Genomic DNA, 144,179 nt, shown 5'->3' with positions numbered 1-144,179 from the left:
CAATATATACATTTTACAATTAAAATAATGCTAAAATGTCTTGCTAAAAATGATGCTAAAAAGTATGCTTTTTTATTTGGGGAGATTACGAGATATTAATGCATTATATAATATGTATTTTTTAGCGAAGAAATTATTCAATCGATTTTGAGCATAGTATGAACGACAAAATAAAATTAGAAATATACACATTTTATGATTATTATTTAAACTTTAAAACAATAAAAAATTCTATTTAGAATTTATAATTATATGTTACCATTAATATAAAGTTTAATTTATTTTTTTTATTTGCTGCTTACATAATATATGAAGGTTATAGCAAATGCTCTTTTACTGCTATTGTGAGTGCTCTTGAATGAGTATAATGGATGTTTTTTTATGCAAAATCAGATATGTTTGGGATATAATAGATTGTTATAGGCATTTGTTCGCAAACAACAAACTGCTTAAGGCGGTTGTTATAGAGAATGATATGTGCGATTACAGTAGTCAAAGTACAACGTAGCAAAGTATAATTTTATGGACGATGACGTTAAACGCTTTCATTACTATAAATTCTGTTCTCAAGCTGCTATATAACTAATGTTTATTAAATTAATATATTAAAAAAGTAAAATAAATATATTACATAAATTTATCATTTCTGCAATTCATGAATTATTACTAAATTTAAAGTTGTATCACATAACAAAGATTAATAATTATCTGTGAATGCCTCTTTCTCCGTTTTATCTCAACAGAATTGATTCATGTAAAAAAAAAAAAAAAGAAAAAAACGCACAGATAATGTACGTAGAGAAGGAAAACAAGTAGAGTTTACTGATTTAATGCAAAAAAGAAATTGAGATTAATTTTACGTCAAAATGCCATTTTTATTATAAAGATGAAGAAAACAAAGTTGATTTGTTAGATAATTTTGTCTAGTATCAGACTATTTCTCTTTGAAAAAGTTGAAATGTTTACGAAACGTTGGACTCAAATAAAAAGTCTACGTGATTTAATTTTGAAAATTAATTTTAATGATTTTTTCTATTTGTACATAATGTGTATAAATGAAGTTTACTGTGTTTTAATACATATTTATTTTAGCAAACAAAGTAGCAAATATAAAAAAATAATAAAATAATAAACAAAATTCTTCTCTATCATTTTTATACTAATTTTAAACTAATTATTTGCAGTTGTATTTATACAAAATTTTTATTAAAATAGTCGCTCGAAATCGAAAAATGTTGAACAAATATGATAACTTCTTTTGAATTATATTAAATACATTGAATAAAAATTTGAATTTTATTGCAATGAAAAAAATTAATATTCTAATCGAATTCTATAACGTATCGCATTCGTTTTATTTATTTCACAGAGATAGACGTAATCAGCACTTTCTACTTCCTTATTGAAAGAATAGCACGTGATCGCCATACTTTTTATTTGCGTACTTATGTGTGGGAAAAAATGCGTGAATCAAGATACGAATCGTATCATTCATTTGCAGTCTATGCATGCGTCATATCGATTTTTTTCCACTATCCAGCCAAAGAGATCATGTCTCCGATCGCGGATGATGTAAGCTAAAGAATAACAGAACGTCCGATTTTAGACGGTTTATAATATACATACGTTGTTTTCTCATTGATTTTATTGTTTCTTTATCCCGCGGATAACACGAAAAATGATTCACATAGGTTGGTTTTGCATTGGATGAATAGAGTCTCAAAAGTACTAAAAAATAGTAAGAGAAAAATTTACGTTTTAATGTGTATAAATGAAGTTTACTGTGTTTTAATACAGTTTTTTCAAGACATTTTGACAAAATCGATTTCACTTTACGGAAAAATGTCGCGAAGCTACTATCATTCGATTAATGCAACGTAGATTAGGTTGAACAAAATGAATGTTTTTTATGCAAAATCAGATATCAGGTTTGGGATATAATTTAATTTAAAGCGATATTTTTATTGATATTAATAATTTTATCATAGAACTATTTATATTTTATCATTAGAAATACTACATATATGTGTGTGTATGTATGTCTACACTTCTAAAATTAATAATCACGTGAAAACGAAGAAAAGCAATTTCGCACTGCGTTACATTGATATATCGTGGAAAAATCTCAGTCCGAGAATGATAAAAAAATAAAAAAATGTATCGTCGGTAAAATTTAATATACATTGCTATTATAATTGTAATTTCTTTCTAATTCCAATCGCGTTGCGTGAAAGCGCTTAAGAAAGCGGAAACACATAACGATTCTAAACTTTATATCGCATATAGAAAAAATATTAACGTCACGAATTTGCGCATTTGTTTCTGTCATCGATGATTCAAGAATTTAATTACAAATATAAATGTTTGACTCGTGTCAGAATCAATCAACTTTCATCAACTTTGGTGCTTTACCTTTAATTCTGCAAAATAATAGTGTCAAGATGATTCTGTAAAACATACATATTTTGCTAAAATAGGATTTTGTAATTATAAATTATAAAATATGCATGTTTTATGCGTGAAATTTTAGATGTAAGAATGTTTGAATAATATTATAATATATTACATATAATTTTGTACTGTAATGGTTTTCATAATAATTACAAAATTAATTTTTAAAATATATTCAGTAATAATTGTACTAAAATGATTCTCATTAATACTACAGTTAATAGCATTTATTTTAGATGTCAATTTTAAAAAGATTGCTTACATATTATATAGTAATTAAATTTACGTGACAGAATCAATAACTTTAACATTTAAATTTAAAATGATAATACAACATATACATTAAATTTTAAGATTAAAATGATGCTAAAAGTTTTTCTGCGTGCTTTTCCATTTGAAAATTTTTGCAAAGTGTCCTAAGCATGTATACGTGGTTTAATGTCGAAAACTAATCTCATTGGAATTCCACGAATTCTCGACCTCTCGCTGACGCGCGATTGCGATAGATGATTATTATGCTCGATCCCACAGTGAAGGACTTCTCTTTCTCCCTCTCTCTCTCTCACGCAGTTTATTGAGAAATCGTGAAATTTCCTAGCAATCAGCTGTCGAGTGTTGCTTTTACTTCCCGCCGGTCGTTTTTCCTAACGTTTGAACGTACCGCGGCGAAAATCGGAAATTATAGATCTCAATCCTGTTCCTGTGATTGTCGTGTGCCATCTTCGCAGTCGTGTATTCGATCGTTATACTTTGCCTGTCTCGCCGAGATCGAGGCGTTCGTGTCTCGCATGCAACTTGCTCAAATCGGTTCCGTCTTGCTCGAGCGAGCGAGCCGCACGAGAACCGAGCCATTTCCCTTCGTCGCTTTCTTCTTTCTAATGACTACTACGTTGCAAATATTGCAGCACGCCGCTCTTGTGTCATTATCACTCAACTGAACTTCTCACGTGCGTCTTTCTTTTTTTTTTGCACATTTCCGCATTCACCGTCACGTAAAAGAACTGCTTTTCTTTTTCGCGTATTCGTTTTCCTATATGTCACATTTGTTTTTAACTCGCGATTTTACGTATGCTTCAAAAAGTTCAATCGCAAAGACTATAGTTGAAACGAAATCACGCAACCTGCATTGTAAAGAATTAAGCGCCATTTGAGATCGGATAAGTTTATATACAGTCGTAAACATTAGAGTGTAAATATAAGAAAGTACTGAATAACTATACAAGATGGTTTTGGATTAGGTTTTCAATTTTTTTGGAGAAGTAAAAAATGAAATTTGATGGATTTTCCACGAATAAAAAGGATATTTAATAATATTTAAATATTCCACTATCGTTATAAGAGGATGAAACTAACAACTCTTATTCAATTTTTTATTACAACTTTTAACCGATCGAAATGTGATCATCTAAAAATATACATTAGAAAACTTGATTTCTTTAGAAACTTTCTTATTTTTTATATTTTTTTCGTAAAATCAATAGTTTTGAGGGGAGAAAAATAAAAAAACCTAATTTTTACTTTCTTCTTTGGAGGGGTGTAATTCTTCAGAAAGAGATATATATTTATATGAAAAAGTCACCTTAATTTTTAACAAAGAATCATTTTTTAAAATTTTTCGCACTTATTTAAAAACATCTTGTATAACTTGAATTGATGCGCTCTATATAATTTTTCGATATCATTATCTCGTTAGATTAATAAATGATGAAAAATAATGTAATTTTATCTGTGTAATCTTTCCTCGAAGATTTCCAATGTCAGAATATGATATCAGAACGATAGAAAAGTAAAATAGTTGCGAGGAAAGGAATTATACATTTAAATAATTAATTTTATTTGTCAACCAATGATGTAGAAATCGTTTAGTGATACAAGTAAAATAATGTTTTTAAAAATTAACTTTTGATTTAACTTGAGTTAATTTAATCTTAACTTAACTTTAACTAACAATGAGTTAATTTTTATTCATGCACCTTTTAACTTAACTAAATTAATTTTATAAGCAATTAACTTTAATTTAACTAGTATAAGAAATCATTAAGATTACCTAACCCTGATAATATGTAATTGAATGGATTATTTTACTAATTGACACAATCATTAATGATATATATGGAAAAAATTTTTATTTTGAATAGTAAGTTGATATACATTTTATTGTAAATATATATTTTTTAAATTATCAAATCTCAATATAATAAATGATTAACATTAAAAATAATTATAAAAAAGCAAGATTAAATTATATGTTCTTATTTATTATTATATGTTATGATTATTATTATATGTTCTTTCTCTCTTTCTCGAAACTATAAGATTAGCAAATTGACAGTTTTTATTTCAATTGCGATCTTTTACTAAATCTGACCTAATATATAGCGAATAAAATAATTTGCTTATTGAAGATGATAAGATCACTATTTATGCATTCTCGTATTATCAAAAAATGCTCTCTATCATATTTTAATTTCTCTTTTAAATACTCTATCGTATAACAACAAATTAATGAAGGAAGTAAAAGTGAAAGTATGTCTTATAATACAATATTTTATATGTTATAAAATATAAAAACAAATTACTTAATACTATTATAACATTCGAGCAATGGCAGTTTTTTGGTCAGAGTACCCGAACGATGAACGACGTAATAACGTCCAGCAAAAATGGATAGCTTTTAGACATTTTGATCGATCGTACTAGTTATGACCGTGAACTCTGAGCTATAGCGAATCGATTAGCAATCTAATATATATGACTTGTAGAATAATCACTAACGGATCTTGGGGAAAGGGGAGTTTGGGGTTAGGTTAAATCCGCCCTCTTGCAAATTAGTTTTGCTGACTGCGTTTAAAAAATATAAGAAAAAGAAAAAAACAAAAGCAGGTCTATCGACGTGAAAATATTTAAATAATAAAAGAAAAAAAATAAAAGAATAATAAAAGAATAATAAAAGAAAAAATTTAAGAAAAAATAAATAAGCATATAAAAAATAAAGTGTGTAAAAGTAAAAATTTTTTTTTAAATTTAAAAATAAAAAAAAACAAAAAAGTAAAAATGGAATCAGAAGTTTTATCACTTCCTCGTCGTTGATTCTGGAGTAAAAGCATGAAACAAAAAATATTAAATAATTTCGCAGAAACCCTCCCTTTCTCCCATTATCGACGTCAAGATCCACTAATGAGGATAATGAATATGCAAATATAATTTTTTAGCAAATTATAGATAGGAATGATAAAAAACTATATATACTTTTTTTAATATCTAAAACAAATTATTTTTGTATAATCATATCAGACACTCTGTTGCAATATTAAAAGTTGAGTTTCCTTGAAACTTTTTGTACTGCTATTGATTCAATACTATATGTTATACTATAGGTGATTTATGTAAATTCTTATGTAAAGATAATGGAGAGAGAATAGGCTAATTTTTTCAATTCCGCGTCCCCTTAAAAAACTCAATGATAGATTGCATTGTTCATAAAAGCGTTACGTGTTATACTCTTATGCATATTTTTGAGGAAGTGTAACATATAATTAAGGTAATCCAAACTTTCCACGTTTTATTATGCAATTTTTTCGCGTATAAAATTAACACATTGTTACGGAATGCAATTACTTAGAGATCTCAGATAAATGTGATTGTAGAACGGAGTTTTCGCGCACTTGATTGCTGCGTGTTTCGAAAATCGGAGTGTAATGGGGAAACTACTCATTACACGTAGAACTTCTTCTACACGTCTTTGGCAGTTAGGCTACCCCGATCCTACATACAGTTTACCCTACTTTTCCCTATCACGTCACAATTCGCGCGATGATTTTGCAGCTGTGGCGCGAACAATATTGACACGGTTCTTCTTGCGTTTACAATGGCAAATTACCATGGTAATAGGGTATATTGATTGTAACTATACATTCAACTTTACGCTAACTCACTGCGAGAGAAAAGAATTTTATGCTGTTGATTTATAATTCGCGACATTTCAGGACAGATCTTTTCTCCTCTCATTCTTCCTACAATTTATAAGTCACTCAGAAAAACAGATGGAATAGAAAGTAAGTTAGAGCAAGAATGAATGGAAAAATATGTATCTTATTATTGATTTAGATTCAGCATGTTTTAGTTGTATCAACAGTGAATTAGAATGGAAAATAGAAATTGAAAAATAATTATCAAGAGATCTATCAGTTTCAGGAGAGAGTTAGAATGTCAGATCGAATGTAACAATTTATTAATTAAAAATAAATTTTTTTACGAAAAATATATTATATACACATATATATATATATATATATATATATATATATATATATATATATTACTATATTACATCATATACTTTATCTTATAATAAGCTTTTGAATATCTCTTTTTTAATTTCTTCTGCGGATTTAAAATTTAATTTTTTCTTTACTTAAAATCAATATACCTTTCTAATTAACTATTCAATACATATTTCTTTTTCAATTAAAAAAACAATTATTACAATTTCTTTTTTATTCTCTTCTTTTCTCTTTACAATCTATACTTCATTACTATACTTTATTTATCCTTCTTTTTCTTTTAACTTTTTACATTTCTTCTATTAAAATGAAATAGTTATAGATGGTTTTAATAGTAAAAATGAAATATGTTTTTTAGCAGTTGTAACAGTAAATGATATTAATAATTAGATGATATTAATAATTAGATACCGCAGATATTACCTACAGTTTTCTTGCGATTTATAGATGAAAGGTGAAAGGAGAAAGGTTTGAGGTTTTAGTTCGACACAAATTTTATGTTTTTCCGATGATTCAGAAATTATCATGAATCCGGAACTATCAATTTCGAATAAGTACATGTAATTATGTCAGTATAGATACTTTGTTTAGCGATTTCACAGAATAAATTTTCTTGTCAAGGATGAGTTTTAGAGCCGATTTATGTATTTTCGCAAAAGACAGCGTCTCTTCACAAAAAATTGGAAATATTGACATGCAAATAGATCTTGCAGTATAATAATAATCCGGTTTTTCATACGTTTTTCTATAGATTTATTTTATCATCTAGCATTTTGTTCTGTGTTCCACTACGACTTCTTGTTTATTTTCTATAAAGAAGTTTAACGATGCAATCTTTTGTCTGACACGACTTTTCACTGATGTGCCTAGTGAAATGCGTGATATACAAGTATAGTAGTTTTCTCTTAAAACAAAAAAGTTAAAGTGTGTCTCACGGAATTAAGCAGAATTATACAACAGAATACAACAACTTCAAAAAGTTTTTTCAATTCTTATTAAGATTATTTATAGATTTTTAAGATTATTTATATTACATTATAAAATCAACATATTTTTGTGCTAAAAAGATAAATCAATTTTATAATATATTAAATTAGTTATCTTTTATACCGCGTGGGACATATTTTTTTATTTTATACTTAAATATAAATTTTTACAGTAATACTGTTATTAATTTGATAATAATAACGTGCTTTTTATATTCGATGTATTGAAATATCTAAAATTGATTTTGTAATCAATTATGTGAACATTTATTTTAATGTGTGATGAAGCACATGCATAATCAAAATATTTAACTGTTTAAACGTGTAGTAATTTACATCTTTCAATTCTACCGCAGTGATTAATAATAATAAATTTTCAAACGTATATACTGTTCCTCTGAATGTATGTATATTGGCATATCTAAGTACCGTTACAACGTAATTATGAATACCTACTCGAGTGGAACTTATACTCCAGAGTTTGTTTAGAGCTGTAGAATGCGCCGTAAAGAAAGTGTACAAATACTGATGGAGTTTAGTTTAGTTGTTCTCATCGATCATTATTCTCATAAAAAAGTGGGACGCACTTTCAGACAGTTTTTGCAGTTCTAATTGCTTGTATCTTAAATCTCATTTTTTATCCTTAATAATTCTGATTTATATCTTATTAAATTCTATGTTCTTGAAGTTTAGGAATCTTCGGTTAAAAAGGAAATGATAAAATCATAGATTACAAATTAAAACGTTAGCTGTATTTTTTAATTACAAGTAATTTTTTAATGTATCTCAGGTGTACAGGACAAAAATGGAACCACTTCAATTTTTACATAAATCAATTTTAATATAAATTTTTCGAATATCTTACCTTAATACTTTTATGTACAAAATAATGAAAAAATTGATTGATAAAAAAGGCATTTAAAAAAAACAAATGGCCTTTAAATGATCTTGAAGATCGCTCTTTAGGAAAGTTTCAGTAGCGCCAACTTCTTTCTCCCTCGAAATTCTACAACTTTTATTTTTCTTTAGAAACAATATTTTTAGAGATAAAAATTTGTTTTATTTTGTTCACCTTGTATACAAGTTACGAAATATAAATTAAAAACAGTTACGATCCTTGGCCTGTTTTACAGATACAAACCAACGAGGTTGTGGGGTTTCAGCGGACACGTACAAACCATCATTCACAGCGTCATAGGGCGCGTTCGATGCCCTTGGCCTATTGGCGAACGCGTGTACATCGGTCTTCCGGATGATACCACTCTTACGTACGATCTTTATCAGCCGTTGACCAACGGACATGAAGGTAATGTTCATAAATTAATTCTAAAGGCTTTTTTTTTTTAAAAAGCGAAACACTTTTATTTATTAATGATTAGATTTTTTAATCGCCAGTCCAAATATTAAGAGAATAAATAATTATGACTAATACTGGCTATTTAGATTTATTAAATCAAACAGGCAAACATTTGACCACCGATGACTTATTTATCTTACGAGAGAAAATGCTTAATAATGAACAATTAAAAAAAAGGTGTAATATTTGATGTTACAAATTAAACTAATGTTCTCCAGATGATATTACGATAGCTATCTGTCCCGGCATCGGTAACAGCTCAGAAAGTGTTTACATCAGGACATTCGTGCACTTCGTCCAATGTCATGGCTATCGATGTGCGGTACTTAATCACGTAGGGGCCCTTTCCAGTGTCAAGATCACAGCACCAAGGATATTTTCTTACGGTACGTGTGAGGGACGATCGATAAAACTTGTCTTACCGCGACAAGGGGGTAATCGAGGAAAGTTTGCGGATAATAACAGAGTTCTTACATCATGCATGTGTGTGAATATGTGTGCGCGTACATGCCGGGAATTATAACAACTATGGAAAAATACCATTTCGATATAGATAATAGGATCGTAAACTCTCTTGTTTATGTTGTTATGTACACAATATATATCATATATAGGGCATTCCACGCCAACTCGCGAGGGGTCCTTGACTTTTTATTTTCGATGGCAACTTGCTTTTTAGCAGATCTTTGCGAGTATTATATCCATGTAAGAGCGTTTCTGTAATAAATGTAACGTTTCCGAAATAGAGTCTGCGTAAAATGAGAACTGCAAAATTTTGAATGAATTTTTTGGCCTATTAAACAACGTCCAAAAAATTCATTGAATATAAAATATGATATTTCGATCGTATTAAAAAAATTACTAAGCATTTTTATAATATTTTTAAATAAATAAAGTTTAAAAAAATTAAAAAATTGAATATTGTAAGGAAGTGCTCGGGTAGGAAGACAGTGTGATTAAATTCATCGTCCTTGTAGATGTCCAATGATATATTTCTTTTTCTTTATTTAGCTACAACGCCTTAGCTCCAAAAACAGCGTTTAGGATTTTCAGGTCGCGCACTTCGGAGGGCCCGGCTTGACCCGTACCAAAGGCTTCCTCGCTTTCTTGAGAGGGGCCCGACTTGGCTGATCCTCGTCACGAAAAACGACTGACTCCCTTTTTCAAGTCTCGTTACTTAGACACTCGGTTTCTCTCTCCCCCTTCCCTCGCTCGGGAGCTCTCAACCTAATTCGCGGGTTATCACCCCCCTTTTCTTCCCAATCACGTATCTATACGATTTAGATTCCTGTCTTTCTTTATGGGAGCCCTTACAGTTCGGCCAGCCTGACCTCGTGTTCGACCCTGAACAACGCTCGCATATATGTATTGATACCATTATATATATATAAAGTTGTTTTTTTTTTTTTTTTTTTTTTCAAATAGCCTTCCAAACTACAAACAAGATACACTTATAACTATTTCTTATTATTAAATGATAAACGTTGATTTACAATGACTTTGGTATTTACGCGTCACATTCTTTGCTTTCGCTATTGTTTTCGTTTGCTTCTTTCGACTCAGGATAATCTCCGATGCGAATCCACGGTTTTAATTTGTCCGCAGACAAGATTGCATTGTATGGTTTTTGAGTTTTATTATACCCCTCTTTATCGGCGACCACGTACCGATTTTTTCGTAGTACCGCTTTAATCTCGTACGGCCCTTTATATTTTGGAAGCAATTTTGGATTCGCCCCTGGTTTGACTGTTAAGCTTCTAATCATGACAAGATCGCCTACATTATATAGCGAAGGTTTCTTGTGTCTCTTATCGTAATATGCTTTATTATATTCTTGGATCGCCTGATTCGCTAACTTCGCACTGTCTCGCATTGCCGCTCTTTTTTCCGCTATATCGGTATCGATTTTGGTTATCGTATCAATAAGTTCGCATATATCTCTATCGCTATGGTTTCGTTGACTATATCCTAATAGCAAATTACTCGGGGAGGTATTTACTGATTTGTGGTGCGTATTATTCAGTACGTATTGGACGTCACTTAATTTTGTGTCCCACTCGTCGACACTATTAGTCGTTTTAGCCAACGTGCTTTTTAGAAAGCGATTCACTCTCTCCGCCTGTCCGTTCGCCCAAGGAGATGCGACCGCCACTTTAACATGTTGCACTTTAAATCTGGACATTAGTTTGTCGTAATCTCGCGAAGTAAAGCTAGAGCCTCTATCGCTAACGATACGTCGCGGCGCTCCGAAGATGTTGAATAGAAAAGTTAGGTGTTTTTCGACTTCCTTGGTGTTAGTGGTCTTAGTCGGTAATAACCAAACGTATCTAGTAAACGCGTCGATCACCAGTAATATATATTTGTGCTTTCCCGGGGATGTCTCTAATGGTCCGAAGTGATCGATGTGAAGAGTTTCAAAAGGACGAGTCCCCTTATCGACTATTTGCATTTCTCCTTCCAGATGGTAATTCGAGAGAGAGAATTGGAGGCACTTAACGCAATTTTCTATATGAGACTTAACTTTTTGTTTCATACAGGGAAACCAATAGTGCCCCAAAATCCCTTTGACAGTTTTTTCTACTCCTACGTGGCCCATTTCATCATGATAAATGCGAATGATGTTCTCAGTCATTGCTTCCGGAACCACAAACAGCGTTCGATCATTAATTATTTTAAAAATCATACCATTAATGAGCGTAAAATATTTACTCCCTTTTAACTCAATCGACTCTGCGATTCTTTGTAAATCTTTATCGGCTAGCTGTTTGTACATTAGTTCGTCCTCAATAGTGAGAGCATCTATCGCATAAATGTTTCTACTCAATGCGTCCACATGCTTCATTTTTTCTCCACTTCTATGAATGGTTTCGAAATTGTAATTTTGGAATGTCAAGCTCCAGCGCGCAATTCGAGGATTTATATCGACCTTCTTTAATGCTAAAACTAACGAGTTACAATCTGTTATTACTTTAAAGGGTATTCCCTGTAAATATATATGAAACCTTTCCAAGGCCTTGACAATAGCTAGGGTTTCCAACTCGTAACTATGATATTTCCGCTCAACGTCAGTGGTAGCTTGGCTAAAATACGCGACCGCGGCTAATTTTCCATCGGCTTGTTTTTGGAGTAAGATAGCTCCAAAACCCGCGCTGCTCGCGTCGGTATGTAATTCCGTTTCTGCCGAGGGATTGTAAAGACGCAGTACGGGATGAGCGGTTAGCTCTTTTTTTAATGCCTCGAAGGCTTGCTTACATTCCTCGTCGAAAACAAAGTCTGTGGATCCTCTAGTTAACACGTGTAATGGCTTTACCTTTAACGCGTAGTCGCGAATAAATCGCCTAAAGTAATTTGTGAGGCCTAAAAAACTCTGTAACTGGCGAGAGGTTCTTGGCATCGGAAATTCTAATATAGCGCGCGTATGTCTATCACTCATAGTAATTCCGTTTCGCGAGAATATGTATTCTAAATATTCTATTTTCGATTTCAAAAACCGGCACTTTGTTAAGTTTAGTTCAAAGTTATATTTCTTGAGGGTAATTAACACCTCCTTGAGAACTGTTAAATTTTCTTCTACTGAACGTGTCGCGATTAGCATATCGTCCATATAGATTAATATTTTTTCCGCCCTAATTAACGGTTGGAAAACTTGAAAAATTCTCTTTTGAAATTCCGCTGGGCTATCCGCGAATCCAAATGGTAATCTGACATACTCGTATTGTCCGTCCGGTGTCGCGAAAGAAAAATATTTTGTGTCGTCAGGGTGAACAGCGATTTGATGGAATCCGTCTTTCATGTCGAGAACGGTAAATACTTTCTTTCCTTGTAGACCATTTATCTGATCCTCGATAATAGGGAAAGGAAATTTCTGTTTATTTATTCGCTGATTTAGAGGACGAAGGTCTATACACATACGCGTTTCACCGTTTCTTTTGGTAACCGGCACGACCTTCGCACAATACGGCGAGCTACTTGGCACGATTATTCCACGTTTCAATAAATCATCTGTAATTTCCCTTATTTTTAATTTTTCGTTATAAGACATACGGCGCGGGGCATACGCATATACAGATTCATCTCTTATATTGACACGTACATTGTAATTATCTCTCACTGGCTCAATATGCATTTTATCTACCTCGGTAAATGTTTTTATTAATTTCTCCTTCGTTTCTGAGTCTATGTCACTATCTAAATTTTCGAGAATTAAATCGTCTCGGTCTTTAGTTTCGATCACGTCCACGCATAGGATCTCGTTTATTTCGCGCGCCTGGTTTTCTTTGATCTCGCACCTCCTACTTTCCGGCCTATGTGTGACTACCAAGTTTTCATTTATAAAGAATTCTCGACCTAATAACACCGAATGCTTAATTGTTTCATCGGATACTATATGTAATCGAGCCTTTAAGTCGCGATTCAGGTCGTCAATTCTTACGACGCAGTCGACAGTGCCGAGTATTTCCACCGGAGTATTACTAATGCCCATAAAATTTTGATTTTTCGCTAACGGCTCTAATTTTTTGTCGCTCAAGAGGTGATCATAAACCGACTTTTTCGCGAGGCTAATTGGGCTACCTGAGTCTACTAAAGCGTTATATGAATATTTTTTATCATTTATGCTAGATAATTGAATGTACGGCACGCTAGGCAATATTTCGCTTACAATAGTCGCAATACTATCTTGTTCCTCAGGCGTTCTGGCCGCTGCGCTCGATTTCTCCGCTGTTTTTAACGGGCATTGAGGCCGGGTGTGTCCTGGCTGCTGGCAATTATAGCAGGTTACCCGCTTCGATCGGCAGTCCTTGGCGAAGTGTCCTTTCCGTTGACAATTACGGCACACGACATCCTTCGATGAACTCGCTGCCTTCAACGGGCCGGCGGCCGTCGCCTTTGCTGTCTGCGATTTGTGCCCAGCCTCGTGAATGGTAACTGTGGCTTCCGTTACTCTACGCATATGCTCGATAAAGTCCGACAATTTCTCTAAACGGGTGTCCACTGCAGCCACTTGTATCATGGGCAATTTTATACCGGTTACTAAGAGATCGATTTGATCTCTCTCTGATAAATCTAAAAATTGCATCAGGTTTAGTTTTTCATTAACATAATCGATAAACTTCTCCTTAGAATGCAGCCAAACTCTCTCGTTAATCTTGGACATGGCTAAGGTAAAAGAGACCTTCCGTTCAAAATATTCAAGTAGGCCTTTCTTCACCTCCGCCCAGGATGAGATTACTGTTGTCGGTTGCCTGTTATACCAATCTAAGGCATTGCCTGCGAGACGACTAGTAGCTGCTAATAGTAAGGTGTTTTCGTTTATCTCGTATAAGCTCCCGATATAGTTTACTCTTTCCAGCCATTTTTTCACATTGTCTCTCTCCGAACCTTCGAATTTTGGTATCTGAGGAGATATCATTTTAATTATGTTACCTTCGTTTAGTCTGCTGTGTGCTGAACTCGGCGAGTCGGATCGTCCTCGGTCCTCCCTCCCGACGGGCGATCTTCCCTCAGGCGGGCTGACCAAGAGCCTCTCTTGCGATCTCTCCACTAAAGTTGCTAGCTGCTCCATTAGCCGACTTTGCGCCTGCATTTGTTGTTGTAGGCACATCATCATCTGCGCCATTTCTCCGCCGCTGGCTGGCTGCACCCTTGCCTTGCTTCCTCCAGGTTTCGTCCCCGATGGCGCCGGCATCACTACCGACGGACCTGGCATTGCTCCTGATAGAACAGGCGTCGTCTCGCCTTCCGACACCCCTAGGTCTATCAAATCCGGATTACTTGCGTAGTGGTCCAGGACTCGGTCCATCACCCTTTGATACGACCCTTCGGTGCTAAGTCCTAGGGTGGTCGCTTCCTCGCGGAGCTCTTCTTCCTTTAGTCCTTCTAACCGTGTTCGCAGGCTCTTGAAATGAGCTGCTTCTCGGGCTCGAGTCGGCATTGCGCCCAGGTCTTCGATATCCCACTTCTGAATTTAATTTACTGTAAGGAAGTGCTCGGGTAGGAAGACAGTGTGATTAAATTCACCGTCCTTGTAGATGTCCAATGATATATTTCTTTTTCTTTATTTAGCTACAACGCCTTAGCTCCAAAAACAGCGTTTAGGATTTTCAGGTCGCGCACTTCGGAGGGCCCGGCTTGACCCGTACCAAAGGCTTCCTCGCTTTCTTGAGAGGGGCCCGACTTGGCTGATCCTCGTCACGAAAAACGACTGACTCCCTTTTTCAAGTCTCGTTACTTAGACACTCGGTTTCTCTCTCCCCCTTCCCTCGCTCGGGAGCTCTCAACCTAATTCGCGGGTTATCACCCCCCTTTTCTTCCCAATCACGTATCTATACGATTTAGATTCCTGTCTTTCTTTATGGGAGCCCTTACAATATCTCGAAAACTCCATTTTTTATTTTTTGAAATTTACAGATTATAAAATAAAATTCTGGGGAATATTAGAAAAATTTGAAGACCGGTTCGAAGTTGCGCAGAAAATTTGGAAATTTTTTAGAGATTTTTTGTGAGGCAGTATTCACAAAAGTGTAGTTAAAAACGCATTCCAGACAATTCTGAATTAATTATACTTTTTTCCTTTGATTGACATTACTCATTGACAAATAAAATGAGTAAATTGTGCCTTCCGCACACGTCGGTCACATTTTTTTTACCAAATCATAATAAAGATTCTGGCATAGCATACAATCGCGATTAACAGTATAGAAAAGGCGAAAAAAATAGATTTGTGAGAAAATTTAATTTAATAAGCACATTTATTTAAAAATAGATTATTTATTATTTTATGTTTAGTATATAATTATTAGAAAATGAGTCATCTTTAACAAGCCACCGAAACTTTAAATTAATGATGACAGAAGATAATAAATTGATTAGAGCAATATAGAACGGATTGTTCAACAAGCGTTGCTCCATCGGAAGTTTAATGAATATTACAATTCTTATATTCTGAAAAAAGTGAACAATTATGCATGACAATGTTTTACGGATAACGTGGAACACTGATTGTGAGTTTAATAAATTATTTGCTAATTGTTTTTTTCAAACAATGAGAATTTCACCGTAATACGACTGTTTTCTACAAGAATCGTTTTTTCAACCGCATCAATGAATCGCTACAACCGAAAAAATTCCGGCGCAAATTAATCATTTGCGTGATGAAAAAGCATGAATCACTTGTCATCATATTAATTTAAAGTTTTAGTGACTTGTTAAAGATGAGTTATTTTCGGATAAATACTGAACATAAAATAATAAATAATCTGTTTTTAAATAAATATACTTATTAAATTAAATCTCTTCACAAATTATTTTCTTTGTCCTTCCTATACTGTCATCGTAATTGTCATATGCTATGACAGATCATCATGATTTTTTATCATGATTCAGTAACAAAATTTTACCGGCGTGTGTAGAGAGAGAAAGAAAAAAGGCACAGTTCACTTTTCACTTACTTTATTTGTCAATGAGTAATGTCAATTAAAGGAAAAAAAGTATATAATAATCGATTCAGAATTGTCTGGAACATGTTTTTAACTGTACTTTTGTGAATACTGTCTCACAAAAAAATCTATAAGAAATTTTTAATTTTCTGCACAACTTCAGACTGGTCTTCGAATTTTTCTAATATTCCCCAGAATATTACCTATAAATTTAAGAAAAAAAGAAAAAAATAGAAAATGAGTTTTCGAGATATTCAAATTTTTTTTGTATTACATTTGTTAAAAATATTATTATAAAAATTATTAGTAATTTTTTTTTAAATACGATCGAAAAATGGTATTTTATGTTTAATGAATTTCTTTATTAGATGTTGTCTAATAGGCGAAAAAACTCATTGAAAATGTTGTAATCCTCATTTTGCGCAGGCTCTATTTCGGAAACGATACATTTATTATAGAAACGCTCTTATATGTAGTACTTGCAAAGACCTGCTAAAAAATGACCTGCTATCAAAAATAAAAAAGTCGAGGTCGGACCTCATGAGTAGGCGTGGGAATACCTCATACCATTGTGTTTCAAATGTTCTGTAACAGTCAAATATCTTGAAAACAAAAACTTTTTGAAAAAAATATTTTAAATAAAAAATACGACTTTAAGTGGATCATTAAATCAGTGGATCAGTAATGTTAGTATGATTATATAAAAATAGCATTGTTAAAGCTCCTAGACCCTTGTCGATCATATTAGTTGTTGACATCAAAGACGAGAAAGCATACGCTAAAAATTCTTGTGTACCATTTTTTGATGAAAATGTACAATTTATTTTGAAATTTTTTAATGCTAATTTCTATTTTTGATTGCACATTCTTATAATTTATCTTCAAAGTTTTTCAAGAAACTATAATACAATATTTTTGCATTCAGTGTTTTCGAATAATGCTTATAATGCTTGAAGTTTGCAGTATTTTTGGTCTTAAAATACAAATTGTCTTGTAAAATATTTAGTTTTCGATAATCTTATTTTAATACCTTTTACGCATAAAATAATTAGGCAAACCAATTGTAAAGGAAATGCATAGTTAAATTTTCAAAATTTAAATCTAAAAATTACAGAAAAGAAAAAGTACAATGCGGGCTTTGGAAAATAATATATAAACAATATTAACCCTGTATAAACGCAGAAAGATTTTTATAATAAATTATTAAAAATATTATTGATATTGACAAATGTGCTATTGAACAGAATGCAATAATTAATTAATGTTCTAGCACAGAAATATTATATTAAAAAGAGACAAAAGTATTCTTAAAAATAATAACATTATTTTTATATTTTATAAGTAAATATCAATAAAAACTAATTATTTATATGCAAAAATATAAATTTTGTTTTTCTGACTTCAGATTTGGATTCAGCGAATCAAAATACATTAAAAATGACTTTTGTACTTCCTTTGTAATAAAATAGTAAAGATTTGAACACGAAAATAGGTACCATTTTTTGTTTAAATGACAAAACCAAGGTCATTATTTGATATTTTTCAAAATCGCCAGACGGCATAAAAAATTAGATGTTTCAAACTAAATTTTGGTACCTTGGAAATTAAATTTACTTCAATACAATTTGAGGGGGGGGGGGTGTTCGATTTGACGTGGAATGACCCATATATTTTTTTTTACAGCCACACTAATATTAGTTTTTCAATAACAATGACAAAGAAATTATATTATATTTAAGGGGATGCCGGAGCGTTGGCCGAACTCCGACGGGTTAGCACCACACATATCTAAACATATGCACGTATACACATATACACATGATAGGTTAGCACCACACATATCTAAACATATGCACGTATACAACACATACGCGTAAAAATGTTTTTAATATATAACTTTTTTATTAGACTTGCAATCTCACTTTTAATTGTTTACTAATAATTCTTCATATTATCCTTACCGCGCATACTATATTTCATGCACAGACAAACTGCAGAATATTTTTAATTAAATAAGTATTATTACGAACTGACACAAAGCAGCCGATAACAAAACTGTAATTTTTGATTTTTATATGATTTATATATGCAAACATAGCTAGCGCAGTCCGTTTTTATAAGTACTTTAATCGTGGAAAAGGATTTATTGATCAGTATAGTCAATAAAAAGTTATATAAAAAAACTAAATATTCTCGCATTCGGTCGGTAAAAACATCATCGGGCATCCCCCTTAGAGTTTACGTCATAATTGTGCAAAACAATTGTTAATAAATGCATAATTGCTTACTCGAATTTGGTGTAGAAGATTATTGAAATATTATTTTCTCTGTTCAAATATGTATATTGATTATTGAGTAAATGTCATTTTTTATACTGTATTGTATAATTTTATATTCAATTTGTTTCTTCAATTCAATTTTACATAAATCTTATAATAATGTGCATTTTTTATGAACAGGTCACACGGACGATTATAACACAATGTTACAAAATCTGATAGAAAAACATCCAAACACCAAAATAGTTTGTATCGGCTACAGCTTAGGCGGTAATTTAGTGACAAAATATCTCGGAGAACGAGGTTCCAACAAATTGCCTAACATTATAGGAGGAATATCAATTTGCCAAGGATACAACGCTCTCGAGTAAATAAACAAACTTTTTTTATTAACAATTCAAATGTGAATCAAGAAGAATAAATTTATTAGTTTAATGTATGCGTTTTTATTGATTTATTAAATTATTTATTATTCTGTTTCAGAGGAACGAAAATTCTGTTAAACTGGCAAAACTTTAGACGTTTCTATCTCTATGTAATGACAGAATCGATGAAGAATCTTATACTCAAGCATAAAAACATGCTTTTGTGCGAAGATGTAAAACAGAGGTGTAATTTGAACGAGCGTGACATAATTTCCGCAGCGACATTACCCGAATTGGATGAAGCATATACAAGAAGAGTAAGATTTCTTTCAAATACACATTATCACACAGTGGTTCTTAATTTATAGTCCACAAATCCCTGGAGGTCCGTGAAAGTTCGAAGAAATGACAGAGAAAACACAAATGTATAAACTTGTGTGTAGTTATGGTGTCATTGTTTATGTTAAAAGCAGAAAAATTTTAATTTTTTAAGTTTTTTGTTTTTAACATGAAACCGATAGGTTTTTGACTTTGTTTTTTTATATACTTTAATCATAAAAAAGGATTTATTATTCTTTTCAACCAATAAAAAGAAAAGCGTGCAAAAAATCGTTTTATCGATAAAACAGGACAGTTTAGGATCCCCTTAAGAAGGACCACATTAAAATAATTTGAGAAGGGTTGCGCATCGTGAAAAAGGTTAAGAAATATTGCTTTATCAGATATTTTTAAACAATGACTTTAATTTTTATAAATTGTTTTGTTGTTTAGGTACACAATTTCAGATCTGTGCAAGAGTTATATAAATGGAGTAGTTGTATCTTTTATCTGGATAATATTACAACACCGATGGTATTCATCAACGCGATAGACGATCCTATAGTACCAGAAGTATTATTAAATCCAATTAAAGAACATGCAGGTAGGTATATAAGTTATTTGCATATATATATATATATATATATATATATATATATATATATATATATAAAGAGAGTATAATAAATAAGAATGTACTCTAAAGCGTATTTTTTAATTTTAGCAAATCATTTAAATACATTATACGTGGAATTGGCTCACGGAGGTCATTTAGGTTTTTACGAAGGTGGTTTTCTATATCCAAATCCTATAACATGGCTAGATCGAACCCTGGTATCTCTTGTTGGATCTTTGACTCTAGCGCACGCGGATAAGGCACTTAAAACTTCTTAATAATTTAATTGAGTTTGATTAACATATTTGTATTATTATACGTCACATACTAATTGTCATCTTGTTGTGAGATTTGTCAACGCACTGCACTTGACTTGCATTCGAAATCTATGCGAAAAGAATGCGTCGAGAATAGAAATGACAAATTAGTAAAAATATTTCGTATCTATTTAAGTCATTTCATGAAATGAAATAGACAAATTGCATCTTTTTACACAGGCAATACAGGGAAATAATTGATAGATGTGAATATGAAATAACACAAACGTTTGCTCACTGATATTTGTGAAATTGCAGTTTCAGAATTCCAGCCAAATTTCAAATATCGCGTGACTTTATATATATACAATTATAGTTAATAGAATTTTTGTTATTGTACAATTTTTAGTACAATCAAAATTAAACGGCTTAATTTTTTTAAAAAGAAAAAAGAAATAAATAAATTTTGTATATTTTACTAAATACTAACGCTTCTTTCTCAGGGATCTTCTATAGGAAAGATGGTTTGATGACAAGACCTTTAATGGTCGTTAACTTGTTGTTAGAGTTGCTCACTGTATAAGCGATTAATTATGACGCGCACTGTCAGTTTAATGCAATACAGAGTAGCTTGCGTACTTTTCACCGAGAAGAATTTGTATTTATGTACAATATATGTAATAATATAGGATATCGACTTATAAATATATTTATATCCGTATATTCTAATTATATTCTAAAGTTATTAGCTTTATCGATATGAGATTCGCCATATGTTGCATATGTGCGACAAACTATGTATATTGTTTATTAATCCAGAATTGAGTGATAACGTTAGATTTATAAGAAAATCTATTAAATCATAAATTTAATGATGTAAGTATAAAATTTGGTAAATGTATTCGATGTATTGTGTATACCAAACTTTGTAAATAATACTTTTTTAAGCTAGATTTATATATATAGCAAATTTAAATTAAATTAAATTAAGGCTCCTGGTTTCTTGTCGACCATGTTGGAATTGTGACGTTAAAGGTGAGAAGACACGCTCTTAGATGCCATTTCGAAATGTAAAGCTATTTCGGTTAAACAGCACTTCAGATAGTTTAAGCACACTCTTAAAATATCTCGAAAATTATCCTCTTTATAATCAATCAATAGCTAAAAAATGACTGTAATATTAGGTCCAGTCTGTCTGGTCTTTGCACATGTGCAGTCATTTCACATGACAAAGTTTGATATCACGATTATTTATTGATTGTCAGTGTTACACGATTGTTTAATGATTTTTGGTTGATTGTCAAGGGAGAATAATAGTTTTCAAGGTATTTTAAAAGTGTACTGAAGCCATATAAAATAGTGTTTCATCGATATATTTTTTATTTAAAAATGGCATCTAAAAATTTTCAGCGTGTGCTTTTTCGCCTCTGACGTCACAATCTAACATAGTCGCGGCGAGGATTCAGAAGCTTTAAACGGACAAATCTAACTTTATTACCAGTGGATTAATACAGACAGTAATTTTGCAAAGTTGTACATAAACTAAATGTTTGTAAATTGATTAAAAAGTAGTATATAAATATAAAATAAGCCATGAGTAATATATTAATACAGAGATAGTATATATTATATAATATTATATTGTGTATTAAATGTATGTAATATACTTTAATTTGCAGCTTTTTAATTTGATTACATTCTTATTACTATGGAGCACATTGATGAATATACAATGTTGAATCCATTATATTTCATATAATCCTAAGTAGCAAATTGACGTCATTAAATGTCAAAATGGCGTTATTCAACGTCAAAATAACATACGCTTGCTATCTGGACTACATTTAAAGTATTTTATTTGTTCATAAAATGTAATAAATTTTAATTCTATATGTGGAATATAATAGATTAAAATATGTGCTACATCAGATTGTACGTACATATACATATCGTACATTTGACGCCGAGAAATATTTCTTAAACCATCAATATGAGTTCATATCGATAAAGTTAATATGTTGCAATTTGTGCAATAATTTTTTATGTTAAATAATATATTTTGATCAATCGAGAATGCTAAATTGCTAAAATACATTTATATCTGATCGCGTGATTATAACTGATATTTATTGCCTACTGGAAGAGTGATGGTTTCTCAAACGGTACTATACATTGATAATGGCTGTATTTACAATCTTATTTAACCACGCGATAAAGTCGACTGTTTTTACTTAAATTATTTATATGTATAATACAAGAGACGTATAGTTCACACGCAATCGTATTGTAATTATGCGAAATTTGGGAATAAGTACTTAGACTTTTGTTGATTTATAATCGACAAGTTTCGGTCCACAATATCATAAATAATGCAAGCATTTATATCCAGAATCAAACATTCAAGCGGATTCGCTTTCTAATCGTGTGAAAGTAATTGCTGTAAATGCGTCAAGATATCAAATTATAATGTATTGATTATTATACTACATTTGTGAATCATATTTGTACAATTTACGTAAAAAAAAAAAAAAAAAAAAAAAAAAAAAAACGAAAGACAATAAGACGAAATATACATGAATGAAATTTACGAATACTTTACGACTGCTTTATGTTAATATACTTTGTAGCATGAATCATTAGATATAATGCGTTCTCTTTAAAGATATGATATATATTCAATGTTCATTGTTTTATTTTTTTTTCTTTTAATTTAGTTTCCTCTTAATATGACCAATTTTTTTTTTATTACGAGCATTTTCCTTTGTTTTTTTTATATTAAATCGATAATTGTACAAATATACAGTAAATTATATTGGAAACTGTCAATATTAAATCTTACGTATTTTAGAAAAAAAATATTTCAACAGATAAAAAAATTATATAGATTAGTTGATTTTGAAGTGAATATTTTATGGTGAATGCATGATTCTGTTCTAAATAAATGTATTTTCGAGACTTCAAGGCCACTTGTGATTTTTTAAATAAAATCAAATGTTTTATTTAGATATATAGGTATTTATTTTCTTAATCACTTTATACATAAAAGATTATATAATTAATTATATTTAAAAAATAGAATTTCTAAAAAATTATAATTTACAAAGTATTTATCATAATTTCTTTTTACACTTATTGTGTTATGAAATATTTCGAAAATTATATTAATTTTTTCACTGAAATATTCATTAATTTTTTCAAGAAATAAATATAGAATTAGTTGGTAATATGATGAATATAGAATTAATTGATCTATCTTTGTACAGTATTGCATCTATAGAGAAAGTGTACCATGACTTGATGTCTATACATTAAGGAGGTGTTATTGAAATCATTTCGAAATGAAATTGTCTAAACATATGTTCGAAAATACTTCCTAACAGAACTAAAACCATTGAAAGTTGATGTAAATATTTGACATCCTGTATTTTTATATGCATCTTTTTTTATTTAAATATAATTATTTTTTTAAATTTTAATTATAAATTATTTACTATACAAAAGTATTAAAATAGAATCATTGGAAAATAAATACTGTATAAAATATTATATTTTATGTCATGGATATAATAACGAAATAAATTATAAAATATTTCATACATTAGTGATTTTTTAAATGAGTCCTATCTTAATAGTGTCAAAACCATAAATTAACTTTTTAATATAGAATAACAAGAAAAATCGACTTATCGAATTATCAGAAAATATATATTTTTGAAATTAAATCTCAAGTAAGAGATTATTTCAATTTTTAAAGTCTTGGTTGGTACACCGAGAATAATACGTGCCTTGCGCACGCTTTGTTTCCAACGAAAATTTAGTTTCGTTGTAAATGTACGTAGAAAACATCCGCGTATGGCTCTTTACTCCTTCCTTATGATTTAGATTTATATTTATATATTTTTTCATTGAAAAAAAGACAAAGTCTTAAATCTCAAGAAATTCTCGGAATTTTATCTTGAACACAAAGACAAAGTTATCACAGAAAATTTCCTTCGAAATCTCTCATGTAACTTTTATTCAAAATATTTTTTCTATAAATATATATATATTAATACTATAAATAAAATATTTTAGGCAATTAATTTAAGATTATGAAAATACAGATTTTAATATGAACAGTTAATTTATTGACCAATTAATTTAATAATGTATTTTTCAGTTTACTTGAAAAGGATCACAAGCAGTGATCGAAACGTTGTAATTTTTTCACGTTAATAAAATAAGCCAGTTTTGGTCAATAAATTAACTGTTCATATTTAATTTCTTACTAGCGATATATAATATGAATTCGTTCGATTTTACAGATTTTAATGTTTTATTTTTATTTATAAAGATTTTTTTCGCCGAATTAAATGTTTACTTTTTTCCAAATTCAACCATATATTATAAGATTTTAAAAAACTTGAATGGTAGATTTTTTGAAAAAAAAGAAAAGTTTTTTTCTTATAACTATAAAGTACTCAAGCGATTACTTTCGTTTAACATTTTTAGTTTCGATAATATTTGACTCTAAAAGAAGACACTATTTTTTTCAAAGGAGTATTAATACACGCACATAATATTTAAAAAATGTGTTTTTTTATATTTTTTATGTTTAACAACATATTTGAAAGAGAATCAAATCGATTCCGATAGTGACATATCCCTTGTCAAAATTAGTCTAATAAGATATAAATTCTGTAGAAAATTTTACAAAATAAATAGAGAAGGGTATTTATATTTATCAATACATTGGAAATTTAGATGATTTTATGTATCATATAATATCATAGTTATATCTTTACGAGACTGATAGATGTAATTTAATAACATAATTACATTAACATGTTATGGAATGGAACAATTCCTTGCCTTATTTTGACTAATTCCAAAGGAATAAAGAATAAAAGTGGCACGTATATTTTATAATTAATATTTTAATATAACATTTAATGATAAAAGAAAAAGAACACTTTTGTTAAATAGATTGTAAATAATATGATTCTGATTGCAATTTCAATTATGGAACTAAATATGACTATATATTTATATGACACACACGTACGCACGCAAATATTTATTAAATTTATTGTTCTTATTTATTAAGCTTATTAGTAACAAAATATGTATTGCAAAATTTAAAAGAAAATTTCTTATTCCATTATCATTCAATTTATGTATGGGATCAAATGCGATCTTCTTATCAGATTATCAGAGTGATGTATCGTGATTATCAGAGTGATGTAGTAACTTATTGTTAGTACGTTCATTGTCATTGATTCAAATATATGCGCAATTATAGCATAGAACAAATAAAGAAAATATGCTTACATACTTATATATTTCCAAATATTGTTAAAAGCTATTTTCTTTCCAAACAATAAGTAATTGGCACGTTTATTGCTGTTCGAAAATATGTGCTCATATCTTTTTTTAAAACCGCTATTCAGCGTTAATTCAGGGACAATGTACACATAATATACGTGATGTTTCATTACTTGAATATTATTTAGCTTATGTTGAAACTATTTGCCTTTACTTTTAGCAAGAAATTATTGTTACAACGTTATGATAACGCTATTCAGCGTTAATTCAGGGACAATGTACACATAATATACGTGATGTTTCATTACTTGAATATTATTTAGCTTATGTTGAAACTATTTGCCTTTACTTTTAGCAAGAAATTATTGTTACAACGTTATGATAATGATTTTCATTAACATAATAATGTTCAATAAAATTCAAGTATGTATAGTTTTTAACATTGTATGCACATCATTATGAACAAACTTTGACATCGATTTAGAGGTTTCGGTAATGTTAAAATAGTATTTTCTAAGTTTTTATTAACGATGTTAAAATATTTTATTAATATTTTGAGAGCAATATGTTATTAAATATCATATCTTTAAAACATATATAAAACATATCAGTTAAACTATTTTTAAATATTTATTCATACAATAATAAGAATATTAAGAATATTAATTAGATTGGCTCTTTAATATAAAACACGATTAATTCATACGTTTATTAAAATATTTTAAACATATTTATAAAACATTATATCATAACGTTTAGAACATTTACATAAAATCAACATTTTAAAATGTTGATTTAATATTTCTTGCTTACTGGGTACTACGCATTTTGCAGACAATTGAATCGGATAACATAGATAGAACATAGAATACTATATTCTTTATTGAAAATTTTTGTAATTTATCAGATTTTGTATTAATGTGGAACAAACAAATATTTTACGTAAATAAAATATATGTTTACAAGCCTTAAATTGATGAAGAACGTCAAGAATAATAATTAGTTTTAGTTTCAATTTTTACCAAAATGATAAAAATAACAGAGAGGAAGAGTTAAATTATTTTTTTAATACATTTCTTTTAATGGTATTTTTTACAGGAACAATTTGCATTTTATGAGCGTATTTGAATTATTTACACTTGGATGTTGTAATGACTAACTACCCACACAGCATAAAATTTAACAGAAACCCATTAAAATAAAAAAAACGCTAACCAACAATAATTTTTGTATGTTTTCCTTTAATTCCACTTCTGCTTCAGTTTCTGGCGTTTCTGTTAGATATATTAAATTTATCGACACTAATAAAAGTCTACAACGTTAAGCGGATTGATAATTATTTTCAAAGACGTTTTTGCTTTCTATTGCAAAATAACAGTTTACACAGATATGATTACAACGAAAAGATTACATTAACTGTGAGGATTATGCTGCTACATGAAACAATTTATATTGTTAATTTATCTGGAACACGTATACACATAATCTTATCTTATGATTTATTTTAACGTAAGATAAAATTTGTTTATACCAAGTATTGCGACATATATTTTTCGTAAAGATTAAATTGTAAAATAATTTTATTATAAGTAATAATTTTATTATAACTTATCTGGAACAGGTACATATAATCTTATCTTATGATTTATTTTAACGTAAGATAAAATTTGTTTATGCCAAGTATTGCGATATATATATATTTTCGCAAAGATTTAATTGTAAAATAATTTTCCGCCTTTTATAATTAATGCATCGCTTTTCAATTTGTTAACCAATGTAATAATATCACATTTTATATGACCGTTTTTACTATTTTACAATTTTTTAAATAAATGTTTTAATAAAATGTTACTTGTATAAGCCTTTTCTTATTTTTAATTAATTTATTATTTATAACACAAACTTAAAATATTATAAGTTATTAATTATTATAGAAAACATAGATCAAAATTTTACATAAACATTTTTATATATCTTATTGTTTCGACGGTAATCACTTACGCACATAGCACTGATAAGCGTATATACGGAAGCGTTCATAATTCTCGAAAATAATATTTCGCAACATAAGCTTTATCATACATGGTTGAATTTGGAAAAAAAATTTTAATTTTGAAAAAAATTGAGTAGTGGGGTTTAAAGAAAAGTAAAAATAAAAAATTTCGTTCATATAATTTTAGTACTCTTCAAACGACTTAAACTTTTGTTTAACAATTTTTTTCTATCTCTTATAATTTAGCATATATTCGATCCTAAAGAAAAATACCGTTTTTTTTCAAAGGTATTTCACCCTTTAAAATTCAAAATCCGCACATATAAAAATACGTGTTTTTTATAGATTAATGTATTTAACAACATATTTGGAGGAGAATCATTATAAAAAATAATGTTTGTTATTCTTACGTATCTAAGAATAAACATTATAACATCTTTAAATATTGCATTGAGAAAGATAGATTTTGATCTGAGACCATCAAATTTTCACACAAGAATGTCTCCTTAAATCACTTTGTAAATAATGTAAATTGTAAGCGATGTTAAAAACAAAGGAGAATAATTAAAAAAAACAAAGGATGAGAATAATTAAAATGTGACGACTTTTGTACATGATTCGGAAGTTTCCCGTTCGAGATGTTAGGCAAAGATAAATTTCATTAGGTTACGTATAAAAATGTAGACTTGTGTATAGCGATTCAATATATATGTATCACATATATAGCATGGCGATTTTTTTATTATTATTTACTTTTCATCCATTTATTCGGATGTATTTATTCCTTATGATTTTTTAATCGCAACTAGATTTGCTTTAATTATGTATGTAATCCATAGGTTTTTAAATTGACAAATATAAAACAAAAAAATTAAATTGACAAAACATTTAAGAATATATAATAAGAAATTGAATTTCAAAACAGGTCATTGACGAGTATAATTCATAATATTAAAAAAAAATAAGAATTACTTTTTTTATCATTATTTTAGTATTAATTACGTATATATTTAATTAGTATTTCAATATAATTTATTTTCAATATATTAAAAGTTCTTCTATTATATCTGGTATGGAATTATCGATAACGAAAATATAAAAAGAAACAAGTGATAAAGACGATTAATTTTTTAAATTATTAGTAAAAGATCACTTGCAAGCATATTTAACATATATGCATATTAGAAAAAAAATGCATTCTTAAGATAAGATATAATAAGAGTATATATATAAAACGATTAAAAGAGAATTAAAATGCAATAAATCAATTTTAATTAACTTAATTTGATGACTAATTAGGTGAAAAATTTGTTATAGCATATGATTTATTCTACATTAAAAATATTTGCTTTTACACATTTTTATTTTACGCATGTTATGCGTTGTAACAATTTACTTAAAAATTTATATTTTATTTTATATTAATCATTTTAATCCATATTTCTAGTATTTTTATCTTATCATATGTTTATATCTGTATTGAGTATAATATAATATATCTGTTAATATCTGTTAATCTATGTTTATATCTGTGTTAAGCGATAATATTGAATGATAATAATTAATGACTCTTTTTCTCTATTTTATCAGTCTATAAAAGTTTATTGAACTATAAAAATGTGAAATAAACTAAGTATAAAACAACAGCTTTCCTGTAACCTATTTCAGTGATAGTAATACATTTGTTCAGAATTTATTTTAAAAAAATTTCGTAGGTGCAAACGTTTTATGTAAACATATCATTTATATTTGCACAATCAGGTGTAATTTATAATTAAATGTTCGATAAGTAAAGAGTTTGATAAGAAAAAGAAGATCGATAATAATTTATAATTATATTTATTTAATTTTTCAGTCTGGCTAACGTGAAATATTAACTGCTTAAATCGCAAAAACATTTGTGTAAGATCTTTGTTTTTTTCGTAATTCTTTGATCTTTACACAGACTGTTCGATTGACTTAGAGAATGTAAAATATTTTATATTTTCTTAAGTTTAAATTAGCCGAAAAAAAATATCGATTAAATCTGCAATGAAAAATAGATGCAGTCTTCCTTCTTTAACTATATAAATATAATTATACTTTTTTATTATTTATTGTATCGTACGCAATATTGTTCATACGAAAAATTAGCAAAACGGAATATTTTATTTAATTACGATCTTAAGTAAATTTACACGCATATTTGCTATCGCAATATGTGGGTATCTGTCACAATGTTTGCTTTACACAAGCGCGAGAAATACACGCGTATCATTAATCGTTGACGTTACAAGTAGTCAGCAAGCGACTCTACTAATGAGTTACCGGTCCTCATTATACACTATTCCTTATGCCCTTATAATGGTAGTCTCGGTGGTAAGAGTTATTCAGTGGAGATCGGACAGCCGCAACGTTCACACTCTACATAGGCTCAAGTGCAAATAAGTGTTTTGACACAAAGTAAATATTTTTGAGGCGAAACTGAACGACGCGACGATATAGTAATTCGCGTCTAGTTAGTAAAGTATAGTTTTCCACCGTTCAACCATGGTCTGGTCGAGCTTGTTCACCTTGACGATCCTGATCTGCAGTGGAAACGTGATCAACGCGCACCTCGTGCATAAACAGCGAGAGTTTAAGCGACAACATGCCTATTGGCAACTACGACAGCAACTAATAACGAGTGAGAAACAATCGTCCCTAGGCGGCAAGCTGAAACTCAATTCCATGGAAATCATGGCGAATAAAGTCCTGATGTCATTTAAAGATCGAGAGATCAACAATGGTTCGAGCTTTTCACTCTTATAATAATAAATTAGTTTGCGCAAACTCGGAGGCAAACGCGAAGAAGCACTCTATTATTATTTTAAAAAAGAAAAGAAATCATAGTTTTTAAGATTATTGATCAATCTTTCTTTGTGGTGCATTTTTTTCTTTTGTTTTTTGTAGGATGAATTTTTGAGCATTGTTTAAGAACTAAATTTTGTAATAAGAAAATCCGAAAGTATTATATTAGTTTACAGCCAAAAATTATTTTATTTAAATGAGACAAAATGTTTCTTATAAATTTTTGAATGCTACAAATTAAATACTAGTACGTTAGATTTCCAAAATACTTGACGTTTAATGTGTGAAAAATAGCTTTTTAGAGATGTTTGAGATTTTTTTGTAAAAAAAAATTAATGTTCTTAGGTAGCACATCATCGTTTCAGAAACGTTTTACAATAGTTTCTTCGAAATGTTTCATAACCGATTCTCGAAAACGGTTTTTATTAGTTAAAATGTCCATTCGAGTAATGCTAAAAGAAATAATTAGCTCGTTAAATCTTACTTTTAGTTAAAAGAAATGTTTAATTTCGAGTTTAAAAAACGTTTAAGAGAAAAGGTCAATAAATATCATTTTTTACCGTTTTATTCTTTATTTGTGAACTTGCAATAATATAAATATATTCACTTCTAAATCATACTGTGCAATAATTTTTGCAACGCTGATATATTTTCAGCAACGTTAACATAACATTTATAAAATATTGCAAAATATTTCTTCTTTTTTATTTTCTTTATTTATTCAAACATTTATTTGTCCGAGTTTTAAATAACCGCAATTTAATATTTGAATTCTTTGTTAGGATTGAATAAAAAAAATTAAATTGATTAAAATAATTGATTGTAAAAGCTACATTTTTACTTTATATAATTCTCGTCACTAAAACTTAAATGCAAGATAGATACGTAGCAGCGCAAGCGGTAAAGGAAGGAACTATGTGATTGAATTATAATATAGCATTAATATTTTGCATCGTCTCCAATAAATATATTAACTTATAATCTCCAATAAATATATATATTCTTATAATATTTGCATAATATTGCTGCAATTTGTAATGTAGCTCAATATTGAAATATTTATTTTATTTCCAATATTTTAGCAATATTTCATGCTGTGGAGGTATAATTTAAATGTGAAGGAAACGTTTCTTAAATTATAGTTTGAAAGACGTTTTTGTCGAGATGCTTTTTATTGATGCTTAAACGATTAACAAACTTTAGATATGTTTAGGAAATATTTCTGAAACAATCATGTGCTATCTAGGAATGATTAAAATTACCATTTTCTCTTCAATTCTCGATAACTCGATAAGAAAAAAATGGAAATTTTAATTTTAAAAAATGATTTTGCAGAGAAAACTTCAGGCTTTAACGCGAAAAAATTTTCAAAAAATTTTTCAAATCTTGTGCATGCACACGTCCATAAAGTGAGAAGAAAATTTCCATTTCGTTAAGTTCGTTGTTTTTTGTATGTAAAAAATACCAAAGTTGAAGAATATGAAAAGTAGCTATGACCTTTTTTTTATGGCCGAACTCCGACGGGTTAGCACCACACATATTGAAACATATGCACGTATACACATATGGTATACACATGATAGGTTAGCACCACACATATCTAAACATATGCACGTATACAACACATACGCGTAAAAATGTTTTTAATATATAACTTTTTTATTAGACTTGCAATCTCACTTTTAATCGTTTACTAATAATTCTTCATATTATCCTTACCGCGCATACTATATTTTATGCACAGACAAACTGCAGAACATTTTTAATTAAATAAGTATTATTACGAACTGACACAAAGCAGCCGATAACAAAACTGTAATTTTTGATTTTTATATGATTTATATATGCAAACATAGCTAGCGCAGTCCGTTTTTATAAGTACTTTAATCGTGGAAAAGGATTTATTGATCAGTATAGTCAATAAAAAGTTATATGAAAAAAACTAAATATTCTCGCATTCGGTCGGTAAAAACATCATCCGGCATCCTCTTAAAATTTTAATTATTGTAGCCTGAAGAGGATCCAACTGAAGATCAAAACGTTGTTTCTTTTTTTTAATAAAAGAATTTTAAGTGCAGCCATTGTTGGTCAATTGAGTTTATTTTACCTCGGTTCTATATTGTGACTGACAATCGCTTCTATCTTATTGGCTTAAAATTTTATTTTAAAATTAAAATTTTCATTTTTTAAAACAAAGTTATAGCTATTTAAAATTTACCTGTCTTTTTAGACAATTTTTGTTGATCTCTTAATTATTGTGAGAAGTGTATTATTAAGTGTATCATAGTATAGTACACGGACATCCAACAGATTCCAAAATATGTTTAGAGACCTATTCTGTAATCTGTAATGTTATGTATCATATTGCACAGCTATTACATGTTACAAAAAATCTGCGCAGTAATGCATAACAACATTATTAAAAGTTACAAAATAGGTCCCTTAGACTACAGTAAAATGAGAGTAATGCAAAGAAGGAAATAACTTAATAACTATAGTCAGGTCCTGGTCAGTACCGGCGTTTGGGTAGGACGCAGTCGGGCGATCGACCAGGGCGCCAGATCTGTAGGGGCGCCGCTGCCTAGTGCACGGTGTACCTTAATATTCGGCTATACCTATATCTAAAATTTGAATCGGCTGAATGGGCGCCACGATAATTTTGTCTAGAACGCCAATGTTTCTAAAACCGACACTGGTTCTGGTAGATAATGATCAAAATGTGAAATTCTTTTGGAGAAGCTAGTTAGACATCCGTGTTCTAATATCTTGTTATGTTATAGTATTATTTATTGTTCTGATTGATGTCTCGAAGTACACAAAAATAACGACAAATCGACGTGAAAAATAGTGTAATAAAAAATAAGCAAAATAAAATTAACATAAATGGTAAGGTGATAAGGCTGAACGAGAAGCAGGTAATAATATAGCTTATATCGTGAATTATAAATCTTTGAAATTATATATTCTTTTTAGCATTTGTCGTTTCCTGAGTAATCTTTTTAAAATTAACGTATTCGAAAGCGTGTTATTAATAAACGTGCACGAAACTATGAACTAATTATAGCACAAGATATCAGTAAACATTTGTTTCTTTTTGAAATTTTTGGAATCATAATCTATCAAACGTACGTTTAACGACATCCGGTGTTCAAACATACTTAAAACATACATGTAACATTATCAAACATAAACAAAGATTAAAGTGCTTCTTAAAATATAATTTTGTTAAACATATTTAATTCTATTTTCATATTTATAATTAATGAATGCTTAGGAATATTTTAATATTACAGTTATTTAACTTTGACAGATATAATTTCAAGTTTGATGCTATTTATACATTTTCCTAATTTTAAATAATGTAATTAATTAATAATAAATATCTTTAATAATAAAAATGTTTTATATGTTAAATAAAAAAAAGAAAATATGTCATATAATAAATATAAAATATATAAAATGAGGGAAAATTGATACAAAAGATGATACACTGCTATAATACTATATATTTTATCGTGTGTCATCTAATGAGATATCTAATGTTTGGTTTGAATTATAGTAAACATTATAATATTATAATAGAGGTTTTTTCGCAGGGTTTAGCAACGATAGCTTTTTACCATCGCGCAACTTTCTGGAGGTAATACCGGAAGTCGAGAAGTCTGAAGTATTTAAGATCCTACGTGAGATGCCCAAAGGCGCCGTTCTCCACGCTCACCAGTCCGCTATGGTTTCGCTTGATTATAAGCTCAACAATGTGAGCTATCGCGAAAATCTATACGCGTGCGATCAAAATAATAGTTTGCGACTTAAGTTCTTCAACAAGAATCCCGACGGGACGTGCGAGTGGCAATTACTGAGCGAGCTGCGACAGGATCAACAGGCTGCAGCGATTGATGACAGAATCAGGCGGTCGTTGACCATGATGACGGAAAATCCAAGAAGCGACTACAGCACCGTTGATAAGGCGTGGAAGAAGTTTAATAGCATTTTTGCGTTTATGGGTTCCTGGCTGTCCTATCGACCTGTCTTCGAAGACATTTATTATCGCACACTACAAGATTTCTACGAAGATAATGTGATGTACGTGGAGATGCGGGCGACATTAACGTCATTATACGATTTTGATAGAGTCTACGGATCGCTAGAAATGGCGGGAATCCTCAAGAACATCACTGATAGGTAAGAAGCTTATGTTGTGTTTAACCTACACTATTTTACTTTCATCATTCCGGATAAGATTTTTACAGAATTATATATCCACACTGCACAAAATCTTTCACAGATCTTCGCAAAATTGACTAAAAAATATCTCATATACGTTTTAGATACATGAAAATGTCCGCTTATGATTTGTCACGTTAATGTTTATGAAAGGTTGCACAAACGTTTTAAATGTTACGTTTTTTATGTTACTTGACAGCACAAGCGTGTACTTCGCGCGCGCCATTGGTATTGTTTTTATTTTTATTTTATAACTGTCAAATTATTAATCTTCGCGATGACAGAACTTGATACTTTCAATTTAACAACAAAGCGAATCGAGATAAACAATCAGCACCGCAGAAAAGCGGCAACAATACTTGCGAGAATGCCTTTTTTAAAAAGGGACATAATTTGAATTCCCGAATTTCTATTATGTATTACATAATGTTAATTCGCCGAATTAATATTACGAACATAATTTTAATTTGCCAAATTCATATTACAAACATAATTTTAATTCGTCAAATTCCTATTATGTATAATTCGCCGAATTTCTCCAGACAGCACACAATATTTATGATAAAGATTCATAAATATTTATGAATATATATTTTTTTCAAATATTATATAAATATTTTGAAAATGTTTTATAAAAATCTTTATTTAACATATTATTAAAACATAGATTAAATAAATTAAGAGTTTAACAGATTAAATATTTCATATAATATTTATAGTATGTAAAGATAAATATTTATAGTAATTATTTTGTAAATATTTTATTAACTAATATGTTAGTTTTTTCATTTATCGCTATGTGACGTATCTTTCTCGTATTTGATTTTCGTGAGAATTATATAGGCTGGCAAAAATGGAAATTAATTGTTGGAATGTGAACTTGGGTAGCGCAAGGATGGCTCCAAGGAGAGAAATCTAGTGTAGAATTTATGTAGAGCTTAGACACGTTTTATTATGTAAAAGATCGTACAGTAAGAGTGACTAGACGGAAGTGTGTCCGGCGGAAGAGAGTACCGCCGGGGTCGATCTATCGATTTGGTCGATAAATACATCGACCTACGATCGGATGGTCGATAGGCGATGTGTACAGAAGATGGCAGTCTTGACTAGCGCGGTTCTATTTGAGTACAGATTTATGTTTCAACATTAATAAAATTAAAAATATTTAAAAAATTAAAATAAAATTATTTCTATTTTTGAGCTACATTCTGCAACAGAATGTCTTTAACAAATAAATTTACGTATATAATATATCGATGTGCACATAAATTTATTTGTTAAACTATATACTCTGTTGCCTAAGTATATTCAGTGTATATTATAATTTTATATTCTATTTTAAAATAAATGTTTAATAAGTTACTTATAAATATTTTTTACACATTTTTAACTTTTTATAAATGTCTAATAGAGTTTGAAAAACACAAAAACCTCTAATCGACCAAATTTTAGATTAGACTATATCAACCGATCGTTTTGATTAAAAAATCATTATATTTATAATATTTACCATAATATTTATCGTATATATTTTCTCTAATATTTATGATAAATATTTATGATTTATTGAATCTAGATTTCAAAAACGTTTATAAAATATTTGGAAAATAATGAACTCCTTATCTCTTAACCAAACCGGCAAATATGTTTGATAATTATGACGACGTTTCGACCATTACTATTAGGTCCTTTTCAAGTGATAAGATGTAATTATACAATTCATGGAAAAACTCTTTTTGTCAATTAATACATTTCAGACACATTTGACAATTATTAAGCAACTGTTGAATGTGTCTGAAGTGTATCAATCGACAAAAGGAGTTTCTCCTTAAATTGTATAATTACATCTTATTACTTGAAAAGGACCTAATAATAATGGTCGAAACGTCGTGAATGTAATTATCAAACATATTTGCCAGTTTGGTCAAGAGATAAGAAGTTCATTATTTTATTTTTATTCGAATACTGGCGAGTGTCAATTTATCCATATCTTTATTAAAATATTTGTGATAAATATTTATAAAATATTAAAATAATTATTATAAATATTCTATAAACATTTTATATAAATATTCTGTGCTGTCAGAGATCTATTATATACATAAAATAAATTCACCGAATTTTCATTATGTACGTAAAGCATGTAGAATTTCCATTATGTTCTAATTGACTTCTGAATTTCTACTATGTTATATACATAATTTTAATTCCCGAATATCTATTATGTATATAAATTTAATTCACCGATTTTCCGTTAAATACATAATATTAATTCGCTAAATTTTTATTATGTAGATAATTTTAATTCGTCGAATTTTTAATATGTAGGGGAGACCGGGACGAAGTCGTCATTACAGTTATCTCGAAATCTATATGTTATGTGAACTTGTTAATATTATAAACACTATTTATGTGATGTCCACGTGACCAACAGAATTTAGTGAAGTTATATATGTCATGTTGTGATTTTGATTACAATAAACGTATTTTCAGTAGTCAAAAGTAAAATTTTTTGCGCATCAAAAATTTTCAATATTTTAAATATTTTTTTCCCAATCTGTAGGTAAATGATTTTAAAGAGTAATGTTTACTGAACAGAAATCCAGTGCAGTTTTTTTATTTTTGTTTATTTCTAATATTTTATGAGCGACTAAATTTGAAATCTGTGTCTGGGATGAAGTCGTCACCAAGTCACTGGGGTAATGTCATCAAGTCATAGCGACGACTTCACCCGGATGACTTTCCGTTGCAAATGTCATTGTTTTTTTCAATTGCATAAAAGGTATGCATGTATTATCGCAAAACGACTCCTGTCGACAAGGAGCAACTGAGGAAGACAGTTTTTGCGGTAAAAAAAAAATAAAATTAAAATTTAAACAGCCGCAAAACAATATGGAGTCTCGAAAACTACGTTAAACAACTGGTTGAAGAAGAATAATAATTATAAAGTAGCACACTTAAAAATAAATGTTAAAAATAAATAAATAAATAAATAAATGTTGGTAGTTAAACGTCAAAGACACATGTGTTTTACACATATTTAATTTTATAATGCCGGAGCGTTGGCCGAACTCCGACGGGTTAGGACCACACATATCTAAACATATGCATGTATACAACACATACGCGTAAAAATGTTTTTAATATATAACTTTTTTATTAGACTTGCAATCTCACTTTTAATCGTTTACTAATAATTCTTCATATTATCCTTACCGCGCATACTATATTTCATGCACAGACAAACTGCAGAACATTTTTAATGAAATAAGTATTATTACGAACTGACACAAAGCAGCCGAAAACAAAACTGTAATTTTTGATTTTTATATGATTTATATATGCAAACTATTTATATATGCAAATAGCTAGCGCGGTCCGTTTTTATAAGTACTTTAATCGTGGAAAAGGATTTATTGATCAGTATAGTCAATAAAAAGTTATATAAAAAAAACTAAATATTCTTGCATTCGGTCGGTAAAAACATCATCCGGCATCCCCTTAACACTTAATGATTCGTTCATTTGATAATGACCTAAACCAAAGTTCGAAACGTTGTGAAGAAGATTTAATAAATTAATATTTTTGCCCAGTTTGGTTGTCTACAATTTCAAAATTTTTATCTTTGTGATTATATTATGTGGGTGAAGTTGGTCCCGCACTTTTCGAATTTATATTTTTATGAATTGTGCTGCATTGGGTTACGCTTGTGCCATATTGTGCCGTAAACCACAATCTAGTAACTCAAAACATATTCAAGGAAATAAAAAAAAAAAAAAAAAATTTTTGATAACCCCGCACTTTTTAAATTTTGACTTTTTCTTTATTGTGCCGTATTGTGCTACAATTGTGTTAATTTGTACCGCAAACACGATATCGATAACATCAATAATAATTAAGAAAAAAAAAAAATAAAAACGAAATTAAGATAGCCCCGCACTTTTTCACGATTAAGTTCACGATTTTTTCATAAATTGGTACTAACTTGTGCCACATTGTGCTGTTGGAAAAATTTGAATATCTCATTTTATTTCGATAAAAAATTCACAAAGAAAAATTTTAAAAATACATATAAATCACACTACAATACAAATATAAAATTTCTGCGAGTTGTACTAACAAGTAAACTACGGAAGTGTCACTCTCCGATTTTTCTGAAATTTGGATATGTTATAATACATGAAAAACTAAGAGACACGTATTTTTTTAGCGGCGGAAAAACATATTTAGGGGGTGAAACGACCCCCCAAAATAGGGGGTAAAATGGAAAAATTGCGATATCTTTGAGATCAGTGAAGCGATCTTAATGATTTTTGGTATAAAAGTATCTTTTGATAGAAGACGAAAATCGGCCTAGGTATGTTGGAGGGGGAGTGAAAATTAGGGGGTTAACTACCCCTAAAGTGATCAATTTTTTGCTGCAAAAAATCAGTTTTGATCTAATCAAAGTGAAATCTATTAAAACTTTAAAAGAAAAGCTAATTAAGGAACATGTATTTTTTTTTTTTTTTTTTTATATATAAATATTTGGGGGGCAAATAACCTCTATATTGCCGCGCTCGTTTGACATTGCGCATGAAACACCTTGTGAAACTATATTTTTGAACTGTTCGATCTTTTTAATATATTGGTTTTTGAAGTCGCTGAATCTGAATCTGAAATCAGATTTTCAAAATTTAATATGGGGGATGAAAACTCTAAAAATTACTTGAATAAGCAGTAACTCGACATGCGACTTTCAAAATACAATAAAATCAACTTATGACATTTATTGTTAGTTATGTGAAGTGAATTAAACATGTTAAAAATATTAATTGTTTATATTGTGCGACTTCCGCGCGGTACATCTCCGGTAACGCTAACACCGGCGGTTATAAACAATTAATATTTTTAACATGTTTAATTCACTTCACATAACTAACAATAAATGTCATAAGTTGATTTTATTGTATTTTGAAAGTCGCATGTCGAGTTACTGCTTATTCAAGTAATTTTTAGAGTTTTCGTCCGCCATATTGAATTTTGAAAATCTGATTTCAGATTCGGATTCAGAGACTTCAAAAACCAATATATTAAAAAGATCGAACAGTTCAAAAATATAGTTTCACAATGCAAAAGGTTTCCGGATGGATGCCGCGTGGTTTAACAGCGTAATGCCGACGTTTCGCAAACGTTGCAGTTTGCATCTTCAGGGCTGAGAGCTCCGACATTGAGCTTTCTTGGGTTGTGGTCCTTATATATATTATGAAGGTTTTTCATCTACGGAAAAGTATTCCGTAATGACGCCGCCTAGTAGTGTGTGTGTATATTAAGAGCAGTGTGCCAAATAGGGTTTGTTTGATAACCTTTGTCGCGGTTGAGGTTGTCGGGATGTTTCAGAATTTCTAGGGCTTCACGATGTTTTCTGACGAAATAGCTTTGCGAGGGGGCTAGTCTGGTTGCTTTGTCGTATTGTACCGAGTGTCCCGCCTCCATCCAATGTTCTGCCAAGGCTGATTGACTAAAATGGTAGTACCTGGCACTCCGTTGGTGTTTCTTAATTCGTGTACTGATCTTTCTCCCAGTTTCTCCTATGTACACTTTTCCACAGGAGCAAGGAATCCTGTATACACCTGGTGTTTCTAAGTGTGGTCTCCGGTCCTTGGGATTAGGAAGTAGTTGCGCAATCTTATTTTGAGGTTTGGAAATTACTTTGATATTGTGTTTACTCAGGATCCTGCTAATGCGTTCTGTTGTACTCTAAAGATACGGAAGGATCGTCTATTTTTTATCTTGTTTATCTTCTTCTTTTTCACTTGATGCACTCATATTTGTAGAACTGGAGATTTTATTTTTCAGCCTTTCAGTTGTTCGATGGATGTTTTTGGAGTTGTACCCATTCTTGGTCAAGACTTGGTTGAGATGTTCTAATTCTTCATTCAGGGAAGTTGGTTCAGAAATTGTTAAGGCTCTGTATATTAATGAACTGATGACAGAATTCTTCTGAGCTGGGTGATGATGAGAGGTGGCATGGAGATAACGATCCGTATGTGTTGGTTTTCGATAAACCCGATAGCCTAAGGTGCCGTCTTCGTTCTTTTTAACTAACACGTCTAAAAAGGGAAGCTGATTATTCTGTTCTATTTCCATTGTGAACTGAATACTGCGGTGCTGAGAATTTAGAAAGTCGAGAAATTTAGGGAGCGTTTCTCTGCCATGACTCCAGATGACAAAGGTGTCATCAACATATCGAAACCATGTAGAGGGTTTGAGAGGTGCGTTTTTCAGGACTTTATTTTCAAAATGTTCCATAAAAATGTTTGCAACGATAGGTGAGATAGGGGATCCCATTGCTGCTCCGGAGGTTTGTTCATAGAACTCTCCTTGAAATTGGAAATAGGTTGAGGTTAGGCAATGTTCTATTCTATTCTAGATGTGTTTTTAAAGTGCCTAAAGATGAAATTATGCGGAAAAAATGGGAAGCTATTATTAAAATTATATTAATATTAATTATATTAATTATGATATTAATCATATTTATTATTAATCATTAATTATATAATTAATAATTTAATAATAATTAATATCATAATTAATCATATTAATTATTAGAAGATTATTAGTCATATTATTATATTAATGAATGTTCAATATCTTTCTTTTTGTTCCACAATTGACGTACGCAGTGTTCTTGACATCCCATGATGGCAGCGACCCATGCGGTTATCATACAAACTACCCAAATCATTTTCCTTTTGAGACTTACCCCTACCATTAAAAAAGTGAAACAGTTTCCAGATCTGTATGTACGACCGTGGTTGTAGTACTATTGTAGTACAATCCGGCACAACCAAAACAAATTAAAATATGTCAAATTTTTTTCACCCTCGCCCATTTTTTATTAATTTTATCGACTCCCCAAGCTAATCTTTGCTTTTTATGCACGTGCCTTATAGATTTTGAGTAACACAACTAAGCACAACTCAGTACAACTCGCAAAAATTTTATATTTGTATTGTAGTGTGATTTATATGTATTTTTAAAATTTTTCTTTGTGAATTTTTTATCGAAATAAAATGAGATATTCAAATTTTTCCAACAACACAATGTGGCACAAGTTAGTACCAATTTATGAAACAATCGTGAACTTAATCGTAAAAAGGTGCGGGGCTATCTTAATTTTGTTTTTATTTTTTTTTTCTTAATTATTATTGATGTTATCGATATCGCGTTTGCGGTACAAATTAACACAATTGTAGCACAATACGACACAATAAAGAAAAAGTTAAAATTTAAAAAGTGCGGGGTTATCAAAAATCTTGTTTTTTTTTTTATTTCCTTGAATATGTTTTGAGTTACTAGATTGTGGTTTACGGCACAATATGGCACAAGCGTAGTATAATGCAGCACAATTCATAAAAATATAAAATTCGAAAAGTGCGGGACCAACTTCACACACGTGATTATATTTTATTGGCGTTATTTTGAAATATATATCATATTTTATTTAAATAAATAAATGTTTAAATTTAATAAATGTTAAAATAAATAAATGTTAATAAATGTTACCCAGCCAGAAATGATATCGAATCAACGTCAATTCATCGTTGAATCGACGTCGAATCGTTGTTGACTCGACGTCGATTTGATCATTCATTTCTGGCTAGGTAATAAATATTAATAAATGTTAAAATTTTTCTATTAAAAAATGATTAATAAAATATATTTTATTGTTTTTTATAATCAAAATTACGTATTTTTATTTAAAATTCAATTTAAGAATGAAGTGACAACTTTGCCCCAGGGTGGGGTGACGACTTTGCCCCGGCAATTTTGAAAATTCAATTTTTACATCTTTGTCATTTTTACTTTATACTAATCGAACAAAATGATATAGACCAAAAACATTATAGTCAAGGATTCATACTTTACAACGGTACACTACATTTCATTAAAATTATTTATTTTGTTGTTAAAAATCGGCATCTCAAAAAAAAGGTGACGACTTCACCCCGGTCTCCCCTATATAATAAAAATACAAGAATTAAAATTATGTGCGTAACAGAAATTAGGTGAATTGAAATTATGTACATAATAGAAATTTGGGCATTAATATTATGTACACAATAAAAATTCGATGAATTAAAATCATGTACATGATAGAAATTCAGTGAAATAAAATTATGTACATCATAGAAATTCTATTAATTAAAATTATGTACATAATAGAAATTCGGAAAATTAATATAATGTACATAATAGAAATTTGGCGAATTAAAATTATGTATATAATGGAAATTCGCTTACTTACATTCTGTTCTGCTGTCCTCTTGGCAATAGCATTAGGTTGTATGACAGCAAATGCATTCCATATTTCGTATGAATATGATCTTCCGAATGTGTACAAATACGCGAATAAATGCAAAATAAAAAATAATTAATATATTAATATATTTATATAAAATTTATATATAAATTTTATTTTGACAACTGTCAAACTGTTAATTCTCTCAACAGTTGCTCGATGCTATGAATCTAACACATAACAACGACAAATCGAGACAGCCAATCAGCATCGCGCAAAAGCGACAACAATGTCAATAACATGCCTTTTTTAGAAAAGGGACTAGTAACACAAGCGCGCGCTATTAATATTATTTTAATTTTTTTATCACACATACAGGGTTTGTCCGGAAAGTAATGCGTCGCATTTTTTTGTGACGCGACTATACATCGCAGAGCGATGGGACCGGTTGGGGAGGAAGGGGGGTACCCTTAGCTTTCCAACGGTAGGTCGCTCAATTGTTTCCATGCGCTTGGAGGGTTAGGACGGCTTATTCTGTGAACCTCTGCTTAGTGGTCGCGTCGAACTTGTGATGGAGAGAACGATAGAGCAACGCTATGCGATAAAGTTTTGCGTGAAGCTGGACAAGACGCCGCTGGAAACTTTTGAAATGCTCAAGAAAGTTTTCGGGGACGATTGCCTTTCCAAATCGCAGTCAAACAGATGGCACAAGATGTTTAGAGAAGGTCGGAAGGAGGTCGCCGACGAGGCCCGCGCAGGACGCCCGTCAACATCGCGAACGGACGACAATGTGACTCGTGTGCGCCAATTATTGAATTCAGACCGTCGAATGAATGTTCGCTTAATGTCGGAATTATTGAACTTGCCGAAAACGATTGTTTACGAGATTGTATCGGAAGACTTGGCCATGCGGAAGATTTGCGCAAAACTTGTGCCCAGAGTGTTGACCGATGCGCAAAAGCAACACCGAGTGGAAGTTTGTGAAGAACTCAAGCAACTCTGTGCAGATAATCCCAATTTCCTGAACAACGTTATCACTGGGGATGAATCATGGGTCTTTCAGTACGATCCGGAGTCAAAGAGGCAGAGTGCGGAATGGCACACGACGTCGTCGCCGCGCCAGAAGAAGGCTCGCATGAGCAAGTCCCGGGTGAAGTCAATGCTCATTGTTTTTTTTTGATGCAAAGGGGATAGTGCACCATGAATTCGTACCCCCCGGCCAGACTGTCAACGCTCAATTTTACAAGGAAGTGCTTCAGAGACTGAATCACAGGATCGCCCGCGTCCGAAAGGAGATCCGCGCTTCATGGAAACTCCATCACGACAACGCGCCGGCTCACACCGCCTTTGTTATTACGGCCTACCTGACCCGGATCGGTGTGGCAACGGTGCCGCAGCCGCCCTACAGTCCCGACTTGGCCCCGGCGGACTTTTTTTTATTTCCTCGGCTGAAAAGGGAGCTCAAAGGACAACAGCTCGAGTCGGTTGACAACGTACAAGCTACTTCGACGGCCTCCCTGAACAGCATCCCAGTCAAGGAGTTCCAGAAATCTTATGACGCATGGAAATCGCGTTGGCAAAAATGTATTGACGCAGAAGGGTCATACTTCGAACAATTTTAAGTTGTTTTACCTATGCGATCAATAAATTCTTTTTTAAAAAAATGCGACGCATTACTTTCCGGACAAACCCTGTATATCGCAAGACTCTCTGCGCAACTCGACTACTAATCAGGCGCGCGGAAAAGAGGCAACAATACACGCGACTCAAAACACAAACTTTACGCGTTTCATAACTTTTTTTATCATGGATATTTTTAGGTGTTCTAACGACGTGTTAGTGTTATTTAGAATTTGTTTTAAAATTTTAAAACGTTTCTGCAACATATTTGTTGAGTTTTATGCTGTGTGGGTAATTAATTATATTTAATGGTGTTCTTATCACTTTCCTTATTGATATCATTATAAGATATTACTAAAATTTTATATTTGTCAAAACTAAAATAAAGATTTCTAAAATGGGTTTTAAAATGAAATCTGATAAGAAAAAAAGAGATATACTCTGTTTTTTATTTTATTTTAATATTTTACGAATATTTCAATGAAAAAAATTTTTAATTAAAATCTGAGGCATTGTAAAGTCTTTAATAAAACAGACATATGATAGATTTGTACGAGATCATCCCGATTTTCTTGGCGTTAAAATTATATATGCGCCAAACCGTAACGTCAATGACACAAGAGTAGATGAATATCTGAACACGCTAATGCAGTTGACAAAATCATATCCCAACTTTGTAATTGGTTTCGACTTGGTCGGTCAAGAGGACAAAGGACAACCTCTTATAAAGTTCGCCGACAAATTGAACGCCATTAGTACAAAAATTAAATTCTTCTTCCACGCTGGAGAGACCAATTGGAACGGATTGTCCACTGACTTGAATCTTTTCGATGCTTTATTGCTCAATACTAAACGTATTGGCCACGGGTGAGTGTAGCACAAATAAAATTAAAGAAAAATTAATTTAAAATTCAAAATAGAAACATTTATTAATTATAAAAAGTTAAAGGTGAAAATTGCGTTTTTTATGACATACATCTTCATTTTATTTAAAATTATTTAGTAAATTATTTACCTTACCTAAAGTACTTCGCACTTATCTTATGGATTTCGATTAAATTAGCTAGTTTTTTCATATGTTGTAGCTTATGATTTGCTGAAGCTGTAATAGCTCATCAAAGCAAAATAATGGACAATTATTGAATTGCAGACAGTTAAATAGCTTGCAAAGCTCAAGTTTTTCATGTTTGACTAATTGTAAATTAATAAGTGTCTGTTATTTAGCTTTGAGGTTATTATATTTTTTGTTTGGTAGATTATTAAGTTACAACATATGAGAAAGCCAGTTAATTTAACAGAAATCTATTTTACATAAGATTAATGCGAGTTTGCTTTTTATTTTAAAATTTAATCAAAGCAGATTGTGACATATCGAAACACAAAATTTATCTAAACTATCGTTCGCGGTCTTATGATTGATATAATCCTCAGATTGACATTCATAACATTTATTTAGATATGCATTGACGAAGCATCCACTTTTGTGGAACATGGTGCAGCAAAGAGGGATAGCGGTGGAAATTTGTCCCATTTCGAATCAAGTTCTTAGCCTCGTGGAGGATATACGAAATCATCCTGCGACCACTTTGTTCGCGTCGGATTCGCCTATTGTAATTTCCAGCGATGATCCCGGACTTTGGGGCGCTAAAGCGCTCAGCCATGATTTTTATGAAGCCTTTATGGGTCTTATGAGTGCCAAGTCGGATCTCAAGAGTCTCAAGCAATTGGCGATAAACTCGCTGATCTACAGCAGTATGAACAACCAAGAAAAAAGTAAGGCGTTGATTCTTTGGCAGGCCAAGTGGGAAGCCTTTGTGAAGAAATTGGCCGATTTATCACTTAATAACAATAGATGGCAAAAATTGCAGCCTTCTGTCCTGCATATCTAATGCACATAATCAGTAAGATGAAAAGATATATGTATATCTTTGATAGAATAACGGAACAATATTATTTAATATTACTTGTGACAATAATTATTTGATTATTCATAGATAATACTCTTGTGTTATCGCAAAATATATTTATGTTCTTTCACTTTCTCAATATAGGTATATAATTATTAGAACTGTTTTTATTTACAAAAATTTGTGTTAAATTTAAAAATTGCATAAAATTCTCTTGTATTTTATATATATTTTATGTAAATCTGTTCTACCTTAACATAATTTTTAACGACGAATTGCGCATGAAAATATTTTAAATGCTAAGAAATTTATCAATGTGGATATAGATTTTTCGAAATTATTGTTTTGCGTTTCGTACACAAGATATAAAAAATATAAAAATTACATAAAATAAATATTATTTTTGCAATATATACGAGGCAACAGTTGATTAAATTGAAGCCTTGCAAGAGATTGTAAACTGTAAGAGATCTTGAAGAGATCAGATTTACGAAAATAAAGTTCATCATTATTATGTTCATTAAAAAGATCATAAAAGGCATTTATAACATCTATGTTTATGTTAACCTGCGCGATTTCTGTAATATCAAATACAGATAGATAATTGCCATAATAACAATTTTTTTAAATGTATAAACATGAATTTCATGATTTATGGAAATTTATGCAATACATGTAAATTTATTTACAATTTATTTAAAATTTATGTTTCTCCCACGTTTACTAATCCAGGTAAAGGTGTTAAATGATATATGTTGTGACGTGACATTTTTTTTTGTCCGTCACAAGAGCCGAAGGCCCGGCCGGGAAGGCGGGAAATTCGGGAACCTTTGCTCTCTCGCCAACCTTTGATAGAGAGAGAGAGAGAGAAAGAGAGAGCACCCGAAAAATAATTTTTGCGTTTTTTTCTGCGTAAGAGGATGCGCCCCGCGCATCCGTCCCGCGAATTACTTTTATTTATAATTTTTGTTTAAGCGATTTTTGCGTTTTCGGCGAGCGATTTTGCATAGGGTGTCTTAACCGGAGAAGCCGAAAGAGAGAGAGAGAGAGAGAGAGAGAAAGTGAAAGGACGGAGAGGACGAAGAGAACGATTTCGGACCGAGCAGAGGCCACCACGTCCGGATCACGTCCGGTAAATATTGTTCACACACAGATTTTCTGGATTGCTCCTCCCGTTAAGAACCTGGATACCGCCATAAAATGTTCATTCTTCCACAGAGATTCCGGCAAAAGACGGAGATGGCCACTCTCTCGCGAGAGGCGAGAGAGCCCCGGAAACGAAAGACGCGGGAGATACACTACCTCGAGCCTCAGCCTACCCGGATATACAAAATTTCGCAATCGATCAATCAATCGATCTGGCGGATTTTTGAAGGAACAGCAAAGGGGCGTGCTCGTAGGATTCTTCCCGACGAAAAATAAAGAGGAACAGCGGAACTCGAGGCGGAAGCACAGAGGAACGGCGAGAGAAATTTTCATCAAGCGAATTCGCAGGGTCCCGCGGGGCACCAGGCGGCCCTGCCAGGATAAGGAGCGCCACGGGTGTGGAAAATGTTAGAATTAAAGTCTCGTCCCGTAATTATTGTGTCGTCTTTCGTTCGTTAGAAGTTAAAGATTGTAGAGAATAATCTTGTCTATAGTCACGTATGAGAAATATAGCGTATTCTTTCTCGCGCCTATTATTATTCGAGTATCCTTTGTGACATTGTGCGGAGGACGACCAGCGTGACCGATCTCAGGGAAACTCGCGCCGAACCTACTATAGTTTATGAGAGGTTGTGTATTGCCAAAATTATTAGAATCAATTGCTTCGCACGGGCTTTATTAAGTCTCGTGCGTTAATAATTATTCGATACGTAGGCACGCAAGTCTACTTCCGGGTCCCGCGTGCCACCTGATATCTCCGCGTCGGGTCGTCTCAAAGGCGCGAAATAATAACAACGCGCCGCGTCTCGGCCGTACATAAGCCGTACAGTACCGTCCGAATGAAAACTACGGCTTCGCCTTATTTGTCTTTCGGCGTCACATAAAATTCTCCGTCCGCCACGCACGATCAGTGTGCGGACCTCATTCGTTACTTATCGAAGGAATATTATTTGCTTTTGTACAACCTATTACTCAAACTTTTATATTTTTTTCTGTCTGTTTTTCGTTCATCTTGTTATTCCAAACATATTCAATGATTATTACATTTGAGCGATTTGAAATAGCCACTCTCGAACTCCGCTTTCTCTCCCGTCCGAACTCCCCCCTCTACCCCCTGACGACCTGAGCGAGTCGATTATCTCCGTCGCGGAAATTTGCAGGATGATTTACGGTTTATGAAGATTCTCTGCCGATTTGTGAATTTTTAGAGTGGCGCGAATCTCGCGCCTGGCGCCCAAGCAAATACAATTTTTGGTGTCTTTTCGAAGTTCCCGCTATCCGCGCTGAAGGTGTGCCGTCGGCCACTTACATCGGCCCTATTTCTCGGATCATTTTCTATCCGACTGTATCAAAATAAATAACGGTTACAATGTATAATAATGCAAATATTTTATGACAAAAGAACATTATTCCTTTTTGACTGTTTGACGATCAAAATCAGCGATCTATGTTCTATATCTCTTTGCTTTGTGAAAGAAATTTGCCTGTACTAGTTAATATTTGTATTTTATCGCAATAGAATTTTTCAAATTTTCGGTTTTTTATTTAGATGTTTTTTATTTTTCATCAAACTATTATACCATTTTTAACATTATAGTGCACAATTTATCTTTAATTTTTAATTCAAGCATGTTTCTGTATCAGTATAGTAGTAAAATAATTAAAGCAACATACATACATATCAAGTACAAAAGCAAAAAAATTCAAAGCTAAGCAGCTTCATCTGTAAGAAATAAATGTATATTACATCCCAAACAACACACAAATGACTGTTTACTGACGGATAGTCGACATTATTTAGTCAACTTGAAGTCTACTTTTTAAGTCGACGTTTAGTCAACTTTTTTAGGATGATTTATTGTCGACTTTAACTATTGACTGTAAGTCGACTCAAAGTCGACTGTTTTCAGAAAATTTAAAGTCGCTTTTCGACAAGAAGCAAAAAGTCGACTAAAAGATAATTTTTCGTCTTACCGAAAAAAGACAATATAAAAAGGATCTTTTCATTATTTTTTTGTTAACTTTTTCGACAAAGCGAAAAAATGTCTTTGGCCAACCTTTTAGATTTTAGGCCAATAAACAATTGTTAGTTTATTGTACATATGCTGCGCAGAACGTGTTACTTTGCATACATATGTATAAGTTCTATCCCTACCGTGGTAATATGTAGTTCTCGAACCTAGAACCGCTCAAACTGTGACCTTCTCTTCTGTTCTTTTCCTTGTGATCCAAGAAAGCGGACGTGAAAAAATACAAGGTAATTACAATTAAAGTTAATTTTATTTAATTTTAATAAATAATTAAAAATAGAAGATTTTGTAGTTTAATCACCGGTTGATAAAGTTACGCCTTCAATCTCCAATTGAGAAGAGAAGAGAAGAGAGAGAGAGAGAGAGAGAGAGAGGTTATGTATAACATCAGTTCTAATACTACTTATTATAATTAAAAATATATATATACAGAGTGATTCTAAACAACTGTTCGTTCTTAAAATGTCGTATTCCTGACTCGATTCTAAGACGATTTTTCCTTTGCCAAAATTTTATCCGAAGTTTAGTTTTTAAGATATTAAAAGAAATAGCGAATTACGGCGCGCGTACGGGCGGTAGACAGGAGCGGCGCAATTCATCCGACGCGGGCGATTATGTGGGCGCTCGCTACGATCAGCTGTTTGTCACACGCGATGTGTGCGTGTGCTTGTGTGTGTGTGCGTGCGTGTGCGTGTGTGTGTGCGCGTGTGTGTGCGTGTGCGCGCGCGCATAACACACACAAACTCACTTTCTCTCTCTCTCTCTCCCCTTCTCTCTATCTATCTCTCTCTCTCCCTCTCTCTCTCTCCTTCGCGTACGCCTCGAGCTATCTCTTTCTTCTCTCGCGCTACCATATCTCTATTTCATGCTATCTTTCTTCTTACGCGCCGTCTCCTTTCTTGGCATGCATCCCGAGCTATCTCTTTCTTCTCTCGCGCCGTCTGTCTTCTTTGCGTGCACCTCGAACTATTTCTTATGACATACGGAAGGGAATTTCGACGGCGCCAACGTTCGGCTGCTTGAATTTGTAAACAGGTAGAGCCCGATTTTATCACTATGATAGTCCATTGTGGAGATTTTTTGAGTTGAAACTTATGGAGAGCGGGTCCACGATGTCATAAGGTTTACGATATCTGTGGAGTGATGAAGTGCCAAAAAGATGACTGGAGGATATCTGCGCTGTATGCTCTCCAAAATAGTAAGTAGTACAATTTATTTAAAAATTATTTTAACGAATAATGCAATATAAAAAAAAAATATATATATATATTTAATATTAATATTTTTCAGACGATCGCCACAATCGTGCAAAATGAGGAGCCGGAAACTCTACTGATTTTTTCAGAGTGAGCACAGGCTCACAAAGCGAGAGAAGGTGCGGATTGTGAGGGCGGAACAGCGTCGATTTCTAAACGTCCTGTGGGGTGACACGGACGAATTATGAGAATGGGAGATATACAACCCGTGGATATAGTTTGATCCATTCGATCTAACCTATTTGTTTAAAACAACTGATAATAACCCGTATCCACCTGAACCTGAGGTGGAAAATTGGAACGGTAAGTATTTTAAAATAATTTTTTCAAAAGTTTTAAATTTTTAATAAATTATTTTTTCTGTGTACAGAAAAATTGTCGGACGTGTCAATAACGCGATATCCACCACCGCCGCCGCCGCCGCCGTCACCGCCGCAATCGCCGTCCCCGCAATCATCTCTTTTATAAAAAATAAGTTTTTTTTATTTTATATTCTTTTTTAAATTAAGAGTTTAACAAGGCTCTGTAATATAAATATAAATTTAAAGTGTAAGACAGGCAATAAGAGCCAAATCGCGGATGACAGTGTGTTATCCCAACAAAACTAAAATTTTTTCTGTTAGAATTAAATACCTGTGCACAAGGCACCAAATATTACTTAGTGACGGCCAAGATTTAAAATTGGAATAATCTCTACAAGAGATGTGATAAATAAAAAGGTCAACTTATCTACTATCGAGCAATTATTAGAGTTGTTCTGTCAAATAAAATTTATTCCATGTATAAACTATTAAACATAAAACATTATGTGAAAGCTACAAACATTCAATACTCAAACTTAAGAAAAAATTACAATTATTATAAAATAATAAAATAAACGTTTTAACCGCACGCGGTCTTCCTCAGTATTATATTACAGTAATTATTAAAAAATACAAATTCAATAAAAATCCAATGATAGGCCAGTAAGAGCCGCAACGCGGGTGGTAAAGGCGTAAGTAAAAACAATAAAAAAGTATAAAAAACTAAGACATAAAAAAATTTTTTAATTAAGTAATTAAAAAATTTTTTTATATCTTAGTTTTTTATACTTTTTTATTATTTTTATTTACGCCTTTACCACCCGCGTTGCGGCTCTTACTGGCCTATTATTGGATTTTTATTGTGTTTATTTATCAGAGCCTTATATATTTTATTTCTTAGTTATTTTAAATACAAATTCATACAAAAATTCACATAATATCGAAAATTAATGTTAGTTCTTTAATAAGAGTTGAGAATATATAAGCAGTTAAAGCGTGTTTCAATCCGTCATATCCAACAAATGTTTGCCTCGATATGATCTTTGATTTTAATCAAATCTCGAAAAGTTTCATCGTTAATATGCGAGAAATTAAAACGTTCCGTAGGCGCTGCGATTAATGAAAAATTAACGATTAACGTATGTCAAAAATTAAAATATATATCCCTAACAATTAGCAATATGCTTACTTGACATCGTCCTTCTTGACAATTTTAACCACGTTTTTTTGAGAAAGTTATTGAAGATGACACAAGACAAGACCAACAATATAAAAAGACACTTTATTTCAAACTCTACTTAATCGAAGGATGTGCGTGTTTATATATGATCTAATACCTATGTTTAAACCGTTAATGTCTTATTTGTCTTATTATTATTTATTGTTTGCCAATTTATCCAAAATATCAAAATACGACTCGCTGAGTAACTCAGTATCTTTGTTTAAATTTAGCCCTTTATTTGTTCTTTAATATGTATCTCAGAAATGAGTCTTTATAATAATTATTTTCGTTGTCCAGAATCTTTACGTTATCCCAATTAAATGTATAGTGTTTATTTCTGATGTGTTCAGAAATTACTGAATATTTCGTTGAGTGCAACCTGATATTATTTTTATGTTCTTTTAGTCTCGTCTGTAATTGCTCCTCCTCGTTTGGCCTACATAAGATGCATTACAATTATTACAATTGATCTTATAAACTACATTCGAATTGCATGGATGTTTAGTTTTATCTTTCTGTGCTTTAATAATATTATCAAGTTTGTTGAGACATCTGTATCCTACTATACACTCTGTATTTTTTACTGAGGAGACAATCATTTCTGAGATCCTATTTATATACGGAATAACAAAGAATTTTTTATTCATTGATTCCTTTACACTTCTATGATTAATATGACTCAGATAGTTAATAATTTTAATAACTATCACAATAGACTTAAATTCACGGTGGAACAAGAGGTTAACCGTAGCTTGAATTTCTTAGATTTATCACTTAAAATTATTAATAACACAATATACATTGATTGGTATCAAAAAGAAACCTTCTCAGGAAGGACTTTATCATTTTTTTCTAACCACCATAAAATTGGAATAATATACAACCTTGTGGACAGATGTTTGTTGTTATCACACCCACAATTTTTTACGGTCCACGGGGCCGTAAAGCCGAGCGGCCGCGCCAAGAGAGCGAGAGAGAGAGAAAGAGAGAGAGAGAGAGAGAGAGAGAGAGGGAGGAACTTTGCGGCGCGAAGAAATAGATATTAACGCGTTTTATTTTTTTTTTATGTATTGCAAGAGCCTTGCTGTGAGGATATTTATTTAAGGAGAGATTAACAAGGAAGGCAAAAAGCGACAAATAAGGATTTGAAAACACCACGCACGAAACACGTGCCCCTACGAGAAGTCAGCACAACAACGGCCGCGAGGCGAGAGAACCGCAGGGGGGCGCCCGCCAGCAGGCGCCAAGAAGGGCCCCAAGGACCCGCGGATAATCTCTGCACCCCCGCTCCCGCCTCGCCGGAACCCCGTCGGCCGACAAATAATGAGGTCGTCGTTCCAGACCGCAAAAGCCTAAAAATAACGTGCCTTCTCAGCGAGATTTATATATTAAATTTGTTGTCGCGAGGGGTACCGAAAGTACCCCACACATTTCGTTATTGTCAAGCGAGTCGGGAAAATCGCGGAAAGCCTTAATTGGCTGTCGCGAATCCTACCCCCGACTCGCCGAATTCGCCCGGCTGCCGGTAGCGAGTCGGCAGGCTCGGCAGATTGGCGCGACCGCTGGCTCGGATAAGACGTGTAATTGAGAGAGAGAAAGATGGAGAAGCTAGAGGCCCGAGGACAAGAGAGGATTTTTCTTCCGGTGAGATTACCCTTCCTTTGTCACGTAAGTAACACGTCCGTATTGTAGTAAATTCCGAGTCTCAACCGTGCTGGCGCGATCGCGTAATTTAGTGTATTTATTTAGCGTACGGGCTAAGCCCGTTATTGGGGATTATTTCGAGTTTGTGATTTCGTGAGAGCGATCGTGGTCAAGCGGCGAAGAATTTCGGGAATTTGTACGCGTCGTAGTTATCTTTGCGATTTACGTCTCTCGGGGGTTCATTGTCGTCGCGCCGTCTCAATTTTTGGTGTCACGTTTATTTGCGTGTCTGAATGATTGCGTTTTTCATGAGAATGCCGAGTATTGCATGTATAAGTGAGTGAAGCGAATCGCGTAATTATTGTATTAGTCCGTCGCGTAATTCGGTGGTAACGAAAAGTCGAGAGAGAGAGAGAGAGACGATCAAGCGAGGCCGCGTGCAAGAGTGCGAAAGCGACAGACAGAGAGCGCGCGAGGGTGAGCGAGACGGCGATAGCCATGAACTGCTGGTCGCCGGTGTATTCGCGTTAAAGATTGAATTATATTATTTTGCAGCGATATGTTTGCTCTCTGATTATCACGAAGACTCTTTCGAATCTAAGCTCTGATTTTCTCGATCGCCGAATCTTTTGTCCGCTCTTTTATGGTGTAATTTGTTATAAAGTTGTCGCGTATCGCGAAGTGCGTAGAGTTGCGGTATTTAACGAGCCGAGATTATCACATTATTTCGCGTCTTAGGGTGCCGTCACATGAGGCGTAACTTGCGTACGCGTAACTTGCGGTAACTTACGCCGACTAATCATATCGTCTCATTTCAGTATCAGCTTCTGTCTAGTTATTTTATGCTTTGTACGCTATTATTGTTACGCCAAATCCAATTTCTGGCGGAAGAAACGCTAATGCGTATTTGTAAAAAAAACTACATAACTCCATTTGTGCGTTTTTTTGTCACAGATGAAGAAGAAGAAGAAGTCAATTTTAATCCATCCATACCTATACATTTCTAATAAGATGAACAAGAATAATCAAATAAGGGTAAGTTAACAAAAATCTAATTTATTATATAAGCTTTAATAGCGTTCGATTAAAAACAGTCTACTGCTCACATGTGATACAAAATTTCAAGTTTAAATTGTATATTAGTAGGTCTTCGTACTTTTTGCATTTAAAATCTGTTTTCTCTTTCTCTAATATTTAACATATATTGATTTCTTGTTTTACATGCATGAATTTTTGAGAATTTTGAGCAATATGAACATCATAATGCATTATTTTCTACATTGCATGTTTGAATCTTTTCAGCACAAATGCGGGTATTGTGGATGGCTGTTCCAATTTTCTACTAATTTTGTCGAGCATGAATGCTTCAAGTATTATGTGGAAGATAAAGATCGCATTGTTGTAGATGAAAATTTTGTCGTGACAATATGTTATAACAGTATGTTTACTACATTCTTTGCATATATTTTGTTGTATCATTTTCTTGTATTATAGTAATTAAATGTATTTATTTATTTAATAATCCAAGAGAATGCAAAGACTGCAGAAGGTCCTACAGATACTTTGGATGAACTCTTGATTGAAGTAGTGAGGGCAAGGAGGGGATTGTACGACTAGCGCATACCAGCAAATGAAAGGACCAATTTGCAAAAAAATGCATTGTGGGTGGAAGTGTCTAACATTCTATTCTAAGTGTCTATCATACTATTAATATCTCTTGTGAACACATGCAAATATTTTATACATTATAATTAAATTAATTAAATTAAATTTTTAGGAGCTTTTAATCCAGAGGAGGCAAAGGCCCGTTGAAAATATTTAAGAGATAATTATACTAAAGCGCGTAAAAAGATTAAAGATTATGTTCCTAGTGGATCGGCTGCTAGTGGACAAAAGAAACCCAAATTTAGATTTTATGACATGATGAAATTTTTAAATGACTTCCTTGAGACACGGCAGTAAGTTCTTTTTCTTCAATGTGCAAAAATGTGTCACTCTTTTTTGTCAATTTGTCAAGGAAAATAGATATAGAAGACAATTTTTCATGTCCAATACCCTCATGTAGGATGTTATATGTATATATAAACATATATTTATTTCAGGACTGTGAGCTAATTGCCAAACGTTGATGAAAAATATGGAACATTTGAGTCATACAAGGATGATACCAATAGTTTTCCTTCAATGCAGACTACCATTGATGCTTCACCAATACCGACTCCCACTTGTGTTCCTTTACGAACGCCTACACCAACTCTCATTCCTCCAAGGATCTCAATATCTAGAAGCGTCTCTCCACAAACGCTATTCAGTACTTCGCGAATATTGGCGACAAATGCGAAAAAGTTAGTATATTTTATATAAAACACGATATACCAATCTCATATTCTTAATATTCTTATCATTAGTATACCATATTTTGCTTCAATTTCCTTTGATGATAATAACTACTGTAAAACGTATTTGGAATTTTTAAAAAATATATTATTAGAATAAAAATTTAAATTATAAAAATAAAATAGTTCATTTACAATGTAAAGATTATTAATAATGTAATTTAAATATTAAAATTTTAATAAATTAAAAAATAAATATAATAAATATAATAATTAACAAATTTTAATAAAATGTACATTATTTACTAAACAATATAATCATTGTACATTATTTATGTTTCAGAGCAAAAGACCGATGTCTTGCAAACAGCTTTAATAGAAGCTGTAGTAACTCTGTAAATGGAGTAGGGAGACTCCGTAGGTTTAGACAGCGTGATTCGGATGACGGCAACCAGTGCCTGATAGGCTGCCTGCGACACCGAGACACGTCAATTAATCGTGCTCTCCTGACCGATAACGGTAGTAATAAAGAAACGTTCTTGCCCCGAATTTTCCTGGTGTTCGGTCATTACAAGTGGCGACGAGGATGGGATCTATTTAAATGGGTGACGAAGATTCATCCGACATTCGCGAACTTATAAAAAAGGGGCAAACGGCGTGGATTCAAAATTTGACTAAAGAAAAATGGCAAAAAGTGTGTTGCGAACTTGAGATCCAGTACGAAGCACGAGATACATTGGACGACTTGAGGAAATTGGCGCTTCGTGAAAAACAACAGCGCGGTCAAGATGGCCTATCTGGGTGGAATAGAATCTTTCCGCAAAAACAACAATTGGAATGCCTTTGAAATGCAGTTGGACGCATTCATAGCATTGAATGATATACCAAGTGAAAAAAAAGCGCGTTATTGTTGACGAAACTATCATCTGAAGTTTTTGCGGAATTAAAGGCATCAGTGGATTCGGTGGATATTATAACAACAAAATATGAAGATCTGAAAATAAAATTAAGGGAATTGTACGAACCGAAAAAAAACGAATGCCTAGAACGGATGGCTTTCAGAAAGCGAAATAAGAAAGAAGGGGAGTCTTTGCAAGATTACATAATTCAATTGAAACGCTTAGCTAAAGAATGTAATTTTTCAACAACGGATTTTGAAATAAATGTAAAAGATTAACTGATTAGCGGTGTTAACAATGATAATCTACAATATGAATTATTAAAAGAATCAAAAAAATCATTAAAGGACCTCGTGGAAGTAGCAAAAGTGATCGAAATGGCTAGCGAGCAAATGTTCGGACTAAAAGTACGTAAGAATCATGATGAAACTTTGACATCGGAATTCAATAAGATTCATAACGGCCAAAACGTAAACAGGAATAGACATCGAGGAAAATTCCAAGGCTTTCAGCGGAACACGATGGCGCGACAACAAGAGAAGACAAACACCAACATACCTGAGACCAGCACTCAACAAAGGAAATGTTATTGTTGTGGGAAGGAAGGTCATTTAAAGTCTCAGTGTTCATTGAAATTAAAATTTTGCAGTGAATGTGGACAGCAAGGTCACATTTATAAAATGTGTTCTAAAAATAAAAATACTCGTAATCTCCATAACATTGCTAACGCAGACACTGAAAGTTTAGATGAATCTGGTGAAAATATAACAAATGAATCCGAGGCGGACAGATACGAAATCGATTTTTATAATATTGATGATAATGAAAAAAATGTAAAAGATACATCTCCCCATTATGAAACTATTTTTATTAATAAAATTCCTCTTGATATGAAAGTAGATACGGGGGCATTCATTGCGGCTATATCACATGATGATTATAAAAAATATTTTTCGAACCGCCCGATGCGCAAAACCGATTTAATCTTAAAGTCGTATCAAAAGTTAATTATTCCATCATTAGGACTAATAAATGTTACAGTAAAAAGGGGAATTGTGAAATCAGGAATCAAAAGTTGTACATCATCGAAAACGGCGGGAAACCGATTATAGGTAGAGATTGGTTGAAAAAATTAGGACTGTGGCCGGTCAAACTTGGAAATAATAATGATATAATTAAACATAACATCTTAAAAATAGAGAGTGTAGTAGAAAATAAAATAAAAAACTTACAAACGGAATTTAAAGAAGTTTTTAAACCGGGATTCGGTTTGTTTACAAAAGGCAATATTAAATTAGAGCTCAAACCAAACACCAAGCCAAAATTTTTTCAACCTCATAAAGTTCCATTTTCAATGAAACCGAAAGTAGAAGCTGAATTAAAAAGATAACAAGATAATTCAATTATTGAACCGATCGAAATAGCGAATGGGGGACGCCGGTGATCCCTATTTTAAAAAAAGATGGATCAATTTGCTTGGTGGGAAATTTTAAAATTACAGTTAACCCACATTTAATAATTGATCATTTCCCACTGGCCAGAATCGAAAACATATGGCGACCCTCTTAGGTGGAGAAAAATTACGGTTATCGATTTTGCGGAGGCATTTTTGCAATTACCAGTTGAAGTAGAATCACAGAAAATCTTGACAATAAGCACACATATCGGATTATTTAAATGTTTACGCATGTTATGGGGTGGCAACAGGTCCAGGGTCATTTTAAAGGAAAATCGTTACATTATTAACGGGTATACCCGGAGTCGCAGTGCTCATCGATGATATAGTAATTACGGCAACGACGGCTGAGGAGCATTTCAGACGATTGAGGAAGGTGTTAAAAAGATTAAAAGAATCAGGATTGAGAGTAAATATAAAGAAATGTAAATTTTTTCAGAATGAAATAGAATATTTAGGATACAAAATTAATAAACAAGGCATAAAGCCAATACCAGATAAAATTGAATGCGTTTGAAATGCCCCTCGGCCAAGAAATGTAACAGAATTGCGCAACTTTCTAGGATCAATGAATTATTACAATAGATTTATAAGAAATATGGCAACACTTGTTAAACCTTTATATGAATGTTTAGAAAAAAAGAATAGATTCACATGGTCCGACAGATGTGAACGCGCGTTTGTAGACGCTAAAGAAAAATTATTATCTGATCAAATACTGATACACTATGATCCTGAAAAAGAATTAGTTTTAACATGCGATGCATCACCGAGTGGAGTCTCGGCAGTATTATCTCACAGGATAAACGAAATAGATAAACCAATTCAATTTGCAAGTAGAACATTAACTTCGAGTGAGAAAAACTATTCACAGCTTGATCGTGAAGGTACAGCTATTATTTTTGGAATTAAAATGTTTCATGAGTTCCTATTTGGTAGAAAATTTATCTTACAAACCGATAATACTGCCTTGACAAGAATTTTCCATCCGGAGAAATCAATCCCAACAATAGCTGCTGCTCGATTACAATGATGGGCAGCTTTTTTATCAGTATTTGACTATAAAATTAAACATATAAAAGGAAAGGATAATTACGCAGATTGGCTAAGTCGATTGCCGATAGAAAGCGGTGTGGAGGCAGAAAAAACAAAAATGTCATTTTTGAATGAAATTCTGGATGTGTTTGTAAATGTAATAAAAAAATATGACTTTGCTAGTTTAAATTGGAAATGTGTTCAAAATTCAACAAGGAAGGATAAAATTTTATGTAAAATTATAGCTTATACTAAAAATGGGTGGCCGGAAAAAGAACCTGAAGATAAAGAAATAAAAAGATATTGGAGAAAAAGAGAAGCAATTTCGATTGAGAATAACTGCGTATTATGGGGCCATAGAGTAATTGTTCCGGAAAAATTGCGAGGATTGATTTTGAAGGAACTACACTTCAGTCATTTTGGAATAAGTAAAATGAAGTCTATGGCGAGAGGATTTGTATGGTGGCCGGATATCGATACAGATTTGGAAAAAGTAACAAAAGCATGTTTACCGTGTTTAAAAACAAAAAAAAACCCACCAAAAATCCCTCTAACGCCGTGGATTTGGCCGACTACACCTTGGCATAGAATGCATGCTGATTTTTTGGGCCCACTGAATAATAAAATGATCCTTCTTTCGATAGACAGTCACTCAAAGTGGCCAGAGGCATTTATAATGACCAACATGACTGAAGATGAGACAATTAAGATTTTTCAAAGACTTTTCTGTCAATTTGGATATCCATCACACCTCGTAACGGATAACTTTAAAACGTTTGTAGGAGATACTTTCCATGAATTTGTAAAGAAAGGAAATGTAAGACACAGTACCTGTCCGCCGCACTGCCCAGCGACAAATGGCGCAGCCGAGAATATGGTAGACACATTCAAACGAAAAATTAAATGTATGTTATTAGATGGTTTAAATTTACAAGATGCTATTTACCAATTTTTGATAGATTATCGATCCACGCCACATTGCGCTACGAATCAGACTCCAGCAAAATTATTTTTAGGCAGAGAAATAAGAACTAGATTCTCGGCGTTAAGACTGGATGATGTTAGTGCAAAAATACATTTGCAACAAACGCGACAAATGAGAAATTGTAGAGAGGGGAGAACCGTCAAATTCAACCTGGGAGATACAGTCATGGTCACAGATTATAGGGGAGGAAAAAGGACGTGGTCCCGGGCACGCATTGTGAAGGAGTTGATTCCGAGCGTAACCTATTTGGTCGAAATTGCACCTGATATTGTATGGAAAAGACATAGTAACCAGATGAGAGAATGTAGCGAGAATGTGAGAAATACGATTCCGTGTGAACGAGCTAATCCGCAAGAAAGTTCGGAAATGGAGTTGAGGCGATCGAAACGACTGCGAATGAAAGAGTTGAAAATGAAGCTTGTCTAGTTATGTTTATATAGATAGATGTATTTGTTTTCGGGATTATTTGGCATTGCTTGTGATATTTGAAAAAATACGAATATAGTCGTTTTCTTGTTATGCGGGGGAGAGCTGTAGTAACTCTGTAAATGGAGTAGGGAGACTCCGTAGGCTTAGACAGCGTGATTCGGATGACGGCAACCAGTGCCTGATAGGCTGCCTGCGACACCGAGACACGTCAATTAATCGTGCTCTCCTGACCGATAACGGTAGTAATAAAGAAACGTTCTTGCCCCGAATTTTCCTGGTGTTCGGTCATTAAGTAAAATTTGGTGCCTTGTGCACAGATATTTAATTCTAACGAAAACATTTTAGTTTCGTTGGGCTAACGCACTGTCTTCCGCGATTGGCTCTTATTGCCTGTCTTACACTTTAAATTTATATTTATATTACAGAGCCTTGTTAAACTCTTAAATTATAAAACATTTCGTGATCTTCAAATTCCATTTCTTTGACCAGATTGTTACTAGCACCTTGTAAAAATCTTTGTTTTTTTCTAAATATCGGGCGCACCCATATTCTATTATGAGCTTTTTCCTCTTGAATCATTAATTTCCATATTTATGCTTTTTAATTAATTAATGATACAATTTTTCAAGAATTTGTGCAACATATGTCCTCTCTAATTCATATTGTTATAACTATTGTATATTTGAATATTCCACAGAATATGGCAACAGGTGATGTTGCTGTGATTATTCCCAGCTACGCTGAAATCACCCTTTGCAATCTAGCGTTCAAGACGTTGTGAATCATGGTAAGTGCATGATTGATTGAAGTCTATTTATAAGAATGTATATATATATATATATATATATATATATATATAGATAGATAGATAGATAGATAGAATCCAAGATTTAATTCTATCATCACTAAGCCAAGCCTCTTGAAAGATTTACTTAGTTTTTTCTTAATTGTCCATCACACATTTATATATATTGTAACCGTTGATTATTTTGATACAGTCGGATAGATAATGATCCGAGAAAGGGCGAAATAAATCCGTTCCTCTAGCTATCCTCCTACACAGTCGGCTGTATTTTCCAGAGGTTGGGAATTCTCCGTCTTTGTCGGGGGTTCCCGCGGCCGATTTCCCAATCCGAATTCCTCAGGAAAAGTAAACGGAATCCCCGCGACATATCGCGTAAAACAAACCCGCGTTTCCGAAAACCGCATCTCTTTCTATCGCTCCCTCGCGCGCAGGAGAGAGAGAGAGCTTCGCGCACGACAATAACAACTCGCGAACCGCACCGCGCTGAAGAAGAAAACAAACACGGCCGCCGGGATTTAAAGAGCCGGCCCTTTAAATACCGAATTCCGATCGTCGACGCGAAAATAAAAATTGTCATTTCTCGTTGCATCAAATACCGCGTAAGCAATAATTGGCGCATTTGTTCCAGCATCGATCCGCTACACCGATACTAGCACGTGCACCGCTCCGTACACCAGGACACGCATTTATACTTGCACACGCGCATCCGCACACGCTCATACATATACATTCGCCGTCATACTTACGTCACACATTTATAATTGCACGCGTAATTCAATATTATACACTTTTGCGTTCACACACAAATACTCACACACACACACACAGACACACACACACCTGTACACTTGTATATAACACACAAATAAACACTTGTTAAGTTTCGTAAACCGAGTCGCATGTTTCTTGGATTAAACCCTTTCCCAAACCTTGTGATCCCAGTTGAGCGATCCGGCCGCGCCGGGAAAGCGGATCGTTATATTGGCGCCCAAACAAGGACCTGACCGTTGCCAAATCCAGGAAACGAACGACTCCATCCAATGAGAATGTGGATACACTTATTGGCGAAGGAACAGCTTGTTGTATTCGCCGCGAAAGCCGGACTTTATTCGATTGGTACGTTAGACGAATTGCGCTGCCGCGCCATGGATGCGTCCACCGCCGGGACATTACTCGCGCGCGATGCAGCCGCCCCCACGAACGAGCCTCTAGACGCCGCACCACCACCTCCTCGCCCCTTGACCCCCTCCGATGACGCCCGCACCGTGAATCAGATTAGGAAATGAGGGTGTCATTTCGACGGAAAGGACCTTCTCACGTTCCTGGAACGCATCGAAGAGTTACGCGACGCGTACGGAGTTACTGAGAAACAATTGCTGAAAGGATTGCCAGAATTGTTAAGACGAGAGCCTCTTTTTTGGTACCGAAATAATCGGCTCGACTTGTGCGGGTGGGGGGATTTTGATTGTGCATTCCGCATTCAGTTTTTACCGCGACGATACTAAGCCGCTCTCCGCCGCGAGATCGCCGACTGCCGGCAAAAGGTGAATGAAAAATTCGCTAAGTACGCCACCGACGTGTTGACCCTAATGAGACGGGCGGGGGGTTACTCTCGCGCGGAACAACTCGACCGCCTGTACGAGAACATAAACCCAGACTATAAACTATACGTGCGGTACGATGACGCCAAGAGTCTCGCGGAGTTGCAAGCACGCACCGCGGAATTCGAGAAAGTCAAACAGCAGCGTCGCGCATTTCACAAAAAAGACACACCAAAACCGACTACCGCGGCGCTCTATGATAAAACGGAATGTTGTTGGCGTTGCAAACAAAGGGGGCACACCCGTTTCGACTGCAAGCGACCCCCGAAGAAGTTCTGCTCGCAATGCGGTAAGGACGGGATACTTACGAAAGAATGCTACCCGCCGGCAAGAAACACAGGGCGAACCGGGACCGCGGCGGCCGAATCTGCCGCCCTAAGCTCTGCATAAAGTATACGCCGCGGCCGCACGTCCCTGTACGAATCCAAGAACACTGCTTTCTAACTCTCCTTGATACGGGCTCGGAGGTATCGTTCCTCAACGGCCAGACCGCGGACCGGTTGTCCCAGCGAGGATGCGTTGCCAAACCTCATGGGAGACAAATCCAGATGGCCGACGGCACATTGGTCGACACGCCGGGGAACAATGGCCGTGAACCTCCGTGTGGGGAACCGAATATATAATGTCACCACGAGTTCCTCGTACTCCTCTCGTTGGACAGCGACGTTCTAATCGGGACTGACTTATGGAGCCACCTGGGGATGCCATACTCCCTCCGCGACCGCGCGCATGGCCGACGACCGCTCTGGAGAATAACCTCGCTAGAGGGTTGACAATCTAGACACCCGCAGAAGCACAACAATTACGGGTCTTTTTGGGAACCAAGCTTGGAAAGTTCAAAACCGTGCGCAGACCCACTGATCTCGCGCAGCACACAATTCGGACGCGACGTTTATCAAGCAACGATTCCGACCGCGAAATCCTGCCATACAGGCGGTGATCGACCGGGAAGTCGAAGAAATGGAGGCGGCGGACGTAATCAAACCATCACAAAGTGCGTAGTCGTAAAGAAACGAGACGGGAAATTTCGCTTCCGTATTGATTTCCGGAAAGTCAACGATGTAACCGAGAAGGACGCGTATCCGCTGCCACAGGTCACAACCACCTTGGATAAGCTTTGAGAGGCGAAATACCTCACTTTGGATTTAAAGAATGGCTACTGGCAGGTCCCCCTCGCACTTGAAAGCCGTCTGGTTGCCACCTTCACCATTCCGGGACGGGGCCTGTATCAGTTTACAGTCATGCCATTAGGTTTACACTCCGCATCGGCAACCTTCCAATGACTTTTAGATTCCGTCGTTGATTTGGCCCTTGAACCGCACGTATTCGTCTACCTAGATGACATTATTGTCATTAGTCGCACATTCGAAGAATACCTGAGCCTGCTCGTCGACGTATTCCGCAGACTACGCGATGCGAAGCTCTGATTGAACGCGGAGAAATGCCGGTTCTGCGTAAGCGAACTAAAGTACCTCGGTCACGTGATCGATCACCGCGGAATACGAACTGATTCCAACAAAGTCAAGGCCGTCGTCCACGTCAACGACTGTCAAACAGGTCCGGCAATGCCTGGGGATGGCGTCCTGGTATCGCCGTTTTATCGCGGACTTCTTTGCTATCGCCGCCTCTTTTACGCGGCTCACGCGCAAAAATGCTCGATGAACCTGGGAACCCGAAGCTGCGTTTCGTACGCTCAAACAAACGCTGGTCACGGCGCGCTCGTGCTCGCCTGCCCAGATTTTAATCGCCGTTTTATATTACAAACCGACGCCAGCACTAGCGGCTTTGGGGCGGTACTCACGTAGTATTTCGAAGAAAGAGAACGCGTGATTGCCTACGCGAGTCGCATCTTGAATTCAGCCGAACGTAATTATAGCGCGACCGAGTTGGAGTGCCGTCGTATGGAGAATCCGCCGTATAAAAAATTATCTGGAAAAGTACGCATTCATTGTAATCACTGACCATCAATCCCTCAAGTGGCTGCAGCATTTAGAGATGCCATCCGGTCGATTGGCTCGATGGCTATTTGAACTATAATAGTTCGATTTTGAGGTGAAATACCGGCACTCTAAATCGCGTCGCCGATAACCGATCACCTGCGCCGTCGGCCCGCCCCGATGCCCGTGGTATCGTCGCTTATACGATACCGTTTCCCGAGACTCGGATACCCGCCCCGATTACCAAATCGAGAACGAGAGACTATGGTACCACTTTCTACACAGCATAAACTTTAGGGACACCTCAGCCGACACGCAATGGAAGGAATGTGTGCCCAAGGAGCAACGCCTGGAAATCCTGCAGCGTCACCATGATGCCCCGACGACTGGACACCTGGGCATCGCTAGAACAATTGCCCGGGTAGCCGAGAAGTTTTACTGGCCAGGAATGTTCCGGGATATCGCCACTTACGTACGGAACTGCACGAATTGTTAAGTCCATAAAGTCGCCTAACGGGCCCCGGCCGGCATGTTACACGCTACAGCCGTAGAACGACCATGGACACAGGCCACCATCGACCTAGTTGGGCCTCTGCCGCAATCGCGCCGAGGGCACACCTGGCTTCTCGTAGCGCAAGATCGTTTTTTGAAATGGGTGGAAATGGTGCCTCTTCGCAAGGCCACCGCCCGCGTCGTCACCGAGACTACCACTGAACGCGTAATTCTACATCACGAATGCCCAGAATCTATCTTATCAGATAATGGGACGCAGTCAGTGTTCCGATTAGGGACCGGCTGTACGCGCATGCGTGGCTAGAAAAATACAGTAACGTACATATACGCAGTTTGGCGGGATCGTGAACGATAGAGTTAGGGACGATTCACACCTTGGCAGAAAAGCAGAAGCCAATCAGAACTCGTATTGGCAGAACGCGTTCTGATTGGCTTCTGCTTTTCTGCCAAGGTGTGAATCCTCTCTTAGAATGGTCGACAATCGGCGGCTACGCGGCTACGGTAGCAGAGAGGATAAGCTAATGGTAAGATAAAAAGAGGTAATGGTAAGATAAGAATTTTAATTATTATTTAATTACAATGGACTCTGTAGGAAAAGGAGCTATTCTGCCAAGGTGTGAATCCTAGGATGGTCGGCAATCGGCGGCTACGGCAGCAGAAAAGATAAACTAATTAACTAATGGTAAGATAAGAAGAGGTAATGGTAAAAGAGTTTTAATTATTATTTATTAATTACAATGGACTCTGTAGAAAAAGGAGCTATTAAAAGACAAAGAGTCCGTAAATTTCAAATGTCATGGCTAGATGATACAATTTTTAAAGGATGGTTGGCTCCACATCCTACATTAGATAAAGCTGTATGTACTGCATGTAATAAAGCCATCAGATGTTGTAAATCTAATTTAATTGAACATTCACAATCGGTCTAACATTTAGAAAAAATAAATTCTAAAAATTTAAATATTAATTTTACAGACACTACCGCAAATAGTAGTAATAAAGTCACTCTTTCACATAAAGATAAAGTCAAACGCGCCGAAATAAAATTAGCAGCATTTTTTGCTAAACATAATATTTCTTTTTATTCCGCAGATCATTTAATTCCATTATTGAAAGATATCTGCATAGTCCCTGAAGTTGTATCAGATTTTGCACTGACTCGAGATAAGTGCACAAAAATTGTTACACAAGTAATCGCGAAACGAGAAACAAAAAAATTAATTCAAATTATTCAAAATTGTAAATTTTCTATTTTAATCGACGAAAGTACTCTGATATTTCGGATACTAAACTTATGTGTATTTTTGTGCAATATGTTTCACCTGTAACTAAAAAAGTAAGAACGTAATTGTTAGATTTATTATCTATGGACGCAACAGATTGTTCTGCGAACAAAATTTTTGAAAGTTTTAAAAATATGTTAGATAAAAAAGAAATTCCTTTAAAAAATATTGTCGGAATGGCAAGTAATAATGCATCTGTAATGATTGGATGCTATAATTCTTTTATGTCGCGCTTAAAATTAGAAACACCGGGTTTTGTTACGTTAAATTGTATTTGCCATTTATCCGCGCTTGTAGCAAGTAAAGCTTGTAAAAAACTTCCACAGTCGTGCGAAAATTTAATTTGAGGAGTTGCAACTTATATTTCAGGCAGTGCAAAGAGATGTGCAATTTTAGGTAAATTTCAGGATTTTTTTGATGTGGAAAGAAATAAAATTTTAAAATTATCAAATACTCGGTGGTTAATTTTACATAAATGTGTTGTTAGATTATTAAATAATTGGGAAGTTTTAAAAAATTATTTTATTTTAGCTGTAAACGAAGCTAAATTAAAATCCGTGGAAATTATTTTAAATCAATGAAATAATGATTCATTAAAAGCATATTTCTTATTTTTAAAATATTCGTTAAATTTTTTTAATTGCTTTAATGCTTTTTTCAATCTCGTAAGGTTTTAATTCATACACTGTATGAAAATAGTCAACGATTAATTCGCGAAATAGGTCAAAATTTTTTAATTCCAAGAGCATTAAACTCTATTATTAATTTAAATATAGAAGACGAACATAATTTTCAAGACATAAATAATATATATATTGGACCGGAATGTGAAAGTTTTCTTGAAGCACTACCTTCAGAATGCACGCGAGAAATTAAATTAAATTGTTTCAACTTTTATGTAACTGCTGTTCGCAAAATGTTAAAACGTTTACCGTATAGAGATATTGTTTTTCAACAATTAATGTTCTTACAGCCGAAAATTGCTCTTTATGATGAAGCTAGAGTCAAATTTAAAGATTTAACTTTTATTGCAACGCGTTTATTATTGATATTACCAAATTAGCTTTTGAGTGGAGAATTTTGCCATCCGTTTTTAATAACGAAGAAAAAGTAGAGTTAGCTTCTTTAGAGATTGATTCTATGTGGCAAAAAATATTAGAATTAAAAAATTTTGATGGGGAAAAAATGTGTTCAAATTTAGAGTCATTATTCAAAGCAGTTCTTTCTTTTCCTCATTCTAATGCGGAAGTAGAACGAAAAACCTACGAACGAATATTTTCAATGGTAACTGATATTAAAAATAAAAAAAGAAATAGATTATTAAATGATACTGTTTCCGCGATGTGTATAATACGATCGAGTTTTCAAGCTGAAAACATTAATTGTATAAATTTTGAAATTGATTCCGGGCATTTAAAATTACACAATCTGCAAAATTTACATGGAAAATAAATTATCTGATCGTTTTTGAATATGCTTTAATTTTTGTTTTTTAATTTATTTTAATTGCTTTTTTATGCTTTAATTGTTTTTTAATGCTTTAACGCTTTAACGCTTTTTTAAGATAATTATATGCATCTAAATAATATTATTTTTTTTATAATTTATTTTGCATTAATTTTTTGCATCTAGCCAAATGACTTTTATGTATATATTAGCTACATATTATAATGTTAAAATTTCATATAATTTATTATTATAGCAGGATATTATATTATATATATCATTTAATATATCTGTAATAATATAAGTACCTGAAAATATTGTACATATTATTTTTTTATTAATGATTTTAATTTAAGAAAAAATGTGCAATTTTTTTCTAATTAAAATAAGTACTGTGCAATTTTATTTTTTATAATTATTGAATATTGTGTAATATTATATCGGTTTTTATAAGTTAACGGTTTTTATAAGAAAAATTACTTTATAATTTAATTTAAGATAAAATGTAATATTTATAATTTTATAATTAATAATTATAACTTTTGTTTATTTCAATTCTTGTTATAATTTATTAATTGTATTATTGTTAATGAATACTGGTAAGGTTTTTGGCAGTTTTCCTTACCGTTGCAATAAATGTTGGTATTCTTTGAAATTTTTGCCAAATTAAAGATTTTTATTTTATTTATGTAAAAAGTGTTTTATTTTATAATATCATCCTTTTCCTCTTCCTTTTTATCCTTTATTATAATTTATATATATTAAATAAATAAATTTTAAATATTTTTAAAAATATATAAGTATATATTTAATTTTTTAATATGTTAAACAATTTTTTAAAATATTTTCGATGTAGCCGGGTAACGGTGCCTCTTTTCTCTAGTACGAGATACTTCACTGTGGCCGCGTGCTCGCGAATGCGCGTACAGCCGGTCCCTAATTGGAACACTGGACGCGTCAAGGAAATTTATCGAGAGATTGGCCGCGTTCAATATCAAATACCGGACCACGCCGGTGTACACTCCACACTGCAACCTTACGGAGAGGTCAAATCGAACGTTGAAAACGATGATCAATCAATACGTCAACTAGGATCATCGTACGTGGAACGAAAATTTACCGGCACTACAGTTCGCCTATAATACCGCAGTTCACGACGCCACCGGATATACGCCCGCATTTCTTAATCACGGCCGGGAATTACACGTGCCACTGCCAACCGCATCGCTACTGCAACCATCTACCGATCCAGAACACAAAAAAACCAGCCTGGACGCGGCCTACAAACTTGTCCGCATAAACCTGGCTCGCGCATTCCAAAGACAGGAGAAGTACTGCAATCTGCGAAGGCGCCTTTTTTTTTTTTTTTTTTTTGACGCTGGAGAAACCGTCATGGTACCACTCACCTCCGGATAGAGGTGAGGGTTATGTGGGACTCCTTGTTCCCCTTGATCGAGCCACGAATGGTTCGACCAGGGGGCCCAAGACCTACTTCACTAAAACCCCAGCGGGTGTCCTGCCCGGGCGTTGGATAGGAGACGGCGAGGATGCTGGTATCCCATGCCGACCCGCCGCCCCCCCGCCATGCCGTCTCCGGGGAGCTGCCTCGGCCTTGCGACCGAGACCCCTCCCCGACCGCACAGTCAATGACTGTGCGGTTTCCTCGCCGTTGCGGCGCAGAGCGGACACCCGCCCTACGCCGCGCCCTCCCAAAAAGTTTGGGGGGCGGGGCCATGGCTCGAGAGCTCCCGCTCGAGCCATCGCCCCCGCCCCCCCGGTGGCCGCGTCCCCTGGACCCCCAAGAGGGTGGTCCAGTTCGGCGTTCCACCAGGGGAGCCCTCACCAGGGGGTCCCTCTCAGAAGGAGAGAAACCCCCTCCGTGGACGACGTTGCCCTCCCACCGGTGCCTTATGGCTCCCGGTGAGAGGGCCCCCTACGTCACGTCTCCGTCATTGAGGAGGGCCCAGGCGCCCCGGACGAACGGGTGGTGCTCACCCGCCAGGGACACGCGGCCCCCCTCGCCCCCCCGACTGCGGCTCCCTCCGCTCCCTTAGGAGTTTTGGCCGCAGCCGGAAGGGTTTTCCCCAACCGAGCGCGCAGGGCGCCCCCCCTAGTGGGGTGACGCGCCCACGCGTCTGGCTCGCGTGAGGCTCCAGTGGGGGAGGGCCCTTGGGACTTAATTGTCCCCGGCCCCCGCCCAGAAGTCTCATCCCGCGTCAATAATTGACGCGGGTATGTTGGGGACGGACCCCCCCCCCCCCCCGATCCGCGCCGCCACAAACGGGCAAGCCCGCCGACGGCACGGAAAGAGAAGGCCCGGCCTCACCTCCCATGGATGCCTTTCTCCTACTTCGGAGGTTATACCTCCCCCGGCCCCCACCACCCCCGATGGGCGGAAAAGAGGGGGGCCCGTCCCCGTCCTCCGAGTCATCTTTCTCCTCCTCCTCCGAGGACCGGGAGTTGCCTCTCCCAGCCCTCTCTCTTCCTCTCTCCGCCTCCTCCTTCTGCGAGAGGACACTCGCAGAAGGAGGAGAACGCCATCCAAACTTCTTCTCTCGCTACCATTTTACTGACTAGTCCTGGTAGCGAGAGAACTCTTCTTCCTACCGCCGTCTCCAGCTCCCTCCTTTCTTCGGTCCAGGCCACACACTCCAAGAGTGTGTGGCCGGCCGTGTCTCTCCTACAATCACAATGGTGACAACGTCTCGTGCGCTCCTTCTTGATTCGACACAGGTACTCACCAAAACATCCATGTCCGGTGAGCACCTGTGTCATTCTGTATGTAACACCCCCCTTGGCCCTGCCTAGCCACTGTTCTAGGCAGGGCCGGATGGCCCCGACGGTCCATTGTCCCGGCAGCCGCGGGTCTTGCAGACTGCCGGACCAACTCTCGATGAGTTGCCGTTGGGTGTGGGTCCTCAGTGCACGCCGGATACTATCGGTGACGGCCGTTTCTTGCCTCTGTAGCCCGCGTGTACGCCTATACACTTCGGCGTACATGCGGGCTAATAACTCGATAGGGGGTACTCCTGAGAGCACCCCCACGGCCGTCCAGCTTACGGTACGGAACCCCCGGCACATGCGGTTGGCCACCCGTCTTTGCAATTGATGCAGCGCATCTTTTAATTTGCGGGTGGGCTCCACCTTTTCCGCCCGCACGGGAGCTCCGTACATAATCATTGAGTGTATAGTTCCGGCGTACAGTTGGCGAACCCTTTCGTCCGGTCCCCCGAGGTTCGGCAGCAGCCGGCATAGCGCCATCGCTGCCTTACCAACCCTCAGGGTCAGTTGACGGAAGTGCTCGCCGAAGGCCCACTTGCCATCCAGGTGGAGACCCAGATATTTGATCCGGGTCCCCACCTCTATGGGGGTGTTTCCCACCATTATTTGGGCTTTGGGAGGCGCCCCATGGGAGCCGTCATGAAAAAAGACGGCCTCTGTCTTTTGGGGCGCCACCTTCAGCCCAATTCCTTCAATTGTGCGCACGACACGTGCCACCGCGATATTGGTACGCGCTGTCGCTTCCTCCCAGGAGTCTCCCCCGGCCATGACTAGCGTGTCATCCGCATAGCGGATGACGTCACAGCCGGGGGGAAGGGCAGTCCTCAGGGTCACGTCGTAGGCGAGGTTCCACATGAGGGGGCCCAATACTGACCCCTGCGGAACCCCGCACGACACTTCGACCCTGCGCTCCTCGGCGTTCTGGTTCACATAGACTAGACTTCTGTCCCGAAAATAGTCCGAAATTATTGACACCAGGTAGGGGGGAACCCTGTGGTATTTCAGGGCATCACCCACCCGGTGCCATGGCAGGGTGTTGAAGGCGTTTTTGATGTCTAGTGAGACCGCCAACAACACCCCGCCTTCCCTCACGACGGCTTCCGAGACCGAGCGGACACGCAAAATTGCGTCAACTGTTGATCGCCCGGCCCGAAAACCGTACTGCTTCTTGTCCAAGTTCGGACCATCTCGGGACAGGTGGTGGACGAGGCGGGCAGCGATGATTCTTTCCAGAATCTTTCCCGCCTCGTCCAACAGACATATCGGTCTGTACGCCGAGGGCGAATCCCTAGGTTTGCCTTCCTTAGGGATTAGGACTATTGACGCCCTTTTCCACTCCTGGGGGAAGGAGCCCTCCTTGAGGCACCCGTTATATAGGTGCCTCATGGGCTCGACCAATTCTTTGAAGGCGAGGGCTCAGATCCTTCCGTGGATGCCGTCTGGTCCAGGGGCTTTCCCCTTCTTAATCCTTTTGACAGCATCCCGGATCTCTCCTCCCGTGACCCCCATCTCTGTCTCGTTCCAGTCCTGCTCCCCCGCCCGTATCGGGTTTTGCGTACCCGTTACCCGGGGGAACAGGACCCCTATGATGTTTTCAACGAGATGGGGGTCTAGTGACTCCGTTAATGGTGCCGTCCCTCTCAGTTTATTTAGAACTATTCTGTAGGGACGGCCCCACGGGTCCTCATCCAGGGAGGAGATCAATTCCTCCCAGGCCCTCGCCTTCGCCTGTCGGATGGAGGCGCGCAGGTCGTTCCTTCTATTCCTGTAAGCGTCCCACGCGTCTTCCAATCCTTCAGGGTCCGACAGCGCGTACCTTGCCCTTCTTTTGACATTTCTCCTCGCTTGGTCGGAGGACCGCCTCAACTCGGCAATGTCCTCCGACCACCAATATGCCTTTTTCGGGGACCGGGTCTTGACCTTGGGCATGGCTACGTCACACGCTTGTAGTATTACATTTGTTAGCCATGCCCTGTGTTCTTCCAAATTCCCGGTCCCCTCTTCCTTTTCCTTTGTTATCATCGCGGCGTTGATCGCCGCCATGAACATGTCCTCATCTAGCTTCCTGAGGGCCCACCTTCTGGAGTTTGCCTCTCTAAGCCGGCGACGCTCCGCAACCTCCTTTGGGATCATGGCGACGGAGATCTCTATGTACCTATGATCGGACAATGTTTCGATCTCCGTCGCCACTCTCCAACCTCGCGCCATTCTCGCCGCAGGGCGGGTCATCTATGTAAGATCTACAATCGACCCGCCCTGCCGGCGCACACATGTTCTCTCGTTTCCCGTATTGAGTAGCGTGAGGTCGCACCGCGCCGCCCATTCTTCGACCTCATTACCTCGCCTGTCGGTTCGCGGGGAACCCCATGCCGTTGATTTGGCATTGAAGTCCCCCGCGACCATTGTCGGCTTGGGGTGATGTCGGGCGATCTCCCTCTCCAGGATTCTTAACCTCCCGCCAAATTCCCAGTTTTTCAGACTCGGCGGGAGGTATACTCCGATCACAATGATGGGCCCCCAGGAAGCCGTCACGATCCCCTTGTCCGCCCCAATGAGATTTAGGGGGGAGGAATTAGGCGTATTCCTCCTTGTGATTGCGGCGAGGCCGTCAGTACTCCGTACCCAGTTTCTATCGGGCACCCTGTACGGCTCCGCCACAATACCTAGGCCGCAGGATTTTTCCGCCATAGTATGGACGAAAAGATCCTGGGCCCCCCCTCGCATGATTAATGTTGGCCTGTAAAATCTTATTGGCCAACATCAATTATCTTGGTTGTTCCTCTTTCCGCCACATCCATGGCGTCGTTGTTTCCCCCCTCCAAGTTTTCCTTGAGGCGCTGTCTTTTGCCAGCACCTTGGCTTCCGGAGGGGGGGTTCTCTCCTTCCTCCGCATATCTCCTTCCTCCCTTGGCTCTGGGAGGCCTTTGCTCCAGTGGTCTTTCCTTAGGGGGAGAGGCATTCCGCAGAGGCTCCACCTCCATTGGTGTGGTCCCGGGTCGCTTGGGGGTCCCCGTTATCTTTGCTAGCGGGATGCCCCTTCTCCCCTTCTGCACCGGTGTGCAGGACTTTCCTCCCGTTCTATGGTTGGCGGGGAGGTTTTTGTCGCTGCACACCGCGCAGCGCACTGGGGCTTCACAGGTGCTGGCCCTGTGCCCCTCTTCTCCGCAGCGGTAGTATTTACCGCTGCGGTCTGCTTTGTTGGGGCACCTGGCCCTCACATGGCCTCCCTCCAGGCATTTGTAGCACTGGAGAGGGCGGTTATCCAGCAGTTCTGCCCTTACCATAGCCCACCCTATTTGTATGTGGGCCTTTTTGGCTATGGCGTTCGCCGATCTGAGAGGGCACCGAACCCGCGCCATTTTGGTGCCGTTGGGCGCCCTCTTGATCTCTCCTACGCTCACCTCCTCTTCTTCGCAGCCTCCGCTTCCGGAGACTGCTTCGCGAACCTCCGAGGGGGTGACGGTCTCGTCGAGCCCTCTCAACCTAAGCTCAGCCGTCTTGGTTGGTCGTTGCACCTTCACCCCCTCTTTCCCGGAGAGAACCTGTCTGAGCCTGAGGGCCAACTTGTCCGCAAGCTCATTGCTGCCCTCTCCGGGAATCTCGTACACCAGTGCCCCGGTCACAGCTCTCCTGATTTTCACCCCGTTCCGTATGCCGAGGCTCTCGAGGCCCTCCATTTTCTGGCGGGCCTCTGACATTATCGCCTCGTACTCTCCTGGGGGGCAGGTCACCGTGACCGCCGCCATTTTAGGTTCCCTCCTCTTTTTCTTAGGGGGTACCGTCTTCTTCCCTTGGGGTGCGGCAGCAGCAGGAGGTCTTGGCTGCTGTTGCTTTTGCGGTATCCCTTTCATCTCCTTGTCCCTACCTTTCTTCGCGGCCTTCCTAGACACAACAGTTGTCCACGTTTCCGTTGGCTGTTGTGTCTCTTGTGGAGCGGTCTTCTTTTGGGGATTGGATGTGGATGCGGATGCATTCCCCTTTCCCTTCTTTTCCTCTGCTTTCTTATGCAGAGGAATTTTGATTGAGACCTTTTCGATTGCCTTTACTCTTAGCAACCCAGGTCTCGCCGGCGGGTTCAAGGTCGTTGCAAGGGGGGTGTTGTTGTTGGCCCTTGTTGACCTCGTTTGTCCCTTCTGTGGGGCGGGTGGGTTGGTTTTTCCGCCTCCTCCACGTTTCTTCGTCTTTGCCCTTTCCGCCCCCTTCCTTTGGGCAAAGCTTGGGACCGGGTTTCCCATCCTTTGGTCCATAATCCTCTCGCAGATTCCCTCCATCATTGCTATGAGGGCTTCTTGCTTGTGCTTTTCTTCGCATCCCTCCTTGTCCTCTTCTACGATGTCGACAATCCTTCCTTTCTGTAGAGGGAGTGCACTTAGGCCTGGTCTGTTCCCCGTCTTCCTTCTCCCGAGCGGGGGGAACTCCTCCTTCCCGAAAATCTCAGACCTCCATTCCATCTTTTCTTCCTCGTGGACTTCTGGGGAGGCCCCATCTTTGGGTGGATGTGCCTCTCCACGAGTCCTCTTCCCCTTACTCTTGGGGGGTTCCCTATCTGGGGGTGAAAGTGGGCTCTCGGACATCGGGATCGTCTCGATGCCCGAGGGCTCCCCATCCCCTGGTAGAGGCGAGCTCTCCTTTACCCACCTCTCCGTCCTCCTCCCTTTTTCTCTAGTGAGGGAAGTCTCCCTTGGCTCCTCAGCAGGTCTTTGGGTCTCCTTGCGGTTGCCTGTTCGCTTGAGCTTTTCGATGGTTTTTCGAAGCTCAACATTCTCCATCCGGAGAAGATGCATCTCGTGCCTCATCTTTTTCATTTCCTCCTCTACCCCAGTCTCCTGAGGATTCTGTGCCTTAACAGCTAGCACTGTCGCAGCTGCGCACATGTCCGCCGCAGCTTTCTTTACAGCCTTTGTGAAGCTCCCTTTCAGGTTGCCTGAATTCACGGCAACTTTATAAATATTCGTGCATTTCTCGGATACTAGAGCTTCGAGGTCTGCTATTGGGGCCTGCCTATATTTTTCTTCCTTGTTGCTAATACTTCCAATGAAGTCCTTGTAGGACTTCGCTAGACTTGGTTTTATCAGCGGACCAAGGGTTTTCTTTTCCCTTTGCAGGGTTCTTTCCTCCTCTTTCCTGGCCTGTTCCGCCTGTTTCCTTTTGAAGTCCCCTGTAGTTTCAGGGCAGCCTCTCCCTCTCTTCTCCTTTATGACAGGGATCCCATCCTCTTCTTCTTGGTCTCCGCTTTGTTGCGGTTCTTCCGCTGGTTGCAGTAATTCTGCAGCAAGCGGTATCCCTCCTTGCCTCTCTATTGCCGCGTCAATTTTCCGATTGATTTTGCGGAAGGAGGATAATTCTGCTCTCTCTGTGTATGTGCTGCTTAGATCCAGTTCAGGATCAGGATCAAAGCTACTGCACTCAGAGGGCTCCTTATTCCTTGTCCTCCTTATTCTTGAGGGGCTCCTAGATCTAATGGCCGCTGTCCCTGAGGCGGGTGTCACGCCTGATCTCCCTCTTGTTCTTGGTCCTATATACGAGTCCTCGGATGAGGACGCGCTCAGCAACGAGTCACACCTCGTGACTTTTATAGAGACCTCTCTTGCCATTGCACGAGGATTCTGGAGTGCTGAGGTCCCTTCCAGGGCCGCTTTAATCGCGGCCTGCATAGCCTGCTCCTCTGTGTGAGGGTTGGCCTCCTCACATTTGTTTTGGTTTTGGTTTCGTGTATAATTCTCCATTTCGATTAATCCCACGTTCCCGTCACGGCTCCTGTCCCCCAGGGTATACCCCCACCAGCCAAGGGGTGCCCCGAAACATGACCGGCCACACCCCAAGGCCGGGCCCCAAGTTCCCCCGGGGAGGGGACGTACGTCATTGGCCGGGGGGATACCGCACCCCGGCCTGACCCCGAGCCCCTTACACACCCGCATGGGTTTTGACGCCCATGCGGGCTTTCAGGGGTCCTACACCTCCGACTGTGTGGGTACCGTGACGGGCGGCGCCACCCGGGGGGCCCCACGAACGCTTTGGACAGGGTCGCCGCTCCCCGGCCCTGCCCTACACCCCGTGGCGACCAGCATTATGTGGGCGCCCCTCGTCGAAAGCCTTTCGACGAGGGGCAGGCGCCTCTCCGGTCGGCCGGTTCGGAAGAGGTAACGGTCCCGACCGACCGGAGATGTCTACTCTCGCCACCGGGCCCCGCCTCGGAAACGTCCGAGCGGCCCCGGGGCAGGGCGGTCGCGGCACCCTCCGGGCTATGCCTCTCGGGTGACCGCGACGCGCCTTCTCCGCCATTCTCGACCCGGATTCGGAAACGTCCGAGCGGCCCGAGAATGGCTAGTCGCAGGGACGCTGGGACGAGAGCAAGCTCTCCAACCAGTACCCAGCGACTTCCCTCTCGCCGTCGAGCCCCGCCTCGGAATATGTCCGAGCGGCCTCGACGGCCGACCCGCGTGGTCCCCTCCGGGCAGTGCCCCTTGGGTAAATCCTCCGAGCTATGCCCTATGGGTGACCACGCGTGGCCGTCTCCGCCGACCCAGCCCTGCCTCGGAAACGTCCGAGCGGCCTGGGTGCGGCCTACCCCAGGGACGCTGGGACGGGGACCCAGGCTACCCAGCCTGGAGACCCCCAACCAGCACCCTGAGGCACCTCCCTATCCCCGGGAACCGCTCCACGAGCGGGCCTCGGGGACCGATCGACATGGTCCCCTCCAGGCAAAGCCCCTTGGGACAACCCTCCGGGCAAAGCCCCTCGGGTGACCATGTCGATCCCTCCGCCGGCGCGACCCCCTCCGGGCAAAGCCCCTCGGGTAATCGCGCGCGGCACCCTCCAAAAGCGGCCCCCGCCGCCGACGCCCACCCCCCCAGTTCCCAAAGGGAACCCCCCCGAGACTACCCCGAAGCAGGCCCCCCCCCAGGACGGAGGGGAGGGAAACCCCGGACGGCGAAAGCCGTCTACCCAGCAGCATGCCGGGCCACAAAGCGTGGTAGGAAGGGAAGCGCCGAAGCGCCGTGCAGTCCCTTCTTTTAACGGTGCCATGCCACCGGGCGTTTGAATTCCGGGTCGCCATCCCTTACCACATACGAGCCAAAGCTCTAACGGGGAAGTGGGCCCCGTCTCCCCGGGATGTGGAATTCTTCCACACCCCGAAGAGAGCCCCCAGAGACGGAGGGCGTGCCCCCGAGACCGGGGGCAGTGTACCTCGGAAGGTACTGATCGCTCTTGGCACCCCTCGCAAGGCTATTCCCTTGCGAAGGGTGAGCCCCCCCACCACGGCAAAGTGGCGATCAACGGGGGGGGGGGCGAAGGCGCCCCTGGAAACCGAAAGTTGGAGAATGGGTGTGGAAGCGCGACCACCCATTCTCAAATTGAGCGCAACAATTTAACGCAAAACTCACGCCAAAATTCATCGGCCCGCTCGAGGTACGGCAAATCATTTCTCCGATTGTTCGGGAGAGATCCGAGCTTTTCGCTTGGACTCGCCCTTTCCTCTTGCCTCCCTCGTCCTGCCGCGTGATTAGAGTCGCGACGGGGGCACGGAGACGGGTGGGGGGGGGGGGTTCCGAGTCCGACCAGAAATTGATCAATTTGGTTCGACTCACTGTCCGTCGCCTCAGTGCGCGAGCCGGGTCCTTTTCCTTTCGGAGACGAATTGGCGAGCTCTTGCTCCCTTTTTTTGCTCACGTGTCCTCTCTTGTAATTCGGAATCGAATCTGTCTTGATCCCGAAAGGACTTACGTTTTCTCGTGTGAAAGTGCAAATTAATTGTGCCCGAACAGTGTTAGTAATAAAGCTTATTGTCATCAATCAACAGGAGAGTTTTATTTTCCGCGGATTCCGATATTCTTTATAACGCGAAACTTGCCTCTAAGCTCCACATCGTGTTCACTGCTCTGGGGTCAGTGGAGCCGAGCATATCGCGGAACATTTGGTCCTTCGAGCCGGATTCCACGCGGGGTAAAAGATAAAAGATTCTCCTGACACGTGCCTTACACGTGCCTTACGAATGGGATCTTGTCTCGCAAGCTCGAGGTCCTCCAAGGAACAGCTGCTAAAGGCAACCGAGAATCGTCTCCTTGCATCGCGAAAAGTGCCTTCTCGTGCATCTTAGTGCATACGGTGCAGTGACGATTCCCGCGAACTTTGTGGGGTCGAAATTCATTACTTTCTTCGCCACGCGGTCCGGCTTGCGAGGTTTCGCGCGTGACGTCATCGCGTGATCATCACGTGTATTTCGCATGGACGCTCGCTCCGCGCGCGAGATCGCCGGAGCGCATTGAATCGAGTCTGCGCAGAGCCGCGCGCGCGTGTAACACGGACTGTCAGCTGTCGCGAGTACAATTTACACGAGGCGAAATTCGCCGCGTGCCGAGGAGAGACATATTTCACTCGTAGAGAGCGCGCCCGCAACGTTTAATGTGGACACGTGAATACGCCGCTCTTCTCTGTTTGGACGGATACACCATTGTCTCGCCATGGAGGAGATTATTAAGAAACAGACTGTCTTAGGCGGTTTTATCTCCCGTATGTGGGTAAATTTGCAAAAGCTTGGGCAAGCGAAAATTACTCCGACGGAGATTAATACGCGCACCGAGCGTCTTAACGAATACTGGCGCCAATTTCAAGACCAGCACTTCCTCGTGTTGTGAAGTCGGAAGCCGACAAGACTGAATATGTTCGGCGGGATTACTTCACGACAATCGAGGAAAGCTATTTTGAGGTGCGACACAAATTCGCGGAAGCGTTAGCCGATTTGACTCTGACCCGCGCAACTGGCCAATCGGCGCACGATCGTACGCACGATTCAAGCTTCGGCGACAAGGCGTCTGTATTTAGACAGATGCAATTGCCGAAGATCACGCTGCCGAAGTTTTCAGGCGATCAGCTCGCGTGGGAGGGTTTTCGCGATTTATTCCGCTCACTCGTGCACGATGTCTCAACGATCTCCAAGGTGCAAAAGCTGCAATACCTGAAGAGTAGCTTGACAGGCGAGGCGGCACATGTGGTGGACAGCGTTCCTTTGACCGACGCCGCCTATCAAGGTGCGTGGGAGGATCTACTAGCAAGGTACGACAATCCTCGCATTCTTTTGTACGCTCATATGCGTAATTTACTGTCTTGCCCTGCCGCAAGTGCTAAAGCTTCGCCAACGGAAATAAAGCGCTTACTCGGAGTGACCTTGCGCTTGCTTAGAGCATTTAAGTCGCTTAAAAGACTAGTCGATCACTGGGACGACTGGGTGGTCCATCTCCTTGTAAGCAAATTAGACGCGGCCACCCCCGTTCATTGGGAGACCTCGCTCGCGGACTCTCGAGTTTTTCCCACTTTCAAGGAACTCCAACGCTATTTGGAGAACAGGATACGCGCTTTAGAGGCAGCCAATCCAGAGTCGACTCTCAGCCGATCCACGCCAGCGGTGGTGGAATCTTCGAAGAAGCCCACTCGCGTGTCGTCTAACGCCGCCACGACTTCCAAGCCTAAGACGGACAAAGGCTGCTCGATGTGTAAGGCAAACCATCTCCTGCCTTATTGCTCGAAGTTCAAGGCGCTGGCCGTCGAACAACGTGGCGAGCACATATGGAAGACTGGGTTGTGCAGCAACTATCTGCGTTCGGGACACGGACCGGATTTATGTCAGCATACTGGACGCTGTCTGGTGTGCGGAGGTAAACACCATACCGTGGTGCATGGTGGATGTCGTTCAGGGTCGCGTGCGGATGACGGAAAGCGGTCCAAGGCAGAGACGACGAGCGACCTGTCAACTAGTGTTTCGGCACTCGCTATGAACACTGGTCGAACCATGTTACTTTCCACAGCGGAAGTGCTTCTGCAAGGTCCCACCGGTGAGACTCTGATGGTGCGGGCGTTATTAGACTCAGGTTCGGAGGCGTCTTTTGTGACTGAATCAGTGGTACAATCGCTGCGATTGAAACGCCGAAGTGTTGATGTCGTGGTCGCAGGACTACAGGGCACTCGGTGTCCTCGTCGGTTCGTGTCGCATTGCGGTCTAGACTCTCTCCAGCTTCGGAGATCGTGGTGGACGCGTTCGTTCTTCGTACGCTCACTAACCTTATCCCGTCTAGGCATGTTTCAGGATGCTCATGGCCTCACATTCAGGGTCTGCAGTTAGCCGATCCGCGCTTTGATGTGCCATCTCGCATTGACGTCATCCTGGGCGCTGACGTTTACGGTCAGGTGCTACAACCGGACGTACGACATGGTGAACCTGGTTCGCCTACAGCGCAGCTCACTTCGCTCGGCTGGGTGTTACTCGGAACATTATGAACACGCAGCGGAGGTACCGTAAACAGCCAGTTGTCGGTCCATCATGTACAGGCGCGAGATGCGCTGGCTGCTGTTCTCCAACAGTTTTGGGAACTGGAGGATGTTGGAACGGACAAACCATTGAGCCCTGAGGAGGAACAAGCGGAGCAGCACTTCGTGAGCACGCACTCCCGCGACTCAGACGGGAGATACGTAGTGCGTTTGCCATGCCGCACGGGACCCGCTCGACTAGGAGCATCTCGACCTGCGGCGCTATCAATGTTGCTGTCCTCGGAAAGGCGGCAAGCGAGGCAGCCGGAACTTCGGCGAAAGTACAACGACTTCCTGACGGAGTATTTGGCGCTGGACCACATGGAGATCGTCTCACGAGGGCACGCAGCTCCTAGTGAGGCGTACTACATGCCACACCACGCCGTCTTTAAGGCGTCTGATCCGGCGTCAAAGATCCGTGTAGTTTTCAACGCCTCTGCCCGTACTACGTCAACTTACTCCCTGAACGACTGCCTGCTACCGAGGCCGCGACTCCAGGCGGATCTTTGGCTGGTCATCACTCGATGGCGCATGTTCCGAGTCGGATTTTTGGCAGACATTGTCAAAATGTTTCGCCAGGTCCGGATCCATAAGGAGGATGCAGATCTTCAGCGCACAGTCTGGCGCCCGGAGCTAACGGGAGAAGTCCGTGACTTCCGTCTCTTAACAGTAACTTACGGTACGACTCCCGCGCCATTTTTAGCGCTTCGTACTTTACACCAACTGGCGCAGGACGAAAGCTCTCGCTTCCCGGATGGTGCAACCGCTCTGCTACGCCACTCTTATGTGGACGATATTTTGACGGGTGCCTACGTCTTGGAGGGAGCACGGGAGTTGCAGAACCAGCTGGTGGCTATACTTCAAGAGGGCGGCTTCGCCCTGAGCAAGTGGGCGTCCAACGACCCGTCTCTCTGTATCAGAACCGGACAGGAGGAATGCGTGCTTCCGGCGGGCGAAGTGGTCAGCGCACTTGGCATTCGGTGGGACCCAGCTGCCGATACCCTTACGTTGAAGATAACTTCACCCTCGGATCACAAGGCCGTCACGAAGAGGGTGGCGCTCTCCGAAGTGGCTCGCTTGTTTGACCCCTTGGGATGGGTCGCACCGGTCTTAATCTTCGGTAAGATCTTCATTCAAGATCTGTGGGTGCGAGGATGTGACTGGGACGAGCCTCTGGACACGGAGTTGGAGCGTTTATGGACCACATTTCGATCTTCGTTGCCGATTCTCGATGGCGTCCGGTTGCCCAGGTGGGTCCAGACGGGTGCGGGGAACAGGGATACTCAGATCCACGGATTCTCCGATGCATCGGAGAGAGCGTTTGCGGCGGTTCTCTACTTGAGAGTCGTCAAGCCTTCAGGCCAAGCGGTGACAACGCTCTTGGCCGCCAAGACGAAGGTGGCACCTGTGAAGACGCAGAGTGTCCCTCGGCTGGAACTTTGCGGGGCTGTCTTGCTCACCAGGCTTTTGGACAGAGCAACGAGAGGATTCGACCTTTCGGCGATACCCGTCTTTGCCTGGACGGACGCACAAGTCGTCCTAGCATGGCTCCGTTTGCACGCTTCGAGATGGAAGCCGTTCATCGCGCACCGGGTCTCTGAAATCCAGTCAACGCTGCCAAGCGAGTGCTGGGGCTATGTTCAGACGGCCTCGAATCTTGCGGATCTGGTAACACGAGGAATCAGCCCTGCCGAACTCTTAAGTTCGGAGCTATGGTGGCATGGCCCGTCCTGGCTGCAACAACCACAGACGAGCTGGCCTCGTCTGGACGCACCTCAGTGCACAGCATGGAAGGAAAAACAGAGAGCTGTAGCAGTACTCACTGCTCACGCGGACATCGACGACGAACCTCTTTCACGCTCCCTCTCCCTCTTCCCCTCACTCTTCGCTCTGTTACGTGCAACAACTTATTGTTTCAGATTTGTTCGAAACGCTAAAGGAAAGGATCCCAAGACTTCTGGTTTTCTCACTCAGGCTGAACTGCAGGATAGTCTAACCGCGTGGGTACGCTACGCCCAATCGCCGTTCCACTTGGAAAGCGAAGCCTTGAGGGCGGGGCGATCAATCTCGGTGCGATCGACCTTGAGGACGCTTTAGCCCTTTCTAGATGAGAAAGGTCTACTTCGGGTCGGAGGCCGACTGCATGCTGCCTTTCTACCATATGCCAAAAAGCATCCCTTGATTTTGCCGAAGACAGGGCGTTTTACTTGGCTTATCGTGCAGGATGCGCACGCAGCCACAATGCACGGGGGTCCACAGCTAACTCGGAGTCATCTTCTCCGCAAATACTGGATTGTCCAGGGTGGCTTGCTGACTCGGCGCATCGTGCGGGAGTGCGTGCGCTGCACTCGCTTTCGACAGGAAACTGGGCAGCAGCGGATCGGACAGCTTCCGTCGGTGAGACTTCGCCCGTCTCGACCCTTCCTTTCGTCCGGAGTGGACTTCGCCGGACCAATCAAGGTTCGTGCGTCGAAGGGCCGAGGTCGCACGGCATTAAAGGGCTACATCAGTCTCTTTATCTGTTTGGCGACGAGAGCGATTCACTTGGAGGCGGTCTCTGATCTCTCGACTGAGGCCTTTATCGCAGCATACCGTCGCTTTACTTCACGACGAGGTCGTTGTGCGGAGTTGATGTCAGACAACGGCACCAATTTCCGCGGAGCAGACCAGGAACTTAGGCGGATGCTGAGGGCCGCGTCTGACGCTGGTTCGCACTTGGCGAACAAAGGAACGACGTGGACCTTTATCCCGCCTCACGCACCGCACTTCGGTGGAATCTGGGAAGCGGGTGTCCGGTCAACCAAACACCATTTAAGGCGTATCGTCGCCGATCACGCCCTCACTTTTGAGGAGCTCTCCACTGTGTTGTGCCAAATAGAGGCATGCTTAAATTCCCGACCTCTCTATCCTCTCAGCTCCGATCCTTCTGATCTGACCGCCTTGACCCCTGGTCATTTCCTAGTGGGTGAGGTTCTTACGAGCATTCCTGAGCCGATAACTCCAGATGAGTTGCCATCTCCGCATAACCGTTGGCGTCTACTCACTAATATGCGGGATCATTTTTGGCGCAGGTGGTCAAAAGAATACCTGCATCATTTGCACCAGTCATCTAAGTGGCTGCAAACCAGGAGCAATATCCGAGAGGGAACCTTAGTCCTGATCAAAGACGACCTCCTCCCCCCAACAAAGTGGGCGATGGGCAGGATTGTCAACGTCTTTCCCGGACCCGATGGATTGGTGAGAGTGGCGGACGTACGAACAGCCTCCTCCGTCCTACGGAGATCGGTCACGAAGCTGTGTCCACTGCCAGTGCCGATCGAACAACGAGAGGCGTAGGATAATCCACTCAGGATTTGTCATTGTATTGTAAACCATCCCTTCGAGATTTAAATTTTTGTAACTGCTTAGATTAATATCCCTTTTCGCCTACTGTACTGTTCTCGCACGGCGGGCGGCCGTGCGAACGTTAATGCTATTTCGTCGCTCACAACGAGGCGGGCGGCATGTTCGGGAGAGATCCGAGCTTTTCGCTCGGACTCGCCTTTTCCTCTTGCCTCCCTCGTCCTGCCGCGTGATTAGAGTCGCGACGGGGGCACGGAGGCGGGGGGGGGGGGGGTTCCGAGTCCGACCAGAAATTGATCGATTTGGTTCGACTCACTGTCCGTCGCCTCAGTGCGCGAGCCGGGTCCTTTTCCTTTCGGAGACGAATTGGCGAGCTCTTGCTCCCTTTTTTTGCTCACGTGTCCTCTCTTGTAATTCGGAATCGAATCTGTCTTGATCCCGAAAGGACTTACGTTTTCTCGTGTGAAAGTGCAAATTAATTGTGCCCGAACAGTGTTAGTAATAAAGCTTATTGTCATCAATCAACAGGAGTTTTCTTTTCCGCGGGTTCCGATATTCTTTATAACGCGAAACTTGCCTCTAAGCTCCACATCGTGTTCGCTGCTCTGGGGTCAGTGGAGCCAAGCATATCGCGGAACACCGATAATTGTGGATCTGCGCAGCCGCCGGGAAATGCTACCGACACGTACTATACACGTACAAGACCTAAAACCCACGCACGGGCTCAGCCGAAAAAACGAGAATAACAAAAACAATGATTCCTTCCTCAACACCGAATCCGAAGGCGAGGGAGGAGAATAATAACACCGACACCGAGGAAGAAAATCCGGACGACCCCGCTGCCGAAAACAATAACGACTTATAACAACCGGAACCCAACAAAGACACGTCACTAGTTAACGAAATGTTGAAGGATACGGACGACGTCTTGAAAGAGATTGAGAAGATCCTGGCGGAAACCGATCAGCCGTCGACCTCTGCTCCGTCTTCTAAACCGCCGGTATGGCCACCACCATCCCGCCTCCCCCCCCCCCCGAGTTGCGACGGTTCGATTACGGGTACTTTTTAGCAAGGAAGACACAGATAGGCACTGTGTAACAGAATTGAGCACTGTGCATAGGTGCTTGCTGAAACGGTTTTTGATTCTCAACATAGCCGCTAGTTCGCGCTCAATTGGTTGTGCCTGTTTATTACACCAGATTTCTGTACTATATAAATAATAATATATATTATCTTGTGTATAGGTGCCACAAACAAAAAAGAAGATTTAATTGAGTTGTATAAAAATAAAAATAAATCTAATTTGTTTTAGAATACTAAATATTAAAAGTATTTATTTAAAATACTAAATATTAATAAAGTATTTATTTAGAATACTGAATATTAATTAAATTAATATCTTGAAGATGGACGAGGGCAATAATAGATTTGTTTTTGAATTGTTGGAAAAACCAAATTTATATAGCGCAGTTCAACAAGTAATGATAATGATTTAAATGATGAGTCAAGCAGCGATTCAGAGAGCATTCTATCATCTAGCAGTGAAGAAGAAGATGTATTATTATTTCTCTTAATGAAATATTTAATAACTGGTCGAAAGAAACATCGTGTTGAAAACTATTTATAAGTAGTTGATTCCTGGACTAATTAAGAATTTAAAGAACATTTAAGATTAAAACGATGTGTTGATTTTAAAACTAATTAGTAAGTATACATTGTATATATTACAGTTGTAATTATGTAATTATATGTATATTATGCAAAATTTTAAAAAGCATTAATGTTTTTTAGATAAGTTAGAATTATCTGGTTTTATACCATCACATGGTTTTGGAGTAAAGCTCATATCAGCCAAATTAAGCCTTTTGTTATTCTTATGGTACATTGCTAACACTGAACCATTAAGAACAATGGCAGATAAATTTAACGTTTCTATTGCATCGGTATTTCGAGTTTTACGACGAGTAATAGTTTGGCTCCTGACTAAATTGGATACAATCATTAGATGGCCACAAGGATATACTGTTTTAGATATTTGTGAACAGTTTTTCAAAAAGCGAGGAATTCCAAACGTTTTAGGAGCAATTGATGGCACCCACATTTGTATAGAGAAATCTGTGACCGATGCGTGCGATTACTGCAATCGAAAAAAAATATTTTTCTATTATATTACAAGCCAGTTGCAGATGCAGATTTGAAATTTACAAATATATATTGTGGTGAGCCTGATTCACTTCACGATGCACGTGTCTTTAGAAGATCTCCATTTTATGAATTAGCATCCACTAATCACATGTTATTTCCTAATGATACATTTATATTAGGTGATTCCGCATATCCATCTTTACCGTGGCTTGTTCCGCCATTCAGAGATAATGGTCACTTGACACCTCAACAAATCGAATTTAATTATCTGCATTCTTCGACGCGAATGTTGGTTGAAAGAGCTTTTGGTCAACTAAAAGGACGTTTTCGTCGTATTAAATTTTTCACTGAATATCGCAAATTATCTTTTATAACTAATACAGTTGTAGCATGTATACTGCACAATTATTGTATTGACGAAAATGATTTTTGTGAGTTTCCTGAAATTTATGACAATTTTGATTTAAACAATGTACCAGTTGAAGAATTTAATAATGTAATAGGAATAAATCGTCGGATGCAAATATTCCAGGAAATGTTTTCTGATTATTTATATATTAATTTTTTTTAAATATAATAAATAAATAATAAATCATAATAAAATATATTTTTACAAATATTTTTATTTAAAACACGATATACACCTCTTCCTTCTCGGCCATAGAGCTAAACGCGATGTTATTGCGAGAATTAAGCAAGAAAATTAAGGAATTTGGAAATTTGTATCCTATGGATTCAAATTTGTATCCTATGTATCCTATGAAGGAGGAGGTGTATATCGTGTTTTATATTAAAAGAGCCGATCAATATTCTTATTATTGTTTATTCGCGTTTGGGCCTAATTACGACGCTTTAGGGGGTGAAAGCATTGAGAAAAGAATTGTTTCGTAAGTGTCTGAATAGCTCAGTTGGAAGAGCATTCGCTCGGCAAGCGGAAGGTCTCGGGTTCGATTTCCGATTTTAGCCAACTTTCGGACCAATATTTTTCTCGCTTATTTCTTTACAGGGGAAGTTAAAAGAGAAACAAGGAGAATTCTTGAGATCCCAACCATAGGATACAAATTCTCAGATTCCTTAATTTACTTACTTAATTTCGCAATAATATCGCGTTTAGCTCTATGGCCGAGAAGGAGGAAGTGTATATCGTGCTTGATATTAATAGTTATAAAATTATACCTCGTAATTTTAAAATTGTGCAACATAATTTGACGCTTCCTATTAATATTTTTATTAACATAGAAATACTGCAAAATTTGTCTATCTGAATTGTAATTTACAATTATATTTAAAAGAGATATAAACATAGATAGAAGATAAAAAGTATGAATTTAAAACCTTTTCTCCTCAAATTCATGTTTACAATAAGTACGCGTCTAACAACATATGCTTTTTCCAATCAACGCGATGAATTTTAATATCAAAAATATATTATTATTATTATTCAATATATTATTATTCCATTTGCTTCTCTATTATTTTTCGTTTCTTACTATTTTTAAATGATAAATGTTGAATCTTTATTAACAACGTAAAATTTGTACAACAATGTTACACCATGAACATAAAATTCGAAGAAAGATAAAAATCCGTTATACTAAAATCGAAAAACAATTAAAATATCTTGAAATTTTTCTATAGCTCATCAATTAGAATATGAAAAGGGAGCTACTATGTAATTTACGCACATCTTTACGTATAATTAATTTAGGAATCGTAATATTGAAATAATTATCGACCCATGAAGATTAATCGAATAAAATAATTTAAAAATATTATAATTTACACATAAAAGAAAAAATATATATGAAACTAAACACAGTCTGTGTGTGTAAATTTATAGTACGAATTTTTAATAGATATCTCTGGCTGATTTAATACTTTAATTTATTAAAAACTCCATTTTCATCTCGACTAAGAGCCAAAAGCGATGTTATTGCGACAAATTAAGATTAGAAATTTTTGGAAACTGAGGAATTTGAATCCTATGGTTGGGATCTCAGAAATTCCCCTTGTTCCTTCTCTTAACATCCCCTGTAAGAAAAAGACGAGAAAAATATTGGTCCGAAAGTCGGCTGAATCGGGAATCGAACCCGAGACCTTCCGCTTGCCGGGCGACTGCTCTTCCAACTTTAATTTATATTTAAAAGTAATTCTGACACTAATTAAATATTGTAAAAAGGAAAGAAGTGTCGTTTATTAATTTTCTCAGACATTTAAATCAAAGTTAATGATAATTTAATTTAATTCTTACTTACACAATTAAAATAAATTTAATGTTTCACATATTGCCAAGAATAAAATGACAAGTATATAAAAGAATGTCACCGCATTGAAAGTATTATTAAATTAAGAAATATTTTTATTTCTATATTGCTATATGTTGCGGATTGCGCTGATAATACAATTTTTATCGGGAATAAAGTAGAAGAGGGGATTGACTGTTAACAGCGGAAATATCGTTTAAAAACACTTTATTCTGAATTTCACAGATAACTAAAGTTCACATGTAATAATTAAGCACACTCGACGAACGGTGGAAAAAAATTCAACGGGAACGTACGGAAATCTTGCGCTTGATCGGCCTTGCTGCGCGCGTACGCGACGGAAATCTTGGGCAGAACTATGCGGTAGTTTCGAACGCGACGAAAATCTTCTCGTGACAATGTTAACGAAAGATCGCAGTGATCAAGAGCCGAACGCGGATGCGCGACGCACCGTTCGCGAGATCGAGGTCTTGAAGAGTCTCCGTAACGCTGTAATGTCGGGGCACGTGGTGACACGTGCGATAGTAACGGCAGCCGTAATGTGCGTGTAGTTCACAAAAATGAACGGAACTAACTGAAAATATTGCGGGCACGATATTATACAAATCTTGCCAATGACCGGCGGAAAGGAATCACTTTCGTAGCTCGACGGATTATTTTAACAACGCGGCATACAAGTTTTCAGTAACTAGATGACGTGTTAATACACCAAGAGCCGGAACAAGAAGAAGAACGGAAGAAGAAGAAGGATATTAGCGACTCAAGATAGGCAGAAACGGGGGTGCGCGACAGATCATAATCGATACACCGCGCACTCAAGTTGGCGAAAAAGGATCGCGAATGCGAATTACACTGAGGCGTGACAAGGATCGGCTATGCGCGATGCCTCGTTTGCGAGGAAAATTCGTGATTCGCGAACTCGACGATTGACGCGTCTCAATATGTCCGATCGCGCGACATTCAACGTTTCGCGGAGACTCTCAAGCATATTAAACGGTTCCGGAACACTATATAAATCATTTATTTGATACAAATAAATATTTATCTAGTAGTTAAAAGCTCTTGATAAAAATATATAGTAAAAACGTAGATATTTACTCAATTATCGTAGCTCGACGGATTCTTTTAACAACGCGGCATACGAGTTTTCGGTAACTAAATGACGTGTTAATACACCAAGAGCCGGAACAAGAAGAAGAACGGAAGAAGAAGAAGGATATTAGCGACTCAGATAGGCAGAATTATCATTTATTCAAGTAATATCTACGACAAAATAATAAAGGTCGTTTAGTCTCCAATAACTCGTCTAAGAGTCTTGACGTGTTGTCAAACCGACATTGTTCGTTCTTGACATCTTAAAATTATAATTTTATTTTCATTTTTACAAGTATGTTTTGCTTCTTTTTATCATTTTGTAATATTGTTAGTGAAGTAATTTTGTTTTTTATTGTATTAATCTCTGTCTATGTATATTTAGATCACTTGATAAGGACTCAAAGAAGGGTCGAAACGTTGTGATTGAATAAATAATATTTGCCAGTACGGTTGAGAGAAGATTCTTACCTTTTTTTTTTTAAATATATAGTGTAATATATAGTATAAAGGCTTGTAAGAGCTATAATAAAGACATTAAATGTAGTAAAGTAAGAAATAAAAATTATTTAATTATTAATGTGAGTAAAAGGTTAACATAATAAATACGAACAATGTACAATAACAGAAGAAGAAAAATTAAATCAATAAGCGGACGTTTTGGTACAATTTTTTATACCATTTTCAGCGCAAAACGAAATCTTAATACATACTTTAAAATTCTATTAAAAAACAAACGTAAAATTAAATACAAAGTCATAATAATTAAATCTGTCAAATTCGGACGCATATCAGTCAAAATCAAACTCAAATTATATCACTATTAAATAATTATCGCAGTAAAATCTAATATGATTAAATTTTATAATGCAGTTATGTATGTGTCAGATTGATGGAAGAATACATGTCAAAAAAGATATGAATCATATATAATTGTTCAACATAGTTGTGCCTTTCACGTGTCATTTTGAGATATTTATTAAATTGAAATTTAATTAAAAATGACATTAATATATTCTGGAAGGTAAATGACATATGAAGAATTAAACCTTTAATACAAATCAACGCAATTAATTACAAAGTTCAAAATCCAAAAAACTAATCAGTTGAACAGCATAAATTAAAAAACTGTTAAGAAACTTACACGATATCAGAAAATGAGGTAATATCGGAATAAATCACAATAACAAATATTACAAAATATGTCTGAACTCGATAACTGTTCGCAAAGAACTAGGATTAACGATCAGTTTAAGGTCGTGTGATGTGTTGTTTATTAAGATTGTGTTTGTGACTTCGCTAGCTTAGGTAGTCTATCTATAATGTTAGTATATGTTATATGTCAGGGAGACATTCAGTATCAGTTTGTAAATTCAAACTATTACTCTGCCTTTTTATAAAAATCATCTCAGAAATGAGTCTTTTTCTATAAAAGGATTCTTTATCAAGGATTTTCACATTATCCCAGATAAATTCATGATTATGATCCAATCTATGTTCAGTGATGATTGATTTAATGCTGTTAGATTTATTAATTTGTTTTTTATGTTCCATAGTTCTTGTATGTAATTTCCTACTTGTGTGTCCAACGTACGAGGCATTACAATCATTAGATTCTATCTTATAAACCACGTTTATTAGTGAGTTCGTAGGGATAGGATCTTTCTGTGGTTTAATGAATTTGTTAAGTTTATTTAAACTGCGATATGAAAGTTTTGTATCTATGCTTTTAAAAATATTTTTAAATTGTTCAGAGACAAGTTAGGTAAATATGGAATGGTGAAAAATGAGGTGTTAATATTTGATTGGTTAACATTGTTTGAAATAATGCTTTCCGAATTAGAAATTAAAAATTTTAATCTCTTATTAATATTCTCAAAAATGAAACTGTTCAAAATTGCAAAAAAAAATCATTATAATTAATTCAAGTTAATTATTTCGGTCGTGTGAAATCGACATTTGCGTATATAAATATACCAAAAAACCGATTAAAAATGGTTCACCGGAGACAAACAAGTAGGCAATAAATTAGGATTAGTATAAAAAATATGTCAATTATCACAACATAGTTCAACCGAAAATATCTGATACCGTCCTAATCAGCCTCGTAAGAGACATGCGCCGCGCAATCACGTCGCTTCCGAAAGCCAATCGATCACGTTATCGAGCGTTTTGCGCATGCCAGGCGCGTACTTATTTCGCACAGATCACGGGCAGCCAATTACGACAGGCGCCCTCGCGTCACCTTCGTCTCTTTTAAATTAACAGAAATTAATTGGCGCATTAAAATTAGTGGGGCTTCAACACCGCAATGATAAAAAAAGCGCTCAAAAAATTGCGCCGCCGAGTCTTTGAGTTCTTACACGCCAAACCGTTGTTAAACCGCTTGTAAAACCGTACTAACAACCGTACTTAATTCGCTTGTCTATTGTTAAACAATTTCGGATCTCTAATTGGAACTCTTTGTTGAATTTTGTAAATTGTGTCAGTAATTAAACTCTTGTGTTAATTAAATAACGTGGCTTAGTTTATTGAGCTCTTCAGTTCACGCTCTCCTTCACGCGTTCGCGCACATATTTTTGGTCCTTCGAGCCGGATTTTAGTCGTTGCGCCGGCAACCGCACGTGTGTGAACGTCCTTGAAGACGAGAGTATAACGTGCCTGAAAAAAAAACACAATGAGTGCTACAGTATAGATGCCACTACACTACTAGACAGTCAGCGTGAGATCCAAGTTAGAATCTCACGCTCTGTGGAGTACCTGAAGAAGATGGGCGTCCCCAACATCACCTCCAGTGCCGTTGCTACCTGCATCAGGATTCTCGATCAAGCTTGGGAGAAATTCGAAGCCCAGTACGATCTGCTATGCATTGCCCTGAAAGATAGGTTCAGGGACAGTGTGTACGTCACCTCAGAACTCCACGACCTAACTGAAAATGCGTACGTACAGCAACGGAGCATTCTGGACGACGCTGAACGCACTCGATCCGCCTCGGAAACCGTTAAGTTGAACGAAGCCGCTCCTCGAACCGCATGACCTCGTGTCAGGATCCCTCAGTTTTCGGAAACCTTACTCCGAGTGGCCAACTTTCCGGCACCTCTTTCTGTCCGTCATCGGTGAGAACGCCACTATCTCCAACATCGAACGCCTGCATCATCTTCGTTCGAGTTTGCAAGGACAAACTGAAAGGTTAATAAGCTCGTTACCAGTGACAGAAGATAATTATGAACGTGCATGGGCAATACTGTGTAAACATTATGAAAATGAGAGGGAACTTATCCGATGCAATTTCGCCGCATTCACCGCCGTGCCGAGGATGAAGAGTGGAACCGCCGAGGAACTGCACCGTATTCGTATAACGCTGCCGTCACAGTCGTCAAGGCGCAGAAAAGTATAGGTCGTCCCATTGACACATACAGAATAGACCTTCTGAACCACCTGATCATCGAACAATTCGACGCACACACTCGCATGGAATGGGAGAATTCCATATCCGACTCAGTAGTGATATAAGGCGGGTTCTAACGCAGGTCCTCTGAGCGGGGTGCGGGGCGAGGGGATATCTTGAGGGCGCGGGGGGATGACGTCACGCGGGGCGGGGGTTTTCATAGGCGAAAGGTCCCCAAGCATGTTTAACAGATGTTTATCTTTATGAGGGAAGGGGGAAGGTCCCAAGCATGTTCACAGGTATTTATCTGTGTGATTTATGACTGTCCAAATTTAAAACCGAGCACTACAAAATCCATAAAACTCATTTTTATGGGCATTTTATTGTTCTGACATACGGAAGGGAATTGAGATTTTAGCGCCAATGCTGCGACGAACTGTCAAAATGTTATTTATAGGCGGTACGAGTGTAATAGCGCTGACGTTCGGCAGCTTTGTATTCTCGCAGAAAATCTCCCATAAACGAGAGCGAAAACAACTTCCTTATTTTTTTTTTAATTGTAACACATTGGCGCCAACGTTCGGCTGCTCGAATTTCTAATCGAGAGCATTCTAAAATCCATAAAAAAAATCTTTGTTTCACATTTTATGGTGTTACAACCAACCCCTCTTCCACCTCTATTTTTTGTCCGCCGATCCCGGCGTCTTGCTTGCGCGTCATAGTATAAGTCCGACCTCGGCGTGTTGCTTGCGCGCTATAGTATAAGTCCGATCCCGGCGTGTTGCCTAGAGAAATAGGTACACACCATAAACTAGACGCAATCCAAGATGGCCGACACTAGCGGACGACGCCACCAGGCGGCGCGACGGCGAGCACAGAAGGAAACCGCATCCACCATCTAGGTGCAACCCCATGACCAAAGACTAGAGACACGAGCGGAAGGCGAAGCCGCTACTTCTAGTTCCGGCGTCAACGAGTGAACACCGATTCCCGCGTAGCTCCGTCCCGATCTAGGTGACGCCGTTTCGACGCGTGCTAAATCCGATTGAATGTCTAACATCCCAACTAGAAAATCAACGAATTGTAACCGAGCGACCTAGATAATATAAAATCTTATTCTTCGATTCATATCTCGTTATATTCTAAAAGTATAAGTTTGTTAGTTATAATCGCCGCCTCACGGCTTTCATTGTCTTTGTATTAAGGGTAAAATAAATTGTTAGAAGTATAGTCGAATCGCGAAGTGGTTGTGTTTATTCAACGATCTGTCCTCATACGAGAATCCCCTTTTCCTTGCGGACGACTCGCCCCGCCGATGTGGAAGTTAACACGAGAGCCTCGAGCACGCGACCACAGAACAGCGCATCCGCCCACGCGACAAGGTTAGCAGAGCCGTCAAACAAGGATATTAACAGAGAAGACGCGCCATCACGGTAAGCGATTTGTTATATCAATACGTGTCTCCGAACACGTGGTCGTCAACCCACGCCGTCGCCATATCCACGCGTCTCTCCGAACACGTAGTCGTCGACCCACGCCGTCGCCATATTTGCGCGTCTCCTCGAGCACATGGTTGGCGCATAACGCCGTCGTTATATCCACGCGTCTCTCCAAACACGTGGTGGTCAACCCACGCCGCCGCCATATTTGCGTGTTTCCTCGAGTACATGGGTGGCGCATAACGCCGTCGCCATATCCACGCGTCTCTCCGAACACGTGGTCGTCAACCCACGCCGTCGCCATATTTGCATGTTCCTTCGAGCACATGGCTGGCGCATAACGCCGTCGCCATATCCACACGTCTCCCCGAACACGTGGTCGTCAACCCACGCCGCCGCCATATTTGCGTGTCTCCTCGAGCACATGGGTTGCGCATAACGCCGTCGCCATATCCACGCGTCCCTCCGAACACGTGGTCATCAACCCACGCGACCGCCATACCTGCGCGTCTTCTCGAGCACATGGCTGGCGCATAACGCCGTCGCCATACCCACGCGTCTCTTCGAACACGTGGTCGTCAGCCCACACCGCCGCCATATTTACATGTCTCTTCGAACACGTGGTCGACAATCACGCTGCCACCGTATTTGTACGATTATCCTGACCACGCACCCGGTTTCGGAATCTCACCTCGTAACCATCGTACATAACGCAGTTAACGTGCTCGCACGTCCTTGCGTGTACACGACTACCGTAACCTCGTATCATAGCCGCCTCGTGTTTCACTAGCTTGCGTTCATAAATTCCCACCATCGCTACCTCAAATATCCCTAGCTCGCGGGCGTCCGTAAACCATTCTATTCCTACCCCCGAATAGGAATGGTATATGGGTGTTCGCTAACCCTCGCTATTACGACTTCTGTCCGGACATGTAAGCGACCATAACCTCACAGAACAAAGTGCGTTCGTAAACTATTTTATCACTACCTCCGGTAGTAAAAGCCTACAGATACTCGGAACTCACCTTGCCGCCACCTGGGATGCTACAAACACGTGGCCCTCCTCGACTGCCACTACCTTTGCTCCACGATCCGCGCATGATGCTCCGCGAGTTCATTGTCAGTAGTTACGCGAATCACTGTGCAATGTTGAGATAATGTGCCCCCGAACTCCTAGCTCTAATAACTCGGGTCCCGGCCCCCTATCCCTTCTATACCGAATAAGTAGCATTCGCTTGTTGTACTATAGCCATATTTCATAGACATCTCACCACGCGCACAGTCATTTGCGATCACTGTTTTACTAATTTAAAACCCCCACAACAGAGCCTACACGAGCGCGTAGTACGTCATTATATCACTCTGGGAGACGATTCGCGTCACAAGAAGTGTGCCTTCTGTTTCCGAATCCTAGTAGGAACTGTCGCTGTGCGCGACGCAACCTGCGGGGTCTGCCCTAGAACCTTGAGCGGCTTCCTCTCATATCTCTCCCGTTGCGAGGAAGCCTCTCATAACGATCCGGAACCGACTTTCATTATAATTCGGGAATTTCGGGTTTAGCCCCTTATCAAAAAATTTGGTCTTCGTGATCTTCGGGATTACGTGGGTAAATTCGCCGCCCATCGCCCCTGGGACGTAACAATGGGCATTTTATTGTTCTGACATACGGAAGAGAATTGAGATATTAAGGCTGACGTTGCGACGAACTGGCGTAACGTTATTTATAGATGGTGTAAATGTAAAAGCGCTGACGTTCGGCAGCTTTGTATCCTTGCGGAAAATCTCCCATAAACGGGAGAGAAATTTTTTTTTTTTTTTAATTGCAACACATCGGCGCCAACGTTCGGCTGTCTTACTCCTCCACACATAAAACAGCAACGCGACATGGGAAACTATTTTTTAAGATACACTAAATGCTAAAAAAGAATACAGAATTAGGTAAAATACATATAAGGAGGATGAGAGCGCGTCAAGCCATAGTACGATTTGTGAATGCATAGATGCAGTGGTGAAAAAGTTTAGTGATTACTTTCTTGCGCCAGTGGCATAATAGTGATTAGAAAAAAAAAATATAAAAAACGCAGAGCATATTGAGCGCAATTTATTGAAGCGGTCCCTCCAAGTCGCCACCTTAAGCGAATTTTTTGAATGGTTGCAACAGTGCAACGAATTTATCGCACAGCTTAAAGAATGCAACCGTGTCAAGCGTCCGCGACTCTCGATTGGACATAGACAATTTATGGTGGCTACAATAGTGCGACTCGAGAGTGTAAAGGTACGCTTGCAGAGACGATATATGTGTATTGGTGGTGAATACAGTAGCGGTGGCAATATCGATGGCAGCAATAACGCGCAAAGACTCGTTTGGTGAGAAATCGATACGGCGTTTGAAAGTCGTATACTGACCGGTGCGGTAATGCAGACTATATTGAACCGCGACAATTTTTGGAAAATGCTAAAGACATTGTAATTGAGAACGTGCAAAATGTGTTGCAGAGACACATCAGTGTGAAGGTGAACACTGTATTCAACGGCGAGTTTGTATCTGGTGATAACCATGCCAATAAAAGTGTCAATACGAGAAACTTTGAACTTCGCACGTCTAATTTACGCGAGTGATACGAGCGCCACGTTATCGAGCCCACGCTAGCATCGCTAGAAGAGTTCCAGGAACGCGATAGCGGTTGGGCATTGTCGCGAATAATTAATTTAACTGTAAATATAAATAAGTACAATCCAATGCGCACGGGATATCATATCAAATTACCGCGAGAAATTGTGACAAAGAGAGCGGTGGTTAATGTGCGATCAGCGGACAATGCGTGTTTCGCATGGTCAGTGGTGGCCGCTCTTTATCCTGCTGAAAGAGACACGGATCGAGAATCCTCCTATTCGCATTACACAACAGTGCTGAATCTCCAGAACATTAAGTTTCCAGTGACTTTGAATCAAATTAAAAAGTTTGAACTTGCAAACGACATCTTCGTAAACGTGTACAGCATCGAGAACAACATTGTCCCGCTACGTCTTTCAGAGAAAAAAAAGACAGACACGTCAATTTGCTGTACGTGTAAGACAAAAACAGCGTTGGACATTTTGCTTGGATAAAGAATTTATCTCGACTTGTCAGTGCGCAACTGAGTAAAAAGAAATGTAGAAGATATATCTGTGATCGGTACGTATATATTTATTAAACTAAAATTTAAAAAATAATTTTAATTAAAATTATAATTTTTTATTTTACAGATGCTTACACTATTTCAATTCGGAAGACAAGTTGCAGACGCATACTGTAGACTGTGGAAAATTGAATGACTGCGCTATCCGATTACCGAGCGATAAGGACAAGTGGCTCAGCTTTGACAACTACAACAGAAAGGAGCGGCTTCCGTTCGTGATGTACGCCGACTTGGAATGCGTTTTGAAAAAGATGGAAGAAGAAAAAACTTATCAACACTATCAAGTATTTAGCCTAGCTTATTATGTACATTGCTCGTACGACAATTTATTATCTATTTATAATTCCCGCCGTAGTGTCGATTGCGTGGCGTGGTTTGCCGAAGAACTAAAAAAATTTAGCAATACGTGTAAAAAATATTGTAAGTACAAACGTCCCCATAATAAATTTAACATCTGACGAGTGGGCAAAACTTCGCAGCGCAACGCATTGTCATATATGCGAAAAACCGTTTGAGCAAGACGATGCACGCGTTCGCGACCATTGCCATCTCACCGGACGGTCCAGAGGTCCCCCACACTCAAATTGCAATTTAAATTATAAAGAATCTTTTTGTATTCCGATAGTTTTTCATAATCTGTCCGGTTACGACGCGCATTTCATTATCGAGGACATAGCCACAGTGTTCGAAGGGGGAATCGAATTACTTCCGATAACGAAAGACAAATACATTTCATTCTCGAAAACTGTTAGATTGACGCAAAACAACAATTCGAAAAATCATATTAAATTACGTTTCATAGACTCATATAAATTTCTCAGTGCTAGTCTTGACAAATTGGTGTCTTTTCTGAATAAAGACAAATTAAAAATTTTACAATCACAGTTTCAAAATTTACCTAGTGAAAAATTCAATCTTTTGACACGGAAAGGTGTCTTTCCATATGAATATATAGACTGTATCGACAAATTGCAAGATGCATGTTTACCACTGCGCGAATCATTTTACAGTTCTTTAACCGGTGAAAAAGTATCCAAGAGTGATTATGCACACGCCGAGAACGTATGAAACCGATTCTCCCTTCGAACGCTAGGCAAATATAGTGATTTATATTTAAAAATTGATGTCTTGTTATTGGCAGACATATTTGAAAATTTTCGCGACAGTTGTATAAAAAGTTATGGGCTTGACCCTACGTATTACTATACTCTTCCGGAATATACATGGGACGCCATGTTAAAACATACAAATATAAAATTCGAATTATTAACAGACATTGACATGGTTATGTTTATCGAACGGGGTATACGCGGCGGTCTTATTGTTAGTCAATGTTCAGGTCGATACGCACATGTTAATAACAAGTACATGCAATCGTACGACCCATCGAAACCTACCTCATCCTACCTCATGTACTTAGATATAAATAATTTGTACGGATGGGCAATGTGTCAACCATTGCCGTATGCCGATTTTCGATGGGTCGACGATGTATCGAATTTCGACATCTCATCTATCGCACTCGATTTGCCTACAGGTTATATCTTTGAAGTAGATTTAGAGTATCCGCAACATTTTCATGATGCACACATTGATCTACCGTTTTGTCCGACACGCGACAAGCCGCCAAGCAAGCGGAAGTATAAGCTCCTCGCAACGCTTTACGATAAGAAGCGTTACGTGATTCACTACCGCAACTTGCAGCAGTGCACGCGTCACGGGCTTCGCGTTACAAAAATATACCGCATACTACAATTTACTCAATCAGCATGGCTTAAAAATTATATCAAACTTAATACAGAGTTTAGAACACAAGCGAAAAATAATTTTGAAAAAAATTTATATAAATTAATTAATAATGCGGTATTTGGCAAAACGATGGAAAATGTGCGTAATCATGTGAATGTAAAATTATTAACAAAGTGGGACGGACGATACGGCGCAGAGGCAATGATCGCGAAACCAAATTTTTATAGTACAAGTATATTTTCGGAAAAGTTGGTTGCCATAGAATTACGAAAACTCGAAGTAAAACTATATAAACCAATCTATGTCGGCATGTGCATACTCGACATATCGAAAGTATGTCTTTATGAATTTCATCATGAATACATGTCACCGCTCTATCGTGACAAATGCCGGGTAATGTATACCGACACAGACAGTTTAATATACCACATTGAATGTGAAAACGTCTATAAAAATTTGAAGCGTGATATCGCTTGATTTGATACAAGCGATTACGCTGTGGACAATGCGTACGGTATACCGCTTGAGAATAAAAAAATGCCGGGTCTTATGAAAAATGAGAATAACGGCGCGATAATGACCGAATTCGTCGGACTTAAAGCAGAAATGTATGCTTTGCGGGTGGATAGTAAAAAAGACACTAAAAAAGCAAAAGGTGTCAAAAGTAACGTCGTAGCGCGTAGTATAACATTCGACGATTATACGCGCTGCCTTAATGACGAGATTGAAATAATGCGACAACAATCTTGCACAAGATTGAAATTGCATAAAGTGTATACCATCCGCGAGACGAAAATTGCTCTAAGTCCCTACGATGACAAGCGGTATGTCGTACTTGATTCGACCGACACTTTACCATGGGGACATTACCGAATACCGTTGTAAATAAACTATATTTAATATATGTATTTCACATTTTTTATAAATATTGTAAGGAAAGAATGTATTAAAAATAAAAATTTAGTATATTTCAAATTCTTCATATATTTATTTTTTATATATGTTGTACACACATTATATATTTTTTCTTTTTTCTTTTGATTAATTAATAAATACAATCTGTATGAATTAAATCATATTGTTCTTATGTATCCAAGAATTGTCAAATCCCAGCCATTTCACGTAAATCTCGTCACCTCTTCTGATACATGTTCGGATAATTTGCACGATGCAGCTCGTTAGATTCTCGTTCTTTCAGGCTCTTGCCTCGTTCTTCGCGTTAGGTAGTCGTTATAGCGTTGTTCACTTCCGTCCTTGACCCATTCGAAAATCGTCTTTGACTCGTTCGCAACCTTTTTCACAGTCGTTTCTGATCCGTTCGTAGCCGCTTTTGAATCGATCGTAGCCGTCCCTGACCCGTTCGCAACCCTTATTGAGTTGTTGATAGCCTCGTATGTAACCTTTAAGGACTCGTTCGCAGCCCTGCTTGACATGTTCGTAACCTCGATCGTAGCTGTTGCGTTCACCATCGTTTCCAGGTCGTTCACTGCTGCTTCCGAGTCGTTCACTGCTGCTTCCGGGTAGTTCATTGTTGCCACTCATTGTTGTTTGGTAGCACGTTGATGATCCTTCGTAGCTGTTCTAGAACCTTTCGTATCTACTCAAGAATCTCTTCTAGCCGTATCACAACTATTTTATAAATGTTTCTGAGTCGTTCACAGCCGCTCATTCAGGTTGATAGTCGTTTCTGAATTAGCGTTAGCCGCGCGATGAAGTTCGTTTATCGCAGTCTGTAATGTTCGCACGTCCTTCTCCAACATAGTTAGTTTCTCGTCTGATTCTTTTTGTTGATCCATCAATCTTTTAATACAGGATTCCACATACAGTTTGTTGGCGGCATCGGTGTCAGCCTCAGGTTGCGCTACACGGCGAATCTTGCGCGATCTTACGTCATAGTCCGTAACGACGCGACATAGAGCGTTTTCATGCACGTAACTTTTCATTAATCTATTCCAAAGACCGCTTGTGCCGGTTCTATCATTTCTTGGTTCGAATAATCCAATTTTATTGATAGGCATTTTGATGCGAGTGACGCAGATGGACTGATTAGTTTGTCGGGACTCTGTTTAATTTATAATAATGCCCGCTTCCCGAAGTTCCTCGATGATCGACAGGATCTCGTTGTCGTGCGCGTTGTTGCCGGCTTGGCGCAAAGCGTCGAGCAATCGTAGGCGATTCACTAGCTCTTTGGGGTCGTCCCAGGGCACGTAATCAACCTTATTGTCGGTTAGCGCCATAGCGTGAGGCATTCCCCTGCCAGATTTTGGGTAGTCCGATTCAATCCGTGTCAACGGTGCAATTACATATTTGTACTTGTCCCCCTTGCTACTCTTCACACGACCTTGCGCATCAAAATTGCGTTTATGCGCGTTTGTCACCAATAATATGTGCTTGTATTTTCGCAAATCGTCCTCCTGGTAAACAGGCCTTCTCTTGAAGATCAACTCGTACAATCCAGGCGTTCCAATGTACCGCGTGTTGCCTATGATTATATTGTCATCTTTGTCAATCGCGAATTGCTTGTTTCCGATGCGCATTTCATTCTTGCCGAAATAGACTCCGTGTACATTATCAATCTCTTTTTTTTTATCAGCACCGAGGAGAGAGTATTGTACTTTTGTCCTAATGGTCCCAAATCCTTTTGCATCATTTGTTGGCCTTCCGACGATTTTAACCAGTTTCGAAGGGATATTTCAGACAGGTTACGCGTGATTTTGAACATATTTTCGTCTACGAGTGTTTTGGGTATCACAGGTTGTGCGCTTTTCGGTGTAAAGGTTATCGACAGTGAAGCGTCCAATGGCTTCGAAATATCTTGCAGAATATTCCAATGTGCATTTAATCCTCTTCTCTTTTTCGGTGTCTCCTTCTTCTCCTCCTCCTTTTCCTCCTCCTCCTCCTCCTCTTTATATTGCTTGATGGTTTTGTTTTCTTTTTTTTGATGTCTCCCTCTCATACCGCGTCTTGATCTTCACACCGCCGTCGTCAGTGTTAAGCTCGTTTTTCACCAAAATCGTCGCGTTGTCGACAATCTTTTGTAGCGGCTCGATAATAGGTTTAAAGTGAGTCTTAACTGCGATATTGTCATCAATCTTACCGGTTTTCAAAGCACGATGTTTTTTGCGGATCGATTTGCTCGTTTTCGCAATCTCCTTTGCTATCTTTTTACGTTCGCGAATTTTATTAGCCATGTCAGCAGAGTAAGCACTTCCCTAGAGTGAGCGTTTTAACCCTTTTCAAACACGTTAAATCCTTTTCTATATCGCCCATTCGTAAGCGAGCTATCCTTGTGTATCACTAGAAATCCATACTTTTGTTGCCAACAAGTATGACATAATTTACTAAAATCCTCGTATGACATGTCGGTATTCACGTGATCGTTGTTACGTGTTTCAAGTTGGTACCATCCTGTTTAAACAAGATTAGCAGGTTCGCGTTGTCGCGTATAAGATGTTTCGGTATTCTTGCGTATGTCTGGCAAAGGTAGAAGCAGTCGACGTTCGAGTGGCGTCCCATTGAAAAGTATTCTCTTATAGTATTATCGCACGCGACATCATCGAAAACAAAAATCGAGTTTGGACATGCTTTGCTCGGTGGAATGACGTCGCTATTATTGGAGAATGTAAAGTAGCCGATTTCGTCAATCGACGTCAACAAATTATCCAAATATCGATACTTTGGCTGTTGCAGTAATTTTGAATATACGTATACGTTTTCAAAGCGGACACCGTGCGGGCTTTCTATCAAACTAATCAACACATTAGTTTTACCGCAATTTGAGGGGCCGCAAACAATCGAAGGATGAAGAAAAAGACGGCGAAGAAACGGATACTTCGGTAGCGAAACGCGGCGGTGTATTGCCGATTCTACCAGTGTTGGGCGCGCTCGGATCCCTGATCGGTGGAGCAGCTGGTGTAGCAAAGATGGTGAATGATAGAAAAGTTGCAGCGTAACTACCAATGTGCAATTACTGCAACTGGCAAAATGTATGCGCATTCCGTATTTTAGAGGTGTTTTTATGCATGACTCATTACCGATCGGAGATATATATCGAAACGAGAGCGGCATCGTAAATTTGGATAACGCTGAAGGACCGGGTACTCATTGGGTAACGTATGCAAAGAGGAGGGATCGCGCTATATATTTTTACAGTTTTGGTAATCTCCGACCACCCAAGGAATTGGTGCGACATTTAAATGTGACAAAGATAGAATACAATCGCACTTCTTATCAAACTTACAATCAAAGCAACTGTGGACAATTGTGCTTGCAGTTTTTCCGAAAGATTGACTCATGTAAATTTAAAGACAGACATTGCGCTATTTAACTCAGTATTCGTTGAATAGTTATGTCAACATGTCTATGACATTCACGCTGACTGGGAGGAGTAGTGTTCTCGCGGTAAACTTCTTTCCCACCGTAGATTTTAGCGATGGTGAATATGAGCTCGGCCTAGCGGATTTTGAGAGTTATCACACGATATCGAATGTAAGTTCCTCGAATAATGAATTTTACTTTGGCAAAGACGACGCGGAAATTACGATTCCTGAGGGATCGTATAAGCTGCAAGCGATACACGAGTTTTTGAAACATACAATTTCACAGAAACGTCACGCAGTTCGTGACGATGACTTTGAAGATGGAAAATGGCCGATAGTGCTACGCGCTAATTACAATACGATGAGAAGCGAGATCAAATTCGTTTACGAAATAAATTTTAGCAAACCTAACAATATTGGATCGCTGCTAGGATTCTCAAACCGTATACTGCAACCGCGAAAATGGTATGAGTCGGACATGCCGATTAACATTATCAACATGAACATTATTCGCGTAGAATGTAATGTGACCGCGGGTGCGTACAGTAGTAACGACAAACTCGTTCACACGATACATGAATTTTCACCGAGGGTACCACCAGGATATAAGATCCCACTAAAAGACATCACAGATGTAAAAAAAGTGCTAAGTTATATCTTTCGCAAGCAACAATAATTCTCTCAATATCTTCTCAAAAATTATGTTTATAGCCAAAATAATTCTTTGCAAAAATTAATCATTATCAAAAATATTTTCTCAAAAATTATATTTATAAATTATATTTTATTTTTGTTAATAATACTAGAAAAAAATTAAAATATTAGCATCAAAAAGTAGTGAAATCAAAAAATTGCGCTAAATAATTATATTGATAATACGAGAAAAAAGGTTAAAATATTAGCATCAAAAAGTTGCACTAACAAGGAAAGGGTTGGAAGTGTCCCCCTCCGATTTTAATGAGCTTTGAATATGTTGTAGTCTAGATCAAAATAGGAGACACGTATTTTTTTATAAGTGCTGAGTTGGCCGTTAAGGGGGTAAAACACCTTCTTGAAAAAAATCGATTTTTTCATTTCTCAGCGAATACCGTCGAAGCGATAAGAGATATAAACAAAAATTTCAAATAAAAGTTTTATGGTTTTTAATGTACTTCAAAATCATGTAATCAGATTTGTCGAAAATGTCATATTTTTCAAAATCTTCCCCCCTCCCTTTCAATGTTTGAAAATTTTTTAATTTGTCTCATAACAAAACTTATAGCTCATTTAACGACAAATTCAATCATATATAATAAAGTTGTATTCCAAAGTCACATTTTTCAGAAATAAATTAAAAATATCCCTATATACTACTATACGCCCGCTTCATCCGCCTCATGACGCTCGTTATTCACAGCGACAGTTATTTTTCTTCGCAAACTCACAGAGGCAACCATAAATTAGCAATAAATAATTTATGAGAATATATTTTTATAAATTATAGAAATTATATTTATAAATATAATTTATAATTATATAATATATATAATTATAATATATATATTATGTGACAATAAATATACATATAATTTATATGGAAAAGTAATGTTTTTAATGCATAAAAAATAAAACTAGTCGGACAAGGAAAATTATTGATCAGATGCCGAGGTTAATAGATCCAATTCTATGAATAAACTTGAATTTTAAGAAAAATTGTCGTTTTTTATAATAAAGTAAACAAATTTTAAATGATAAAGAACGTTTTTATGTGTTCAAAACGCATTATACGCATAATGAGATATTATATTTAAATAGAATATTTTAGAATGTTCTATACCGATCGAAAGTCACAACAATCATACCGTTTTTATATGTTTTTTAAAGAAAACATGCCGCGACATAAATCATTCTGTCATAGAAAAAAACCTATCAAAATACAAACAATTAACGGTATCGTAACCGTTCCACCGAACAATTATATTTCAACGAGCATGCGCGGCTTCTCACGGGCGCCTCGTTTCACCAATAATTATCGCGATCGCCCGCTCGCGCATGCTTTCTTCCAGCCGTCGTTCCGTCAATTTTGACAGCGGCCAATTACGCGTAATGCGCTCAGGTCACCTCGTGCAATGTTGGAAATACGCAAAATTATTGGCGCTTTACGCGAAGGTGGGCTCCGTCCTGAAAATTATAAAAGAGGAGCTCACACCCGGCTTGTCAGCCTTATCGCTTTTCCGCCGTGAATCGCATAACGCAAAACCGCATACTTGTTAAACCGCTAAAAATTCGTTGACGACCGCCGCTTATTCCGCACTTTGATTTTGATTACGATTTTCACTGTAAAATAATTAACATTTGTAAGAAGTTTTGTTAAAGTGTATTTGTCATTAAGTGTGTTAGAGAATTAAATTCTTTTGATACAAAAGTGACTTATCCTTTGTGCCGTGCAATCCTTTCTCACGCAGCGCGTTCGTGAACATTATGCAAATATACATTTTTTTTTGTTAAAAGTTTTATAAATGAAACATATTTATATGTTACTATATTTTAATTTATACATTTTTGCAGATAACATCCTTGCTCATATACAACATACATTACATACTTGAAAGAAATAGAGTATTTTACTAATCAAAATATTGTTTTATAATATTTAATTTCTTAAAGTATAAAGTAAATGTAATACACATTGTTTTACATTATTAAGTCATTATATATATGTATATGGAAATATTACATAAAATACCGTACATAATTATTGCATACAAGAATAACAAATATTCATGGTTGATATCGGTTACAAGATGATGATCATAAAAGAAATGATTTATACAAAGGGATTTTTTACATCATGCGCAAGAAATTACAGCAATTTCACCGCAAATATCACATGTTGGTTTTAAATTAGTTTTGAAACAAAAATCTACTGGTGTATCAAATTCTTCTAGTTTCTTTTCTAAATAACCACTTTTATACCATGCATATTTGAATAAATTTTTAAACCTTGATGATGAAAATTGATTATGTGTTAATGATTGTAATTTTAAAATATTGTTTCTTGAATAAAGCTTGACGTCAAGATCTAAAAGCATGATGGTATCTGAAAAATGTCTAACAAAATTTTTCCATAAACGAACACCGAATACATCTAAAGGTTGTATTTTTCCCGTTGCTCCAGCTGGTATAGTTAACAAATTAATATTGTCTATAAAATCTGATTTGTTTCTTTGAATTATATCAGGACAATGACCAGTCCAAGAATCTAATAATAACACTGATTTTGGTCCAACATTTGGAAAATACACTTCTTTTATCCAGATCTCAAAATGATGCGATGTTAATTATCCAGATTTTGATGCCATGACAAAGATATTATTATCTTTAAACATTGTTTCTTTTACTATTGGACCAAATGTTCCAGTAGGTTCTTTTAAAACAATAAACAGAGGCGATAATAATCTACCATCAGCTGAAACAATAGGTTGTATAGTATAACTATGTGTAGTTGCTGATATGGATAGTACTATGCGCTCTACTTTTTTAATACCAATAGGTGATAGTGAACGACCGGAATGAAATTCTAATTGAAATCCACTTTGGTCCGAATTATATACATTTTCAATTCCATATTGTATATGGAAAATTAACATCGCATCATTTTGAGATCCAGGAAAATTACAAAATTTATAACAAAAAAACATTTGGCGTCAGACAAAGATTTAGAAGCACGAAGCAAGTCATTTATCGAAAATGTTAAATCTTTTATTATACATAATAAAAGATTTAACATTTTCGATAAATGACTTGCTTCGTGCTTCTAAATCTTTGTCTGACGCTAAATGTTTTTTTGTTATAAATTTTGTAATTTTTCTAGATACGATATTATGTGCAAGCTTAAACTTTTTTACCCATGATAATGATGCTGTAAACCCAAGTAGATTTATTTCCTTCTGTGCGCGAATAGCCCATCGAGCAATATCAATGTCATGAATAATTATTCCCTTTTGAATACCTTCATAGAGAATTTATTTAACGTATATGTTGAAATTTTTTTCAGTTTATCAAATCTGCTGCCACCTTAATTTACTTGCTGCTCCCATCTTCTTAATTGACGTAATGACGTGACTTTCCGAAATCTATTTCTTATAGATGCAAGAGTTCTTGACTTTTTTGTTCCACTTCTCCATAACTCTACTGCATTTCTTTTATATTCTATTGGTACAGAATCCGCAACACATTCAATTTCTTTTACAAAATATGTGTCATCTTCTCTTTCTTCATCAATTACAGGTTCTACTTCAGGTATATCAAATTCGTTTTGAAAATTTAATAATGATTCTTCATAAACTTCAAACGCTTCTTCATACATTGATCGAAGCATATTTTCCATCATGTCTTTTGTTTCATTTTCATCTGTTGTAACAGGACTTTCTGGGAATTCCCCATTCATATACAGTGCAGTGTATAACAGTACTGCTACATTTCTTGGATTAAACATCTAAAAAAATTATTAACATTATGTATATTTGTTTTATAAATATTAGCAAAAAAATACTTATTAGCAACAAAAATATTTTATTATTTAATGCGTATTAATAATTTGTTATGTTTTCCGAGTTTCATGAAAAATAGAACACTGTTTTATCACATAATTTATAATAACTTAAATAAAGTAATAAAATATTAATTATAATTTAAATACATGAAAACAAAACAGATAAACCGCAATTTTGAATAAAGTGTAAGTAAAAGCAAAAAATTATAAAAGTTTTAAAAATCGAAAAAGTACATACATACTGTATTGTTGTGTGCGTGGGGCACAATTGTTTTTTCAGGATAACGGCTAGTCTTGTTAATTAACTCGAGCACTTGTTAATTATTTGATAACTGATTTGTGACTGTCCGCCGCTTCTAGGCGGTGGCTTTTAACGCCTCCGGTTCTGCACGATTATCGGAGGGGGATCGCGCGGTGGCATGACCAAATAAAATCATCGGTTATTTCTAAAGTGGCGTGATCAAAATGCAAGCGAAGGAAGTCCGAAGACTTCCTTCCTCGCATTTTATTGCAATTCAGCGCTATTTCGAGAGTAATTTCTTCCTCTGTTTGATGACTTGGCCGTGTGATACTGGCTGTATCAGCACTTCGGGCAGCTGACTTTCATATCGCGACGCATTTTTTCGCTCGCTTTATAAGTTATAATCCTTTTAATTATTTTATTATATATATAAATATATTTACTATCGCGCTTGCGTATATTCGATAGACGCTTTAATAGTAATATGTGTTCCACTGCACGCAGTTGTTAATAAAATAATATATTGCACCAACTCATTTCGCGAATGCGACATCTGTTTATTCATAGAATTGGATCTATTAACCTCGGCATCTGATCAATAATTTTCCTTGTCCGACTAGTTTTATTTTTCATGCATTACAAACATTACTTTTCCATATGAATTATATGTATATTTATTGTCACATAATATATATATTATAATTATATATATTATATAATTATAAATTATATTTATAAATATAATTTCTATAATTTATAAAAATATATTCTCATAAATTATTTATTGCTAATTTATGGTTGCTTCTGTGAGTTTGCGAAGAAAAATAACTGTCGCTGTGAATAACGAGCGTCATGAGGCGGATGAAGCGGGCGTATAATAGTGTATAGGGATATTTTTAATTTATTTCTGAAAAATGTGACTTCGGAATACAATTTTATTATATATGATTGAATTTGTCGTTAAATGAGCTATAAGTTTTGTTATGAGACAAATTAAAAAATTTTCAAACATTGAAAGGGAGGGGGGAAGATTTTGAAAAATATGACATTTTCGACAAATCTGATTACATGATTTTGAAGTACATTAAAAACCATAAAACTTTTATTTGAAACTTTTGTTTATATCTCTTATCGCTTCGACGGTATTCGCTGAGAAATGAAAAAATCGATTTTTTTCAAGAAGGTGTTTTACCCCCTTAACGGCCGACTCAGCACTTATAAAAAAATACGTGTCTCCTATTTTGACCTAGACTACAACATATTCAAAGCTCATTAAAATCGGAGGGGGACACTTCTAACCCTTTCCTTGTAAGTAAGTGACAACATAATATATAATATTTAGATAAATTTCCTATAATGATACAAATGTATAATTATTGCTTTATTTTAAAACGTTTATAATATATATAATATCAAAATAAATTCAGCAAAATATATATATATATATTTATTTATCTTTACATTTAAATAACATGAATAATTATGTAATTAATTTAAAGTGGAATGTATATACATTGTAAAGTTATTATATATTTTTATAAAATATTTAGATAAATAGGTATATATAATAAAATAAATTATTTATCTCTAAATAATTATTTAATTCAAATATATTTAAACGTATATTCAAAAAAGATAGTATAAGGCACAAAGAATTAAATTTAGAAAATTAAAAAAATTTAAAATTAAATAAAAATTTTTAATTTAAATTAAAAAATAAAAGTAAAAAAAATGTAATGTGCAAAAAATACTTAGCGCTGTTTTTGTATTGTTATTTTAACACATTAGTAAATAAAATAAAATATAAATCAAAGTATAGACTAATTTTTTACTCCACCATTTTTTAATTATCATCTGGTGACTTTATAGTTTATATCATTTATTATCACTCCTGGACCTAATTATGGAGTTTGGTTCGAATGTTGGTTTTTTTCGAATAATTTCCACACGTTATGGCAACTATTACACGACCCTCTTGAAATCTTGGATTATGACTAAGAAGAGGATTGTGACTTGTAACCAGCAGTTAATATTTTTAATACGATGCAGGACATATGACATTCTACCACCACACATCGATCATTTAAGTAACGGAATAAGTTTGTATAGCGGAAACATTTGTCGAAGGTTTGACCGTAATATTAAGCATTATAAATTTAGATTACTAAAACTCGAAATAAAAGACATTAATGTTAACTTGAAATATTTACACAAGAAAATAGCATATATTGAACGCAGACTGTCTGATTCGTTATCTCGAGAGCTACTCACGAAATTTACAGAACTTAACAGGAATAGACTTTTGGTTTTTAAACACATGACTAAAAACAAATTAATTAACAAATTTAATGCATTGCTACGTAAACATAATGTACTCGTGAATTCCTTCATTAATATTGATAAATCTAAGTGGATTGTTAATCTTAGTAAGAAAGAAATACCGGAGAATGTACTTGACATATTAAGCCTCGGTGATAATTTCGGTTTACCAATAGAACAACGTTTTAAGAAAGACCCCCCCCCGGATTAATAGCGCACTTGAGATTGTTAAAAATCTAGAAGTTAATATTAACAGGATCCCTTCTAACGCACGTGAAACAACTAGGATTTCGGTAGCTAATTCTATCCATAATTTTTTAAGTACACAGAGGCATACTAATTATATAGATAAATATATTTTGAGATGTTTCGCTGAGTCAAAAAATTTTTTGAAGGATAACGACGATATTATTGTTACAAAGGCTGACAAAGGACAAACGACGGTAATCCTTAATAAAATTGACTACATACAAAAAATGGAAGTTTTATTAAATGACGAATCGACTTATAGAATAATTAATAAGAATCCTGTAAAAAAGTTAACTAACAAAATGCATTCGCTCATTAAGTCTTGGCTCGATAATAAATTAATAGACGTGACTACTTACAATTATTTAAACGTAACTAACGGTAATTTACCACGTTGTTACGGGTTGCCGAAAATCCATAAAGATGACTTTCCATTACGAATTATAGTATCGTCTTTATGTAGCCCGTTATATAATTTGTCAAACTACATACATAATATACTCATTAATTCCATCAAAAAACCGAGATCGTTTATTAAGGATGGTTGGTCCTTTGCCGAGAATATTAAGAACAAAACAATTAATGACGATGAAGTATTAATATCATTAGATGTTACTTCCTTATTTACAAATATTCCGAAAGAATTAGTAATTAGCGGAATAAAAAAGCGTTGGATGGACATCTCGACCAAAACGAAATTCAACCTTTTCCAATTTTTATATGTAATTGATTTCATTATGAATTCAACAAGTTTTGTTTTTAACGGACGTTACTATGAACAGATTTTTGGTAGTCCTATGGGGTCTCCGCACTCACCCATATTAGCGGATATAGTGATGGACGACTTAGAGACGGATTACCTGGAAAGGTTGAGTTTCAAAACTTTGCTGTTTTACAGATATGTGGATGATATTTTCACGATCATCCCATTAAAGGGTGTTGATAAAATTGTGTCGGCTTTTAATAATTACCATCCGAGATTAAAATTTACGCATAAAATTGAAAGTGATAACGCGATTAATTTTTTGAACACCACTGTGATTAGACATAATGGTAGTTTGTTAACTGATTGGTTTATGAAACCCACTTGCTCGGGTAGATATATTAATTATCATTCTAATCATCCTTTTAAATACAAAAAGAATACCATTTTTAGTCTTGTTGACCATGCAATTTTATTATCGGACGACTGTTTTCATCAAAGGAACATCTCTAAAGTAAAATCGATATTGACGAATAATTGTTTTCCGTCGGATATTATTAATAAGTTTGTGAATAATAGGTTAAAATTGCTCAAGACACGAAATAATGACGATCGCAATGTGGATAATGACAATTCAGTTAATAAAAAATTTGACCGTATTATACAATTACCGTATGTCAAAGAACTTAGTGAGGATGTTTCGAGGTTATTACGATTTACTGGCTTGCAAAGCGTTTACTGCATACCGAAAAAATTAAATACATTAATTAGACGCGTCAAAGATCCTTTACCGTTAGAAGAAAAAACAAGAGTAGTGTATAAGATTAATTGTGCAAATTGTTCCTCATCATATATTGGTCAAACTAAACGACAATTAGGCACACGTATAAAAGAACATTCTAATAATTTTAAATTACACAATAGTAATTACTCCGTCATAAGTAATCATAAATTGGACAATGGTCATGATTTCAATTGGTCTACTCCAGAAATTTTACATCATGAGAAATATGTAAGTAAAAGAGAAATCGCGGAGATGTTTTTTATCAAAAAATTTGACAACACAATTAATTTACAAAAAGACACGGATAATTTAAATAATGTTTACAAAAAATTAATAAAGGTCGTTTAGTTTGATCAAAATAGTGAGTATATAAGGAGCTCGAAATCGACACGATAACATAGTTATTTCGTATTATACTATCATGTTATCATATAATGTCATATTTTAAGATCGAATTTTTGTTTTTTAAAAAAGTTGTGATTTAAGAACATAGGTATAGTTGCGTATTAACGTGTGAATATTTTTATATATTTTATTATTATTATAATTGTTCTAATAATTAATATTATATTATAGCACTTGATAAGAGCCGAAACCCACGGCCGAAACGTTGTGAAAATACAATAAATTTAATTATTTGTCAGAATTGGTCGATTGAATTACTACCATTTTATAATTTATAAATATAATTTTTGAGAAAATATTTTTGATAATGATTAATTTTTGCAAAGAATTATTTTGGCTATAAACATAATTTTTGAGAAGATAATATATTTGATTACGACTTTTTGTAAAGAATTATTGTTGCTTGCGAAAGATATAACTTAGCACTTTTTTTACATTTGTGATGTCTTTTAGTGGGATTTCACATATTTTTGCAAAGTTCATTAAAAGATATAATAAAAAGTATGTATATGTAAACATATATCTATGCTTACGTACGCACATGTTTGTGTACTTACATATGTATGTGCATGCGTGTAGCTTTTATAGTGACTCTCAATATATTTTATACTACAGTTACTTTAGATAAAAATTGAGCGATACCTCAGAAAAAATGTTAGCAAACTGAAGTTTGGTAAAGACTTTCGTTTTTGCATGAAATTAAAGAAAAAAGTTTATCATTGTACAGTGGCCGCTAAAAAATAAAATTAAACAATTAGTACCCAAATTCTGTTATTTGCATGAAGTATTCTATAATTATTTTTGTATAAGCTAAACTTTTTACTTCAAAAATTTACAAGTTGTTTATTGCGGTGTATTGACAAAACGTGGTGGAACGTGTCAACAGACGTTATGTAGATTAAAGTATTGCATGCGTGCACAAAAATGTCATAACTTTTGAATAAATTATCGAACAGAAATGAAAAAAAGAACCGTTGAAAATCTGAAGATTTCAGCTTCGAGAGGGCGAAAGAGAGCGAGAGAAAGCGATAGAGAGCGGGAGAGAACGAGAGAAGGCGAGAAACAAGGAGAGAAAGCGAGAGTAAGCAAAAAAAAACCAAGAGAGAGCGAGAGAAGACGAGAGAAAGCAAGAGGACGCAAAAGAGAGAGAGAGCGGAAGAGAGCAAGAGAGAACGAGAGCGAGAGAGAGAGAGAGCGTAAGAGAGCGATAGAGAGCGGGAGAGAGCAAGAAAAAGCGGAAGAGAGCGAGAGAGAACGAGAGAGAGCGTGAGAGAACGAGAGAAGGCGAGAAACAGCGAAAGAGAGCAAAAAAAAACCGAGAGAGAGCAAGAGAAGACGAGACAGAGCGAGAGAACACGAGAGAGAGCGGGAGAAAGCAAGAGAGAGCGAAAAAGGGCGAGAGATTGATTGATTGATGAGCTTTTATTTAGCTTTCTCAGCTATTTTCTTATACAGTTTTAACATTTACATATGTAAGATATGCGCTTTTAATCTTCTTTTAAATAATTCGAGCCTATCGCAAGTTTTAATTTCTACTGGCAGGACGTTATACAATATACTTCCTTCATAAAACAAACTTTTCTGTGCACTCCTTGTTTTTCGAAATTGAATTTCGATATTACCCGCTTGTCTTGTTTCCCTATCGCATTTGTTCCCTACTATTTGTAACTTATCTCTTAACTGAATTGGTAACAGGTTATTCAATATCTTGAAAATAAATATACATATATTATATTGTAATCTTTGTCTTACTGACATAAATTGCAACGCCTCTAGCATGTCTTCCACTTTGGTGTATCTATCACATTGAAGTATTATCCTCATAGCTCTGTTTTGTACCTTCTGCAGTTGGGTTATCTGCGTCTCCCCCATGCCTATTAATATCGTCGCGCAATACTCAAAATGAGGAGCTATGATTGTCTTATATATAATGCATCTAGTATACACTGATATGTAATTACCTACTCTATTTAAGAAACTCGTTTTTTTACCTATTTTCTTTAACATATAATCACAGTGATCTTGAAATCGAAGTCTGTCATCGATAATTATACCTAGATATTTCATAGTCTCTACACGCTCTATTTCAATTCCGTCCAGACATTTCAAAATAGTATTACCTCTCAATTCTTTTCGAATACTTCTAATTATCATATACTTCGTTTTACTTGCATTCATTTTTAACTTATTTATATTCATCCAACGTTCGATTATATTAAAAGCCGTGTTCAATTTTATCTCTATATCCGTGCTACTTTCTCCACTTACATATATAAGCGTGTCGTCTGCAAACATTTTTATATTGCACCCTTCTGGACAGCCTTCGATTATATCATTTATATATATTATAAATAGTAAAGGTCCTAGTACCAAGCCTTGTGGCACTCCGTATTCTGTTGTCAATAATTTAGACCATGTATGATTGAAACGCACTTGCTGTTTCCTATTATTTAAATATGATTTGAACCATTCTAAGGCCATTCCTCTAATTCCATAATAATACATTTTTCCTAATAATCTTTCTCTGTCTATTGTTTCAAACGCTCTCTTAAGATCCATGAAAATTACACCTACCATTTTTCCTTCGCTTACTATTAATTTCCATTCGTCAATGACAGTTTGAATCGCTGTTTCACACGAGTAATATTTTCTAAACCCCGACTGATGTTCTGTTATAATATCGTTAGTTTCCAAATACATTTCAAGTTGTTCTTTTACTACTAATTCTAACACTTTTTCAAATATTGGTAACATATTTATAGGCCTATAATCACTCGCTTTTTTCGCTTTATCTATCTTTGGAATCGGTATTATCGTAGAGGTTTTCCAACCTTCCGGACAGAGACCTTCTCTTAAAGAATTGTTTATTATATTCGCAAATTCCTCTTTTATTACAGAAAAAGTTGTCCTCAATATATCGCTAGTTATTCCCTCTTCCGTACCTTTCTTTTTCGGCAATCCCATAACAATTTTTTCTAACTGCTCTAGTTTAATAGTCACGAAATTTTCCATAAATCCTTTATTTTCGATAATATAAATAATTTTCTTATTTATATTCATCCAATGATCGATTATATCACCGGATCTAACGACCTTTATAGAGTTTATTATACTATTAATACTTTGTATATAATATAAATTAAATTTATCAGCTATATTGCACTCTTCGATATCGCCTAAAATTTCAAAATCTATATTTCCTACCTCTTTTATGCCTACTGGCTCGCCTCTAATTATTTCTTTCTAGGTTTTCCACATAGACGTAGGATTTTCTTTATTAAGATCTATCATATTTTCATAATATTCTTTTTTCTTCTCCCTAATTAATTTTACTACTGTATTTCTTTCAATTTTATACTGTGACCAATTTTGTTCGGTATCGTCATACAATGCTCTTCTATATGCCTTATCCCTTCTATCCGCAGCCTCTCTTATTTCGTCTGAAAACCATTTCTTCCCTTCCCAAACTTTCGAAATTCTAAATTTTTTCCTCGGCGCCATTACATCTAACGCACCCACTATACTATCGACAAGTTTTTTCGCCCTCTCACTGACACCCATACATTCACACTGACATTCCTGGCTTTCTTGTAATTTATTTTTCACTAATATAGCAAATTTACTTTCATCAAACTCTTTATAATTCCTAGCACTAAATTCTCTATATTTACTTTCAGTTTTACTAACACTCAGCTCAACTTTCAGCCACGCGTGATCCGTAATTTTAGGTTCATGAATTACCTGTACTATTTTATTATTATTAGCGAAGATCAAATCTATAATTGTCTGACTGTCTTTCGTAATTCTCGTCGGTTCGTTAACATATTGTTTCATACCTAAGCTTAGCATTGCCGTTTGCAGTTTATTCGCATAAAACGAATCTCTCATAAGATCTATATTAAAATCTCCTATTACCATGCATTCTCCCTTTATTATAAACTCTTCTACTATATCCTCGAAAAATCTCAAGAAATCTCCGTGCGATGCGCTCGGTGAGTGATATATTACCATTATCACTCCTTTATATAATTTATCTTTTACTTCTACCGCAACACACCAACAATTCGATTCTAATTTTTTTTTTCCCTCTAATACTATTTCATATTTAATATCGCTTCTAACGTATAAAATAACTCCTCCCGTATTCCTATTCTCAGCATTACATCTAACTATACTATAACCCGGAACGTTCACTTCACTGTCTTCGATATCCTCAGTCACTCTGGTCTCCGATAATGCTAAGAACGCAGGATTTATTTTCTTCATGATCTGATGTTGTATCTCATCTCTGTGCGCAATTAAACTTTGCGCATTTGTATATAGTATTATCTCCGCTTCTTCCTGTGGTTGCTATTTAGCGTCCTCCCAGCCTGCTCTCCTCTTCTCCTCCCGTAGCGCCCTCTTAAAGGTCGGACATTCCGGACTAAGGGCGTCATGGTCATCGCTTATATTCAGATTGTATGTTCGATTTTTGAACATACAATTCACACATTTCTTCTTTGTCGCTGTACAATCACGCGAGTTATGACTTCCTGCACATTTATAGCATGCTTCCTCTCGCGTACAATTTTTTGCAATATGATAATATCCCCAGCATTTGAAACATCTTTTAACATTGATGTGATTAAATACCGGACACTTCTTGCATCCTACACTTAGCTTTCCTTTCTTCAATATCAGCTCATGTGTCTCTTCATCTGCTTCTATTATTATTGACCCTTCTTCATTTCCTTTTCTTTCAGATTGATTATTTCTCCTTTCTTTGATCATTCTCTTCACAATTCGCATATTTGCTGTATCTATTTTATTCTGCATCTTTATTGTATTTATAAGTTCATTATCATCTAATTTCATCTCTTCTACACCTATATTAATAATTTTTATCTTTGGTTTTGATTGAGGCGACTCTATCACTTTATAATTTTCTCCCAGCTTAGCTTGAACTGTCTCCTTCAATTTTCTCACCTCCTCGCCGGTTTCACAACCCACGATCACTGTTCCCTTGCTACCTTTCCTTAATTTCGTTATTCCCATAGCCATACTCTTAATATCCACCTTTTCTTTTATCAATTTTTTAGTGGCTTCACTCTCTTGTTGCATTTTCGGCTTAACAATTATAACGTTTTCTTTCTTCTTCCCTTTAACCGCTTCACTGTAGCTTATCTGCGATTCTTCCTTTGATACACATGTTACTCCCTGTATCATTTTCTTCAAGTTTTCCAGTTCTTGCTTAACATTTACTAATTCTTCTTGAACTACTTCTTTAATCATTAGTTTAATTTCATTTTTACAGGCTGTTTCATTTTTTATTTCCTTTACAGTTTTTATGATCCAGTCTACTTTTACATCAATGCCTGATCCTTTACTTGTGAACGATCCTGCAGATCCCACGGATCCTGTAGACGATGTCCTATCTCTTCCTGCCGTCTTCATGTTTGTTTCTTTACTATCAATCAAAAACTCCTCAAATGGGCCTTTACACGGCACTAATTCTTGTCTACTGTCCAGAATTTTATGCTTAATTACACATCCTGGATGGTAAAAAAGCTTATTTATACAAGTTTTGCATTTGACGACTTTATTCTTTATTGCCTTCCTACATGCCGAGCATCGATACTCTGCATATTCATCGTCCATGCCGATAATTACCGGCCGAAACCGCTAATATCAGCCTAATCGATCACTCACCTGTGATCCACTTTCACACGTCAGCACTATTGTGTCCACGTATAATGTCTACTTGTCTTACGAGACTTCAATGCCCCGAAGAATAAATTCACTGCTCACAGTCACAGATCGCCATATCCCGGCTAGATAACTTTCATAGCTATCCCCTTTTTATGGCAGCGTAACTTGAATAACTTATTATACTTCTTTTCCACTGTTTACCGGTGAAAACTCAGTATTTTGACGGAGCGATGTGACACACGTCTTCTCCACTTCAGAGAGGGCGAGAGAGAGCGAGAGAGAGAGCGATAGAGAGCGGGAGAGAATGAGAGAAAGCGAGAAACAGCGAGAGAACGCGAGAGAGGGCGGGAGAGAGCAAGAGAGAGCGAGAGAGAGCGGGAGAGAGCGAGAGAGAGCGAGAGAGAACGAGAGAGGGTGAGAGAGAACGAATGAAGGCGTGGAAAAGCAAGAGAGAAAAGGGGAGAAGGGGGGGGGAAGGGAGTGAGAGAGAACGAGAATTTATTTTTCGTTTGGTTGCTTAAAAGGTAAAGCAGCTGCGGACAAAATCACTTTGTCGGGATGGGTGACCGGGACAAATACGACGCCGTAGTCTGACAAAAAAGTGACACCTTTTCGACCAAAAATAACTTAAAAAATTCATATCTCCGCAACCAATAGAGCTATCAAGTTTGTTAAGGTCTCATTTTACTCGGAAAAAATCGCGCTTTCGATTGATATGGTCATCTTTTGAAAAATATATTCCCGTTCATGAAATATTTCAAATTTTAGTTTTCAAGGTTACGAAAATCATGTTACGTCCGGTAAAGGATACACAGTAGCGTCCTACGGATAATTTTCGCTATTGTTTCGATATTTTCGCTATTTTTTCGATATCTTTCGATATTTTTTTTTGTAGATTGTATTTTAATTTGACGAATGAAAGATATAACTTAGCGAGACGCTACCGCGTCTCCTGATATCGGAAACACCGGCGCACATCATTTACCTGCCGATCATCGTGCGGAGCATTACGGATTTAACGTTACGCATTGTCGATCAGAACGGGCGATTACTCGATTTTCGAGGAGAAGAAATCACCATTAGATTGCACGTATGACGGCGACAGCAATAACGTACGTGTGCGGCATATGATATGCTTGTGTTGAACAAAAACGCGAGGGATAACACAATCTTTACGAAGCTAGTGACGACAATGTCGACATTCTCTAATATTCAATCAACTGGTTGCATTAAGAAGAAGAAACTGAACGCATCAAACATTGCGTTTTTACAATATTTAGGATTCGTGGTACGAAACATTTGAACGATGATAGACATCCTCAACATCGGGGACGAGCCAATCTTTGACGATCGCATCGTCAAAATCGAGACTCACACATACAACCTGTTTGCCAACATAGTGATAAGATAAGAATACCCATACAACAACAGGATTTGTATACATTGCCATACGACAGTTTCTTATATATCGAGAGAGAACTGAAGATAAACCATCCAATTGAGGGATCTAATGTGACACTGAGAAATAATTGCATCGCATTCATATTTGATGAGATACGATATGAACTCGATGGTGTGGAGATTGATCGCAACAGAAATGTAGGAATAACAAATTTGCTCAAAAATTATGTAATGATATCATTCGATAGAAGCATGGTTATGAGTAACGCCGGCTGGAGTGATCCGATTTCTGTGAATGGACACTTCAATTTCTGCGTACCGCTCTACATGTTATTGAGATTTTGTGATGACTACAAACGGGTAGTGATTAATGCGCGTCACGAATTGATCTTAATACGATCGCGCAATGGCAACAATTGTTTGTTTGGAAATTCGGCGTTGGAGCCTGTAATCAACTTATTTAAAATACAATAGTGAATGCCACATGTGTTGTTGAGCGAGATCAACAAGCTGTCGATGCTGCGGGCTCTGGAAAGTGGACGTTACCTCAGCATGGGTTTTCGCTCGTGGGATCTGTATAAGTTTCCGCTGTTGCAGCTTACAACCAAGCATTCGTGGGCCATTAAGACTGCAACTCAACTGGAGAAGCCACGATTATTTTTGCTCTGCAGACAGGCCGGAAAAATGTCATGTCCGAGGATATCAGTCGATTCGACGACTGTAAATTAACCAACGTGAAACTCTTTCTGAACTCGGAAAGTTATCCGTACGACGACATGAATCTGGATTTTGATAAAAACAGATGGTCAATTCTGTACGACACCTACACACGTTTCTGCAAGAACTATTACGGATACGAATACCTCGAGCCCAATCTCACCGTCACACGGTTTTTACAAAACGGTCCGTTCGTGATCATTGATTGTTCTCGACAAAACGAATCGGTCAAGAGCGGAACAATAGATGTGAGATTGGAATTTGAGTGTAAGGACAACGTGCCTAATAATACCACTGCGTACTGCCTCATTATACACGAACGTGTGATCCAGTACAATCCGTTGACCAACGTTGTGCGCAAAATCACCTAAAAAATGTTTACACAAACAGCTGTTTAGAGAGGGAAAGAGGATACATAATCAAAGTGATGTGAGATGGCTGTAGAGTTTCGTCATTCCTCTCGACTGAGTCGCATTGAAGAGAGAGAGACCTCGTCATGTCTGTACCAAAATTTGTCGATCTGCAAGGATTTATCCTTAATAAACAGTTTATTGTAAAGGAAGCGGCAATCCTGAGAAGAGGATTTATTTTATCACATTATTTCTTCGCATGTCCTGTACCATGGAGTTTACTCATAAAATCAGAGAGGTGTCAAGCCTTATGGTTGACTCAACATCATCATGGCTTACAATGGAAAGATGGAAATTCCATACAGCATGGCTCAGCGCTTGATTACTGCAGCTATCGTTGGAATAAATGAAAAATTACAAGAAGATGAAGAAGAATTCTCTATCGTATACGTAAAAGGACTTGAAAAGCGAAAATGGCTAGCCAATATAATGGACGATGAGAGAAACGGTTTCATAATTAAGACCTTGGATGCAGATTACGACGACATTGAGTCTCTAAACAATCTAGATGTTAAAAACACTATGCGATGTGAAAAACATGTTAAAAATTGCGCATTACAAAATGTATTCAAAATATTTAACTGGTGGTCACAACGCTAGAAAGAATATTTGAAAAAATAAAATATGTAAAATAAGTTATAAATTAAAAGACCAACTTAACGAGCTGATTAATTAGGTGTTAACAATTTATTCTAAGTCATGAAAATAATACAAATGATAATTAGTAAACGTTTTGACTGTACGACAGTCTTTATCAATACAAATATCGCTTTGCTAACATATCCATAAATCAAATAATTTGGAAAGACCGAACTTATATCATACATGTAAAATATATAGACTTATAATATGAAAAACGCAGTATAACACATTATAATTGTTGGCTTGAATTACGGCTGATCGTTCGAATTAGTCGTTAAAGAGCCTAACCCCGAACATCAGATTTCTGTAGTTCTTTTTAAGTAAACGTCTAATTTTGTAATCCATAATGTAATAATGATATGTAATGAACTGTGAAATAATTAATGTGTTAGCTTGAATATTGGATATTTGATTTTTAAATAGATAGTGATCACTTACATCTATGTCAAGACGATAAAAATTCTTTAAAATATTTCTTGTTGAAAAACATTATAAACAATGTATACTTTGTAAGAAGCAAACTCAATATATGTAAATTACAATGTCAGGACGCTGTATATATATCGTCATGCTAAGATGACATAGACAATTTTTCTAAAATATCAAAATAAGAACGGTCAAGTCGCTCGGTGTCCTTTTTTAAGTTGATACTGTTTTTTTCTTCTTTAATGTATATTATTTCCAATATCAACCTTTTATAATAATTCCTTTCGTGATCCAACATTTTTGTATTATTCCAATTAAAAGTATGTGTAAACTTTACAATATGATCAGAAACCACCGAGTGTCTTGCAGAATCTAATCTGATATTATTTTTATGTTCATTTACTCTTGTGCCTAATTGTCTTTTAGTTTGCCCCACATATGTAGCATCACAATTATTGCACGATATTTTCGAGACTAATTCGAACAATCAACCGTAATTCAAGCCAACAAGTATGATGTGTTATACTGCGTTTTTTCATATTATAAGTCTATATATTTTACATGTATGATAAGTTCTGTCTTTCCAAATTATTTAATTTATTGATATGTCAGCAAAGCGATATTTGTATTAATAAAGACTGTCGTACAGTTGAAACGTTTACTAATTATCATTTGTATTATTTTTATGACGTAGAATAAAAAAATTTTTAACACCTAATCAATTAGCTCGTTAAGTTGGCCTTTTAATTCTATTATAATATAAATTTAACGTATAAGACGGGCAACAAGAGCCAAATCGCGGATGACAATGCGTTATCCTAACGAAACTAAATAATTTTCCGTTAGAATTAAATACCGGTGCACAAGGCACCAAATTTTACTTGGACACGGCCAAGATTTTAAATATGAAATAATCTCATATTTGAGTAGGGGGGTTAAAAGGGGTATTGAAATTAAATCTCAAATATGAGATTATTTCATATTTAAAATCTTGGTCGTGTCCAAGTAAAATTTGGTGCCTTGTGCACCGGTATTTAATTCTAACGGAAAATTATTTAGTTTCGTTAGGATAACGCATTGTCATCCGCGATTTGGCTCTTGTTGCCCGTCTTATACGTTAAATTTATATTTATATTACAGAGCCTTGTTAAAACTCTTATATCTATTATAATACTTATTTTAAAATTAGTCAATATAATCGCGAAACACAGCAGGGTGGATTGTTCGCCAAATATATAAACTCATTTTTGCAACTTAAGGAGGCAAGCGGATGAATGCGCGAACGATGATGCTAAAGAGCACCTGCGCGAGTACAAGAAAACCGAAGGTATTGTTCTCGATAAGCGTAACATCTCGCAAAATCCCGGTTTACGCTCGGTTGCTAAGCTCTGCTTAAATTCGTTTTGGGGAAAATTCGGCCAACGATCCAATTTGCCAAATACCGAAATTGTTAAGTCACATCGGCGTTTTATGTTATTATTAACAAGTCCCGAGCACGAGATAACCGATATATTGCCAATAAATGACGAGGCAATGTAGGTTTCGTGGCAATTGAGACGTGAGCCGTCCTACCCTCGCCGATAACTAATGTCGTGATAGCCGCATACACAACTGCACAAGCGCGACTAAAATTATATGATTATCTAGAGCGCTTAGACCGTCATGTATTATATTACAATACCGATTCTTGCATTTATGTGAGCACCGGCGAACCGAATATGAACCTCATACCCATAATTTTCTAGGCAACATGACCGATGAAGTCGAGAGAAATTTTACGCCTACATTGTGCGAACACCCGACGGAGTTATACACGAAACTTGCAAAGTTAAAGGTATAACTCTCAATTACGAGAACTCGCGGCGTGTTAATTTTAATAGCATCAAAAAATTGATATTAGCGAGAGAAAAAACACGAGAAAACGAAGATAACGAAGAAGAAGATGAGACAACGATAAATCTGCGTTTCAACGCCATTCGTCGTACTGCATTTCATGAAATTGTTACGCGGGACGAAACGAAAATATGCGCATCGGTATTAGTGAAACGTAGATTTATCAATAACAGATATTCATACCCGTATATTTATTATAAAAATATAATAAATAAAAATAGTAATTAGCTCTGTTAAATTTAATAATTGTAAACAAAGAAGGGCTATAAGAGCTATTAAACATAACACAGTTGTCAGATGATATTAATAAAATTTATTTAAACGAATTAATAAATACATAAGAAATAAACATTTATGCGAACGTTTCGGCTGACATTTCAAGCCTTCTTCAGCGCAATATAAATATTTTAATTATAAATTGAAATGTAATATTAAACATTAAAAACGGTAATTAACAATGTCAAGATAATAAATATATAAAGTCAGTTTTTTGTCTCGTTACATATGTTGCTAAACAAGTCATGTTACTGATACATACTGAGTTCGAGCGACCGTACCATGCAATCACTTATGAGTATAGACTTCCTGATTTACTGGTCAAGGGAAATATCTTGATTGAATCTTCATAATGAAATGTTGTTAAACATTAAATTGAGATCTAAATAAACAATATCCGATTATTCATTATAATCTTACAAATAAAATGCACTGCACACTCACTCAAACAAATTGGTGATTATTTTACAGAAGTTTCAAGTATCAGATCCAACATTTTTTAAACAAAGTTTTTTACTGAAGACAAACAGAACGTTTAACCGTCACAACTCTCAGATCTCAAATGAGACAGTAACTCAGTGTTTAACCTTTTTTATATATATCAAGGTTTGTTTATAAACCCTGATAATTTTGGCAGAGACTCTATAATGTTATTATATATATCAGGCAAAAATTCAGTATCATTTTGTAGATTCAATCCATTAGGTTGTCTTTTTATATATAACATTTCCAATATAAGTCTTTTATTATAATACGGTTCTTTATCTAAAATTTTTACTTCACCCCAGTCAAAATCATGGGAGAACTCTAATCTATTATCAGTAACAACTGATTTATTAAAACACTTTCTGTTGATGTGTTTTTTATGTAGGTGAAAACTTTGTATGTGGTAAGAGATGGCGACCCGGAATTCAAACGCCCGGTGGCATGGCACCGTAAGGAGAAGGGACTGCACGGCGCTTCGGCGCTTCCCTTTCCACCATGCTTTGTGGCCCAGCACATTTGCTGGGTAGACGGCTTCCGCCGTCCGGGGTTCTGTCTTTGTCCTGGGGGGGCTTTTTCGGGGTTTTTCCTGGGGGAGTTTCCCCCGGGGTTTAGGGTGGGGCTCTGGCGGCGGGGGCCGCAGGGGAGGGATGTGCCGCGCGTGATTACCCGGGGGGCCTTGCCCGGAGGATTTCCCAAAGGACTTTGCTCGAAGGGGGTCACGCCGGCGGAGGGATCGACATGGTCACCCGAGGGGCTTTGCCCGGAGGGGGCCATGTCGATCGGTTCTCGGGGCCTACTCGTGGAGTGGTTCCCGGGGACAGGGGGGTGCCTCAGGGTGCTGATGGAGAGCCTGGCTCTTGTCCTGGGGTAGGCCGCACCTAGGCCGCTCGGACGTTTCCGAGGCAGGGCTGGGTCGGCGGAGGCGGCCACGCGTGGTTACCCAAGGGGCATAGCCCGGAGGGTTTACCCAAGGGGCACTGCCCGGAGGGGACCACGCGGGTCGGCCGTCGAGGCCGCTCGGACATATTCCGAGGCGGGGCTCGACGGCGAGTGGGACGTCGCAGGGTGCTGGTCGGAGAGCGTGCTCTCGTCCCAGCGTCCCTGCGACTAGCCATTCTCGGGCCGCTCGGACGTTTCCGAATCCGGGCCGAGGATGGCGGAGAAGGCGCGCCGCGGTTACCCAAGGGGCATAGCCCGGAGGGGTTACCCAAGGGGCATAGCCCGGAGGGTGCCGCGGCCGCCTGTCGCCGGGGCCGCTCGGATTTCCGAGGATGATATCCCCGGTTGGTCGGGACCGTTACCCTTTCCGAACCGACTGACCGGAAAGGCGCATGCCCCTCGTCAAACATCTTCGACGAGGGGCGACACGGTATGCTGGTCGCCACGGCGTGTAGGGCAGGGCCGGGGAGCGGCGACCCTGTTCAAAGCGTCCGTGGGGCCCCCTGGGTGGCGCCACCTCCAGCGGTGCCCGCACTGTCGGAGGTGCGGGACCCCCGAAAAACCCGTGCGTAGTGTATGCTCCGCACGGTAGAGTAAGGGGCTGGAGTCGGGCAGGGGGGGGTCTTTATCTCCTTTGGTTTCGGCATAAGTGGGCTCCCGGTGAGTCCACCGGGCCCGGCCGGCGGAGTGTGCCGATCACGTTTCGGGCACTTCGTTGGTTGGTGGGAGATGCGCCGGCCCACTGGGGGGGGGGAATGGGATTACTCAAAATAAAAGACACGAATATCAACACAAAACAAAAAAAGGAAAGTGCTAAGACAGAGGGCGGACCTCAGGTCCACAAAAATGAAGATTCCTCCAAAAAACTGGAGAATTACCTATGGAAGGGCGAACATTTCCGACAAGTCTCGATACCCATACCGAGATGTGACTCGGACGGAAGCATACGGTCGGACCGCTCAACGCTGAGTCAGAGAGGTAAAAGGAAATCTGCCAGAGCAACGAGGGCCACACTGGACATTGCCCGTGAGAGCAAGAAAGTCGCACGGAGTGCACTGTACAATACGAGGAGAGGAATTCCAGGCATGGAACTAGAGGGGGAGACTGACGGCGAAACCGAGGCGGAGATCGTCAGTATGACAAGTGAAGAGGAGAACACAGCAGCCGAAGATCCCGGAACAGCGAACGTTTTTAATGCGGGTGATTTTCCTGCCCTTCCCGGTATAGTGCATGCTGTATAGAAGGGTGGGACGGAACCAGTGGTCGACAATTCTTGTGTCTTGACGGGGATAATCAAAACGGAGAAGAGAGGAAGACCCCCAAAGGATCCTGTAAAATGAGGAGAGAAAGGCAGCGATCCAAATCAAGGCCTTAGAGGCGGAGAGACAGAAGGAATTAGAAATACTAAGTCCTCTGTACAAACCGATAGAAGGAAAATCCTTTGATCGCTTCAGAGAGATGATTCATCTCAAACGCGAGGAGTTCAGCGATAGATCCTCAATTAATATCGAGGCAGAGATCGCTGAGCATACGGAAGCGATTTATAAAATAGCGGTCAGTTTCAAGAACCTGAAAGGGGGATACACTAAGGAACTATAGGCGTCAGCTGCGGCAATGGGTGCAGCAGTCACAGAACTGGCTCTCCGAACCAGCCAAAAAGAGGGCGGGAAAAGAGACTCTGAGCTCGCCGAAATTAAAATAAGACCAGCGAACTTAGAAATGGAGTATAACAGGCTCAAAAGAGAGAACGAAGAGCTGAAAAAAAGGAAGGCAAGATACAGCAAGGAGAGATCCACAACTTTCTGGGGAGATGTTTCCCGGGGAGAGAAGCTTCGGAGACGCCTCTACCATTCGAGGAAGGGACATCCGAAGGGGAGGAAAAAAGGACAGACCACGTAGTCCCAGGAAGGGAAGAAAAGGAACTCCACATCCATCCAGAGATGGGGAGGTCCCTAAAAGGCAGGAAGGAGTCTTACTTCCATCCAAAGATGGGGAGACCCCAGAAAAAGGAAGGAGCAGGGAGATGGAAGGCTCACTTCCACCACATAAGGGTGGGGAACCCTCCACCTCCCAAGGAAAGGAAAAGGAATCAGAATTGATGGAGGTGGAGATAGAGGTGGGCAACTCCCCTCCCTTTAACGATGAAAATTTCTCTGCCTCAGAGCAGAAGAAAAAGAAAAATAGGAAAGGAAAGAACACCCATCCCATCCTAGAGGAGAATGTGGAGAGGACATACAACCCACAACCACTCCAGATGACGAAAAAGGGACTCTCGATAAAAGTATCGAGGGTCTCTTCACATTAATGGAATCGCTGCAATCCCAAGTTAAATCTATGCAGGAAAGCAGCGTTCCAAAAATAGAGGGACTAATCGAGAAAATTCTCGATAAAAGAATGGGGGATACCCACGAAGAACTCAAATATAAGAGAGCTTCTTCAGTGGGGAAAAATCTTCAAAAACTAGCTTGACAGGAGGCCACTCCGGCTACAGCAGGTAAGGAAAAGGGGATTAAGGTCACCAAAGTGACGACCCTTAACCCCCCAGCCAACACAGGCAAGTCTGCCGCGGCAGCGGCAAACAAAAAGAAGGGGAAACAGCAACAACAACAACAACCGCCTAAACAGGCGAACGCTGTAGTGCGACAGACTGTTCCAACGACCGCGGTGGTTCGGGACCCACATGACAATGAACAATGGACCACCGTGGTCAAGAGGAAGAAGAAGGAAGGAGACGCAAAAAACGGAGGAGGGAAAGACTCGCCAGGACATGAATAAAGGTCGGAACCAACCCAACCGATCTCAAACTGGCCAAGGCAAAACAAAGCCGGCAAAGAAGAAAAAGCCGCGCACAGCGGCTATTATGCTCACGTGTCCGGAGGGCAAGTATGCCGAGATAATGAGGGAAGCGCGAACCAAGATAGAGCCTCAAGATCTCGGCATTGAGAAAATAAACATGAGAAGGTCAGTGACGGATTGTTGTTGCTGTTTCCCCTTCTTTTTGTTTGCCGCTGCCGCGGCAGACTTGCCTGTGTTGGCTGGGGGGGTTAAGGGTCGTCACTTTGGTGACCTTAATCTCCTTTTCCTTACCTGCTGTAGCCGGAGTGGCCTCCTGTCGAGCTAGTTTTTAAAGATTTTTCCCCACTGAAGAAGCTCTCTTATATTTGAGTTCTTCGTGGGTATCCCCCATTCTTTTATCGAGAATTTTCTCGATTAGTCCCTCTATTTTTGGAACGCTGCTTTCCTGCATAGATTTAACTTGGGATTGCAGCGATTCCATTAATGTGAAGAGACCCTCGATACTTCTATCGAGAGTCCCTTTTTTCGTCATCTGGAGTGGTTGTGGGTTGTATGTCCTCTCCACATTCTCCTCTAGAATGGGATGGTATATGAAATACCAGGCGAAAGGAAGGGAGAACTCGCAGACAAACTTGCCGTAAAGTTGCGAGAAGTCCTTAAGGGAAAGGATGGAGTCCGAATAAGCCGTCCAGTAAAGATGGCTGAAGTTCGACTAACAGGGCTGGAGAAGTCCATCACACTGGCGGAGGTGGTGGAAGCAATTGTTGCCTTTGGCAAGTGCGAGCAGGAAAAGATTCAGACGGGAGATATTAAGATCTCCCCGAATGGATTAGGGTCCCTTTGGGCCAGATGCCCTCTTGTTGCTGCCAATCGCCTCATGGCGGACAACGGGGGGCGCATTAAAATAGGGTGGGGACATGTTCAAGTAACACTGCTAGAGGAGAGGCCTCTGCAGTGCTACAAGTGCCTGGAGGGAGAACACGTCAGGCAACGTTGCCCCAATCGCGCCGATCGGAGCAATCAATGCTACCGTTATGGCCGAGAGGGGCACGTGGCCAAAGAGTGTAAAGAGGACTTCAACTGCCCGGTGTGTAGGAACAGAGGCCTTCCCGCAAAACACCGGACGGGAAGCAAGGCCTGCACACCGGTGCAGAAAGGAGTCAGAGGGGTGGCGCTAAATAGACTGGTCGAAAAAAAATAGTTATCCAAGCAACCCACTCCAAGGAGGAAGGAGACTCTCGTAGAGGAGCGGAAAGATAGAGAGGAAAAGGAGGGAGAAGGTCAGGAGACAGCATTATGGGCGAGGGAGGGATATGTCGGCGTCTCCTGGGGGCAATTGATGGTGGCTGGCATCTACATTTCACTCAATGCCGCGTCAAGCGGTAAGGATAGAGCACGACGCTTGGAAGAGAAGGAGGGAGTAAAGGAATCGGGGACGAAGAGGAGGAAATTAAGGAAGGAACATGGGGGGAGCGAGGCAGACGATGAGGATGACGGAATGATAATCGAACGAGAGGGAAAGCCAAAGAAAAAATCACCATGAATAAAGTGATACTGGCTAATGTAAATCACTCCGGGCCCGCACAAGAGATGATCTTGCAGCATATGTGCGAGCTTGACTGCAAGCTCGGGGTGTCCACGGAGGCATATAATGCTCTGAAAAGGGCAAACTGGGCAACCAGCACCGATGGAAAAGTAGCCGTCTATAGACGTGAGACCAGGACCTCCCTGCCATGTAATGTATTATGGGCGAGGGAGGGATATGTCGGCGTCTCCTGGGGGCAATTGATGGTGGCTGGCATCTACATTTCACTCAATGTCGCGGCCGCGGAGTACGAGGCCAAATTAGAGGCCCTGTCGCGCAACTTGAGTGGGTGCCAGACACCATCAAATGTAATAGTCCTGGGGGACATCAACGCCCATTCGGGCGTTTGGGGTTCCCTCAGAGAGGACTGGAAAGGAAGGGCAGTCCTGACCTGGGCGTCGCAGCAAAACCTCGTGTTGATCAACACGGGGAATAGCCACACCTGTGTGAGGCCGCAGGGGAGGTCTATAATAGACCTAACATGGGCAAACTCCTCTGCGGCCGGACTAATTAAGGGGTGGAAAATGAAGACGGAGAGGGAAACACTATCCAATCACAGGTGTATAACCTTCTCCATCTCCGCCTATAAGCAGGAAGTGTTGCGGCGCCGCAGAGCCCTGGACGATCTTCAAAGAAGATGGGCCCTCAAAAAAATAGACGTCGACCGATGGATGGCTGCTATCATCGGTGCTGGTGCAACAATGGAGGGGTTCGATGGGTGGGATCTGGCCACGCAACAAGAAAGACTGTCGCAGGCCGTTGTACAGGCCTGCGATATAGTCATGCCAAGGGTCAGGTTCCGCCCATCGAAATGTATGTACTGGTGGTCAGAGAAGATAGCGGAGCTGCGACGGGCTTCTGACCACCAAAGAAGGAGGCTCCGTAGGAATCCCACGGACCCAAATTATAAGGAAGGATGGAGGGCGTACCGAGCCGCACGGGACGCCCTTCGTATCGCGATAAGAAACGCGAGGGCGAGGTCCTGGGAGGAGCTTCTCCTTTCCCTAGATAGAGATCCGTGGGGACGTCCGTACCGCATGGTTTTGAAGAAACTTAAAGGAGCGGCGTCCCCCCTGACGGAGTCCTTGGACCCTCATTTTGTCAAACAAATAGTGGATATCTTCTTCCCGGTCATGCACGCGAGCATGCACCCCATGTGTGATAGGGAGTTTGACTGGGAGGAGGAGGAAATGGGGGTCACGGGAGAGGAGCTCAGGGGCGCCATCAAAGGGATAAAGAACGGAAAAGCTTCCGGTCCCGATGGCGTCCATGAAAAGCTGTGGGGCCTCGCCCATAAGGAATTAGGAAAGGAGATGAGACAGCTGTACAATAGCTGCCTCAAAGAGGGAAAATTCCCCTCAGTCTGGAAGAGGGCCAAATTGGTCCTTCTTCCAAAGGAGAGAAAGCCGAAGGACCAACCCTCCGCCTACAGGCCGATTTGCTTGCTCGATGAGGCCGGGAAGATCCTCGAAAGGATAATTCACCGCCGCCTCGTCGGGCACCTGTCCCGGAGTAGATCCACAGATCTGCACGAAGAGCAGTATGGCTTCCGCGCCGGGCGGTCGACAATAGACGCGATCAGTCGCGTCCGCTCGGAAGCGGAGGCCACTATGGAGGAGGGTGGGGTGTTGTTGGCGGTATCGTTGGATATCTCCAACGCTTTCAACACCCTACTCTGGCACCGGATATCCGAGGCGCTCGACATACACGAGCCTGGATACCTGGCTGCCATTATAGTGGATTACTTCCGGGACAGGACGATAACATACATCGATAGAGAGGCAAATGTATGCGAGAGGGCAATGTACTGCGGGGTTCCGCAGGGATCAGTACTCGGTCCTCTACTGTGGAATCTCACATACAACTCGGTCCTTCGGACCAACCTCCCCCCGGCTGTAAAGCTGTCTGTTACGCGGATGATACGCTGATATTGGCCGGGGGAAAAGACTGGGGGGAAGCAAAGGCGTTGGCGGAGGTAGCTGTGGGACGGGTCGTGCGCTGCATCAAGGAATTAGGACTGAGGGTGGCGCCCCAGAAGACGGAGACTGTTTACTTTTATAATGGGCGTAAAGGGGCGCCACCCAGGACGGAATTAATGATAGAGGGAACCCCTGTCTTGGTGGAGGCACAGATAAAGTATCTGGGCCTCTACCTGGATGAAAAGTGGACCTTCCGCGAGCACTTCAACCGGATCGCCCCGAGAGTAGAGCGGGCGGCGATATCACTTAGTCGCCTCTTGCCGAACCTCGGGGGGCCGAAGGCGGGTGTTCGCAGGCTGTACGCCGGAACAGTCTACGCGATGGCGCTGTACGGATCCCCAATATGGGCGCGAAAATGGAGGTCACCCGCAAACTACGAGACACTATGTATCAAGTTCAAAAGCGGGTGACAAACCGCGTGTGCCGGGGATACCGTACAGTGAGCTGGACGGCCGTGGGGGTAATAGCAGGAATTCCCCCCCCCCCTTTTTTTGTAACTCTGGGGAAATCTCATGGTACCGTCCGCCTCCGGGTAGAGGCGGGGGTTATGTGGGACTCCCTGCCCCGCCTGGCCGGCCCGCACATCCGCCTGGCCGGTCCGCCGTAGCGGGCCGGAGAGTCGGGATCGGCGAGCCGGGACAGGACCTACCGCACTAAAACCCCAGAGGATGTCCTTCACGGGCGTTATACAGGGGACGGCCAGGATGCTGGTATCCCATACCGACTGGCCGCCCCCCCGTCTTATCCCTCCTTGGGAGGATGCCGCGGAAGGCGACACTCTCCCCCCGTCATTGTACGGGTTCTTCGCGGTTGCGGCGCAGGGCGACATCGACCCCACGCCGCGCCCTCTCAGAGTTTGAGGAGCGGAGCCATGGCTCGAGAACTCCCGCTCGAGCCATCGCCCCTCGCCCTCCCCCCTGTCGCAACCCCCGGACCCCCAAGAGGGTGGTCCGGTTCGGCGGTTCACTGAGGGGGCCCTCATCAGGAGGTTCCTCTCAGAAGGAGAGAAACCCCCTTCCGTGGACGGAGTTGCCCTCCCACCGGTGCCTTATGGCTCCCGGTGAGAGGGCCCCACACGTCACGTCTCCGTCCTTGAGAGGGGCCCAGGCGCCCCGGACGGGAGGGCAATGCCCGCCCGCCAGGGACACGTGGCCCCCTCTCATTCATGCCCCCCCCGGTTGCGACCTCCCTCCGCCCCGTTAGGGGTCAGAGTTCACCCGCAACCGGTGGGGCCTCTCCTTCCCGGAGGGCGTGGGGGGGAGGGGAGCGCCTAGGCGCTCCCATGTCCCCCCTGACACCCTTATCCGGCATCAATCGATGATGCCGGTATGTGGTGAGCCCCCCGACCCCCGCCACCGCCGACAGCCGCGCCCTTGGGCACGACCGCCGACGACAACGGGGAGGGGGGAGGCACGCCCCCTCTTCTTGACTCCGCCGGAGGTGCCGTAAGGCACCCCGACCTCCCGAGTCGGTGCCTGGCCGGCCGTCGAAAGTCCACACAAAGTGGACACCTCAGGCCGGACAGGCACTCCACCTCCTTGTGGCCAGGAGAGCCGCAGCGGTAGCAGCGGCTACCCCTGTCCACCGCCGAAGTGCACCGGCGCCATGTGTGACCAACACACAGGCATCGGTAGCACCTCGGCGCCCCCATAACGTTGGCGACGGTCACACCGCCGCCAACCACCTCTCCCCCTTTGCCGCCTCTTGCGGCCGCAACCCCTCCCCTTTTACTCCCCTCCCCCCTTTTCTTTCTCCTCTTTACCACCCTGACCCACTCCCCATCAGTGGTGGTACTCCCCCCTTTTTCCTCTCCACTTGTCCCCATCTCCATTGCAGAGACGTCCGCCCCCGACGTCTCCGCCTCCCCCATCTCCCTGTAATCCCCCCGAGCCCCCCGAGTCTTCCTCGCTTGGCCGGACTCCACCTCCTTGAGGCGCCTCTCCACCAGGCTCAGCCGGTCCAAATTGGTTGCCAGCCTCGAGGATATTTCCCCGAGTCTGGCCCCCAATTCCCCCAGCAAAGGAGCCCCCTCCTTGTGCGCCTCCTTCTTTCTCCCTCCTTCCGTCATGGTCCCCTGATCGCGGAACTCCTTTCCGCGATCAGGGGCCGCATGTCCCCCATTGTGCCCTTCGGACCGGTCGAGCTCCCTCTGTGCAAGGTCAGAAATGACCAGCACGAGTTCCTTCGCCCGGCTCAGGACAGAGTTGACGTAGGCGGGCACCTGACCCGCCACCGGCCTTCCCTCCCCGGTACACCGCAAGAAGTCGTCAAGGAACGACCTCGCGTCCTCCATCATCCCCTTCATTTCTTCCATTGATTGGAAGAAAATCCCCGCAATGGGAGCCTCGGCTTTCGCCGCCTCCCACACCGGAGCAACATCCTCCCACTCGAGACCCGGTAGTATCGCTATCGGTCTCATTTTGTCCGAGTTCTGAGGCTCCACCTCCATTGGAGCCCCAGATCTCGCTCCCCCCTCTGTCTTACGTTCGTCGTCTAATGACGACGGGGTGGGGGCAGGGACTATACCCCTCTCCCCGCCGGGCCCTGGGGCATCCGAAACCCCTGGGCCGGTACGCTTCTTATTTGAAGTTCGTCCTCGCATGTTTATTTTTTTGGTCTTTTTTAACCTGGTGACCGTCCAGGGGTGGTGGGTCGAAACCCTATGGCCCCACCAGGTCAGAAGTACCTCCGCAGGAGGTACCGACCACTCTTAGCACCCTCGCAAGGCTATTTCCTTGCAAGGGGTGAGCCCCCCTACCACGGCAAGGTGGTGGTCGACGGGGGGAGAAATCCCCCCCCTGAACATCCTTGTCAACATGCACTCACACGTATACTGGCGGCTGCGGGGTGTTCGGGAGGGGGGAATAACTTCCACGGCAAAGGACCGGCGTGCTTTGAAGATCCGCGCCCGGCAGGACGCTGTCGACCAATGGATCGAGCTCCTGGAGAGACCGGGGCTCCCGGGGCAGCGGACTGTCGAAGCCATCCGGCCTTGTCTGCGCGAGTGGATAAACAGGGCCAAGGGAGGGGTGACCTACAGGATGGCACAGGTGCTCACCGGGCATGGATGCTTTGGTGAGTACCTGTGCCGCATCGGAAAGAAGCGCACGACCCGTTGCGTCCACTGTGGACACGAACGTGACAACGCGCAGCACACACTCGAGGTGTGTGCTGCTTGGAATGAAGAAAGGAGGGAGCTCGTGTCCGCGGTGGGCGCGGACCTCTCACTCCCGGCCGTAATTGCGGCTGCGGTCGGGAGTGAGGACAAATGGAGGGCATGCTCCTCCTTCTGCGAAAGAGTAATGAGGCAGAAGGAGGAGAGAGAGAGGGAGCGAGAACGAGAAGGACGAAGGAAAATACTTTTCGATGAGGAGGGCAGTGAAGAGGAAGACGAAGATAGAAGCGGGAACCAACACCCTCCTCGAAGGTCGGCGTCAGACACAGAATATGACGCTGACGTCGACCCGGGATAAAATTAATGGGGGGGGGGGTGTACTTAACATTCGATCCTCATCTCCCCTTTCAAGCCCGGTGAGAGGGACGTAGAGAAAGGAAAAGGTGATAGTGAAAAGGGTGGAAACGGGAAGGGATCTCTCCCGGCATAGCCGGGTGAGATCCTCCCCCCTGCGGGGAAGCGGGGGCCGCCTGGCCGCTGGCCGTGGGACTTAGGTTTCTCGGCCGGGGGTCGGGCGGCCCTCCTCCTCCCCAGGGTGCCGGCCCCCTCTCCTCTCTGTGGTGGGAAAGGGGTGCTGGCTTTTCTCCCTGGCAGTGGTGGCCAAACCTCAATTCCCTTTGGGATGAGGGGGAGTCCCACCGCCGGGGTAGTAAGGGTTATCGTCGTCGGGCCTTAGGGCCCGGCGTCGCTCACCACCTACGCGTAGGAGGAGCGGGGGCGCTTGGCTGCTTGCCCGCTCGCTGGCGACTCGCAAGAATTGGCCGGCGGGGGGCGGGCGGCCTTGCGCCCCCGTCTAACTGGAGCCTCTTTAAGGAGAGACCTCGGCGTTAGCACCGGGTGCCGATGGCCGAACCCTGAACCCCTTAGGGGGAGGGGAGGTTGCCACGACACCCGGCCGTGGAGGGGGATCGCGGGGGGTCCAGATTTTGGCCTGATCCCCATTGCACGCGATCTCCCCTCTTGCGAGGGAGCGAAGGTCTGTCGCCCTCCCGCCGAGAAAGATGCCCAGGGTCGGGCGTTCTCGGCTGGAGAGAGCAACTTTCGCGAGGAAAGTCACCCCCCCGGGGGTGGTTTCCCTGAGAGGGCCTCCTTGGTTGGCGGTCGAACCCGGCTACCCTTTGGGTGCCGGGGGAAACTCCAACCGGGGGGGCGGGGGGTGACGGCTCGAGCGGGCATACTCGAGCCGTGACCCCGCTCCCCAAAACTTCCGGGAGGGCGCGGCGTGGGGTCAATACCGCCCTGCGCCGCAACCGCGAGAACCCGCACTTGCGGGGGGAAGGTGTCGCCTTCTGCGGCACCTTCCTCAGGAGGGATAAAGGCGGGGGGGCGGCCAGACGGCATGGGATACCAGCATCCTGGCCGTCTCCTATCAACGCCCGAGAAGGTATCCGTAGTGGTTTTAGTGAGGTAGGTCTTGCGCCTCCTGACCATTCATTCGTGGATCGGCCAAGGGAAGCAAGAAGTCCCACATAACCACCCGCCCTCTACCCGGAGACGGGGGTATCCATGAGGATTTTTACTATAAAAAAAAAAAAAAAAAGGCCATTGTCTGTCACGCCATAAACGACCGCCTGGTACAGCAGAGATCGGCCGAAGGAGTGGGGGTTTGTTTTGACGGTTTATAGTGGCCCACTACTACTGTTAGAATTACCGCTTCCTCCCACGCGCCGCGTTAATTGGGAATTAGAACAAAGAACGACAATCGGTCCGGATAAAAAACTCCCAAAAATCCGAAAAGAGACATTCCGCTTTGTACCATCTTACGACAGTTATCGGTCCGGAAAACGCTACCGAGAAGGCTAAGATTGAAGAGATCGGGAGTGCCCTCGTGTGGGTGCGTTCTTACTAACAAAGCTGCTCTGAGCGTCTCTTAACATAAATCCGTTCCTCCAGCTTATCCTCCTACACAGTCGGCTGTATTTTCTAGAAGTTGGGAGTTCTCCTGCGGCCGATTTTTTAATCTGAATTCCTCGAGAAAAGTAAACGGAATCTCCGCGACACGAATACCGGAAAACAAACCCGCGTTTCCGAAAACCGCACCGCTCTCTCTCGCTCCCTCGCGCGCAGGAGAGCTTCGCGCACGGCAATAACAACATGCGAACCACACCGCACCCCGTACCGCGCCGCGCCGGGAAAGAAAACAATACGGCCGCCGGGATTTAAAGAGCCGGCCCTTTAAATACCGAATTCCGATCGCCGACGCGAGAATAGAAATTGTCATTTCTCGTTGTACCGAAACACCTCGTAAGCAGTAATTAGCACATTTGTTCCAGCACCGATCCGCCACACCGATACTGGCACACGCACCGCTCCGTATACCAGGACACACATTTATACTTGCATACACGCATCCGCACACGCTCATTCATATACATTTGCAGTCATACCCACTTCACACATTCATACGTACATACACGCATCTGCACGCACATTTATACACATCCATACGTTGTTATACACGCGACATACATTTATACTGGCGTTCGCGTTTGCACACACATCCGCTCACGTTTATACACATACATACGCTGTCATACACCCGTCGTACATTTATACTTGCACGCTCAATTCAGTATTATACACTTTTGCGTTCGCACACAAACCTACACACACACGCACGCACGCACGCACGCCCATGTACACTTGTATATAGCACACAAATAAACACTTGTGAAATTTCGTAAATCGAGTCGCATGTTTCTTGGATTAAACCCTTTCTCGAACCTTGTGATCCCGGTTTAGCAATCCGACCGCATCGGGAAAGCGGTCCGTTATAACCCGATGGCCTAACTTTCGCGATCTTTCCGTTCGTTGGTCATAACCAATGAAAATCTGTCAACCGTACAACGCTTGCACTATTTAAAATCGAGTTTAAGCGACAACGCTGCGTTGGTGATAAAGAATATTTTGATAACGGACGATAATTATAATACTGCTTGGACCGAATTGCAAGATTGTTATGACAATTTACAAGTTTTGGTTGCGTCATATTTGCATTCAATTCTCGATTTAACCGCAATAAGATCGGAATCTGTGTCGGAATTAAAACGGGTTTACGACAGTTCAAAGGATGCTGTGAAAGCCTTACGAAATCTCGATCGTCTGGTAGACGATGATTTTGTTGTAGCGATAGTCGTGAGGAAGCTCGATTCTCGTACTCTCCGAGAGTGGGAAATCAGTCTAAGTTCGTCGCGAGAACCCCTCTCATTTGAGGAGCTCGGAAAATTCTTTCTCGCAAAATTGCGAGCATTAGAGGCTATTTATGATTCGCGCGAACGACGACAGGCTAATAAACAAACTCGCTCGAGCGCGGCGAAATCTCTCGTTACTTCTACCTTCCGTAATAGTTGTCCATCATGTAAGGAATCTTATGCATTATTCCAATGTGCTAATTTCGAATCGTTATCTGTAGCTAAACGAAAAGTTTTTGCGACGCAGCTACGCTGCTGCCACAATTGTCTGGGAAAGGGACATTTCGTCCAGAGCTGTCTAAAAAGCGATGTAAACGCTGCCAAGGAAAACACCACACGCTTCTTCACAACAATGAGTACAATGTTGCCAAAGAATCGAACGCGGAGTCGAACGCTGTAAACTGCGACAAAAAAGGGTCGAACTGCGACAAACAAAGTAAGTTATCTCTAGCTTTGAACGAGCTCTCTTTAAGCGAGCCCCTTCCTTTGAAGATTACAATCTTTCCGGCAACTGCTTAGGTATTAGTTTATTCCGACGAAGGTCGTTCTACATCGTTGAGAGCATTGCTTGTTTTGGGCTCGGATCTCACGTTTATTACGAAAAGAGCCGCTTAAGCTCTTTGATTAACTAGAAAGAAAACTAACGTTCGCGTAACTGGGTTACAAGGAAAGTTTAATTACGTAGTGTTGTGCCTCCGGGAAGGCACGGAGAGTTTTGGGTTTTAGCCGACTAAAGGATGAGGATCCTAGAATCGGCGGGCGTCTCTACTTTTGACGAACTCCAATTTTTTATTTGAATAAATATTTTATTTCTCTTATTTCTTAAGTTGGTTTAATTCTGTCTAACCTTAACGGGGTAATCAGATTAGAATAGTTAGCGCTCGACAGGTAGAATACATAATCTGTTTCAGTGAGGTGTATGCCGGTAACGCTCTGATTAGCGACTTGTCTATCTGAATTTTTGTTAGCGACTTGTCTCTCTGGATTTTTGTTAGCAACTGACTTCATCGCTTCGCTCTCCGTTCGCGGTGGTCTTCTGTCTTTTCTACATTTTTTGGGGGAAGATGTAGAAAAGCTCTCCCATTGGCTAATTTTATTCACGCGTTTTTTATTTAGGTACAAGCAAAGCAGGTTAACTCTTCGCTTGCGATCCGCGGTTTCCGGCGTGTCGCTTATTTTCTGTCGCGTTTGCGTCTTCTCGCGATAAGCGCTTCGCGAGAGCGTGAGAACGTTTCTCAAACGATTATATAATGCCGACTTACTAATTTATTACTAATATGATATTTAATATAATATAGTTATAGTCATTCGGACTATAACAGTAGCAAAAGGAGTCGCTCTCATTAATTTGAAATCCAGAGATAAAGATTCTATGGATGTACGAGTAGGCGCTATAATTCTGCCATCAATAATTTCGTGAAAATTTACACTAACACCTAAGTAACTTGATCTAAGAACGAATCGATTTATTAGTCGGATTGAACATCTTCGGAGCCATTCTGCTGGACGGACTGCGTAAAGGTTCCGAGGTAAAACCCACAGCGCAAAACACTATTTTCGGGTGGGTTCTCTATGGCCCGTACAATGCGGAACGGAGACCTACAGGTGAATACCAGGTGAACATAACTGTTACCCACATGGAAACCTTTACGGATCAAGAAGCAGATGTGCTTCTCAGAAGATTCTGGAAGTTAGAGGAAGTGACGACCTCTATTGCACTTACTAACAAGGAGCAAATGTGCGAAGACATTTTTTTCTCTACTCATTCTCGAAGAAGCGACGGCCGCTATGTCGTTCGCTTACCCTTCCAGCCTAATTCGATTGAACGATTAGGCGATTCATCCCTAATCGCGTCTAGATCTTTATTATCTCTAGAACAGCGTTTAGATAGGGACGTTAAGCTATCGGGAGTTTACCGTCAATTTCTAACCGAATACACTGACTTAGGACATATGTCTCCTATTCCTGCTAAAGAAATCAGCAACGCGCATCCTACTATATACCTCACCACACGGTGTTACGCGAGAGTAGCATTACTTCACTTTTAAGAGTTATTTTCAACGCCTTTTCTAATTCGAGTACTGGCATTTCTTTTAACGATTGTCTACTTACAGATCAAAAGCTTCAAGCGGACTTCCCGGCGATTCTTATGCTTTGGCAAACGCATAAGCTCGTATACAGTGCCGACATAGCTAAGATGTTTCGACAGATTCTCGTTCATCTGGCTGATACATACTTTCAACGGATACTGTGGCAACCTTCCGCATAGTGGCCGATTCAACACTACCGATTACTCACTGTCACTTACGGGACAAAGTCTACGCCATTTCTCGCGATGCAGGTTCTGAGACAACTGTGTCAGAATGACGGCACAGATTCACCTCTAGAAGTAGCTGTATTACAGCGCTCAATCTACGTCGATGACGTGCTCTTCGGAGCTCACGATGTTCCATTGATTATAGAAATTCGTCGTCAAATAATGACGCTTTTAAAACGCGGTGGATTTTATCTACAAAAATAGACGTCCAATTATGACAAACTCCTGAAGGATATCCCTTACGCGGATCTGTTGGACACTTCTAATCTGCTTTTACACGAAGATTCGACTATTAAAGCGCTAGGTCTGGCGTGGAATCCGAAACTCGACCGACTCTCATTCCAAACTCAGCTTTCTCAACCCTTTAAAGTTACCAAACGTATTGTACTTTCTTCGATTTCTAGCATTTTTTATCCTTTAGGCATGATTGCTCCTATCGTTGTTCAAGTGAAAATACTCATGCAGGAATTGTGATTAAAAAAACTCGAATAGAACACCCCCTTCCTAAAAATCTACTTTTAAGATAGACTCATTGTTACAATAGCCTCATGCAAGTAGGAACTATAAAATTATTGCGTTGGACTCATCCTAGCAACCTTGGCGTTGAACTACACGGATTCGCGGACGCTTCAAGCAGAGCGTACGCCGCTGTAATCTATATAAGAGTGATTCCAACGAGTTACTCGTCTCACCGCTAATTTGTGAAACCAAAGTAGCGCCAGTGAAGACGATAAGTATATCTCGACTAGAATTATACGCAGCTGATTTACTTTCAAGGTTGATGCTTTTCGTTTTAAATACCTTGGAACTCTCTCACGCTCCAGTTTCCTGCTGGATCGACTCCATGATTGCTCTATCCTGGATTAAGCAACATCCATCCAAATGGAAAACGTTCGTAGCGAACAGAGTGTCTTCGATTCAAACTTGCCTTTCCCAAGCAAGATGGAAACATGTCTGTAGTGAATCTAATCCTGCTGGTGCCTCCAGAGGCTTAAGCGCGATAGAATTAAAAGTTCACGATTTGTGGTAGAAGGGTTCCTCTTGGTTAAGCAAACCGGCCGTGGCATGGCCCGAACAATCATCAACTTCCATGACAGAAGTCAATATAGACTAGGAGAGGAAGACAGCGAATGTTTTTGCAATCAAGCAAGAAAACTTAGAAATGAGTTTCTTTAATGATATTTCCTCGTTGTTTCAACTCTTACGAGTCACAGCGTATTGCTTCCTGTTTATCCACAATCTGAAAATCCGTTTAAGTTCTAGAAAATATACGCAACTCCCAGCCTTAAATTTAACTCTAGCGGTTAAGATGGCGCGATCCCATTAAATACGCAACGCTCAGATGATGTTTTGTTCGGAAATCCAGTCGATTTCGTCGAGTAGACCTTTACCTAAATCAAATAAACTCAAAAGTTTACACTCATTGTTGGATAATGAAGGTCTATTACGTGTAGGAGGAAGATTAGATCACGCTCCGATCTCATACAATGAGCAACATCTCCTTATATTAACCAAGCATCGGATTTTGGAACTGATTATCAATCAAGCTCACTTACGAGCGCTACATGGCGGACCTCTCCTGACGCTTAATTTGATTCGACAGCAATATTGGATTATAAACGCGTGTAGTCTCGTTCGACTTTAGATTCATCATTGGGTCACTTGTACTCCTTTCTTTCAAATTATGGGCAACCTACCCCATGAACTGCGTATCGCGTTTGCTCTTGTTTCAACATTCCGGAGTAGATTACGCCGGACCATTTTTGGTGCTAGATTCCGTTGGTAAGGGTAAAAGAGCTCACAAGACTTACATATCATTATTCGTGTGCTTGTCTACTCAAGCGGTGCATTTGAAATTGATATCTGACTATACAACTGACGGTTTTCTTGCAGCCTTTAAGAGATTCTCCTCTCGCAGAGGGTTACCTGTTGTCAGATACAGCGATAATGGGACCAACTTTCAAGGTGCTAACCGCGAATTAGCTCGTGCCTTTTATAGTCTAACTCGAGATCTATAATTAATCTCCCACCTAGCCTCAGATAGAGTTTAGTGGAAATTTATACCTCCGTCGGCTCCACACTTCGGTGGTTTGTGGGAGGCCGAGGTCAAATCCGTTAAGCACCACTTAAAACGAATTGTAGGCAACCATACGCTGTCAAACGAAGAGTTTACTATCCTTTTAACGCAG

At 38.9% G+C, this 144,179-nt stretch overlaps 8 protein-coding genes, 1 long non-coding RNA gene and 4 pseudogenes across 10 annotated transcripts in view; 10 read left to right on the top strand and 3 right to left on the bottom strand.

Moving 5' to 3' along the window:
* The window catches only part of Hydr2 (abhydrolase domain-containing protein 2), a 28,987-nt gene extending 6,952 nt beyond the window's left edge, over nt 1-22,035 (top strand). Inside the window, exons 3-8 of the mRNA XM_085490239.1 lie at nt 8,854-9,026; nt 9,296-9,463; nt 18,973-19,159; nt 19,276-19,474; nt 19,929-20,079; nt 20,200-22,035. Of these exons, the coding sequence (XP_085346365.1) occupies nt 8,854-9,026; nt 9,296-9,463; nt 18,973-19,159; nt 19,276-19,474; nt 19,929-20,079; nt 20,200-20,369 (1,048 nt within the window). The 3' untranslated portion in view covers nt 20,370-22,035. The remainder of the gene's footprint in view (nt 1-8,853; nt 9,027-9,295; nt 9,464-18,972; nt 19,160-19,275; nt 19,475-19,928; nt 20,080-20,199) is intronic.
* Nucleotides 22,036-29,318: 7,283 nt separating this feature from the next.
* Nucleotides 29,319-47,050, top strand: LOC114944379 (adenosine deaminase). Its single transcript, XM_029320269.2, has 5 exons — nt 29,319-29,356; nt 29,996-30,412; nt 34,071-34,656; nt 45,149-45,469; nt 46,059-47,050. The coding sequence occupies exons 2-5, from the start codon at nt 30,175-30,177 to the stop codon at nt 46,489-46,491; spliced, it is 1,578 nt and encodes a 525-aa protein (XP_029176102.1). The 5' UTR covers nt 29,319-29,356; nt 29,996-30,174; the 3' UTR covers nt 46,492-47,050.
* Nucleotides 47,051-53,977: 6,927 nt separating this feature from the next.
* On the top strand, nt 53,978-56,003 carry LOC114944404 (uncharacterized). 2 transcript variants are annotated; one of them, XM_085490238.1, is made up of 5 exons: nt 53,978-54,109; nt 55,064-55,144; nt 55,412-55,547; nt 55,638-55,770; nt 55,887-56,003. In XM_085490238.1, exons 1-4 carry the CDS (start codon nt 54,065-54,067, stop codon nt 55,724-55,726), a joined length of 351 nt encoding a protein of 116 aa, XP_085346364.1. In that variant the 5' UTR covers nt 53,978-54,064; the 3' UTR covers nt 55,727-55,770; nt 55,887-56,003. The 2 variants fall into 2 exon arrangements, with proteins under 2 accessions (XP_085346364.1, XP_029176121.2); XM_029320288.2 differs by having other exon boundaries at nt 53,978-54,133.
* On the top strand, nt 56,002-61,518 carry LOC114944403 (uncharacterized). The gene is made up of 3 exons (XR_014926546.1): nt 56,002-56,067; nt 56,212-56,454; nt 56,789-61,518. It is a non-coding gene; the product is annotated as an uncharacterized LOC114944403 (long non-coding RNA).
* A 5,324-nt stretch (nt 61,519-66,842) lies between these two features.
* On the top strand, nt 66,843-67,969 carry LOC146724698 (zinc finger BED domain-containing protein 5-like; annotated as a pseudogene).
* Nucleotides 67,970-80,077: 12,108 nt separating this feature from the next.
* LOC146724697 (uncharacterized) lies at nt 80,078-84,014 on the top strand. Its single transcript, XM_085490257.1, has 4 exons — nt 80,078-80,134; nt 80,254-81,481; nt 81,697-81,866; nt 81,972-84,014. Exons 1-4 carry the CDS (start codon nt 80,078-80,080, stop codon nt 84,012-84,014), a joined length of 3,498 nt encoding a protein of 1,165 aa, XP_085346383.1.
* Nucleotides 84,015-84,158: 144 nt separating this feature from the next.
* Nucleotides 84,159-85,253, top strand: LOC114944393 (uncharacterized). The gene has a single exon (XM_029320280.1). The coding sequence runs from the start codon at nt 84,159-84,161 to the stop codon at nt 85,251-85,253; it is 1,095 nt and encodes a 364-aa protein (XP_029176113.1).
* A 910-nt stretch (nt 85,254-86,163) lies between these two features.
* On the top strand, nt 86,164-87,975 carry LOC114944392 (uncharacterized; annotated as a pseudogene).
* A 19,540-nt stretch (nt 87,976-107,515) lies between these two features.
* On the bottom strand, nt 107,516-108,463 carry LOC146724696 (uncharacterized; annotated as a pseudogene).
* Nucleotides 108,464-108,550: 87 nt separating this feature from the next.
* Nucleotides 108,551-115,941, bottom strand: LOC146724695 (uncharacterized; annotated as a pseudogene).
* Nucleotides 115,942-117,925: 1,984 nt separating this feature from the next.
* On the bottom strand, nt 117,926-120,008 carry LOC146724694 (uncharacterized). The gene has a single exon (XM_085490208.1). It carries the CDS (start codon nt 119,704-119,706, stop codon nt 118,420-118,422), a length of 1,287 nt encoding a protein of 428 aa, XP_085346334.1. The 5' UTR covers nt 119,707-120,008; the 3' UTR covers nt 117,926-118,419.
* Nucleotides 120,009-130,440: 10,432 nt separating this feature from the next.
* On the top strand, nt 130,441-130,944 carry LOC114944390 (uncharacterized). Its single transcript, XM_029320279.1, has one exon. The coding sequence runs from the start codon at nt 130,441-130,443 to the stop codon at nt 130,942-130,944; it is 504 nt and encodes a 167-aa protein (XP_029176112.1).
* A 6,877-nt stretch (nt 130,945-137,821) lies between these two features.
* On the top strand, nt 137,822-142,464 carry LOC146724693 (uncharacterized). Its single transcript, XM_085490251.1, has 6 exons — nt 137,822-137,889; nt 139,506-139,666; nt 139,921-140,109; nt 141,147-141,700; nt 141,943-142,119; nt 142,195-142,464. The coding sequence occupies exons 1-6, from the start codon at nt 137,822-137,824 to the stop codon at nt 142,462-142,464; spliced, it is 1,419 nt and encodes a 472-aa protein (XP_085346377.1).
* The last annotated feature ends 1,715 nt before the right edge of the window (nt 142,465-144,179 follow it).

This window comes from Nylanderia fulva, unplaced genomic scaffold (assembly GCF_048542155.1).
Source record: "Nylanderia fulva isolate GAGA-0341 unplaced genomic scaffold, ASM4854215v1 Scaffold12, whole genome shotgun sequence".
NCBI classification, from domain to species: Eukaryota; Metazoa; Arthropoda; class Insecta; order Hymenoptera; family Formicidae; genus Nylanderia; species Nylanderia fulva.
The sequence above is the reverse complement of the archived record's forward strand: the minus strand, read 5'-3'. Positions and strand labels throughout refer to the sequence as shown.

Coding starts and splice junctions, on each gene's coding strand:
- LOC114944404 (XM_029320288.2), top strand. CDS start 54,065: ATGGAGAAGCTAGAGGCCCGAGGACAAGAGAGGATTTTTCTTCCGGTG. Junction 55,145..55,411: donor ACAAGAATAATCAAATAAGG/GTAAGTTAACAA, acceptor GAATCTTTTCAG/CACAAATGCGGGTATTGTGG. Junction 55,548..55,637: donor CGTGACAATATGTTATAACA/GTATGTTTACTA, acceptor TAATAATCCAAG/AGAATGCAAAGACTGCAGAA.
- LOC146724694 (XM_085490208.1), bottom strand. CDS start 119,706: ATGGACGATGAATATGCAGAGTATCGATGCTCGGCATGTAGGAAGGCA.
- LOC146724693 (XM_085490251.1), top strand. CDS start 137,822: ATGGGATACCAGCATCCTGGCCGTCTCCTATCAACGCCCGAGAAGGTA. Junction 137,890..139,505: donor TCCGTAGTGGTTTTAGTGAG/GTAGGTCTTGCG, acceptor AACCGCAATAAG/ATCGGAATCTGTGTCGGAAT. Junction 142,120..142,194: donor TGCTCTTCGGAGCTCACGAT/GTTCCATTGATT, acceptor CTACAAAAATAG/ACGTCCAATTATGACAAACT.
- LOC114944390 (XM_029320279.1), top strand. CDS start 130,441: ATGGCTGAAGTTCGACTAACAGGGCTGGAGAAGTCCATCACACTGGCG.
- LOC146724697 (XM_085490257.1), top strand. CDS start 80,078: ATGGAGGAGATTATTAAGAAACAGACTGTCTTAGGCGGTTTTATCTCC. Junction 80,135..80,253: donor GTTTTATCTCCCGTATGTGG/GTAAATTTGCAA, acceptor CGTGTTGTGAAG/TCGGAAGCCGACAAGACTGA. Junction 81,867..81,971: donor AGCTCACTTCGCTCGGCTGG/GTGTTACTCGGA, acceptor GTTCTCCAACAG/TTTTGGGAACTGGAGGATGT.
- LOC114944379 (XM_029320269.2), top strand. CDS start 30,175: ATGGTCTGGTCGAGCTTGTTCACCTTGACGATCCTGATCTGCAGTGGA. Junction 34,657..45,148: donor CTCAAGAACATCACTGATAG/GTAAGAAGCTTA, acceptor GACATATGATAG/ATTTGTACGAGATCATCCCG. Junction 45,470..46,058: donor ACTAAACGTATTGGCCACGG/GTGAGTGTAGCA, acceptor ACATTTATTTAG/ATATGCATTGACGAAGCATC.
- LOC114944393 (XM_029320280.1), top strand. CDS start 84,159: ATGCACGGGGGTCCACAGCTAACTCGGAGTCATCTTCTCCGCAAATAC.